At 43.8% G+C, this 110,786-nt stretch overlaps 5 protein-coding genes across 8 annotated transcripts; 2 read left to right on the top strand and 3 right to left on the bottom strand.

The window, feature by feature from the left end:
* Positions 1–16,267: 16,267 nt before the first annotated feature.
* On the bottom strand, positions 16,268–52,524 carry B3GALT5 (beta-1,3-galactosyltransferase 5). Of its 3 annotated transcripts, none has more exons than XM_030951949.1 (3): positions 52,430–52,524; positions 19,578–19,760; positions 16,268–18,851 (listed from the first exon to the last, which is right to left on the bottom strand). In XM_030951949.1, exons 2-3 carry the CDS (start codon positions 19,656–19,658, stop codon positions 17,898–17,900), a joined length of 1,035 nt encoding a protein of 344 aa, XP_030807809.1. In that variant the 5' UTR covers positions 19,659–19,760; positions 52,430–52,524; the 3' UTR covers positions 16,268–17,897. The 3 variants fall into 3 exon arrangements, with proteins under 3 accessions (XP_030807809.1, XP_030807817.1, XP_030807800.1); XM_030951957.1 differs by lacking the exon at positions 52,430–52,524 and adding an exon at positions 31,895–31,951; XM_030951940.1 differs by lacking the exon at positions 52,430–52,524 and adding an exon at positions 30,766–30,969.
* Positions 52,525–54,201: 1,677 nt separating this feature from the next.
* On the bottom strand, positions 54,202–80,707 carry SH3BGR (SH3 domain binding glutamate rich protein). The gene is made up of 7 exons (XM_030945646.1): positions 80,522–80,707; positions 73,955–74,140; positions 67,671–67,751; positions 60,964–61,182; positions 57,851–57,880; positions 55,648–55,755; positions 54,202–54,656 (listed from the first exon to the last, which is right to left on the bottom strand). Exons 1-6 carry the CDS (start codon positions 80,564–80,566, stop codon positions 55,690–55,692), a joined length of 627 nt encoding a protein of 208 aa, XP_030801506.1. The 5' UTR covers positions 80,567–80,707; the 3' UTR covers positions 54,202–54,656; positions 55,648–55,689.
* A 4,780-nt stretch (positions 80,708–85,487) lies between these two features.
* LCA5L (lebercilin LCA5 like) lies at positions 85,488–97,360 on the top strand. The gene is made up of 7 exons (XM_030954827.1): positions 85,488–85,650; positions 88,438–88,952; positions 90,067–90,204; positions 91,955–92,048; positions 94,708–94,811; positions 95,100–95,217; positions 96,735–97,360. Exons 1-7 carry the CDS (start codon positions 85,488–85,490, stop codon positions 97,358–97,360), a joined length of 1,758 nt encoding a protein of 585 aa, XP_030810687.1.
* A 1,059-nt stretch (positions 97,361–98,419) lies between these two features.
* On the bottom strand, positions 98,420–104,042 carry GET1 (guided entry of tail-anchored proteins factor 1). Of its 2 annotated transcripts, none has more exons than XM_030945656.1 (5): positions 103,914–104,042; positions 102,080–102,245; positions 101,459–101,526; positions 100,115–100,229; positions 98,420–99,432 (listed from the first exon to the last, which is right to left on the bottom strand). In XM_030945656.1, the coding sequence occupies exons 1-5, from the start codon at positions 104,001–104,003 to the stop codon at positions 99,359–99,361; spliced, it is 513 nt and encodes a 170-aa protein (XP_030801516.1). In that variant the 5' UTR covers positions 104,004–104,042; the 3' UTR covers positions 98,420–99,358. The 2 variants fall into 2 exon arrangements, with proteins under 2 accessions (XP_030801516.1, XP_030801525.1); XM_030945665.1 differs by having other exon boundaries at positions 98,420–99,429.
* A 153-nt stretch (positions 104,043–104,195) lies between these two features.
* On the top strand, positions 104,196–108,974 carry HMGN1 (high mobility group nucleosome binding domain 1). Its single transcript, XM_030946621.1, has 6 exons — positions 104,196–104,348; positions 104,613–104,645; positions 104,748–104,777; positions 104,880–104,930; positions 106,691–106,822; positions 108,080–108,974. The coding sequence occupies exons 1-6, from the start codon at positions 104,334–104,336 to the stop codon at positions 108,125–108,127; spliced, it is 309 nt and encodes a 102-aa protein (XP_030802481.1). The 5' UTR covers positions 104,196–104,333; the 3' UTR covers positions 108,128–108,974.
* The last annotated feature ends 1,812 nt before the right edge of the window (positions 108,975–110,786 follow it).

The raw sequence follows: 110,786 nt of genomic DNA, 5'->3' as shown, positions 1-110,786 counted from the left end.
CACAATAAACCACAAAACCCCACAATAAACCACCTGCAGCTCTCCACTGTGGTCAGAATTAATACACAGATTCTGGGTGTGAGACACCACCTTACTCCCATATTTTCTGCTTTTTCAGTGTTTGTGATTCACTCGTGAGATATTCTCCTCCTCCCCCTCAAAATATGTGGGAGAGGCTTTGACTGCGCTTGGTTTACAAATTCCTCATCTGGGCCACTGGAGCTTGCCTTTGCGAAAGGAACCCGGGCCAGAGGATGTGGTTTTGTGGCCGGACCAAATTTCTTGTCAGGAACGTGTTTCTGACTCCTGGGGTGCTCTTTGTGGCAGCTCTGTGCAGTGCATGACAATTCAGTGTCACCACAGGGACACCTGGGTTTTCTGCAGCACCAGGAGGTACCAGAGCTCCGCTCCCTGATGGAATCTGGCAGGCTCAGCTTTCATTTTCATCCACATTTTCCCATTTCCATCCACACCTTCCCATTTTTCAAGCTTTCAGTTTACCCTGGGAACCTACAAGGTTCCCTGTCAACTTAATCAACATTTTCAGCCAAACCTGCGGGTTGATTTCTTCACCTCTTTGTTCAAAGGCTGGTTCAGGTTTTTCTAGTGTGTTTTAAAGGGTTTTGGGTTTTTTTTTTACCTCCATATTTTATGTGTGGAGGAGTCCCCAGCAGGCAGGTGGGGAGGGAGGGTCACTGTGCACAGCCTGCAGGGTTTTCTCTGTGCTCTGTCACTGTGACAGCTCTTGGCTGTCACACACAAAGCACTCGGGATTACAGGGGCTGGTATCATCTGTCATACCAAGTGAAGCAGCCCGAGTGAAGCAACAGGAAACAAATCCAAAACACAGGGCTGGGTCTTTTTCCATGAAGCTGTGACACCAAGCAGGATTTCCAAGCAGAACAGCAGCCTTCATACCCCCCCCTGACAAATCGAAAGCAATCTGAGCTGGGCAAAGTTTTACATGGTGAAGAATAAACTGGCAAAAATATGGTGCCAAATGCAGGACAAAAATCAGTAAACAGCTTGGGGTGAAGTAGAGCAAGGCAGGAAAGGGAGGGATCTGTAATATTTTGTTTTACTTGGTTTCAAAATGGACTTTCAAAGGGCTGGGAAATATTATCTGATCCCCAGATGAAACAGGATATTTTGGCTGAGGATGAATTAAATGCCTGGGTTTGTTTTGGGCTGCTTTTCCCCTCCTCTGCCGGTGCATGGGTGACTCAGGCTGCTCCCTCCCTCATCCACGACACAAGCAGGGGACAACAACAATAATTATCCCCTCCAGGAATGGCAGCAGGACCCAGAGAGGGGCTCAGATGCTTTGGGCACCCCACGACGGCCACCAACCCCAAATGCCAGGAAGCAGAACAGCAGACAGAGCCACAAACCGGCCCTGCCACCCAGAGCAGGCTCCGTGCTGAGGCAGGAGCAGGGAAAAGGGCTAAAAGGGCCAAATTATCTTCCATGCCCCGGCTCTGTCAGCCGGGAAGCAAATCCAGGCTGGCCAGGGCTTTACCTGGATCACATCCCTGGCGCTGAGCTCTCTCCCTCTGACGGCAGCTCCGGCTCACGCTGCCCGCGCAGGGGCTGGAGGGGATCCAGGGGAGGATCCCGGGCCAGGCCGCACCTGCCGTCCCCAGGAAACGTCCCTCAGGTGCTGGGGACACTGTCTGCGAGGGAAGGGAGGCTGCTCCGAGCTGTCCCTCCGCCGCAGGCCGTGCCTGGCACTGTGACACGCAGGGATGGCCTCTGCCTCCCTCCGCCCTGTGCCTGTCAATGTTTAACCGGCCCGGAGGAAGTGACACGGCCGGTGACACACGGAGCCAACAACTCCGCACGGTGACACACGGAGCGAACTGAGCCCCGCACGGTGACACACGGAGCGAACTGAGCTCCACACGGTGACACACGGAGCTTGCTCCGCACGGTGACAGACGGAGCCAAGAGCTCCACACGGAGCCAGCCCCGCACGGTGACACTCGGAGCACCGCGGGACAGCCACCACCAGACACGGGCACGGCAGGGGACAGGGCTCAGGCGGCCAGGGACAGGGATGGCCTGGCACGGGTGGCCCTGTCACAGGGACACAGGTGACAGCCATGGTGCCAATTTCCCGTTACACTGACACAGGTGAGAGCCATGGTACCTGGGACAGGTGTCCTCTGTCACTGTGACATAGGTGAGAGCCATGGTGCCCGGGACGGGTGTCCCCTGTCACTGTGACACAGGTGAGTGTGATGGTGCCTGGGACAGGTGTCCCCTGTCACAGTGACACACATGAGAGCCACGGTGCCAATCTTCCCTCTTACAGTGATGCAGGTGAGTGTGATGGTGCCAATTTCCCCTGTCATAGAGACACAGGTGTGATGGTGCTTGGAACAGGTGTCCCCTGTCACAGTGACACAGGTGAGTGCAATCGTTCCAATTTCCCCTGTCACAGTGACACAGGAGAGCACCATGGGTACTCTGGAAAATGTGTCCCCTGTGACAGTGACACCGATGAGTGATGGTGTCTGGAAGGGTGTCCCCTGTCACAGTGACACAGGTGAGCACCATGGTCCCTGGGATGGGTGTCCCCTGTCACAGCAACACAGGTGAGAGCTGTGGTGGCAATTTCCCCTGTTACAGTGACACCGGTGAGAGTGATGGTGCTGATTCCCCCGTTATAATGACACAGGTGTGTTCAGTGGTGCCTGGCACTGATGTCCCCTGTTACAGTGGCACAGGTGAGTGCAATGGTGCCAATGTCCCTGTTATATTGGCACAGGTGAGTGTGATGGTGCCAATTTCCCCTGTTACATAACACAGGTGAGTGCAATGGTGCCAATGTCCCTGTTATATTGGCACAGGTGAGTGTGATGGTGCCAATTTTCCCTGTTACATAACACAGGTGAGTGCAATGGTGCCAATGTCCCTGTTATATTGGCACAGGTGAGTGTGATGGTACCAATTTCCCCTGTTACATAACACAGGTGAGTGCAACAGTGCCTGACACTGATTTCCCCTTCTGTAATGACACAGGTGAGTGTGATGTTGCTGATTCCCCCATTATAATAACACAGATGTGTGCAGTGGTGCCTGGCACTGATGTCCCCTGTTACAATGGCACAGGTGAGTGTGATGAGGCTGGAGCACACCCCACTGTTAAAATGCCCAGGCAGGGTGGCAGAGAGCAGGAGTGCCTGTGCCAGCCATGCCCCTGCCAGTGGTCACTGTCACCCCAGCTGGGGGTGCTGAGGTCCACCAGCAGCCCTCGACAGGGTGAGGGGCTGGGCCAGGGCCAGGGAGCATCCAGGGGGATCATTTGCAGCTGAAGGAGATGGGGCAGGGCTGCAGGTAAGGCTTTGTAAGAGCTCAGGTATAAAACTTTTCAGGTAAATCTTTTGCATGTAAAACCAAGGTGCCCATCCAGGATCAGGCTGTGGCAGCACTGGGAAGCATCACAAAGTCACAGAATCCATGAGGTTGGAAAAGACCTCTGAGATCATCCTGTCCAACCTTTGACCGAACATCACCTTGTCAACCCGACCGGAGCGCTGAGTGCCACACCCTTAAACGCCTCTCAGTCTTTCCTTAAACGCCCCCAGGGACAGTAACTCCACCTTCCTGGGAGTGCTATCACCTTTTCCGTAATGAAATTCCTCCTGATGGGCCCGGCAGACTGAGGGGGTTGTGTGTGTGAGGTGTTCTTACAGCCTTTGTCTTCTTCCAAGAACTGCATCCTGCATTTTATGCCGTTGTTGGTCAGTGAGTTAAACTGATGTGACACGTCAGGGGATTTTTATAATGAGCTTAAATTGTAAAAAAGGGACGTAAAACTTCCCTAAACTGTATTTTCTATAAGCACAGTAACAATAGCAAGTAGAAATTAGTGCCACAGTGACTCAGAAAGGAAAGGTTCAACAAAGAGAAATGGATCATTCAGTTTGGAGAATAGTGAGAAATTTCTGAAAATAAATTTTTAAAACTTTGCTTTATTAGAAAAAGTATTGCCTAGATTTGTTTAAAAAAAAAAAAGACATGAAAGCTGCAGGAAGAGATTTTTTGACCAGTTATAATTTTTTGTTACTATTTCCTTGACTTTACAAACCTTCTTTTTTAAAGTATAAAACATCACACTCTTGCCTTCCATACAAGGTGTGTCTAAATAAAGCTAGAGAAAAAAAAAAAAAGGAGATAAATAACATCTAATGAGCACATTCCATCTCTGGTTGCCCAAGCAGGAGAAGAGCAGAAGGTTAAATTGATATTCAACTTGAATTAATCAAGAGAACCCTTCATAAAAACGCTTTGGAAAGGATAATTGCTGCTTTTAGAACGTTTACAAAGCTGTGATTTGGCACTGCTGAGATGGGATTGTCCTCTCTACACTGAGGGGATGGGCATGAACCTATGAAGAGCCATTAGAGAGATGGCAGAGCCAAAATCAGTTGAGTTAGAGAAGACCAGCACGTGCATTGACATTTTATTAATTATTAATTACTGCCCTTGTCAGCTCCTTCCTTCCTTTGGCCTTCCTACTGAACCACAGTGTTGGGATGAGTAAAACCTTGGGTGAGGATGGAGTGGGGTAGGGTGGAGTGGGATAGGATGGAGAGGGATAATATGGAGTGTGCTAAGATGTGGTCCCCAGTGTGCATGCACAAGGTTACCCATGCTCATGATGTTTAAAAGACCAGATCCTTACTTTTCCAGCCTGATTTCAATGGAAAAGCATCTTGGTCACCCTGTGAATCACCAGGCAAGTCCTGCCTCCCACTCCACTTCCCCAAGACACTTCTTTCCAATTTCTCCTTTTTCTTCTGCCGGTGAGTAGGAGGATTTTCACCCTTTTTCCCCCCCCAGCCCTTCCAAACCCATTTCTGGATGGTGTGCACACTGTGAACTCCTCAGCAACCCCCCACGTTTTTGTTCTGGGGTGTGTGAGGCTGGAACATATGTCTGCACAGCTTGCTGTGCCATCCCACACAAGGAGCTCCGAGGGAAATGGACTTCCTGGGATTCACTCAGGGAAACCTTCTGTCACTGCCACTGGGGCCACAAGTGTCATTTCTGTCTCCCCTGCAGGAGAATGGGACAAATTGTCACGATGGGAATGGCTTCAGACTGAAAAGAGCTGGTTTAGATGGGATATTAGGAATAAATCCTTCCCTGGGAGGGTGGGCAGGGGCTGGCACAGGGTGCCCAGAGAAGCTGTGGCTGCCCCTGTGTGGGAAATGGATTTGTAGAAAATTCTCAAACACAGAAGGCTCACACAGTGTGTGCATCTGTGTGCAAACTTTAAGATAAGAAATACTGACTTAAAAATACCATAGAATAAGACAGACATTGTTGAGAGAGAAATAGAACTAGAAACAAGTTTCAAAGAATAGCCTTACAAAAAAGACTAGATACTTTAGAGAAATAGAACTGTGAAAGATGCATTGTAGTAAGACCCACAAGGGGTAATTTTAGATGATTGGCATTAAGGCATTTACAACATGGTGTGGCTAAAGCTAATAAGCCAAGAAATGCTGATAATGTATTGTAATTAAGAAACAGTTAACTTCTGGTTGTAATAGTATAAATTATATCATCTGTATTGTCTCACCCTTCACATGAGACTGAAAATAAAATAAAAGTTTTTAAAATGCCTCTCAGTTACCCCATCTCTAAGTCAGAAAAAAAACCTTCATCCAACACCCCTGGATCCCTGGCAGTGCCCAAGGCCAGGTTGGGCACTGGGGCTGGAGCAGCCTGGCACAGTGGAAGGTGTTCCTGCCATGGCAGAGAGTTGCAACTGGATGATCCTTAAGGTTCCTTCCAGCCCAAACCATTCTGTGATAGAAAATGAACAATATTTAGACACCTTCATCTGTAAAAATCACCAGGCCCTACAGTTCCATGCTGCATTTTGGCTTATTTAGCTGAGTCAAAGAAAATATGATCAGATTGTGTGAGCACTGAAACAGCAGAGAAAAGCCACTTTCTGGTTAAAGCTGATTTGAGGTTGGTGACAGAAACAGAAATAAGATTCTTCATTTCTTCCTGAAAATGGGCTTGAAAGGAGGTTGGACCATTACAAGGATTTTGAGAAATGGCTCCCTATCGAATAAATAAATGTTGTTTTCTCTCATGAAGAGCAAGGGAATTGAAACCCCTAGGAAAGACAAAGGCAGGAGAAAAGCTGCCCATGGGGCTGAATTAGTTATCTCTGTCTTGCTGCCTAGAGGATGCTGCTCTCCAGTAGCAAATCAGGCCAGAGAGATGCTAAGCATAACTTTTCCAACTCTGCCTCTGGTTTTTTCCTCTCTTTTTATGCTCTTCCTCCTTTCCTCCACTGTTCTCCAAAATATCTGGTGCTCTGCAAGGTGTTTCTCATTCAAAACAGATTTTGTTAGTGTTAGCTGTAGAAGTCTAAGTGAGACACACAGATCCCTCTCTGTCCCTAATGAATTTTTTCAAATCTTATAATTAGTCTGTTACTGTAGTCACATTTTTCCTTAATCAGAAGCTTAGGGGGAAAAAAAAAGCTCTGGGAATAACAGGACTGGGCCATTTCCTCTTTGTGTCACCTTTGTAAACATTGAGATGCATTTTCCCCCATTGTCTCCCTCCTTATTTTCACTCCAGAGGAGTCTGAAAGGCTGGACTGGGGTTTAGACTGCAAGAGGAGCTGAGACCAATCCCACCAGGTTGCTTCCCACTGATTTGAGGAATCTGCTTTGTCTCTCTCCAAGGAAGTCAGGTAACATTGGCCTTGATGTAAAGATTCATGAAATTATGCTACCATCAATCTAGGCCAGGATAAATTCTCAAAAACCCTTGTAACACAAATTTAACTCATCTGATTTTTTTCCTTTAATTTCTTTTTTTTTTTCCTTTTTTTCCTTGCCGATTATTGTTATTTCCTGATTATAATAATGCCACAGCTCCTTGCAGAATTGCTGTGGGCCCTTAATAAGGAAAGCTTTGGACATAATCTTCTTCCAGACTTTCACACCCAGGAGGCCTCAGGATTAAACACTTTTTTTGGCACGAATACCCTCACAGTTTTTATTTGCCCTGAATAAATCTGCACAACTGGAATGCTGTGCTCCAGTCCTCTCCTGCCAGCACTCCTTGGGAACCACATTCCATGCTTCCCCTTTGCCAGGTGCATTTCTCCTCTCCAGCACTGAAACCAGTGAGTTGTAGCTGGAAAAATAAAAATGTCATCGTTCAGGGCAGGTAGATGAAGACATTTATCGTTTCTTACTTCATCTTGCCAGCTCAGACTAGATGAAGTAAGAAACTTTATCACACAGTGACAGAAGATGCAGCTCTGGTGCTGTCAGAGGGAGTGTAAATCTGAGAAGGAAATTTTTTAATACATCAGTTCCCCTGGCAACATTTTCTTTAGCTTTAGAAATGCTTTGTCTCTGATTCAAACAGCTTTAATTGCTCTGGTTATCCTTCAGCTTATTCTAAAGAACTTTTCAATGCGTGATAATGTGCCAGGAAAAGGGAAACATCGTTCTCTACACTCATAATCATGATTGCATTTTTCATGATTGCTTGAGGTCATGCTTTTTAGACTCTTCCTGAGGCTTACATGGAAAACCAGATTCTTCAAGGAGTTCAAACAAAGTGCAAATCTACCCAGAGCTCCTTTAAAACTGGAGCTCACCACCTCTCTCTAGCAAGCACAGTGAGCCCAGTTCTGGGCACAGCAGATGAACAAAGCTTGCTCAGAGGAATGCACACACAGACACTGAGTCCAGGGCTCCAAATCCCACTGGACTTCCCAGGAAATTCACCATGGGACCATGGAATTAAACCCCTTATCACACAGAATCCCACAGAATTGTAAGGATTGGAAGGGATCACTGAAGTTCTTCTTGTCCAGCATCCCCGGGCCTTTCTTATTTTCCTGATGGTTCTGCAAGGGCTGCCAGTTATGAGAAACACTCGTGCTCACACCTCTGGAAATAGAATATTAATGAATATTCCCCAAGTGCCCTGTGGGGGTACCAGCTGTAGGTTTCTCTGGACTGAAGGCACTTGAGATGGTGTTTCATGTTCAGACTCAGGTGTTTATTATTTCTTATCAGTAAAACAGTCTCACTACTGTGAGTTCTGCAGCTTTTCATTGGAAGGCACAAAATGGCCAACAATCTCTTGGTACAAGGACTTTTAAGACTAAACTATCCAATGAAGAACTGACACCTGGATTATTTTCCCTTTTAACCCAATAACTGATCCCACAGAGCTGCAATGGGGACTTTCCTGCCCAATTACAAAATGCCACCCAAACCCATGGAGAAGAAGGAAGAAGAAGCATGAAGAAGAAACCCAGGACAACACCCTGTGCCCTCCATCTTGCTTCCATCCACAACACACTAAAAATCCCAAAACCTCAATTTCTCACCCAGTGATACACCTACACTGCCCTCTATCATCTATTTCACACTTTTGTGGATTCCAGTCTATCTTGAAGTCTGGGAAACTTTCTCCACGAATGAGGGTCAGAGTCAGAGCTCCCCTGGGGGTCAGGGCACCCCAGAGCAGACAGAGAAATATTCCCAGTGCCCTGGGTTTCCACAGTGCCCCACAGGCATGATCCAGATTGGCACCAGCACAGTGGGTGTGATATTGGGAGATCTGTCTGTCTCCCTTTCGCATTTTCATGAAGCACATCCATCCCTGTGACTGACATCTTGCTGCTCCCTTTGGGCATTCAGTTAAGATCACCAAGTAGAAATGGCAGGGCTGTTTTTTGGAAATCCATGTTTCCTCTGCACTGTTTGTGATACCAGGTCTGTGACTGAAAGCTGCCCTTTTGCAGTAAGACACCGTAAGGCTCTGGAGAGATGGGTTCAGGTGCTCAATTTCTCTTCATGTGGCAGAATCACTGCTGTATTTCGGCTTTCTCCTGTAGAGGAGCAGTGAATTTATTTTGATATTCAGGCTGAGAGAGCTGGGGCTGCTCACACCAGAGAAATCTCCAGGGAGACCTTACTGCACTTTTCCATTATCTGAAGGAGCTACAAGAGAGCTGGAGAGGGATTTTTTACAAGGCCTTGGACTGATAGGACAAGGGGTAATGGCTTTAAACTGAAGGAGGGCCAGTTTAAACTAGATATGAGAGAGAATTTTTTTTTACAATGAGAGTGAGGAAAACTGCAACAGGTTGTCCAGAGGGGTGGTGGATCCCCAATCCTTGGAAAACTTCAAGGCCAGGCTGGGCAGGGCTCTGACAGAGTTGAAAATGTCACTGCCCACAGCAGAGGGGGTGGGACTGGATGAACTTTAAAGGGTCCTTTCAACCCAACCACTCTGATTCCATGATTCTGTTGGGTCTTTTCCTTTGAAACACCTGTAGACAAACTGAGATCTAAAAGCTGAGGGAAGTGGTGAGTACTAAAAGGTCTCAAGAATACAGTAAAGACTGACATTTTAAAGGATAAATCTTCCAGTCCTTTCCTCTTCCATCTCCCATGCACCTGAAGGTGGTGTGGCTCAGGAAACCTCCTGCCAGAGTCCCTCCCACAGGGCTTGGCCTCAGGATAAGGAGCTGACATCCCCAAAATGGGCTGAGGTGCCTGTCCTGGACTGCCAAGCAGATTGTGTTCTGTTTGCCATCTGTGTGGCAGTTGTCTGTCACCGTGATATTTTATGAAAAATCCCTTTGCCAGGATTTCTTCTCCTGGGAAGCTTCAGCTTCTCCCTGTTTTGCTGCTTTGGAATGTGATTTGGAGAATTGTTTACCCAGCATGTGAATTGTTTTAACTTAATGACCAATCACAGCCAGCTGTGTCGGGACTCTGGTCAGTCATGGGTTTTTATTATTCATTCTTGTTTAGCCTTCTGATGTCTCCTTTCTCTTTCTTTAGTATAGTTTTAGTATGTAATTTCATATAATATAATATAATTTCATATAATCCCATATACTATACTATACTATACTATACTATACTATAATATAATATAATAAAATATAATATAATATAATATAATAGTAAATCAGCCTTCTAAGAACATGGAGCCAAATTCTTCTCATCTCTCACCTTGTCCTGGGGACCTCAAACACTGCAGTTGTCTTCTGTTCATTGGGCAGTTTTCCTTATCTCTCCTCCCTCAGGAGGGGACATCTGCTGATAACAGCCATTGAATGTCACTGCATCGCTGATAAGAAGTACAGCATCCCATTGGGAGATGTGAGCCCAGAGGGAGGAGCCAAGCATTCCTGCCTGGATATAATCTGGAGATTCTGGAACACCAGCACAGCTTCTGCACTGGATTTCCCAGAGGAACAGCAGCTGCCTCTCCCACTGGATCTTCAGAGGCAGAGAGTGCACCTTTCTCCAGGATCCCTGCTCCAGCAGAGCCACCCCTGACACTGCAGGAGGGCTGAGCCACAATTCCAATGGGACTGCTGCCAGCACCCTGACCCACAGGGTGTCAGGTTGGTTCTGACTCTGACAGTGTTGTTTTAGTTTACTGCATTGTTTATTTTATCCTTTTATTTTCTTCCCTATTAAAGAACTGCTATTCCTGCTCCCGTATTTTTGCCTGAGAGCCCCTTAATTTAAAATTTATAGCAATTTGGAGGGAGGGAGGGGGTTTACATTTTCCGTTTCAGGGGAGGCTCCTGCCTTCCTTAGCAGACTCCTGGCTTTCCAAACCAAGACAGTGCCTCACAGCCCCTCACCCTGAGCTGTTCCACCCTCCTCACCCTGTCAGCAGCCAGCAGCATCGCTCCCACTCCAGTCCTGCTCCCAGCTCAGCTCTCTCTGCTCTCTCATTCCCCCTCTGCACCTCGATGAGCAGCAGCTCAGGGTGTAAAAGCTGCAGGTCCCTTTGTGTACCCGAGTCAAACATTTACTTAAAACTGCTGTTTCAGCAGGAATAATTAAATTAAACACGAAGGGATTAGAGCTGCCTGGCAGACCCACGAGCTGGAGGTGCAAATCACAGCACATTACTAATTTATGGCATTCCATGCATGGGAGTTTGTGGAGTGGAATTGTGTAGCTGGAAATGGAGCTGGGATTCCTGAGGAGCAGGAAGGTGATTGCAGGGCTCTGTCCCTGCACCCAAAGTCATAAATTAAACAAGGTCAGGTTGGGTCAGTAGCTGAATGCAAGGAATGTTGTGTACACGGTTCACTTGGGCAGATTTTAAGAAAGAACATGGATTTATTTCTTTTTTTCCTGCAAAAATAATGCATCTTTGAATATGTGAAACATTATTTCTCAACCATTAAAATCATCCAATTACATTTTTCGGTGAAAATGTACTTAAGTGAACTCTTTAGAAGAACAGCCTCAAATCTACTGTATTACAAAGCTTTGAAAAAAAGTCTCTGTTTGCTCAGCCAGAACATGTGCAAATTCAATTCTGCTTTTTCAGGTTGGATCTCCTATGTGCTGCATATGTCTAAGTCCTGTGACAATATTTACAGATATTCCTGGGAATATATTGCCGTCATGAACTAATGAATTGAAGTCCAATAAAAAAAAACTTCAAGCAAAATACATCTGAAATGTAAGCAAGATAAAATAAAAGATAAAGGCAGTAAGGGAGGACTTTTCTCTTTGTGGTTTTTTGGTTTTTTTTGTTCATAACTGCTTGTGTTTGAAAATCAATCTGACAGTCTTCAGTTATTTCACATTTCTCTTTTAAGTGATAAGAGAATAGCCCTGTACTTCCAGGTCCCAGAAGGGCCCTGGCAGCCATCCTCAGGCACACAGTGGAGCAGAAATCACTTCAGTTTGGCTCTTGTTCTTCCCAAAGGTATCAGCTGTGGTTAAATTTATCTTTTTCTTTCAATTCTCTCACTATTTTTTAAGTAATTTTTGAGAAGGGGAGAAAATTCAACAGTTTTCGAATTCAGATTTAACAAGACCAAGTCCCAGTCCTGCCCTTGGGTCACATCAACCCCAGGGAGCTCCAGGCTGGGCAGAGGGGCTGGAAAAGGCCCTGGGGGTGCTGCTGACAGGGGCTGGACACGAGCCCAGGGGTGCCCAGGTGGGCAAGAGGCCCCTGGCAGCTGGGCTGGGTGAGGAATTGTGTGTGCAGCAGGAGCAGGGCAGGGATTGTCCCTCTGTGCTGGGGTCCCTCCAGGGCTGGGTGCAGTTCTGGCTGGTGCCTTGTGCAGGCTGCCCCAGAGCAGAGGCTGGAGAAAGAGAGAGCTAAAGAATAAAGCAGGGATTTATTCAAAGCATCTCCTCCATGGATGCACCTTGGGCAGCACCAGAGCCCAGCCAGGGCTGCACCCAAGATGAACTCAAAATGGCCCCAAAATGCACGGCCGGGCACGGGGTCTGTCCCTGGGATCAGTTCTGCTCCATTTGCACCTTGCAGTTCATTGTCCCATTCCAGCTTTAGCCCAGGCAGTCCCACCCTGCTTGTTTTTCTCTCTGCAGCCCACGGTGTTTGTCCTCCTGGGCTGAGATTTGGATCATTTGTCCTTGGTGCCCAGCTGGAGCAGGAATTGTTTTGTCTCCCTGCTCTGTGCACAGAGCTCACCATCCCATAATATGAAGCCCAGACCCACACACTAAAGCAGCATAGAATCTGAAAAATAGAAAAGAATATAAGTATTTTATATATGCAGAATATAAAAAATATAAACCCTGAGGCATCGTGGCTCCTGCAGGAGAGCCCTGGAGGGGCTGGAGCGTGTCCAGGGCAGGGAACGGAGCTGGGAAGGGGCTGGAGCCCCAGGAGGGGCTGAGGGAGCTGGGAAGGGGCTGAGGCTGGAGCAAAGGAGGCTCAGGGGCCCTTGTGGCTCTGCACAAGTCCCTGCCAGGAGGGCACAGCCGGGGGGTCGGGCTCTGCTCCCAGGGCACAGGGACAGGAGCAGAGGGAACGGCCTCAGGCTGGGCCAGGGCAGGCTCAGCTGGGACAGCAGCAGCAATTTGCCCATGGAAAGGGAGCTCAGGCCTTGGCAGGGGCTGCCCAGGGAGCTTTGCAGTGCCCATCCCTGGGGGGATTTGAGAGCTGTGCAGATGTGGCACTTGGGGACATGGGGACTGCTGGACTCAGCAGTGCTGGGTTAAAGTTGGACTCCATGACCTTCAATGTCACTTCCAACCTAAATGATTCTCAGATTCTACTGGTTTTAACTGGAAAAGGAAACAGCCCCCTGACACATCAAAACATTGATACATTCACAACCAAAAAGACAAGAGAACACACACAAAACTGTGGTAGCAAAATTCTTTACTAATAAAATATCAAACATGGAACTGTTGGCTCAACACTCTTATGTTCTATGCAAATAATACATTGTCACACCCTTGAAAGGAACATTGCATTGTCACCTGCACACATCCAGGAGGAGCAGCATCCCTGTCACATCCAGCACACGCCAGGAGCCCTTTTCTCCCCTTCCATTCTGAAATAAGGCAAAAATTCCATTGCAAAAATCCACTTCTGTATTTTCAGAAGTGCCTGGGAGGGTTGTGCCTCCTCAATAAGTCTGAGTCAGAGGAGCTGCGAGACCAAATCCTTTGTGCACAGATTTGAAAATCCTAATTTAAACTAAGAATGTGTTAGTTGATGAATTAGGGTTGTGGGGGGAAAAAAAGTATTAATTTTTATGCATCCAAAAACTGATCTTGGAAGAAATAGAGTGTGCTGAAATGCAACCAACTCTAAGACACTGCCAGCTCTGCTGATTTCTGTATTCCTCCCAACTTAGAAGCAGTGGGGTAACTTTCAGATGACATTTTCAAAGCTATTCATTTAAAAAATAATAAACATTTAATGAACTTCTAACCCAGAATGCATAAAAACATTGGGGTAGTGCTCAACTTCTGCAGACAAACTGCCCCCAGATTGCCTGAATTATTTTATCAGCCTATACAAAATTTAAAAAACAAGTATATGTACACTGCAGTATTGTGTTTGCAGTTCTACTTACATTTCTGATTGTTTTGTGATGGCCTTTCATAGGAAAATGAACCTAATTTTGCAAAAGGCCACTAATACTGTTTTGATTGTTTTAAAATTCATTATCTGAGGCCTCACCTGCAAAAGTTTAATTTAATTTAGCTGATACATCTAAACTCACTAGCACAGTGGCTTTGTTTAAACAAATGGATTTGCCTTACATGCAATCATCTGCTTTTTGTTAAATCACATTTTCCAGCAGGGTAAGTTTATGTTTTAAGTAATTAATTACTCAATTAATATATTCTTATTCAAAGCAGCCTAGGGAGCAGGGGAAGGGTTTATTCTGGAGAAAAGGAGGCTCAGGGGGATTTCACTGCACTCCAGAACTCCCTGGCAGGAGGGTGTGGTGGGATGGGACCTGGTCCCTTCTCCCAAGTGAAAAGCAGCAGGACAAGAAGAAATGGCTTCGAGTTGCACCAGGGGAGGTTTAGATTGAATTTATGAAAAATTTCTTCACAGAAAGGGTGGTAAAGCACAGGAACAGGCAGCCCAAGGAAGTGATGGAACCACTGTCCCTGAAAGTGTTAAAAAATGTGTACATGTGGTGCTTAGGGACACCTTTTGGGGCTAATGGTTGGACTCAGGGAACTTGCAGGTTTTTTCCCAACCTAAACAATTCTGTGATCCTGTGAATTACAGGATCAGTTTCTCATTTGCACAAGGAAAATAATTACACTGAGGAAAATTCTGTGCAGCAACTGAAAGCTTTCACTTGGGAAACCACTCTGCAAAGAGGAGAGGAGCAAAAATATCCCTGAAAATCTGAATCCCTGACATTTCAACCCGAACTCATCTGCTCCTCAGCAGAGCTTCAGCAGGGACAAATTAAATACTTTGGAGACTGATGTGGGGACAAAGCATCCTGAAGGCAGCGACAGAGACATCCTGCACAGGTCACTGGAAATGACAATTCCATCTCCCTGGAAACGCTGCCAGGATGGTTTCAGCACCTTGTGTCAGGTCCTGGTTCCCAATCCAGCAGAGATGGGTTCATGGAGCCACAGAATGGTTGGGGTTGGGGTTGGGGTTGGGATTGAGGTTGGGTTTGGGTTTGGGGTTGGGGTTGGGTTGCAGGGAGCCTTAAAGAACATCCATTCCCACCCCTTTGCCACAGACAGGGACATCTTCCACTGGAGTTTAACCCCAAAAATGCAGAGGTTGAGTCTGCAGAAGAACAGTCAGCAGCTGGATTCAAGTAATTTAGAATATTCCTGGGTTCAAATAAAAGCCCCAGCCAAGAGGTCAAGCCACCTTCAAGGGTGACTTTTTTTATGCTGATGCAAAGCCACAAACTGCTGGCACCAGGCACAGAGGTGGGAGAGAGACCTGCAATTGACACTGCAGGATTATTTCATTTTTATAATATTATTTTTATGACTGTATTGCTACCTGTGAGAACAAGAAGAGAGCATCAGGCTGATGATGCTGTCCCAGCTCACAGAGCTCTGCCCCTCCAGACAAGGAGCTAGCAATGACCAGGGTAAATTCCTTTCTGCTCACCATTTTTCCATAAATTAAAGGAATAACCAGCTTGCACCTTGGGAACAACAGCAATGAATGGCACAAAATATTTCTGCATATTACATGGAAAGAATAGTGATTAAAAGGATGTTGGCTTGGCTTTATCAGTCTGACCCATCGTGCCTTCTGAAGGCAGCAAAAGTATTCAAAAATAGCTGAATTTTAAGCAAAATTCAGCTATTTAGATATTTTAATTCTTTAAATGAAATATTAAAATTTTATTAAAGAAGCTTAAAATGAAAAAGACCATTCTTCTGACAAACAAATAAACATTGTTTCTTTCATCATCAGTGGTCAAAAATACGTACATGATCTTGGGTTACACCAGAGGAAAATAAATAATATGACAATTATTAAACACTTCTCAGGATCTTCTTGCTGAAAATATTTACCCTGATCTTCAGACGCAGGCAAGTAAAATGAGATACTTGGAAAATCCTTGCCAAGGAGTATAAGGAACGGAAAGGAAAGGAAAGGAAAGGAAAGGAAAAGGAAAAGGAAAAGGAAAAGGAAAAGGAAAAGGAAAAGGAAAAGAAAGGAAATTTCAAGGAAAGGAAAGGAAATTTCAAGGAAAGGAAAGGAAATTTCAAGGAAAGGAAATTTCAAGGAAAGGAAATTTCAAGGAAAGGAAAGAAAGGAAAGGAAAGGAAAGGAAAGGAAAGGAAAGGAAAGGAAAGGAAAGGAAAGGAAAGGAAAGGAAAGGAAAGGAAAGGAAAGGAAAGGAAAGGAAAGGAAAGGAAAGGAAAGGAAAGGAAAGGAAAGGAAAGGAAAGGAAAGGAAAGGAAAGGAAAGGAAAGGAAAGGAGAAAAGAAAGAAAGAAAGAAAAGGAAGAATCATTCTTTTCGATGAAAAGAAACAATAAAAATAAATAACCCCAAAATAATAAAAGGTTTTCCTTCCTTTCTTCCATGCTGGATGTTGGATCCCCTCAGCTCCCCTTGGAAACAGCTCCACTTTCACTGCTTTTTAGAAAAAACCCTTCCCACAGACATTACAGGCATTCCATGCTGATAACACTGACCTGTGTTATCAGCTCTAACTGTGCCTGCAGGAAAATCAAACAGGACCATTGCATAAGGGAGGATTTCTCAGCTCCTTTCTCCCTCCTCAGAGCCCTGAGGGATTTTTCAGCATCTGCTGTAAAGACCCTTCTCCTTATCTCTGAAACTTATAATCATCCCAGAGATTTCATGAGTCTTTGCCTGGGAATGAAATAAGAAATAGGGCTCCCAGCCTGAGTGATTACTTGAGCACATTTTCCACTAGGTCTTGTTATCAAAAGAGAAAAATCCTCCTGTCTCCTCCCTCACACACCCAGTTTCTCTTTGGGAAAAAAAAAAAAAGTCTAAATCACTGTAAGTGACTCTAGTTTAGCCTTGGCAAGCCATTCACAGCAGCTCTCAGGCAATCAAAGTGAGACACAAATATAAAAGATGTCTCCAGGGTCTATTTTAATAGGAAGAGCAGACACCCTGCACTGGCTCCATCACTGGATTATTTTCAGCAGGAAGCACACAGACAAGGAAACAGCTGCAGCAGCTTCTACACCTCCACCAGGTGACCTGCACTGCCCAAGGTTGTCCTGAGAGCATTGCATGGGCAAATTCTACCATCTCTGCAAAAAATAAAATAAAATTGGTGCAGACTGAAGGAGGGATCTGTGCCAGGATGCAGCTCAGCCCGCTCAGAGCTGGCTGCAAGGGCAGGGCTGCAGCTCCCTATGCCAGGAGGGAGCATCCTGACAGCTACAAATGTCATCCTTAAATGCCTGCACAGATGGGTGCAGTAATTCATCAAGGAGATGGTGCAGATTTTATTCCCTGAACAAAAGTGCTTTGACTTTTTTTTTTGTTTGGCACAGCAGAAATGTTTCCAGGCCTCTGGCAGCAAGATTTGGAGGGTGGGTTAGCAGGCCTGGATGTTTCAGGAATAAAAAATTGTAACTTGGGATGCACAGAGGTGGGAGTGAATGGAGAGAAGGAGGTTTGCAGGTTCTTGGGCAGAAATAGGGAATTTTTTCACAGAAAGGGTGGTTGAGCACTGGAAGGGGCTGCCCAGGGAGGTGCTCAAGGAATGACTGGATGTGGGAAATCATTGCCAAAAAGGATTTGAAAAGAAAAGGAAAGGAAGGAAAGGAATGACTGGATTGGGAAATCATCGGGCACTGGAAGGAGCTGCCCAGGGAGGTGCTCAAGGAATGACTGGGTGTGGCACTCAGTGCTCTGGTTTAGCTGACCAGGTGGTGTTTAGTCAAAGGTTTGACTCAATGATCTTGGAGATCTTTTCCAATTAACCATTCTCTGATCCTGTGATCAAAACCATACTTAAGAAATAACCATTTCTAAAGCCTTTAACATGGCAGAGCTTGAGTTAATTGGGATTTTGCTGGAGTGGGGAGCAGCCCTGTAAAAGCAGAGAATTTCAGTCTGTTCAGTGAGGCAGGGCACGTGCTAGAGCACTCCTCCTTGAGTGGCTGCCACCAAGAGGTTCCAGTAGCTCAGCTGCTCAGCTGGTTTTATCCCATGGCACGTCACGATTTTCCTGAAGCGAGGAACAGAGAACCTGATCCTTTCTGGGAAGAATGTCTGCTCCGAGTGAAGCTCCTCCAGCTGAATTTTTAATTTGTCCAGGCACAGCCCTATGAACACATCCTCCAGTTTAATGAAGGGAACGCTCTCAGAAATGTTATAGATCTGGCTGGCTACGTCGCTGGATAAAACATATCCAGTCCCGGAACAAAACGGGGGGTAGGTTGCTCCTGGATACTCTTCCCTACTCACATACCACTTACTCCTTCTTGTCCTGATGGGGTACTCGTGCAGTTTTAAAAAGCCTGTGAAGAGCCCAGTGCTCTTCCTTTTCCTCAGGAGCAGCTCGGTGAGGTAAAACACGTTGACAAACACGTCCGTGTCGGTTTTCATGGCGAAGCTGGCCTGGGAACAAAACCTGTGGATCCACTCCATTCCCATCATGGTCTTCAGGGTCAGGTTGTAATAGGTGTCTGTAAAGTTCTTCTGGATGATGTCTCTGTATGTCTGGCCCTCAGCAGCCAGGCCAGCCTGCTGGCTGGGATCCCCAGGGCTCCCCAGCAGGAACAAGGTCACCAGGCGCTTCCCAGCCACCGTCCTCTCCCTGCCCCAGCTGTGCCTGATGGCCATCCTGGCATCCAGCTGCTGGGATGAGCATGCCACCAGCAGGACAAGGAAAGGAGGGTTCTTGTGGCAGTCAACATCTGGGAGCTGGGAGAAGTTCCCTTCCATCCTCCTGAAAGTCTCCGTGGGGAGCAGGTACCCCTGGCTGCTCTCACAGAACAGGCAGAACTCGGTCCAGGTGTGGAAAAGCCAGAGGCTGGCACTGCTGAGCCCCACCAGGCAGACAAACAGCCTGAACTTTCTGGAATCCATCTGAAAGGAACAAGAAGGAGCAGCACATCCATAAAAATAATCTCTGGCTCCTCTCAGTGCTCCGCTGCCAAGTCCCTGCGGGGATTTAAAGCCAGGTCAGCTCTAAAGGGAAGCTGCTGTTTGAGGGCACACCTGCATTTCTCCTCCTGTCACCCCCAGGAGATGTTCTGCTGGCAGATTCACACTTGGGCTTAACGTGAATCTGCCCTCCAGGCCAGTGTGTCCTCAGAAACCCACACAAGCCTGTCCACTGACACCAGGTTAGCCAGGCTGGTCCTTCAAGCCCCCTCTCCATTTTCAGCATCCGACAAACCAGGTTTAGACCCACCAGGGCCAGAGAAGGAGCAGGAAGGTGTGGCGAGATGGGGCTTGGTCTCTTCTCCCAGGTGAAAAGCAGCAGAACAAGAAGAAATGAAGCTGATGCTTCAAGCCCCCTCCCCATTTTCAGCATCCTACAAACCAGGTTTAGACCCACCAGGGCCAGAGAAGGAGCAGATTTATGTATCTGTCTCAGAGGGAAGAGAATAACAATTACAGTCTTTTGGTTTGTTGGGGTTTTTTGGGTTTTTTTGTTTGTTTGGGTTTTTTTTTTGTGGGTTTTGGAGGGTTTTTTTAATTGTTTTTTGGGGGGTTTTGGGGGGTTTTTTGTTTGTTTGTTTCAGTTTGGTTTTGTTTTTTGTTTTGGTTTGGTTTGGTTTTTTGGGTTTTTTTTTTTGGTTTACATACCATGTTTTTCCATTTGTGCCTGTGTCCCAGAGCCAGCAGCTGTCCCAGGGTCACACCCAGCCAGGCTCCTCTCATCTTCATCACCTTTGTGTCCCGTGGGGCTCTTGCACCAACCCAGAAACAGCTCCTGATCCTTTTGCTGGAGGGGCCATGAGTCACATTTCTGAAGTTGGGTCAGCTGCTCTAAAAAAGATAAAAGAGCCAAAACAGCAGTGGGTCACATTGTTTGGATGTTTCAGCCTGTGCAGAGTTTGAGTGACTCACCAGGACATGCTGAGGTGAGAAGGGACTTCTCCTATTCCCCTTCCCTTTTTACGTGAGAACCATCCAAACAACAGCAATGCTCACTCCTCTAACCTTCAATGAGATCAATGAGCTGGACATCTGGCTATAAATCTAATAGAAATTTTGAGTGAGAGAAAAACTATCAAAGCAACCCCCAAATCCTTACAGTGCCAAAAATATGACACATCTCCATGAATTAACCTGGTGAGAAGGGTTTAAGGCTTGAGTTGCTCATTCCAGTGAGCCACAGGCTCTCCTACTTCTGTTTTAGAGCTCTAGGATGGGGCAGTTTTTACCAGGGCAAGGGCAGCCCTTCCACCTTCCCCCTTCTTCACAAGGAATTGTACCTGGCTCCCCAGCTGGAAACACATCAAACCAAGTTGAACCACGGCCAGAGCTGCAGATTTCATGGAAATTTGATCTTTGCCTTCTGACCAGGAATTTTCCGTGTAGACTCTCCCAAATCACCTCGGTGCCTTCCTTTTGCTCAAATTCCCCTTTCCAGGCAATCAAAGGTTTTGCATTGCAGGATTTAAACTCATTTTAAAGTCCAGCCAGGTGTCCCTGGAACCAAATCCTGCTCATTTACCCCCAAGAAGACTCCCATTGACTTCTGTGAATTCTCAAAAGCATGAAACAAGGAGAATGGAGTCTTGGTTTACTGGAACTGCTCCCACAGTGAAGTGCATTTTTGCAATGATTCACTAATCAATTTTGACAATATTTCAAAAGTTCACATTTCTTCTGGCACTTAAATTTTAATTCACTTTATCCTTAAATAGAGTAATTCTCAGATCTGATTTTTTTCTTGTATTTATAGCTCACAGTAGTCTTGTAATTAACTTTACGAGTGCTTTAGTTAAATACATATGTAAAATTGTGTGAGATTATACCTATGCAGTTATATTATATGTACATACAAAAAATTAAACAAAAATCTGCTCTGCATCTGTTCTCACATTTTTCAGTGGCCTGGGAGGAAGCACATGAATAACCTGAATTGTGTTTTCAGGACAGGAAGGTGTTTTGAGGTTGACAATGGAGATGTAGAGAGGCTTTTTCCTGTCACCAGCTACAGAAGACTGTTTGAGAGTCTGATATTTCTCTGTTACAGAAATTCCAGAACATGTACAAACCAAACACTGAACTAAGGAAACAATGGAGAGCAACATTCTGTTAAAACCCATTAAAACCTTTCCACAAATGTGCAAGGTGCCATAACACACAACAACCATTTTACAAGACTTCAGTAGAATCAGACTAATGTAAAATGACCATTACTTACTTTTGTTTCCAGCACTGCTAACAGATATAAAAAAACTTCTAAAATGTCCTTGTTTTGGACAGCTGGGTGAGCAGCCTCCCACCTTTACAATTTTTTCTTTCCAACCAAATTGCTTTCCCCTCTCAGCCCATGTGTGAAGGAGCACAGCTTGCACACACACAAAATCACACAAACACACACAGCTGGGCAATGCAAGTGCTGCCAAATGCATGAAAATTGTAAACATTTTATTTTAGAAGCTTTGCAAGTGGCACAGGTATCCATGTGTCCTCTCCCAGCAGGTCCCTGTGTGGGGATCAAGGGGTGGGCAGTGGCCTTGATAAGAAGAACCATGGAATGGTTTGGGTTGGAAAGGACCTTAAACATCACCCAGTGCCATGGCAGGGACACCTTCCACTGTCCCAGGCTGCTCCAAACCCAATGTCCAACCTGGCATTCACTGGGAGAACTCCAAGGGAAAGGGGTGACAGACACACAAGCTGCTTCCTCCTCTTGCCAAAGCCATTTTTCTCCAAAAACCATCCATTCAATCCTTGCTTTCAGATGAACAGGGGTGTTTCTGAACACTAAAATTGTTCCTGAACACTAAAACCATTTTATATTAATGCAGTCAGGGCAGTTCCTTGGAGCCCTGAAGTTTCTCTGTCAAGGAATTAAATCACCCTGGTGCTGTCTCCTTCCCCCTGAGATGCTGAGCCCCCTCCCATCCCCATTTTGCATCAAAACAAATATTTCTGCTTTTCTATAAAGACCTTTTGCATGATGAAATATTTGATTTTTCTCTGTGCTTTCAGTCAGAAATCAGGAGTTTTAATTATCTCAATGCAATTTCCATCTCTTGTTGTTTCAACTGCAAAATATTTGCCAAAAAATTGCCTGTTTCATATCCTAGAGACTTTTCTTAAGTTGACTGGCACTTCATGGGTCTCTGCAGCTGTGGCTTGCATGGAATCCTGGCACCAAACCATGTGGGAGCTGCAGCCTCTTCTCACACTCACCTGAAATGAACACATTAAAAACAGACTCTGCTCTCTCCCAGAAGACTAAGGGGAGCTGAAATGTTTTATTCTCTTTGTTATTTATCAAATCCCTCCTTTTTCTTGAGATTGTCTCTTTTAGACAGGTCACAACACTTCATTTTTCAGCACAAAGTGTTACAAGTGAACACAAACAAGTAAACACTGCCATGGTTACAGATGACTCCACAAATGCATTTTGTAGCAGTCTCCAGCTTGGTAGCCATGAGTTAAGCCAACCTCATCCAAGAGTTTTCTTCTTTCTGTCACCCTTTTTTTGCTTTTTCTATCCATATTTGTCTGCTGGGCTTCAAACTCATCCCTGGTGTAAGTGCAACCTTCTTGTCCTATAATAATAATAATTTTTTCCTTAAGGCCATGTGGTTCTGTGGAGCCTCAACATGCCTTGAGAACTTATCCAGCAATTAATTACATTCAATATTTTAGCTACTTGAAATTTTCCAAGGAATTTTTATGTCAAATCCCTCAGTGAAACTCCAAAGGTGTTTTTGGCAAACAAAGACTTTGGTGAACTATGGAGATACAGATATGAGCAATACTCCAGTTGCAAGGCTGTTCATTCTTTATCCTCAATTTCATTCTGGCTGGGGGTAATAATTTACGTTTAATAGTGTAATTAATTCTTTCTGCCTTTCTTGTGGCCAGCATGGAGTGTGTAAATCCCACTGGATTCCCAAGGCCTTGCTAACTTGTCCCACAATTCCTGCTATAAAACAAGATCCTCTGATGACATTCCTAGAGGAGCTCCAAAGCATGGAAATATTTGATTTGGAAATATTTGATTTAGTAATATTCTCACTACTTCTTTTGCCATGTTGGTGCAACAGGGAAATGCTTCAGGCCACCCAGAACGGGGATCCACTAAAAGAAGTTTACAGCTCTCTCTGCATGGAAGTTCTGTAAAGCCAATTTGCCAACAATCTCCAGGAGAGTTTCTACATTTGATAACCTCCATCCCTACTTTATTCCCTCAGAAACTATTCCTTGTCCAGCAGGGATGACTGCCCATCCACCAGGGTGAAATTTAGAATATAATGTTCTGATTAACTGAATTTTTGTGCTATATTCTGGTTTAGCATCTCTGCAGCTCTGTGGCTGTGACTGCTCGCAAACAGCTGGGCCAGCCTTGGCATGAGGGAATAATTCAAAAGATTTCACAGGATCTAGGAAGCCCAAAGCTGGAGATCTCATCAGGGCTTTTTAAATTTGAAAGCAGCCTGAGTACCATCAGGCCATATAATAAAGTATTTCTGTATTTAAAAGTATTTATGTATTTAAAAGTATTTCTCACTATAAACTATATATGGCTATTACTATAGAAAATATTTAAAATTCTATAAAAAGGGTGAAACAATAATTCAAAATTCCTTTAAATCTATTACAGTGAGCCATTCAAAATTTATTTATTTATTTAAGTTGTTTTGTTTTTTTTTTTTTTTAGTGTGTTTATGAGTATTTTGGGTAATTTAGCAATTTTTGGGCTACTTAGCAATTTTATTAATTGCTCCTGAGTCTTGTACTAACTGATGATCTTTACTTTTAACATTTTTGACTGGCAAAATTGGAATTCACCAACAACCTGTACCTTAGAATTTTCTTAATCTCAGGTAATGAGCCTTTTCAATGTTTTAATTTTAAAGGATACTGGTTTTGTCTTACCAGGCTATTGTCTGATTTAATTTGGTTCTCACAGATTCTGCTCTTTTTGATTTTCCAGGAATCTCCCCGGCCCACAAAATGGGGATTACTGCATCCTTAATTCTCTCTGGGATAGGTTCAGATTGGGAAGTCAGTGTGACATAAAAATTGAAGTTTACATGTATTTAGATGCAGGGATTCTAATTTGAATGTCTCCTTCCTGCAACTTGATTTTTGTACTCAATTTTCCCAGTAAGTTTTTCCTTAATAACAGTTTTTGGAGAGTTAGACAGGGACAAAAAATGATGGGTTATTTATAATTTTTCTAGTTTGAACTTAACTGGTTTGAAAAAGGGCAGAGTTCACAAGTTCCAGTGGCACCAAAAATTGTGATGGAGACATCCCTAAACTTCCCTTGCATTTAATACTGAATAATTGATATTTAATACTGAATAATTGGTATTTAATACTGAGTAATTGGTATTTAATACTGAGTAATTGGTATTTAATACTGAATAATTGGTTCCTGTGCCTACTAAAAATTCCAGGTTTGCATTTCTTTGGGTGGCTGCTACCAGAGACTCTCCTGTTCCCATGAGAGGCTTTGGAGGAGTCCTGGGTTTTACCTGAGCCTAATCCTGCTTCCAATATTTATATTTATTTTGTAATTTGTGTATTGGTTAATTCCCAATCTTCCTAATGAAGATTGAAGACCTGAACCCCTTCCCTTTTCACAGGACTCCTCCCTGGGGGTAAGAATTTTTTGCTGTTTTCTTTATAATTGCTATAATCTTTTCTTTTCTTTTATAATTGCTATAATCTTTTTTTTCTTTTCTTTTTTTTCTTTTCTTTTCTTTTCTTTTCTTTTCTTTTCTTTTCTTTTCTTTTCTTTTCTTTTCTTTTCTTTTCTTTTCTTTTCTTCTCTTCTCTTCTCTTCCCTTTTCCTTTTCCTTTTCCTTTTCCTTTTCCTTTTCCTTTTCCTTTTCCTTTCCTTTTCACATTTTGATACATTGTCCGTACAATATCACGTAGTTTACCTGTATTAAAACCATCAATTTCTTGGCTTTTTGGTAGTTTTATTCTAATTCATCTGAGCATTGTCCTATGAAAATAAGAGCCAGGCAACTTTTACCTTCCTCCCAAACGTCTTCTTATCTTTATTTCTCTCTTATCCGTGCCTGCAGCTGCCCCTTTCAGTTCTCTATGCACAGGACTTTACAGTTAAGTCTTAAACTTTCATTTTTCACTTACAATCTAAATGCTGGTAACTGTTCCACCAAAACATTAGAAAACCAGGTTTCAAAATCTCTGGTTTTAAAATACCAGAATGCCAAGTTTTAAAATACCAAAGTAACACATATTTAAAATATTCAAACACTAAGCTCCAAAATACCAAAGCAACCCAGTTTCAAAATATTAGAATACCAAGTTCCAAAATACTAAAATAATTCTGCCTCAAAATACCAGAACATCAAGCTTCAAAATATCAAAGTAACCCAAGATATTCAAGATATTAAATTCTAAAACACCCAATTCCAAAATACCCATTTTCAGGTGTCTTATGTGGGCAGGATTCCCAAACTCAAGAGAATGCCTCAATGTCACAGTGGGATCCTACCTGTGTCCCAAAGGAATCTGGGGGAATCTCTGATTTTCTCCAGCATGGAAAATCCCAGAGCCTCAGGGGACACCAGGCTGTTGTCCCGTGTGGGTTCACCAGAAATGGCACCGAAATTGACAGGAATAAACTCTTCTAACTTTCTTTCTGTTCCTTTTTTTTACATAATTTGCCAAAAACCCTGGAGATATCAATTTTAAAAAGGAACTTTTCTTACCTTTTCTGGGGCAGAGCTGCTGTCAGGCTCAGCAGATGGCTGCTGATGGTTTGCACCCAGGTCAAACACAAACCAGCCAGGGAAAAACCCAAATCACAAATGAGCAAAAGTGCTTTGGGCCACCTGCAAAAGTCCTCGCTTTGTAAAAAGACTCAAACAGCCCCAAAATCAGAGGCACAGCTCAAGAGTGGGACCAGCAGCTCCAAACTCAGATCCTGCAGTTGAAGCCAGCAGCATTATTCCCTTTTGCCTTTCCTAATCACTGAATGGAACATATGCCCTGGTATAAGGACTGCTAAAAGCTGCTAACTCCCAATTTTCCTTGGAATAAAGCCCCTAAATTGCTTTTTCATAAGCTCAGCATGACAGAGAGAAGGATTAAGCACACATAGATAATAAGAAAATGTCAAGAACAGCAGGAAACATTTTTTTTTTTTCCTAAATGCAAGAGTTTCAGAGGAGCAAGGGACAGTCTGGAGCTCTCCAAAATGACATTTCTGCTGATGCAATGGCTTCAGCAGCGCCTGGCTCACCAGCTTTATGAATTAACAGTGTGCTCACCCAAACTGGCAGGCAAAAAGGGTGGAAACCCCCCCAAAAAAAGAGCAGGACGAAAGGAAAAACTTTTTGTGCTGTATTTTCTGAACCTTTTGCCCTTTGATACCTCTCACCAGCCTCTTCTCCACACACACCAGTTTCTATCACTTCAGCACTGAGTTGCTGGGGTCATTATTTATGCCAAATCCTCTCCCTTTTTCTGTCTTTCTGGTTTTTTTCTTCTTTTTTTGTGTGTGTGGTTTTTGTTTTTTGGTTTTTCTTTTTTTGTGAGGTTTTTTTTGGTTTGTTTTTTGTTTCATTTCATTTCTTTTTACATTATTTGCCAAAAATCCATTCCAGTGGGTTTTTGGCGAGTAATGTAAAAAGAGGCAACAGAAAGAAAGTTAGAAAAGTCTATTCCTGCCAATTTTGGTGCCATTTCTGGTGAACCCACACGGGTTTTTTGTTTGGTTGGGTTTTTATTTTTTTTTATTTGGGGGGGTTAGTTTTTTTGGGGTTTTTTAGTTTTGTTTTGATTGGTTGGGTTGGTGGTTTTTGGTTTGGTTTTTTTTTGTTTGGGTTTTTGTTTATTTTGTTGTGGGTTTGTTTTCGTCTCGATTCTTTTCATTTCTTTGGTTTTTCTCCCATTTTTTCCTCCCGGGCCTGCTGTGATGGGATCTGCATGGAAAAAAGGGGTTTTATTTTAATCTTTCCATGCTTAAAATGAGCCTCTGGTTCTACAGAAATGTTTTCTGTCCAGGCAGTGGCTCTGTCCCAGAGCCATCAATTAGAGAACAGATAGAAAAGGAGCATTACTATTGTGGATTTGCAAATCCCACTACGTGGCCTGGCTTATGCTCTGTCTTTATGTTACTAATACCCATTTAGCTGATTGACCCTGTGACTCCAACAGCAGATTGAATTTTCTTTGTGGAAGGTTGGGCTGGTTTTTCTTTACCACTTGGGGTTTTAATAAGGAGAGAATTAAGAATAATTATAAGAGAAATATGTATGGTTAAAAACAAGTGAATTATGAATTTTCTAGAGAAAGAAAAATCAGAGTGAGATGTTACATCCTAGATTAAAATGAAATATCATTTACCATATATGCAGACATATTCATGGCCAACATGGCCTAAACATTGGCACAGCTATAATAAACAAAGAAACATTTTTCACAGCAATCAAAGAAAAACCATGGTCAGAAAAAGGAGAAATTTCAAAATATAAATTGGTTAAAATTCAGGTTTAAAAAATTCAGGTTTAAAAAATTCAGGTTAAAAAATAGGTTTAAAGCTGGTTAAATTGCTCAGTACCTGAGCAAGAGTCTCTTCAAGTTTTCCTTCCTTGCCCTATGGTGCTGTGAGACTATTTCAGAAGAGACATGATCCACAATAACTGACCCACATTAACTCCTTAACCTCACCCATTCAGAGGCAAATTTGCACCATTTCCTCCTCTGAATTGTATTTTCTGTGCCACAGAGGGCACCTTACTGTTGGGTAACCACAGACCCAGCAGATTGCATAAACTCAACTTAAACACCTCAGGCACAGGGGGAGTCCTGCAGGCAACACTCCTCCATTTAACAGCTGCATCTTTGTTTTTGCAGGAGAAACAAACATTCCTGGGCCTCACCCACTCAGAAAAGTGTTTCCAACTCAGATCCAGAAGTGTCACCTTGGATGTGGAAATTTCCACATTATTAAATAATAATAATAATAATAATAATAATAATAATAATAATAATAATAATAATAATAATAATAATAATAATAATTATTATTATTATTATTATTATTATTATTATTATTATTATTATTTTGTTTTTATTTAAATGGTTGCAATGGCCAAGACCAGGTGTCCTTGGGTCCTGCCTCTGTCCCTACCCAGATGCCTAAAGGAAAAATCAAGATCATGGCAGGAGGGAAGGCCTTTGTGGCACAGGAATCTTTTGAATCAGAGGATGCATCTTCCTCCTTATTGAAAAGAAAAAAATCAAGAGCCATTAGCTCTTAATGCACCTTGATCTCATCCACCCAACTTGCTCATAGCATCTGTTTCGAAAAGCCAAAAAAGCATCCTCAGACCTAAATGCAATTTTGCTCCCAAAACCAGCAAAAAGTTTTTGTGCCTTGGAGTGACTCAAAGTGAAACAGTTTGGCAGGATGTGCCACTGCTCTGGTAATGTCACAGGCAATAAGTGCTGCAACTGAGGAGTCAAAAAGAAATATATATTCCCAGGGACTTTAGCCAAGCTAAGGAAGCTTGCTGCTATTTTAAAATATCAGCTTGCTTTCCCAAGGCACCTGCAAAATTCTCTGGATGCATCCTGGCCCTTAAACACGCACAAAAATGTTCAGTTTGGGTATTCTGAAGGCCAGATCCTTTATGCAGGGTGGAGGAGATGCTGCAGGGAGGGCTGGAGGCTCCTTTGGAGAGCTCAGACCATCAATGCAGGGACACCCAGTGCAGTCCAGCCCCCACTGCAGGTGCTTTGTGTCCTTTTCAGGAGCACATTTGGACACTTTTGGCTTGTTCCACCTGCTTCAGCCTAAAAGCCTTCTCCTCCTCCTCCTGTCTGTCCTCCCTTCACCTGCTGAGTGCCAACCATCCCTCTCTGGATTTCTCTCCAATGCTAATAGACTCTTCTCCTAATGCTTCCTCTCTTCCTACAACACCACCATGTTCCTTTTATCCCTGATGCTAATGGGCATATTTAACTTATTTCAGAATGGCCTCATGAATCAGCAATTTTATCCTACTTGCTCTATTCCAAAGCCCAGATCTCAGCACAGATAAGCAATTGTCCAACAAGGGATGAATCAGAGCAACCTGACCCTGTGTAAACCCATGTGCTTCACTGTACTGAGCAGGAATAAAACCCAGCTCACATTCCTTGTATCTTCATAAACAAAGTAATGAGGAAATTTCTTCCTTAGGCTCTTATTGTCTCTGCCAGGACTCCAAAAGTCCAGTTCTCAAACAAATTCTGTGCCCCCAAACCAAATTATTTATTGCACCCTCTTTTACGAGTAGTACTGCTGCTGGTTGTTTTTCCTCCTCTTAATGCAAAAGAGAAATAAAATTGAAAATGGTTATTTCAGATAGAATGAGGAACTTGCTCTTCTTCCTTGGAAACAGTCTCAAGATACATGAAGGAAGAAGTAAAATAGCACTGAAGAGAAGTGATAATTATGCAAGTTTAAAAAAAAAAACATTCAAAATGGGAAAAATTGCCAATGAAGATATTCCAATACCGCTCCTAAATCTTTGACTGCAGCTCAGTCCTGATGTAGGATGAGAACCACTGTAAGATGTTACATTACAAATGGTTTTTTTCCCCTATTTTAAGCTGGGGGAGCACTTGGAGCAGGTGAGCCTGGTGCTCCTGCTTTGCCCTTTTGTTTCATTCTGCCTCTTGGCACAATCATTTTTTGGTGTTTGGAACTTTATACTTCCCTAACAGTTGAACTAAGTCTTTGCATTCACGTGCCTGTTCAAGCATCAAGTCTGGTACTTTGGGAGGAAAAAATCTTCCTGGGCAAAGGAACACAAATCCAACCGTGGGGCCCTCATGCTGGCAAATCCTTCGTCAATAACTACTTGGCTTTAAAAGTGCTGATTATACACAGAAATGTTTGTGGGATCAGGGCCAGTGGCTGTGTTTGTAATTACTTACCTGTGCCTTGTGGATATCCTGGTTTTCAGCATTTTATCCCAGCAGGACAGCGAGGAGAACACTGCCCTGACTTTGTCTTAACTGATCCTGGTCTTTATGTGGGGCTGCCAAAATATTTCCCCATGTAAAACACCCATAAAATCCGGCAAGTCAGATTACTCGTGACCCCATTTTCACCCCCAAATCAGCGCACAACATCCTTTTTACCAGAGGAAGGACAGGGCAGCCCAGAGCTGGGGACACCCCTGGATAGGCAGGTCTGGATTTGGATCCCGGTTTCCAGCAGGGTCACACCTGCAGCCCCCTCTGCTCTCCCTCTGCCACCCACCAGGAGAGTTTGGGAAAGTCGGAGGGATGGCTCCGAGGGCACATCCAGGGATGGAGGGGGAAAAGGGAGAGAAGGGAGAGAAGGGAGGGAAGGGAGGGAAGGGAGACAAGGGAGACAAGGGAGAGAAGAAGGGAGAGGAGAAGGGAGAGAAAGGAGGGAGAGAAGAAAGAAGGAGGGAGAGAAGAGGGGAGAGAAGGAGGGAGGGAAAGGAGGGAGAGAAGGAGGGAGAGAAGGAGGGAGAGAAGAAAGGAGGGAGAGAAGAAGGGAGAAAAAGGAGAGAAGGGAGAGAAGAGGGGAGAGAGGAAGGGAGAGAAGGAAGGGAGAGGAGAAGGGAGAGGAGAAGGGAGAGAAAGGAGAGAAAGGAGAGAAAGGAGAGAAGAAGGGAAGAGAAGAAGGGAGAGAAGAAACGAGATAAAAGAGAGAAAGGAGAGAAGGGAGAGAAGAAGGGAGAAGAAGGGAAAGAAGAAGGGAGAGGAGAAGGGAAGAGAAGAAGGGAGAGAAGAAGGGATGGTAGAAGGGAGAAGAGAAGGGAGAGAAGGGAGTCCCTGTTCCCGCTCCTACCTGCAGCCGGCCGAGGGAAGCGGCGCCTCCTCAGCCCGGGCGACCGCAGCGCATCCTCCGGCGGCTGCGGCTCTTCCCGGCGGGATCTGCGGGATCTGCGGGGCTACAGCTGCCCGGCTGTGCCCCTGTCACCCCAGAGCCCCGCTGTGCCCAGCGAGGGGCTCATCCTCGGCCCGGCTCCGGAGGCAGAAGCGGAGGAAGGCGGGGATGCGGCAGCGGTAACCTGAACTCCCTGCTGCCGCTTCCCTCCCTCCCTCCCTCCCTCCCTCCCTGCCGCGGGTAGAGACCCACTGAACCTCTGCTCCAGGTTAGGAGCGGGCTGTGGATGGGTTTATTTGAGGTGTTTTGGGTGGGAGGGGGGAAGCAGCGTCCTGCCAGGAGCTGGAGATGGAAATGAGAGCAGCGGCGGCTCCTCCCGGCGCTGGGAAAGTTCGGCCGGGCGCTCCCAGTGACCGACAGCACAGCCTGGGTGTGCTCAGAGGGACAGAAATCCCCCTCTGCTCCAAAGCCCGCACTGAGGCACCCTCCGAGGGGTTCTTCCCGCTGGGGAATGACATCCAAACGCAAAACCACCGCACCGGGGAAACGGGAAAGCGAGGGGAGCAAACCTCACCCTGGGCGCGCCCCGGGGTGAGAGCATCCCTGAGCGCCTGCCCTGGACCCCCTGTCTGCCCGATCCCCGGGCTGGGCATCCCTGAACCTGGAGCCCCGGGCTGTCCGGGCTCAGGACAGCATCCCTGACCCCTGTTCGCCTGACCCCGACCTGGGCTCAGGACAGCATCTCTGAACCTGGAGCCCCGGGCTGTCCGGGCTCAGGACAGCACCCCTGACCCCCCTGTCTGCTTGATCCCCGACCTGGGCTCAGGACATCATCCCTGACCCCCCTGTCTGCTTGATCCCCAGGCTATCAGGGCTCAAGACAGCATCCCTGACCCCCCTGTTCGCCTGACCCCGACCTGGGCTCAGGACAGCATCCCTGACCCCTCTGTCCGCCTGATCCTGGGGCTGTCCAGGCTCAGGACAGCCCTCAGCGCCAAACCTTTGCTTCAGGGTACGAGTCCAGGCAGGACACCCGATCCCTTCCCAGCGCCAATTCCAATAGTTGGAGCACGTGGAGAGCTGCTTGTACCTTTATGAGCTGTCCCCTGGTGACAGCAACCAGCGGCAGCTTCGCGGCACAACAATTATTGAAGCAAATGGCTCCGGGGGAAAGACATTGCTCTTCTAAACGCTGCAAGCTACAGCAAAAAAAAAAATTAAAAAACAAAAAACCCAAAACCTCCCAGACAAACGTTGTGGATAATGCCTCACATTTAATAGCAGAATACCCAGGGACGATCCAGGGCATTTGGAATTTCTAGCGAGAAAATATTCGCTTTGATTTGTCATTGTCGTTGTCTTTTTTTTTTTTTTCCTTTGAAACAGGTTGTTAGAGCGCAGCACAAGAAAACACGAGACAAATCAATCACTGCGAGCTGCTGGCAGCTCCCTTTCTCCTCCCCCTCCACTCCAAGGCTGGAGATGGAGAGATGTGCTTAAGGAGAAACACAAAACGCTGTTTTTGCTGTGTGTACTCTGCAGGAGAAACACGAGTGAGAGGAGAGGTCCAGATCCACTTCCAGATTTGCTGCAGAAAGGACTGCCCCAAAAGCTTTTTTTTTTTTTTTTTTAATTATTCAGAAAACCACTCCCGGGTAGCTTTAGTTTCCTACAATGAGGAAGCATTAGCTAAGGCACCTGAGAATGCCTGTGCCTCCCTCTGCATGCATGACTCTCTCCTTTGTACTCCAAGTTCCTAAAAAAACCGTGCTTTAGTTTTGGGAAAGTGCTAACACTTCCTTTGTCACAGCCTGACCTACAAAGTCCGACAGCTACTGAGCACACAAAAGCTTCTGCATGCAAATTATCTGCCCTCCACCTGGAAATGAGCAAGGTTTGGGCATTTTCCTATGGAAAACAGGAGCGCAGTGCTGGGGCTGGGGCCTCAACCTCTGCCCACATTGCTGCTGAGCATCACAGCTCACTGGCTGCCATCAGAGCAGCCCTAAAATGAGAATCATGGAATCACAGAATGGTTTGGGTTGGAAAAGACCTTACAGCTCATCCAGCTCCACCCCCTGCCATGGCAGGGACACCTTCCACTGTCCCAGGCTGCTCCCAGCCCCAGTGTCCAACCTGGCCTTGGGCACTGCCAGGGATCCAGGGGGCAGCCCCAGCTGCTCTGGGCACCCTGTGCCAGGGCCTGCCCACCCTCACAGGGAACAATTTATTTCTCATATCTATTCTGAGCTGTCCTGCTTCACCTCAAGGCCATTCCCCTTGGTCCTGTCACTCCATGCTCTCAGGAAAAGCCCCTCTGCAACTCTCCTGTAAAGCATTAACTGAGAGGGGCTCAAAGGTCTCCCTGAATTCTCTTGTCCTCCAGGCTGAGCAGGGCCAGCTCTCCCAGCCTGGCTCTGTAGCAGAGGTGTTGCTGGGTTTGGTGCTGCTGAAATGGCTCCCGAGGCATTAAAGAGTTTTTCCCCAGCCCCACGACTGAAGAAGAAGATGAGATCCCTCAGCTCTGGTTTTCAAGGTTGTTTATTTTCTCTTATCTATCACATTCTTGCTCTGACCTGCTGAGGTCTGTCCAGCAGGTTGGGTTGAGGCACACTGACTGCCTTGGGGCAGAGTTAGCTTTTCATACTAAGAACAAAGTGCACTTTATTTACAATAATTCTCCAATACCTATCACCTGTGCTAGACAATCTGTCTCTACTTTAAACCAATCCAAAAGTGCCACCATCAAAGCAGAAGATGGAGGACAAGAAGAAGAAGAAGAAGAAAGGAGAAGAAGAAAGAAGAAGAAGAAGAAGAAGAAGAAGAAGAAGAAAGAAGAAGAAAGAAGAAGAAAGAAGAAGAAAGAAGAAGAAAGAAGAAGAAAGAAGAAGAAGAGGAAGAAGAAGAAAAGAAGAAGAAAGAAGAAAATAAGAAGAAATAAAAAGAAGAAAGAAGAAGAAGAAAGAAGAAGAAGAAGAAAGAAGAAGAAGAAGAAGAAGAAGGAAGAAGAAGAAGAAGAAGAAGGAAGAAGAAGAAGAAGAAGAAAGAAGAAAAGAAGAAGAAAGAAAAAGAAGAAGAAATAAAAAGAAGAAGAAAGAAGAAGAAGAAAGGAGGAGGAGGAGGAGAGGATACGCCCAGATTCCTTCATCTTGCCTTTTGAACCCCCATTCTAAAAACACCAAAATTCTACTTTTTCACCCTGTGGCAAATTCACTGTCATTCTACTCAAACTCTTGTGGCTTGTAACTCCTCACACACAGTTGGGAATTGTTTCCATGGGCTAAAATCAAAGGCACAGGTGTCTCTGACTCTGTGCCAAGGTCTCTGAGCCCCCTGCCAGGGTCTGGAGTCCTCCAGGGCAGCCAGAGGGATGTCCTGGGCTCTGACAAGCTGTTCCAGCCCCTCATCCTCGAGTCCCTGCTCCAGACTCATTCCAACAGCTCCAGGCTTTCCTTGTGCTGGGCACCCAGAGCTGGATGCAGCACTGAGCACTGCAGGGGGGGCTCCCAGGGCACTGTAGAGGGGGAGAATTGCCAATCCACACAAAGCATTTTCCACTCCCTCCAGCCAAGCCAGCCACCCCCCAGGTCACTGCTCCCAGGCTGCTCTGTGAGTTTTAGCAATTTGCTAAATTCTAAATTCTCCACGGTGTTTAGGCTGCCCAGCTGTCAGCTCCAGGGCACTCAGAGCACTCACTGCAGGGGCAGATTACACAGCCCAGGGTCTGGGAGGGGCACAAGGGGACAGAAAATAAACTCTGGAATATCTACCTTCGTTCTGGGGGGAAAGAACCCACCCAACAAGCACAATCTGCTCCCCTCTGCCTCTGATTCAGGACTGTTTGCTGTGTGAGTCCACCCCTACCCCAGCATCTCAGTAATCAGAGTAATGCATACACATGTGCCTGCATTTCACCAGCAGTAAATTTAAGGCAACATATATCTACATGAAATCAGGCCTCAAAGAGTGAGTCAGGGCCTAAATCAGTGTTGCAACTGAACTAAAATAATCTAAGGCTGCTCTAAATGCACATAGCTTTAACCTGTCACATCAAATGAAAATTATATACTAAACTGTAATCTTGCTGTTCCCTTAGTCATCAAAAGAGGCCAGATCAAATTAAAAAAAAAAAAAAAGAAGAGAGCGTGGATGCTGTTCAGAGGATGAGGAGGAGGTGGGGCTCATGGAGCAGGATATTCACAGAGTCATTAAAGTTGGAAACGCCATCCCAGTCCCAGCTGTGCCTTGTCCCCACCTTGTCCCCAGCCCAGAGCTCTGAGTGCCACCTCCAGGAATTCTTGGATACCTCCAGGGATGGGGACTCCAAACCTCCCAATGTTTAATCACCCTTTCAGTGAAGAAATCCTGGCTGATGTCCAACCTGACCCTCCCCTGGCAAAGCTTGAGGCCATTCCCTCTTGTCCTGTCACTTGGGAGCAGAGCCCACCAGGCTGTGCCCTCCTGTCAGGGAGTCACAGAGAGTGACAAGGTCCCCGCTGAGCCTCCTTTTCTCCAGGCTAAAAAAACCCCATAAAACTCAAAATTCTGCTTGAACCAAGGGGTGTTTCTGCCTTCCAAGCCACACTCAGCCGCAGACTCAGCCCCCCAGCGCTGCCATCCATTCTCCAAGCGGAAGAGCAGCGCCCTGAGTCGCTGCTTGCATTGGTGGCTCTGTGTTGTCACCTCGTCTGACAAGTCTGGCTGGACATGGCCTGGCTAAGGGACAGTAAATATTTCCACACCTGTGTTTGTCAGAGCCTGAGGCGGGCAGGGATAAGGTCAGGCTGCAAACACCCCCCAAAAGATGGCATTGCCTGGCTGGGCTTGTGTGGTAGCATCAGGTGATTCCCCCATGGGGAATGATTGGCACCTGACTCCATTGATTCAGGAGGCTGAACAATTGCTTTATTAAAACTTGACTATACTACATGAATACTGTACTATATTAAAGAGATACTATACAAAGATAAATTCTAAAGAAAAACCCATGACTGTCTGAGACAGCCAGGACACAGCTTTGACCCAACTGGCCAAGGAAACAAAACAATCCTCAGCAGAATCCAATGGACAAATCCCTTCAGGTAAACAATCTCCAGAACACATTCCACATGTGCAAAACAACAGGAGCAGCGAATAGAGATAACAACTGTTTTCTCTTCTTCTCTTCTTCTCTGAGGTTCCTCGCTGCAATTCCCAGGAAATATCCTTGGGAAGTTGTTCCTGCCTGTTCTCTATAAAGAGAGCTCTGGCTACAATTCACCCTTCTTATTATAACAAAATTAATATATCATTATAATAATATTATCATATATAATAATTATAATTATATCATTATCATATATAACAATTATATCATTAATATAATTACTTATTTTTATAATAAAATATAATTCTCATTAATATAATTATTCAATATTTATTTAATATTAATTCATTTATTTTAATTTATTATTTATTCAATTTTAATATTAAGTGATATAATATAATTATATATATAGAGTATATTATATAACAATTAATTGTATTATTTATAAGATTATATAATGTGAATTACAATTATAATTATAATTTATTAATAATTATAATTATAATGTTGTATTATAATTATATATTGTATAATTTATATTATTCTATAATATTTATTATATATTGTATAATATATATTATAATTATATCTTAGATAGTATATCTTATATCTATGATTATATATTATTAATTATTTTAATTAATAATTCTTTTTATAATTAACTATAATATATTGTAATTATATATATAATGTAACAATTATTATATAATATATATTAGATATAGTAATATTATCTAATAATATAATTAATATAATTATTAATATAATATAATTCTTATTACCTAATAATTGTGTAATTCATACAATTAATTTCTTATTATATCATATGGTTCTTATTAATTCTGAATCAATTCTTATTGTTATAAAATATAATTCATATTAATTCTTATTATGATAAAAATTAAAAGAAGACTGCATTTGCAATTCTGCTGGGCCCCCTTCTTCTCTCTGTGCTCCTCCAGGAAAAAACCTGGGAGAGAGAATTATGTCTGTCTGTTCAGAGCATGTGAATGCCACAGGCTTGAGGTTTGCTACATTTTGCTTTTTCACCAGGATGAAAAATGTGAGCAGGAGCTGTGTCCTTGGGTTTCTCTGTGGGGGCAGGCACAGGAGCTCCTGCAGATGAAGAGGGTCATCACTGATTTACACCCTGCCACTTGCTGTAGCAATGGGATGTTTTGATGGCTTCACTGCCAGACTGCACTGGAAGTTTTAAGGATATTCACTCTAATGCAAAATCAAACCAAATTTTCATGCAGAGCTCTTCAAGATTTTTCTACAGAAATCTATAGATTTCTTTCAGTCAGGAGGAGGAGTTTTGTTGAAATAACACCCTCAGGCCTTCAATGGGTGCAGTTCATGTTACAAAGACACAACAGCAGTGTAGATCAATCTAATATGAGGAAAATTGTCGCCAATAAAACCTACTTGTGAGGCAGCAAAATGGTTTCTACCTTCAGATTTACAGGATTATAATTCTTCTGATGTAAAATTAACAGGTTTTGCCCAGAGCAGCTGTGGCTGCCCAATGTCTGGAAGTGTCCAAGGCCAGGTTGGATGGGCTTGGAGCAATCTGGGATAAAGGAAGATGTCCCTGCACATGGAAGGAGATGGAATGAGATTAATTTTAAGGTCCCCTCCAACCCAAACCATTCTGTGATTCTGTGGTTCTAAACCCACGCCTTTGGTAGACAAGACACACCAGGTACCTCCCTCTGCATGACTTAAATTCCCTGATTTTATAACAGCGCCTCTGCCACGGGGAGGGGGTTGGAACAGTGCTCACTTAATGAGACCAAAATATGTAAAATTCGACTGCAACTTGTGCAAGCAAGGCCCAAATAGCTCTCAGCATCAGCAGTTAACAGGTAAGTGGGCAGCCAGTGTTGTGTAGAGCTGACTCCTGTGCCCATCAGCACTCCTGGGGCTGCCTCCAGTCCTGCTTCCATCCCTCACAGCACAGAAAGGTTTTTCCTGCTGACAGAATCATGTCCAGGCAGGTTTTGAGCACCTCTAGAGAAGGAAACTCCTCAGCCTCCCTGAGCAGCCCTTCCAATGCTTTGTCACCCCCACAGCAAAGTTTTCCTTCATATTCAGATGAAACTTTGTGTGTTGCTGTTTTTGCCTTGTCCTGCTGCTGGGCACCACTGAAAAGTCTGGCTCCATCCCCTTGGCAGCTGCCTTTAAGATATTTGGGTGCATTGATAAGGTCATGGAATCCCAGAATGGGTTGGAAGGGACCTTAGAGATCATCCAGTGCCACCCCTGCCATGGCAGGGACACCTCCCACTGTCCCAGGCTGCTCCAAGCCCCAGTGTCCAACCTGGCCTTGGGCACTGCCAGGGATCCAGGGGCAGCCCCAGCTGCTGTGGGCACCCTGTGCCAGGGCCTGCCACCCTCACAGGGAAGGATTTCTTCCCAAAATCCTCCCTGAGGATGCCAAAGCCACCTCAGCACCTCAAAGAGCAGAGTGAACCGTGGTTCTGCAGGGCTTTCAGCTCTCCCTGCCCTCTGAAGATGGGCTCAGGGTGGGCAGCCAGGGCTCTGTGGGTTTCAGCCCATCCTCATCCTCATCCTCATCCCCACGGCCTCACACTGGCCAGGGCTCAGAGCTTTGGCCTCAGCCATGACCTACATGGAGCAGGCAGCTCCTCCTCATCCCGTTGGCTGGGCTGAGCCCTCTCAGCTGATCCCATCACTGTCCTGTGCTGCTTTCCAGGGCCTGAATCCCATTAACCCTTCCCTTCACTTCCCCATCCCTCCTCCAGCACGAGGCCAGCACCTGGCAGAGCACCAAGGGAAATACAGGTTGGATATCAGGTGTTACAGGTTAAAATTGAGATTTGTTCATCAAACCAACATTAAAAGATTAAAGAAATATTTCAAATAGCTAGAAACTGTTGCAAGACATGAGCTCAGTTGCTGAAGTAGGAAACCGCGAAACCGCAAGGCTAAAAAGACAATGTTTCACAATCATGCTTTGCTTACGCTAATTGGAATATTGCTGAGGCTTGCAAAAATATAGTGAGGCTATTACAAACTCAGCAAAAGTATATTGTATAACCAAAGGATACATAACTGTGACAGCTGTCACAAGGGTTTTTGGGGTGATGGAAGAGACGTAGATCTGACTCCATGATAAGAAGGTTTGATTTATTATGTTATGATATATACATATACTATACTATACTAAAAAGAAAAGCAAAGGAGAGGTTCCAGAAGCTGCTAAGCTAAGCTAAGAAAAGCAAAGAAGAATGATAACACATGAGCTGGCCTTGACAGACTGCGAGAGCCAGCTCTGCTGTGACTGGTCACTGAACCAAAACATCCACACCAGACCAATCACGGGTCACGCTGTTGCATGCCACAGCAGCAGATAATTATTGTTTACCTTTTGTTTGTGGAACCTCAGCTTCCCAGAAGGAAAAAATCCTAAAGAAAGGATTTTAGTGAAAAGGATGTCTACGACACATAACCATATATAGTCAAGTCCAGCAGGTCCACGAGGGATGGAGTAAGAAACCTTTCGCAACACGGCCACCGAAAAGAGGAACAAGACCACCGAGAAGGTGGAGCAAGACCCATCCTGCAACACCTGACACAGAATACACCCACCAGAAGAACACCGAAGGGATAAAAGACCGATGGACTGACCAGCAAACTGCTGGTCACAGTGGCAGCCAACCCAGCGCTGTACTCGCTTGCTATTGCTTGCTCAATTAATAAATTTATAATTGGCTCTAATTGGCATCTGGTGGTCCTAATTGGATAAGGATCTTAAATTCTCACTGCCAATTTATAACATCAGGGAAAAGGTTTTTGCAGCAAGAGTGAGAAAGTTCTGGAATGGCTGCCTGGGGAGGTGGTGCAGTCCCCATCCCTGGGTGTGTTTAACAAAGCCTGGATGTGGCACTGGGGGCCAGGGTTCAGTTGAGCTGCTGGGGCTGGGCTGGACTCGATGGGCTTGAAGGTCTCTTCCAACCCAGTGATTCTGTGAATTTTGTGAATTTTGTGAATTCTGTGAATCTGTGACAGCATGGCACTGGTGCTCTCCAGTGCCCCCAGCCCTTCCCACATCCCTCCTGTTGCACTGAGGAATTTGGCTTGGAGCCATTCAGGCTTTAACTCAGGCAGGTGGCCTGTTCCAATAAGCAGTGCAGGTTATGAAATGCTGGGGTGGCCAGAAAAGTGCAGCACAACCTCACCCTCACTGCCTGCAGCTCTCCTGGAAGGAGCCTTTGGCATAGCTGTGTGATTCTGTCCATTCTGCAGGTGTGGGAAATTGATTTGGAGAAAATTCCTCAAAACCTGACAGAGGGCTCACATAGTATGCATCTCTCTATAAACCTTAAAATAAAATATACTGCCTTAAAAATATCACAGAATAAGACAGACATTGTTAAAAGATAGTATGAACTAAAAACAAGTTTCAAAGAATGGCCTTACAAAAAAAGACTGGATACCTTAGAGGAATAGAACTATGAAAGATGCATTGTAGTAAAGACCCACAAGGAGAAATTTTAGATTTATTATTTATTGATTTATTTATTTATTTTATAGATTTATTATTATATATTATTTATATATCATGTATTGTTTATTATTTATATAATAGTATATTATTTATATTATTATTTAGGATTATTATTATTATTATTATTATTATTAAGGCATTTGCAGCATGGTGTAGCAAAAACTGACAGTGTATTGTAATCAGGAAATAGTTGGCTTCTGATTGTGATAACGTGAATTGTAACACCTGCATTATCTCACCCTCCAAATGAAACTAAAAAACAGAATGAAAGTTTTTAAAATGCCTCTCTGGGTCAGGAAAGGGCTTAATCCAACATGCAGGGACTGTGACCCCCTGAGCCCCCCAGAGCTGCCCTCTCTGCCAGCAGGCACAGAGCTCTGCCCCAGCAGTGATGGGAATCCAATCACACGCTCCAGGGCTTCTGCCTGAAGGAATAAGGAAAGCAGATTAATTTATTTGGTCCCTGCCCACTGCACAATTAAGTGGAAGGTTGTGAAGGGTTTCTGTGTGTTTGTGGTTTTTTGCTCTGTTGGCTCATTTTGAAGGAAAAAAAAGAAAAAGGGAAAATAAGAGGGAAAGGGAATGGAAAGGGGGAAAGGGGATGGGGAAAAAGGAAAGGAAAAAGGAAAGGGGAAAATGGAAAAAGAGGGAAAGGTGGGAAAGGGAAAAGGAAAAAAGAAAAAGGAAAAATGGAAAGGGAAAAAGGGAAAGGGGAAGAGGGAAGGGGAAAAGGGAAAGGAAAAAGGGGGAAAGGGATAAAGGGAAAGGGGAAATTGGAAAAAAAAGAAAGGGAAAATGGAAAAAAGGAAACAGAAAAGGAATAAGGGAAAGGGGGAGGAAGGGAAAAGGAAAAAAAGGAAAGGGAATAATGGAAAGGGTAAGAAGGGAAAAAGGGAAAGGGGAAGAGGGAGAGGGGAAAAGGGGAAGGAAAAAAGGGGAAGGAAAAAGTGGGAAGGGAAAAGGGAAAGGGGAAATGAAAAGGGAAAGAGATAAAGGGGAAAATAGAAAGGGAAAGAGATAAAGGGAAAGGGGAAAAGGGAAATTAGAGATTGGGGGAAAAAGAAAGGGAAAATGGAAAAAAAAAGGAAAGGGAAAAGAAAAAAGGGAAAAGGGAAGGGATAAAAAGGAAAAAAGGAAAGGGAAAAATGGAAAGGGTAAAAAAGGAAAAAGATAAAGGAAAAAAAGAAAAAAGTGAATGGCAAAAAGTGAAAAAGGGAAAAAATGAAAAAGGGAAAGGGAAAGGGTCAGTAGTGAGCAGTCATGAAAAGCCCAGGGAAGGTCAGGGTCACCCTGGAGCTGTGCAGGTTCCAAGGATGGAGCCCAGGCATTGGGATCTGCTCCAGGATCTGCATCCATGCCTGGGACCCTCTCTGGGAGCAGGGAACCTGCAGCCTCCCCTGGGGAAAGGGCAGAGCTCTGTCCCCTTAACCCCTGAGGGAAGGACAACACCCAGCCAAGGATGTGAGCCCGGGAAACAAAGACTTAAACCCGGGATTTAACCAAACTCCCACTGCTTCCCTCCCAGCCTTATCTGCCTCCGATGTTTTCCCAGCCCTGACTGATCTGAGCTCCTTTATCCGGTGCAGGGCACGAGATGGAGCCTGATTGAAGTGCCAGAAAATGTTCACTCAGTTATGGCTCTGACAAATGGATCCTTCTGAGCTGCTGAGTTTAATGTGCTTTTATTATTATTTCTTTTTTATTTATTATCAGCCTCTTCCTCTTCTGGGCCAGCAAGAGAGTGAAAGCCAAGGGGAGGGTGTCCAAGTGGAATATTTTTTGATCTGCTTCAAAACAAGGGCTTGTCAGGAAGGAAGTTTCAAGTCATTTGGGTTGAAACTAAGTATACCAAAGCTTCCAAATTTAAAAAATAAAGCCCACCCTGCCTTGCACATGTCCTGCAGAGCCCTGTGTAGAGCAGAAAGCTCCAAATCCAGCTGATCACGAGTTTATCTGCTGCTGGGCACAGCATTGGTATGAAATGGGATGTAAAGGAAATGTGATACAATATTGCCTTCAAAGAAGTTGGAAATTCAAAAAAGTTCTCCTGAAAGCTCAGCAGAAATGAAATATTTTTGATATTGTGACTCTTTGAAACGTTTCTACTCTGTTTCAAGATGAATTCCAAGGAGTGAAACGTGTTTTTCACAAAAGGAAAAAATGCCACTTGCTGAACATTTATTTCTTATTTATATTCTTATTTACATTTATACTATTTATATTTATATTCTTATTTATTTCTTTTTTTCTGGAACTGATCTATAACATATTGCCATGTCAGCATCAGAAATAAAATTATAACTCTTTTCCCCTGTTTTTTTAGGGGAAACCATGGTTGTCAGTACAGTTCTTCATCCATTTGCTCTACCACACAATTTTCTGTTCCCTCAAAGCATTTTTTGCAGTGGTTTTGTAAACTGAGTAATACCCTGACTCCATGAATACTTATCAATGCTTTTTAAATAGTTATACATTAAAAAACCAACTTTTTTTTCTGTGTTGAGTTTTGGATTGAGCTTTTTATTTCAGGTGGGTATTGGTCAAGCACATGTTCATCTTCTCCATGATTTCCTGGCTGTTTAACTCACACCTCACGTCTACTCTGTGGTCATATTCTGACTTTTTTCCTGTGTTTCTGAGGGTTTGTCAGGTACCTGGGGCAGGGATCTTGGGTGAGCATCCAGGCTGGAGCAGGGGATGTTGTTACAGACACATTTTCTGAAAAATCCTTTCCTTAGGATTTTTCCTCCTGAGAAGCTGAGAGGCCTCAGGAACAAAATGTAAACAATGATTATCTGCTGCTGTGGAATGCAACAGGTGCATCTGTGATTGGTCTCATGTGGTTGTTTCTAATGAATGGCCAATCACAGTCAGCTGGCTCAGACTCTCTGGTCAGCCACAAGATTTTATTATCATTTCCTTTCTATTCCTTTCAAAACTTCTGATGAAATCCTTTCTTCTATTCTTTAGTATGGTTTTAGTATATAATTTTCTTTTAATATAATGTATATCGTAAAATAATAAATCAGCCTTCTGAAACATGGAGTCAAGATTCTCATCTCTTCCCTCATCCTGAGATCCCTGTGAACACCACCACATCCAACCACGCCAGATCCCTCCCTGAGCAACTCCTGCTTCCATCTCATGGTATGAGGAGCAGAAAAATGGGTTTTGTTATATCACCTGTAAACCAGAGAGATTGCTAAATCTGTTCCATGGCTTGAGCTCCCTTTCCATGGGCAAATTGCTGCTGCTGTCCCAGCTGAGCCTGCCCTGGCCCAGCCTGAGGCCGTTCCCTCTGCTCCTGTCCCTGTGCCCTGGGAGCAGAGCCCGACCCCCCCGGCTGTGCCCTCCTGGCAGGGACTTGTGCAGAGCCACAAGGGCCCCTGAGCCTCCTTTGCTCCAGCCTCAGCCCCTTCCCAGCTCCCTCAGCCCCTCCTGGGGCTCCAGCCCCTTCCCAGCTCCATTCCCTGCCCTGGACACGCTCCAGCCCCTCCAGGGCTCTCCTGCAGGAGCCATGATGCCTCAGGGTTTATATTTTTTATATACTGCATATATAAAATACTTATATTCTTTTCTATATTGCACATTCTGTGCTGCTATTTAATGTGTGGGTCTGGGCTTCATATTATGGGATGGTGAGCTCTGTGCACAGAGCAGGGAGACAAAACAATTCCTGCTCCAGCTGGGCACCAAGGACAAATGATCCAAATCTCAGCCCAGGAGCACAAACACCGTGGGCTGCAGAGAGAAAAACAAGCAGGGTGGGACTGCCTGGGCTAAAGCTGGAATGGGACAATGAACTGCAAGGTGCAAATGGAGCAGAACTGATCCCAGGGACAGACCCCGTGCCCGGCCGTGCATTTTGGGGCCATTTTGGTTCATCTTGGGTGCAGCCCTGGCTGGGCTCTGGTGCTGCCCAAGGTGCATCCATGGAGGAGATGCTTTGAATAAATCCCTGCTTCATTCTTTAGCTCTGCCCAGCCTCTGCTCTGGGGCAGCCTGCACAAGGCACCAGCCAGAACTGCACCCAGCCCTGGAGGGGCTCTCAGAGCCAGCACAGAGGGACAATCCCTGCCCTGCTCCTGCTGCACACACAATTCCTCACCCAGCCCAGCTGCCAGGGGCCTCTTGCCCCCCTGGGCACCCCTGGGCTTGTGTCCAGCCCCTGTCAGCAGCACCCCCAGGGCCTTTTACAGCCCCTCTGCCCAGCCTGGAGCTCCCTGGGGTTGTGGTGACCAATATCCCCTCTGTGAAGGGTGTCTGGTTCTGGAGAGGATCTCCCTCATCTGCACCCTGGGCTGGTGCTTGCATCCCTCACCTTGCACAGGGGGACACCCTGAGAATATTTAAGAGTCACTAAATAAATGAAATAAATGGCTGGTGGAGCAGACCCTGCTCAAACACCAAGCTGAAGAGCTGCAATCTTTGCTCCCTTGCCCCCTTACAGAATTCAGGTCTTCTTGCAGCCAGGGTGGGCACAGCTTTTGTGTTTTACTTCATCTCTCTTCCACTCTGCCCCACGAAACATGAGCTCCAAGGTGTCCAGCTTGGAGCAGTTTATAGATTTACACACGAGCAGTGTCCAGCTGAGTGTTTATAGATTTATTTCTGGGGGCTTCCTTGCCAGGTGACTTCACATGAACGGCATTTCTTAAACATGAAAAATGATTGCTAAGTGAAAGAATGGGAGGAAATGGCCTCAAGTTGTGCCCAGGGCAGTTCAGATTAGATATAATAAAAAAGCTTTTTTCCCTGGAAGAGTGGTCAGGCATTGGAATGAGCTGCCCAGGGGGGTGGTGGAGCTGCCAGCTCTGGAATTGTTCAAGGGTCTCAATGTGGCACCTGGGGATGTGGTTCAGGGGTGATTTTGGTGGCTCTGAGTTGATAGTGAGACTGGATAATTTTGGGAGTCTCTTCCAACCTCAATGATTCTGTGATTCTATGGTTTGCTGAGAGGCGTGGAAAAAAACTGTTAGCACCTCTCCTTCCCCATCAGTGCAACCCTCAGATGAACATAGCCCCAGAAGAAGAACCTGGAGGCACAAAACAATGCAAGAACCTAGAAGAACGAGGTTTTTTTGTTTTGTTTTGGTTTGGTTTTGGGTTTTTTTTCTCTCCTTAACTGTGTAGCACCAGCGTGGAGCTCAGTGGATCAAAGAGAAACAAAAGAAGGGATCTTCTGCCTCTCCATAAATCCCTAACGGGAGAGTGGGGCCAGGTGGGAGTCAGGCTCTGCTCCTGGGTAGCAAGGGACAGGAAAGGAAAGTTCCAGGAAAGTTCCAGGAAAGTTCCAGGAAATCTTCAGGAAAGCTCTGGGAAAGGAGAAAGGGGAAAGGGGAAGAAAGGAAAGGAAAAAGGAAAGGAAAAAGGAAAGGAAAAAGGAAAGGAAAAAGGAAAGGAAAGGAAAAAGGAAAAAGGAAAGGGGAAAGGAAAAAGGAAAGGAAAGGGGAAATTTCAAGGAAATTTCAAGTAAAGGAAACTTCAAGGAAAGGAAATTTAAAGAAAGGGAAAGGAAATTTCAAGGAAATTTCAAGGAAAGGAAATTTCAAGGAAAGGAAAGAAAGGAAAGGGGAGGGGAGGGGAGGAAAAAGGGCCTCAAGTTACACTAAGGGAAGTTTAGATGGGATATGAGGAAAAAATTATGCAAGGAAAGGGTTGTTGAGCATTGGGATGAGCTGCCCAGGACAGTGCTGGAGTGTCCATCCCTGCAGGGATTTAAAAGCCATGCAGATGGGGCACTTGGGGACATGGGACAGTGGTGGCCTTGGTGCGCTGGGGGAATGGTTGGTCTTGATGATCTTAAAGGCCTTTTCCAACCTAAATGGTTCTGTGATTCCAAGACAGATACCGGGACACACCAGAGCTCAGAGTGCACAGACAGAGGGTGAGGGTGGCTGTGGGATCCTGACCCTGAGCTGTGGGGCTGGGATCAAAGCCTGGCGCTTTCTGCTCTGCTGAGCTCCAGGATGGGATCCTGGCTGGATGCCATTGTCCTGTCAGCTCCAGTTTGCAGTGCCCTGCTCTGGTGGGGCCCAGCAGGGGCTGCAGGTGAGCTGGAGCCCTGTGCTGAGCAGCGCTGAGCCTGCCTGTTGCCAGCCTGAGCCTTCAAAATCACATTACCCTGATACAATCTGCAGCACCAAGCACAGGAGCTGCCTTCTTCCCTAATGCCCAGCCTGTGTTTCCCTCACCCCCTGCCATGGCAGGATTTTTTTGTTTGTTTAATATTTTATTCTAACAAAAGTGAAGCATGTCCACAATGGGCTCCAAATAAATAAATAAGACAAACAGTCACATTCTCTTCCAGCCCCCCTCTGGCCAAGGAGGTGACAGTTTTGGCATGGCACTGCACAGGAGTGATTCCAGGAGCCAGTGATGGAGCAGGAATATTGGCTTCCTGTGGCCTCCAGTACTTTTCCATCTGCATTTGAATCTTGCTGGGTTTTAATGATGGGTCCTGGTGCACCCAGTTGAAATGGGTTGGATACTGGTGTCTGTGTGGCCTTAATCAGATAAACCACTGTAAGAAAATTATATTCAGCTTCTGGCCAGCCTCAGGCTGGTTTGGGGGAGTTTTCAGTGTGGCCAATCCAGAGACAAATACAGGAGGTGGAGGAAGCAGCTCCTGGAGGGCCAGAATTTGGGTGGGGAGTTGTGGGAATCTATAAAATCAGAGGGTTTTGGGAAAGCTGCAAAAGGCAGGTCTCAGAGACAGCAGAACTGGGATTGGAGCTAAGCAGTAGCCATGAGATTGGTCAGCAAAAAAATGATGTAAAGAAGTAGAAAAGTGAGGACGAATAGAACAATGGTTTGTGTAATAACACTTGTCTGGTTAGCAGAGCATTCCATCAAGCCTTGAAAGTAGCCCATGTAACACTGAAATACTCACTACAAAAACACCTACTGACAAAGCAGTAGGTCTTATTATAGTGAGTATTTTTAAGAAAAAACAGAGTATTTTTTAAGTATTAAGTATTATTACAGTGAGTATTTTTAAGAAAAAAAAAGAGTATTTTTCAAGAAAAAACATAGGAAAACAAGATCTGCTCATCATAATGATGAAAACTGTAAAAGTGATTTCATGCCTTGGAATGCTGCTGAAAAAATCTTCAGCAGGTTTGTTTTTACCCCAGCTGGCTTCAGCAATGGCATTGAAACAGATCAAGCTAGGTGTTAGCTAAGTAAACAAACGTTCCAGTCTACAAGGCAAGATGTATTCTATTACCATCTGTATGGCAGCTGTCTTTTGTCGAGTGGGCAGTTTGCCTTATCTCTCTCTGAGTGATCACAATCACTCCCCCCTCAGGAGGGGACATTGCTGATAACAGCCATTGAATGTCACTGCATGGCTGATAAGAACTGCAGCATCCCATTGGGAGATGTGAGCCCAGAGGGAGGAGCCAAGCATTCCTACCTGGATATAATCTGGAGATTCTGGAACACCAGCACAGCTTCTGCACTGGATTGCCCAGAGGAACAGCAGCTGCCTCTTCCACTGGATCATCAGAGGCAGAGACTGCACCTTTCTCCAGGATCCCTGTTCCAGCAGAACCACCCCTGACACTGCAGGAGGGCTGAGCCACAATTCCAGTGGGACTGCTGCCAGCACCCTGACCCACAGGGTGTCAGCTTGTGTTCTGACTCTGTCAGTGTTGTTTTGGTTTACTGCATTGTTTATTTTATCCTTTTATTTTTCCTTTCCCTATTAAAGAACTGTTATTTCCTGCTCCCATGTTTTTTGCCTGAGAGCCCCTTAATTTAAAATTTATAGCAATTAGAGGGGGGGAGAGGGTTCACATTTTCCGTTTCAGGGGAGGCTCCTGCCTTCCTTAGCAGACTCCTGGCTTTCCAAACCAAGACAACAAACTAATGCCACATCCACTGCAATCAGTGATATATTAACAAATGTTAACAGTGTTAGACCCTTCATAATAAAACAACAATTAATTTTCTTTCACTAGCACATAGACACAGTTGTGAAAAGCTTGAAAGATTGTGTTATATGAGCCTGTCTGATGATTCTAAATCCATCCACAGGGAGTCACAGCTGTGCTGTGGGGAGGACATTCCCCCTGATCCCCAGCACTGGGGAGGCTGTGGGGAAGGAGGAGGGAGGGAAAACCTCCAAGGATGGGTCCTGGGACTGTGTTTAACACCAGCCCCAGCTCAGGCTGCCTGTGCCAAAGAAATGAGAACTGGCAGGGAGCTGAGGAGCATTGCCAGAGTGGAGGAAAACAGGACAGCATCCCAGAAAGAAAGAAGGATCCCCAAGTACAGATAGCAGATAAAATTTGGAGGCGTGGAGTCCCAGCATCACTTGCTTTGGGGGCTAATAAGAATTTCTGCTAGAAACTGGGATCCTGTCTTTCTAGGCTTGGCCCAGGAGGCAGAATTTTGTGTGCACAGGTTTGTCTCCAGGCTGTGGGGAGCTGTAATGTGATGCAGCCGTGGCAAAGAGGAATGTGATGAGTCACTGTCCCAAGGAGTTATTTTCAGGAGTAAAGGGGATATCTGGTCACACTGCAAAGCACTGCCCTGGCACCTCCTTTGGGGCAGGTCCTGTGAAGTGCTTTAATCCTGACCAAAAAGGTTCAACCCACACTGAAGAGACTGGGGAGAAGAAATTCCAGTTATCCAAGTCTGGCACTGTCCAGTTTATGAGAGGAGGCAACAGAACCTTGGTTGGTGTAGAGCAGCAACATTTCCAAATTGAAAATTCCCAAAAATGGTGGATAATGAAAGTTATTTCATACTCAGGAACAGAGAAAGCATAAAGCTGGGGAAGAAGCTTATTCCAGAGGAAGGGGCAATAGCATCTCTTTGGCAGATGTGCAAGTGTCAGGAGGAACATGGGATGTTAAAAAACAAGGAGGGACAGCAAATACTGGGTGTGCAGGACCTGTAGTGTGCCAGAGACACCTGGAAAAAGTGAATTCAGCCTGTGCTGAATGTCCTTAGCAAGTGAACACTCCTGTTCTCATTTTTAACCCGTGGTGATCTTTGCTTGACTGTTCCTGTTCCAAACCTCAGCATCACCCTCTTGGAGAGAGGAAGAGCTCTAAGAGGAAGAGCTAAAAGCACAGACATTTTGGTGCCTGCTGTCTGAAGGGGGGTGTGTGGAAATCGTGTCTGCTCCAAGTGGAAGATCAGAGAGCCTGGCTGACACTCGATCCCTGTCTGGGATAATCCCCAGGAGGTGCCAGAGCCTCTCTGGGTTAGGGACAGAGCCCACCCCACAGTGCCCAGGCTGGCAGCAGGGCTTGGGGACGTTGCACACATGAAGGTCAGAGCCTCCTGCAGGGTGCTGCCCTGTCAGGATGTGTTTTGGGATTCCAAATTAGACACTGAGCCTGTGGCAGAAACTCGGGAAGTTCTGCCTTGCTTGGGGCCATCACCTGTGGGATTGTGTCCCTGTGGGATTGTGTTCCTGTGGGATTGTGTCCTGCTCAGGTGATTTCCCACCTGCAGAGCTGCCCCAGCCCAGGGAGGAGCTGGAGCTGCTGCAGAGAGCCCAGAGGAGGCTCCAGGATGAGCAGAGGGATGGAGCAGCTCTGCTGGCAGGAAAGGCTGGCACAGCTGGCATTGTTCACCTGCACAGGAGAAGCTTTGGCCTGAGCTCAGGGTGGCCTTGCAGGGCCTGCAGGAGCCCCAGGAAAGCTGGAGAGAGACAATTTCCAGGGGATGCAGGGACAGCACACAGGGAATGGCTCCCAGTGCCAGAGGGCTGGGTTAGGTTGGATACCAGGAAGCAATTTTTCCCTGTTAGGGTAGAAGGCACTAGAACGTGTTTCCTAGAGAAATTTTGGATGCCCTATCCCTGGAAGCATTTCTCAGTGACATTCTCAGTTTTATTTCTTTCTTGCAGAAAGAAAACCCCAACAGCTGCCTTTTGGTCAAAAAATATGACTCCAGCAGGAGTCTTTATTTTCCTGTGAGTTGGATGAGCTTTTTGTACAAGGCATTTCCTCTACAGGAGTTTAATTAAAACAAAAAGGTTCCACAAAAGCAAATGTCAGTGACCTTCTTATATTTTGCCTGAATTTTTTTTAAGAAATGAAGTGTATCCCCTCTTTCTTTGTGTTTAGGCGCTGGGAGACACCCTCTGTGTTGAGAAGATGCCAAAAAGGGAACTTCTAATTCCTGTAGCCCCTGCCTCTGCTGCCAAAGCTCAGCCTTGTAAACCCAATAAAAGACTCCAGAATGTCCCAATTGCTTCAAGATTTGATGGTTTAATATCTGAAGCCCAACTCTGACTGACTCCCTAAAAGCAGGGAGCTCATTTAGTGGGCTGAAGGAAACAAGGACAGGTATATTTACTGCTCCTCTATGTTTTACTGCCCTGTATGAGAGATTAATGAGCTCTGAACTTGTGGGCAGCCAGTTTTCCTGGCCTGACTCACCCTAAAGAGGAGCTGGAGGGGGTTCTGACACCCCCTTGTCTGGGTGAGCACAGCACAACCCTGATCTGGGTGGGTCATGGTTGTGTCCTCCTGAAAAAAAAGAGGGGTTGAGAGGGGGAATATAAATTATAGACCAGATAAAATGCTTAGAAGCAGAGCAAGCTGTACTACCTGCAGGTTTTATCCCTGGAGGTATTTAAAAGTGAAGATGTGACTCTTAAGGAGGCTTTTTTAGTGGTGGGGTTGGCAGTGTTAAGTTTATGGTTGGATTCAGGGATCTCAAGGGTCTTTTCCCAACCTAAATGATCCCAAATTCTCAGTGACAGAAAGGCATCACCACGGTTGTCCACACCTAATTTGGACTCCTGTGCCCTTGATTTGTGTCACCCAACTCTGCACCTGGAGTAGCCAATGAGTTCCTTCCCCCTGAGCTAAATGGAGACAGAAACTCATTCAGATGAGTCTCAGCTGAGAATTGTTGCTCCCTCCCTGTGCTTCTTGCTTGGCAATGATGGGAACAACAAGCATCCTTCAGGATATCTGACATCAAACCTAAACCTCACAATCTGCTTCCTGAAGGAATGACTGTCTTGAGTTCTCAGCTTCCCAGATGATACCTCAAGCATATATCCAGCCTCCCAAAGCTGCCAAAGGATGCAGACAGACAGACTTATCTCCTGACATTAAAGAGAAGACTGTAAGCAAGTTTTATTACTGGGAAGGTGGATGAACAGATGTGGTGGCTGGAAAAGAGGTCAGAAACCCTGACTGGGGGTTGGTGCTGCCCTGGCAAATCTCCTGGACAGTTTCATTTCTCTCCAATGAATTTCACGAAGAGTTTTCTTAAGAGAAAATCTCTCACACAGTTTGTGGCCTCAGAAGTGCTCTCACCCATGGCCCAAGTTGCCTTCTGGACCTGCCATTCCAAACCCTTTATTAGCAACTCAGTGCAGTATCTCATATTTATTTTCCCACAAAACAAACAATTGACTAACCCTATCCACTCTGTTGCTTGCCATGGTACGCGAAATCACGTCTTTGACACTTCAGCAGCCTGTGAAACTTGACAATCAATCATCCCAAAGTGCCAACAGCCACATCCTATGACATATATGGATCTGTAGGAAGCATAGCTTGAAGCCTTTCTAATTTTAGCTTGTTTCAGGATACGAGAAGTTTCAAGCATCAATCATCCAAGGAAAATGCTTTACATACCAAAGTGTCACCAAAAAAAAAAACACAAACAAAAAAGTACAGCCTGCTGGTTTGTGTGTAACTGGGGTGCACTGGAAGGATTTTGCATCCATGGATTCCTGAAGCCTGTGAAATGCTGTGTACTCTGTGCTAACCAGCTGCAGTTGCCTTCTCCCAGTAAAACAGGAATATATACATGCAGGCAGTATTCCTCCAAGTGCATTGAAGCCAATAGCTCACAAATTCGTGCTACTGATTTTCATTCAGCTGCAGTTTAAAAAAGATTGGATTCTTTGCCCAGTTGCACTAAATTACTGCAGAAAGTATTAAGCTTATGTAAGCAGAATTAACATTATGGCTAAAACCACCGAGCAGCAGCCAGCCCCAGTTTATCCGTGGCATACTCACAGCCCCCTTTTCTCCTGGCAGGAAGGATGGCCAGCACACACTGATCCCAAGGAACATCCCAAATTTCTGTGCTGGCTGCAGGATCTTTGCTATCCTGTTTGCTGTTTCACCCCAGCCACCAGTTGAAGACCAGGGCAGTGTGTCCCTCCCACGTGGGAGGCTCAGCATTCCTCACATTCCCTCCCAGCCTTCCCAGATTAGACCCTGTCCAGAAGATCACTGCTGTATTTCTGCCTTAACAAGAATGGGCAAAGTGTGGAGGGTTTTGTCTCAAACCCAAAGGCTGCAGCCCTGCCTGATGCCCTGAGTACTCTCAGGGGTTTTGTTCTGAAGGGAAAAGTGGAACTTGTGGTTCAGCAGGCACAAGGAGCTCAGGCAGCCTGGGAATACATCAAGGCACAGCACACATTGGATTTACCACATTTCCAGAGTGATTAAGAGCTCTGTGTTTATATTGTCCACCCTGCTCCCCACAGTCCTTCTGCTCAAAACCTCTGCAGCAATGAATGACTGGTGTCCTGGTTTGGCTGCTGGTGAGATGGGGAAAATTTCCCCCAGGAAGAGAAATTACCTGCAGGAATGTAAGAAATGCTCACCTAAGCTGGTACTCAGTCTTTGAAAGTGGAAATGGGCAAAACTATTTAGGAATAACAATATTTAAATCCTTTTGCCCCCAGTCACCAGCATCTGTGATTCCTTGGATTTGGGATGTTGTGGACACATCCCAGGCTGTAGTATCCATTTATGACCCTGCTGTTCCCGACATTGCCCAATCCCTTCACATTTACATTGTCAGCTTCCACAACATCCTGTGACGACAAATTCCAACATTTCCTGACTCACTCCATAAAAACATTCTCTCTCTTTTCTCTTTCAAGCCAATCTATTAATTTCATTGTGTCTGCTAATTTTCATTATGGTGTTGCAGGATTTTCTGATTCACTCTTCTGCATTCATCTTTATGATTTTTTTGTAGCTTCCTTGGCTTCCTCTCCAAATTGAAAAGTCTTCTCAGCCTCCTCATGGAGCAGCTGTTTCATCCTCTCCAGCTGCTGTTCTCTCTGTATTTCTCACATCCCCAGGTCTTCCCTGAGACCAGACTGCACAACCTGTTCAACACAGCCAGGTTTGTATGGCTGCAAAGCCCTGCCATCCTGCTGACAGAGCATTTCCCTGGGTCTTGGCCACTGCTGCACCTTGGGCTGATGATTTTGGAAGGATGTGGAGCTGGTGGAGAGAGCCCAGAGGAGGCTCCAGGATGAGCAGAGGGATGGAGCAGCTCTGCTGGCAGGAAAGGCTGGCACAGCTGGCATTGTTCACCTGCACAGGAGAAGCTTTGGCCTGAGCTCAGGGTGGCCTTGCAGGGCCTGCAGGAGCCCCAGGAAAGCTGGAGAGAGACAATTTCCAGGGGATGCAGGGACAGCACCCAGGGAATGGCTTCAGACTGACAGAGAGTAGGTTTAGATGGGATATTGAGAAGAAATTCTTTATTGTAAGAGGCCATGGCAGAGGTTGCCCAGAGAAGCTGTGGCTGCCCCATCCCTGGCAGTCCAAGGCCAGGTTGGATGGAGCTCTGAGCAACCTCAGATAGTGGAAACTGGATGACCTTTAAGGTCCCTTCCAACCCAAACCATTCCATGATTCTGTGATTCCATGGCTTTGTACAGCCCACAACCCTAACGATGGAGAAAATATCTGCAGCAGAGTTAAATTAATGCTTTTGCAGACAAAGAGCAGATACAACAGAAAACACATTTATTTCAACTGCTGCACAATGGGAATCTCAATCATTTTCAAAAGGCAGCTGAAGGAGAAGTGACTCACATGGCTTGTGTACAGGAAGCCTCTTTGCAGTTTTCAGTGCTGAATTTCTTTTCCTCTGAAGTCATCAGGGGTGTGAGTGCTGCTGAGTGGCAGCAACGTGCTTGGCAGTGTTTGCACATGGAGAGAGACGTGGTTCCTGCCCTGGAGAGCTCACAATCTAAATGTGACATGGACAAAACTATCCCAACACACAACAATTGACTGAAATACCATCTGGCAGACATCAGATCCATTTTAACAAGCAACTGGAATACCAAATATATATATAAAGGTTACAGGTGGGACAGAGTGGTGGCTGTGTTCTGTTTGTGTTTTTGTGTTCACACAGGCACTAAAGGTAGTGGTGCTTTGCTTGAGAAAGGGATTTTCTTTTCTTTGGTGGGGTGGCTCCAGCTGGTGCTTCCTGAATGAAAACAAAGAAAATTCAATTAGAACTCAGCACTTCTGTGACATTACAGATCTGAACTTTGCACAAGGGTGTGATGAATTAATTCCCCTGCAACAGATGAACCCGGATTTGGGAGAGGCAGCATGAAAGAAGTGATGGATTTCCTGCCCTGCTGAGGTGCTGGGAAATCCCACCTGCACCTGGCTGGTGAAACCTTTGGCAGCTACCTCAGAGTCTGAGTCAGCTGGGAATCCAGCCCAGGACACGCTGCATGGGGCTTGGAGCAGCCTGGGACAGTGGAAGGTGTCCCTGCTCATGGAAGGGGGGTGGAACTGGATCATCTTTAGGGTCCTTCCCAACCCAAACCATTCCATGAGTCTATGGATCCTAAAAGAGAACTTTGTGTCTGTGATCAGGAGGAAGTCCCATCACCCAATGGAAAATCTGCTGGAAATTCCAACTCTCTTTTAAGTTTGAGTTTCCCCCCAGTAAGTGATTTTCTAATCTGTATCCCAGTGAAGGGGAGAAGAGACAGAGGAAGGAGAAAACCTCAAAATTAAAATTAGAAAGCACATGCTGACAGAACTTGAGCAGTGCTGGTGTGCCCACACATCCATACAGGACAAACCCTGCCTTCCAGATGCTTCCTCTTTTGTGGTTTTAAGTTTGGCCTATTTTCAGTAATTTTATACTGAGTCATATTTCTCGTCAGGCTCCTCTCTCTTACCAGTATTTTAAGTTTTCAACTAAATTTGAGAGAGAAATTAATGTGAGGCATAGAGCTCCTAGAAACTGCAGGAGAATCAGTAGCTGAGTAAGAGAGGAGAGGAAAGAATTCTTATTCCATGTGATATACAAGCTACAACAGCTAAATCTACTTTTGACTCATCAGCTGGGTACTTTGTGCATGGAAACTTCACCCATCCACAATAATAATTACAAAAATTGCAATTTTTTTGTTACTGTAAGGGTATTTAGAAACTGTGCTTGATGTCTCAATATTTACCTGAAAACCTGTTCAAGAAATATTGTGTCATAGGGAACTGTACTAAGACTCTTCCTGCTCCTCCACCTCTTCCTTTTCTTCTCCCTCTCCCTGCTTTTCTTCTTCTTCCTTTTTATTAAATAAAAAATATTTGTAGTTACCATATAGGAATTGAAAGAAAAAATAAACAGCCTTGAAATGCAAAGCTCTGCTTTTGCGACTGTTCTGTTTCTAGTAAATGCAGAATTCTTTGAGATTCAAAAACAGAATTAATGTATAGAGATTTTAATCTCAACATGGCTGGGCTTTATTTTGTGGAATTTATAGGCACGTGCTGGAATGTAAAAATCCTCTTCTTAGGTTAGAACACATGGTTAAGCTGCAAATAGGTGCTCAAAATCAAAATAAGAATATGAAATATGTGTAAATGTGACAAAAAGTTTAGTATTTTTAATTATACACTTTCCCGAAGCAGTAAACAACTGAAGATTCATGGCACAGGAACGAGATGCCTGAATGATCTAAAAATCACCTGGAATCAGATCATACAGCCTGGTTTCTATCTCTGAAGTTCTTAATTCTCTCTTTTATGCAGCAGAAATGACACAATTGAAAGCCAACAGCCCTTTGCTTCAATCAACACTTGTCTGAAAGCTGGAATTTGTGTGACACAGACAACAATCTCTGCTTATTCTCTTTCTAGAGTAAATGAAGCTCTACTCTGAAAAACAGCTGGAAATTGCTTTGAGGGCTCCTCTGCTCCTCTTCCAGCCACCTCTTGTCCAAAGGCACTCCCATGTGCATAAATCAGATTTCTCTCGATCTGCCACCCCTTCACAAACTGCTTGGACTGCAGAAGTGATGTGAATTTCTTCCTGGCATAATCAAATAACCAATCAAAGAATCAATAATGAGCTTTCAGCCACTACTGCAGGTCATACATGAGCAGCACAGACCTTTGTTTTTCCTCCCAGGCACCTCCTGTCTGTGCAGGAGTCACACCTGACTTGCCGAAGTGAAATCCTGCTTAAATACCTGCTTGGGAATGGAGCTGTTGGAATCAGATTCCTGGTTTCCAGTGTTTTTCAGGGAAAAACATTGCACTAAAGAATCATTCTGGAAAAACAGAAATGCAATACAAACATCTGTGGATTGGAAGTTCTTATGCCAAAGGAGTATTGCCTCTCTGGGCATTTTTCCCCAGGAAAGGTGCCTTTTTTATCTCATGGGAACTCTGACACAGGGCCAGGAGAGCACACAGACAAGCCACATCTTTCAGATTTTACCAACTTCCATCCAACATTCAAGTCAATTAACTTTTACAGGGGAAAAAAAATTCTTTCTCTTGCTTGAAGCTTTAGTTGGTGGTGCCAGGGTAAAACTAACCAGGCTTGGTGACCCTCACCAGCATCTCCAGGAACCTCAGCACTCTGCTCATGGCTCCAGGAGCTTTAGAGTCAGGAAAACACATCCTGGGAGGAGCAGCTGAGGGAGCTGGGGAGGTTCAGGCTGGAGAAAAGGAGGCTCAGGAGAGACCTCATTGCTCTACACAACTCCTGACAGGAGGAGCAGGGAAAAGATGAAAGGAAATGGCCTCAAATGGCACCAGGGCAGGCTCAGGTTGGAGATTGGCACAGAAAATTTCCCTGGCAGAGCGGTCAGGCCTTGGGCTGAGCTGCCCAGGGAGGTTTGGAGTCCCTGGAACTGTCCCAGAGCAGTCTGGATGTGGCCTTGGGGACAGGGATTGGGGTGATGCTGGTGGGGCTGGGGTAGCACTGGGTGATCCTGAAGGTTTGGGGAAAGCAGAAAAGTGTTTGAGGATTTGCACCTGGGTATTAGAAATTCTCACGAGGGAAATATCTCCTTCATGGGCAGAGCTGCCTAAATTGTCAGAACGAGTTTTCACACTGAAAATGCAATCACAGCATGGTGTCAGTGATTATCAAAGATGGACTTGTCATGGGAGTCCTTGGCAAATTTTATTGAAGGCTCTGTGACAGACAATTTCCCTTCCATTTACAGCTTTTAATGATTAAAGGCCCATCTTTGTTCCCAGTCAAAAACACCACAATAGCACCAATCATTATCTCTAGCAGAATATGACTGTGGTGTGTTTACTTTCATGAATAAGAATTTCCCAGCTTTTGAGTGAAGCAAAAGAACTGAAAAGGAATTAAATACACACAAACAAAAGATGATAATAAAATATCCAGGTGTACTATACCCCTGTAGCTGCATGTTCTTCCTCGCCTTCCTACAGAAGAGATGCAAAAGAAAATGTTAAAAAGGTAAATTAAAGAAAGAATATCAGAAATGAAACAGGGTAAACACAGCAAAAGTTAAACACTGAATTTAGGAAAATTATGTGGAATTCACTGGATTCATTTGGAGATACTATCCTCCAAATTAACTCACTAAGCACATTCATGCTTAACTTTTTATATTGGAAAAGGACTATAAAATCATTAAATTGAGCTCCCTTTTCCTCAGTTACTTCCAATCAAAACTGCTTCATTGGCAAGCAAAGATTTGGAGCTGGGTTTTGTTTCCTTGTTCAGGTGGAGTTTCTGTGGGGTTTTTTTGGTAATTAGTTGGTCTACAAAATGCAAGTATAATCAGAATTATAGAAGAGTTTTATCTATGGTATATATCATCATTCAGAATCTGGCTTGTGATTCTGCTAAGTGTTGTAGGCTGCAACAGATGCCTTGGCTCAACAGGGAATAAAAAATAATACAAGCTGGTTTTAGACTGTAGATTGAGCAGAAGTGATGAGAGAGATAAAAAAGAAAAAAAAAAGAATAGAATTTAATGTTAGATCCTAAGCTGGCTATGGGGGGAAAGAGCTGATCCTACACAAAACCCCAAAGACAAGAGGCAAATGTCACAGTGCCAACAGAAGGCAGAGGGGTTGATTTGAGTTCTCATGGAATGACTTAAGGGAGTGAGTTGCAGTGCCAGGGTTTAAATATGGCCTGGGGAGTTGCTGAGACAGGATAGAGACTTGCATTATAATATGATTTTTGAACATGTTTCTAAAATAATTTTGCCCTGAAGGGAGCCTAATCTGTACTGAAAACTGATTTAACTGGGACACCACTTAAAAAATACCCAAACCTCCAAGCTTAAATCTGAAGTCAAAATCACACAATGAAACCACAGAAAATTTATTACCAGCACATGGAGTGACCAGCAGGCTCCATGAGAGCTGGAGCTCAGTCTTCTCTTCAGGAAACTCAAAACCAAAGGAGACAAAGCAGGAATGGGAGGCACTGCACCCATGCAGACAAAAAAACCTGGAGCTTCTGCATTTCTGCATCTCCCAGGAGCAGCAGCAGGATTTGGAGAGAGCTGCAAGCTCCACACTGAACATCCCCTGCTACTGAGCCCTGGAGGAGCCTCCTGAAACCTGGAGCCTCCCTGCAGCCCCAGGGCTGAGCCAGCCCCAGTTTGTTCTGGTTTCTCACTGGTAAAGGCTGAGGTGACTTCCAGAATTTTCCACAGTGCTGACATTTCTCCTGCAAAGCCACTGGAGAAAAGCTGGCTGGGTTACACCCCACAAATGGGAGTCATTTTGGAGGTGGTTTGCAGCAGTGCTAAATAAGGCCAAAATTCCAGCACTAAATCCCCACTGGCATATTAATTCAGCCATGGAACATAAAAGTGCCATCTTTCAAATGCTTGTGTTGAAAATACCTCTATCCTTTAGGACTTAACATCCAGTGGAGATACTCTGATGGCAGCCTGGCAGTCTTTGAGCATCTTTGCTTTCATCAAACCCTGCTCAGGTTTGGTTAAGTAGATATTTTTACTTTCTTTTACAAGCAAAAAATGAGATCCAGAGACAAAAGGTGGAATTCTCGCTGTAGCTACCTCAGAGCTGCTCTTCTCATGTAACCCTGTCCTCTGTGTGCTGTGTGTAGTGAGTGAGAATAGCAGAATTCCTACAGAATGATTCATGCCATCCCAACAGAAGTGATAATTGGGATGAACTACAGCAAGGCAGGCAGATGCCACAGCACTGAAGTGATTTGTCCTGGGTGACAGGAGAAGTGGGTGGTGGAACAGGGCAAAAAGTGTTTTCTGTGCTCTCTCCTCTGCCTCTCTCCTCCCTGAAAAACTACAAAGAAATCTACATTTTCCACTTTTAACTCCAATCCTTTCTGTGAGAAGTGGAGCAAGGTGCTGGTTGCATAGGAGTGGTGCTGCATGATGTCAGTGCAAAACCTCTCCTCCACAGCTGCCTGACACATTTGCAGATAAATTCCAACATTCTGCTCCCATTTGAAAAGCATTAAAGCAGAATGCCAGGCAGAAGGGCAAGGCACCCAAGCCAGGCAGCACTTTTGGCTCCTCTCATGAGCCAAAAAAAGGAGTTTGATGGCACTCACCTGCCTGCTGAAATTCACAGCAACATGAAAAGTGCTTGGATATAATTTTCCTTAAGGAGGAATTTAGTTCTCACTGAGGACTGTCTGTCCTCATCACTGTTTTGAAATTATGAGTGGGACTTCCCAGTGGCTGAGATGTGCCTGAGGGTGTGCAAAAGGGGCTTTTCCAGCCCAACAGTGACCAGATCAGTCACTATTAAAAAGGGCAGTGGGGAAAGACCTACAGAGAGATGTTTCCTCAGGAGAATATTGCAGCTAGATGAAAAAAACAACCCAAACTCCATTTATTCTGATCTTTGATGTAAGAGATGATGCATTTGTGCTGGGTATTCCCCAGGAACCATCTGATCTCCAAACAGAAGAACATGAGAAGCAGGCCTGACTCCCTGGGAAGAGTCAGCACCCAAATAAAGCCACCCTAAAAGGACAACCTGGGCTGCACTTTGAGATCTGGAGTACCAGAGCAGGAGCAGACAGGAAGGAAAGCATTGGCCTCCCTTTCTCCCTTTCTCCTTTCCTCCAGGGGATTCTGCAAGGCCTGCAGAAGTCACTGTCAGATCTGCAGCAAACATTTACAGCCACATTTATGAGCACTGCACTTGCTGGCCACTGAGAGCAGCAATTTGTTTTTTCACCCAGGCAGGACTCAGATGTCTAGTCCTAAATTACCCTCCATAACTAGACTCTGGTTCCCAATAACCATCAAAATAAAATGAAAAGCTTGTGGTAACAAGTGGCAAAAGGCAGCTGCTGATATTCAAGAATCAGAACAAAGTTCCCTGGAGTTTTATCCAGGTTTGATATCATCCTGATATCAAAGAAAACACATCCAAAAGACACTTTGCAATCAGTCACCCTGGGCCACACCAGGAGGCCTTGTGGGTTTATGTTCCATGTGCTTAGCACAGGTAAAACCCTCAGATCACAAAGAGAAAGGAGAAATTACCTGTTGACCTTCTGGTGGTGTCTGGCCAGCCTGAGCCTCTTCAGGAGCTCCTTCATCTGCCTTGTCTTCTGTGTGTGCCTCAGTTTCATCTGTGGCATCAGATTTTTCATCCTTGGAATCAGATTTATCTTCTGTGGCTTCTGATTTCTCCTCTGTGGCATCAGACTTCTCCTCTGTGGCTTCTGACTTCTCCTCTGTGACACCAGACTTTTCAGTCTCCTGGCAGCAAAGGGGAACTCATGGTCAGCTTCAGGACACATAATCAACAACTCATTTCTATTAAATTCTTGAGTTTCTTATTTTTGGGAAACTGTTTTTCTATTTTTGGTTCAGCTCTGAAATGAAAATACCTCCCTTTAGAGTGTATTTCTCCTGTGAAAAGAACACTTGCTGGCAGGCTGACCAGGTGGGATTTATGTGGGGAAAACATGAATTCAAGCACTTCTCAGCATAGCAGGTTCTCTAACCTTCCTCTGAAAGTTCAATAGAAACCAAAGCTCACCCTGATGGCACATTTGAGTTTCAGGAAAAAAAAAAAACCTTTTTCCACCAGCATGAATTCCAATTAAACATCATCCTAAAGCTCCAGGAAAACAGAAGTAATAAAGGATTTCACATTTAGTCTCTTAACTTTCTTGCTTAAAAACATCAGGAAACCCTTCCCACATCAGTCACTCAAGTCCATTTATTCCAGCACCATAACCAAGCACCTCCTGGGAAGTTCTTTATTTGACAAATATCCTGGTGTCCTTTCAGCCAGGTGGCTCTGAAAGGTCACAGTGGCACCCACACTGTGTCAGACAAAAGGAGGCCTCGAGTGGCACAGCAGAAATATGATGAAATGCAAGAGCATGAAGTGCAAAGTCACCTTATTTGGGACAAGCAGTTCTGGGACACCAGGATATTTGTGACATTAGAAAGTGATTTTTCTATTGCACTTTAGGAGCTTATCAGTTAATGATCATCAAGGAAGAAAAAGATGGATGTATTTAAATAGGCATGGGATAACTGAGCCATGAGGGTGATGTGACAATGAAAGAGGTAAAAAATATGATCCTCAGATGTATGAGGTGAGGCAAAGCCTCCTCTGGATTGCCCTGTGCCATCCCAGTCACTCAGGCTCAAGAAGGAGAAACTCAGACTGGAGCAGGTGCAGAGAGGGCTCCAGGAACATCTGAGGAGTGGAGAGCCTGTCTTATGAAAGGGGGACCAAAAAAGCTTCATTGCTTTAATCTGTTGGAAGTGATGCTGTGAGGGGATATGGTGGCACTCCCAAAATAGATCAGAGTAAACATCAGACAGGGATAGGACAAGGAGCAGTGCTGAGGGAGATGCAAAGTACAAATTGGCTGTGCGGAAAAATTCTAATCATCATCAGTGGGAGATTTCAGAAGTGATCTGTAGCAGAGAGGTAAAAGACCTTACTCATTAAAAGGAAATTTGACCCCTTCTGATGGGCGTTATCTGGGGTGGGTTCCTCTGGCACTCAGGGGAGGTCCTGTCCTGTGCCATCCTGAGTCCCACACGCTTTGGGCAGAGCAGCACATCCCTGAGAGGGCACAAACTGCTTCCCCATCCCTGTGACCAAGCCCTTGCAGCTCAGCCCCCTGCTTGCTTTGGGGTTTGCTGCTTTTCCATCATTTCATTTGTCTCCACAGTTAAACAGAAGCCCTCAGTCATGCTCCCCTGTGCTTTAAACTTCACAATCCTCCTCTAGTGTCCCCATGATGATTTCCTCAGCCAGTGCTCTCATTCTGCAGAACAGGGCATGGCTGGCTGGCTTTTATCTCAGAGCTGCTGGCTGAGTGCTGGCTTAGGGATCTTTGTCCCAGGATGTGCTGTGGGACATAAGAGATGTCCTCCTGCTGACAAGCTCTGCTGGATGGGGACAGAAATGATAAAAAGGAGCTCAGGAATGTCAGGAAGCAGATATCACAGCTGTTTGATGTTTTTGCTGAAACCTGACTGCCTGTAAGGCTTGGTGCTCTTTTGGCAATTGTCTCCTGAGTTGTGGAAAGTCAGTTTTACACCCAAGTTCCTTGCAGTGAAAAGAGAGTGGGCTCAAAGGTCCCTAAGTTCTCCTTCCTCTGGAAGTGGAGCAGGAGCTGAGCAAGATGAAAAAGCTTTAAAAAGCAAAACTTTCCTACCTCACAGCACTTTCCCACTCTGTCACACAGCTGCACAAGTGTTGCTGCCAGCACGTGGGGGATGCTGGGGAGAGGGATGAGCAGCTGGAAGGGAGCAGGAGGAGCCAGAGGAAGGAGGAGGGAGAAAACAGAATTTCTTTTTCGGCGATATCGTCTCATTTTAAGCGCACGTAAAACTGTGGGCTCACTGCACTCTGATGCTGGTGGCATTGTTATTAAAAACAGATCCACAGAGACATTTGTTTGGCTTGGTTTATTGTTTATTTTTCTCCCAGAAGCCAAAAAATGTTTGAAGATTGAAATACGTAGTAACATAAACATATACTGAAATTCTCTTGTGCAACATTGTGTTAATACATTATTTTCTTAAGGAAATGGCAACCTCCTACAGATACTTTCTTTGCTGAAGTTCCTCAAATGAAGAAGACAGTGTTAATGAAAATTAAATTAATAGAATCACTGACCATGATGTGGGTTGGAAGGGACCTTTAAGATCACCTCATTCCAACCTCCTTGCCATGGGCAGGGACAGCCTCCACTAGACCTGGTTGTTCAGAGACCCATCCAACCTGCTCTTGAAATTGGTTAAATATTTATTTTCAGCACAAATATTAACCTTTCATTAAAATCCATACACTCAGTATTTTTGGCTGGGACATAAAACACATAAGAACCACAGAGAGCATCCTAATTAAAATGACCCTTTTGTGTGAATCCATCTCAGATGAATCACATACTTAGATCATAAGGCACAAAAAAGAGTTGTAGCTGAGAGGACTAAACTAGAAGCAGCATGTTATCAGCCAGAACACACACACACACAGAGTTCTTGTTAATTGTATGGAGAACTCTGACATTCAGAACAGCATTGCCACACTGGCTCTCCATAGAAACACAGAATTTAATTTTCAGTGAATTCAAAATGAAGTACCATTTCTAAAGATTGGCTGACAGGTCATTTTCTCTTTAAATAAAATGCACATAGCACAAATTTGTAATTCAAAGCAGATTTAGGAGAAGCCTTTTTCCACTAACTTAAGCTTGGGTATCTACAGATTTGAGGATGTCAAGATTCTGGATATTAAGATCAAGAATAGTGGGATTAAGGCTTCAAGTATGCACAATATTTGAAAACAGACCCTCAAATCACATAAATCACTGAGTCAGACTAAGCTTTAAAAAAATGTACCCAACTTTTGAGACTGACACACCTGACCCCAAACATACAAACGACACCAATTAAAGCTCAGATCTACACGTGTATCCTATTGGGACATCACTACTCAGGCTACTGATCCAAGATTAACCAGGACCTCTCAGAAATCTGTCACAAATTTGAGTGATCTTTGGGTCAGGTACAAGGTCTTAAATCCCAGCCTGCCCTGAATCATGTTTGGAACTGATCTAGACCAGGTATTCCTTCAGGTGAGGAGGTGTTTGGTATTAATAGATTAAATTACTTATTAACACAAGCACTACATCTGCTGCTTCTCTCAGGCACAGAAAATTGTTCTGCTCAGCCCTGCTAAAGGATGCTTTAGAAAACACAAAAACCATTGTGGTCAGGAGGGAACAGGAGAGAACAGGAGAGAGGATGAGGGGAGCTAACAGATGGTGAAGCACCACAAATATGGATTTGTTTCCTGTAAAGTCAGTGAATTTTATGGGCACATTGCACCCTTCAAGGAAATAAATGTACTTGGTATGATAAAATCACTGAATCAGAGAATCACTGAATTATTTGGGTTGAAAGGGACCTTAAAGATCATCTTGTCCCAGCCTGGACAGGGACACCTTCACTATCCCAGGGTGCTCAGAGCTCCATCCAGCCTGGCCTTGGACATTTCCAGGGATCCAGGGACAGCTACAGCCTCTCTGGACACCCTGGGCCAGGGCCTGCCCACCCTCACAGGGAGGAATTTTTTCCTAAAATCTGATGTGAACCTGTAAATTTTCAGCTTGAAGCCATTCCCTGTGTGCTGTCCCTGCATCCCCTGGAAATTGTCTCTCTCCAGCTTTCCTGGGGCTCCTGCAGGCCCTGCAAGGCCACCCTGAGCTCAGGCCAAAGCTTCTCCTGTGCAGGTGAACAATGCCAGCTGTGCCAGCCTTTCCTGCCAGCAGAGCTGCTCCATCCCTCTGCTCATCCTGGAGCCTCCTCTGGGCTCTCTGCAGCAGCTCCAGCTCCTCCCTGCGCTGGGCCCAGGGCTGGATGAAGCACTCTAATATACAGAATACACTAATTTATAGAACAACAGAACAAGAGAATCTTCAGAACTGAATGTGTATTTTTTGCACTCAGCAATGGAAATGAATTGGCAATAAATTTAACTACAAGTATTTTGTTGGGAAGTTATAATTTGTTGAGGGAGCCCCAAAAGGTTCATCTGCTTCCTCAGATGGAAGGAAATAAGCTCAAAACAGTCCTGGTCAGGATGCTGTTGGATTGTTCTGTGAAACAGCACCATGGCCAGTAAAGAATTTCTTTAGTCTTGGTGCAGTATGAGACAAAAGATGGATGGAAAAAGAAATAGAATATTTTAAGACAAGAGTATCAAACAAGTATCAGCTTCATCTTAATCTTTGTCATGTCTCAGCACAGTAAAAATCTCTAGAAAGAAAATGCTTACTGCCTTGTGGTGATTCCATGCTTTATAGTTTGCTTCTTCATTCCAGAAAAGAAAAAACCCCAAACCCACATATTTTTTTAAGAAGGGATTAATAGGAAACCTTGTCATATGTGTCACCATCACCATCTCTTCCACACCTGATTTATAATTCCAGATTTATGCTGCTGGAAATCAGCGTGATGAGCCATCCATTGTGCTTATCTAAGGTGGAGCTGGCAGAGAATGAGGGGGCAGCAGAAAGAGAAGCAGAAGCGGAGCAGGAGAATTCTTTTCTTGACAAAGCAGGCAGCCTCTCCTGCAGCGAAGATGCTGAGAAACACCTCTGCAAGAAATGTGCGTGTCTCTCACAAGCAGGAATAGACTCTGAAAGGGAGACTGTCAGAATTCCACATTTAACAGGGACTTTACAAACACTCTCACTTATTTGTGCTCTCTGGCCTGAAGCCACCACCGAGGCAGCAGTTAATCACTGTAAACAAGACTTGCCTGCTACCAATGGCACTGACAAACAAATCTGCCCAGCAGAATGTACCAAACATATTATTTTCAACATTTCCAAGGTTGTCACGAAGTAGAAACTGCAATAGCCTCTGCTGGCAGCTGGGAACGAATGAATTCTGAAAAATTGTTACTTTGCTTCACAGATATGGAATCTACCAGGACCTTGCATGTAGAAGCAGATAATCTGTGGAGTGGCAAGGTGGAAAAATGCAATTTTCTTTATCTCACTGATTCTCCACATATCCTTTATAATGACTATAATATGTAATACCTGCAGTCCTTTAAGCCTTTCATGGCTTTGTGGATGTTAATTAAATGAATTCTCACAAGACCCTTGTGAGGTAGGCAAGTCATTTTTATTTCCCTAGGTGGGAGATGGCTCAGCTAAAGCAGAAAGTTTAAATCACTCTCCTTATCATGCAGGGACTCAGTGGCAAAGACATTTATAACAACTGGGATATTTAAAACACACCCCTGAGTGTGTTTTCAACTGTGGCTCCCAAAGCATTTAGAAAAGGCTCCTTTTTTTTTTTTTCCCCTCTGCTTTTACAGAAGAGGATAAGGAAATATTTCCAATGGTGTTTCACTCAAAGCTGCTGCAGTTGGACCAAGGCAGATCTCCTGCTCCAAGGCACTTCCTCAGCCAGGTCACCACAATGCAGCAGAGTTCTCCTGTGCCTCTGGCTCATCACTCTCTTGATTAATTTCTTTTGTTGGCTCACCCACGTTAAAGATGGCAATATTTTATGAGCTCAGGCTAGGAGAGCTGTAACAGTCTCAGTTATAAAACTTCTAATTAGAAGAAGATTCTAATAGAGAAAAAACACATTGGATTCTGTAAAAAACAACACCAGGGGAAAAAAACCCAAAATAAAATGTTTTTCTTTTGCCAGAAATGGATTAGAACATTGTCAAAATGGGATAGAGAACCACAGGCAGAGTTGCCAAAGGGACTCGGTGAAGGGCTGGGTGAGCTCTTTTCTCCTGCAGGCAGAGGGAGGGAGTTCCATGGTGCCAGTGAAGGATGGGATGGGTCTGATCCCAACCCCGTGTTGGGGACCAGGGCTGGCCCTGCCCAATGTGGTCAGGAGCTAGAAAAGGCTTCCTGTAACCAACACAGCCTAGAAATTGTGTGAGGGAGTCTGCAACACTTAAAAGCTGAACATAATAAAACACTCTTTGTGTCAACAACAACAACAAACCCATCAGCTGGAGCCATGGTAACGAGCCTGCAGTGAAAGAAGGCAAGAAAGAAGTATTTTCTACTATTTACTGAACCAGCCACTTTTTCCTCCCCTAAGAACACTTTGCTGCTCCAACATCTAACATATTGCTTGCCACTGCCTCTTAAGTGACATGCTGAGTCACTGCCAATGTTCATCTTTTATTAAAATCAAATAAATGATCCCCATGGAAGGACAGAAGCGCTTACCTTTGTGCCTGGAGGAGGAGCAAGGCCCAGGAACGAATAAATAATATTTTCTTCCTTGGCAGAGAAAAAGGATTCAAAATCCTAAGAAAGGGGCAAACAAACAACAGAGAATTGGTATCAAAAATCAAACAAAAAGCACAGGAGAAGAGCCAAGCCCAGGCAAATCCTACATAGATGAGAATGACCATGGATTTGTACAATTGTCTGCATTATCCAAGCCCCAGGAAGAAAACACAGATAAAGGGAGTTTCACACAGAGTGGCAAAATGAATAAATGGGCAAATCTCTCCAGAGACTTACACTTTAATTATATCCCATCCATGGCAGAATCAGATAAAATTGTCTCATTTTAATGTGCCTCAGCTGTACACTCCAAGGCAAAGCTATTCCCTTTACATTTAAAATAAAACTTGCTGTGAGTAAGGACACAAAATACCCTGGAACTTCTTTATGGCAAATAAAAGGCAACAGTCAACATGATAGCTCAAGTGAAACGGTAACAAGGAAACTTCGTTTTAGAGAAAGGCAGTCTGGTTAGAAAATGCTGTTATTTTCAGACTAACTAAGGAAAGGGTTGTGCTGCTCTCTCTGATATCCATGTACCAGCCAAAATCTCTTGTGCACTGGTGAAATGAAATTATAAATCATTACATTAAATGCCTGTTTTCAGTGGAAATGGAACTCAGAAGACCAGGGATGCCTCCTATCCTGCCAGCTACAGCTTGCATGCCCTTTCCTGTTTTCACCTGTACAACACTCCCATCAATTAAGGAAGTTTTGCTATCACTACTTTTGTCACTGAGAATTTCACAGCTCACGTCTCACACAGCTAAAAGCAACAAATATTTAAGTTCCAGCAGAATCTCCAGTTAGAAATGACTGGTCCAGAATCCCAGCCAGCTCTGAGACAGGGGACTGAACATGTCCTGCTGAGTCCTACCCTGCTGCCTTGATCATGTTATCATCCTTCCTCTAATCCCAAATACCTCCAAGAATAGAAACCTGTAAATAATAAGGTGCTGAATCATCCTTGAGACTTGTTTGCAAAGCCAGGTTAGGAGCTGAGTTGTTTTATCAAGCTGTTTTAGTATTTCCAGAGTATAAATTATTGGAAAGGCTGGAGTGGATGGTTTTGAAATGACTTTAATGCCAACAAGAGCGGAATTGATGACGTTTCAGTGCAGTTTGGAAGAGCTTTACAGACAGGACAAATAACAGCCCATTGCACTGATTTATCTGAGGGACAGATTGGCTTTCACACAGTCACACCCAGGGGGAACTGCTCTGTCTGGGAGAAGCCCTGGAGCACATTTTGCTGCTGCTCCAGGCCACCCATTTCTCAGACCATCTTCTCATCCAAGCCAGGCACTGTCTGCCTCTGGCTCATGGATTTAGGATTGGGTCATGGATTGTTTTCCAGCAAACAAGAAAATGAGGATTTTCTGCAATTTGAAGGGCTGACATGGCCAAACAAACACAGGAAATTTCCATGCTCAAAGCAGCCTGAGCCAACCATGACATGACATGGCAAGAGCTGGGGAACAAAGAGAAGACAACAAGGAAAGGCCATGAAGTGGACTTGATATTTTTATAGGACTTTCTGAGGAAAAGTAGTCCATGGCAAGTGTACTAAAATCCTCCAGAAACACAAAGCCTTGTAGATAACCAGACCTGAGGACACAAGTAAAATGTATGAATGACCAGACAAGTCCTTATCAGACGTGAATATAATCTTGTATGATATCAGGGCCTCCTTGGCAACAGGGAGTGTGCAATGACATCCCACAGTAAATGGAAGGTCACTTATTTCCTGAGGAGGAAGCTGTCATGTATTAAATAAGAGATAAAGGAAAGCCTACAGTGATCATGGAACAGGTTTTTTAATGGTGTATTTGCAGCCATGCTTTACTAATGGTGACTTGTTCACATCTTCATTTGCTGAATGACTGAAGATAACTGTTCCCATGGCAGGCAATAAGAAAAATAAGCAGGAGCAATTTACTTCAGGTAAGCAATTATATTTTATCTGTATGAAAAGACATAAATGGTCTAAGTGGTGCAGTTTGTTAACTGGACATCAGCAGAAATTTCTTCCCCTGGTGCTAGGTACAGCAACAGATCAGAGCACACAGAGAGAGCATGGAAACACCATCCCTGGAGTCTTTTGGAATTCAGATGGCCAAAGCCCCAGGCAATATAAGCGAACTTTAAAGCTAACCTGCTCTGAGTAGCAGGCTGGACTACAAACCTCCAGAGGTCCCTGTATTTCCATACATTTAACTTTAGCAGTTACATAAATGATAGAATCATAGAATGGCCTCAGTTGGAACAGGACCATAAAGATCATCTCATTCCAGCCTGGGCAGGGACACTTTCCACTGTCCCAGGCTGCTCCAAGCCCCAATGTCCAACCTGGCCTTGGGCACTGCCAGGGATGGGGCAGCCAAAACTTCTCTGGACAACCTCTGCCAGGGCCTCAGCACTCTCACAGAGAAAAATTTCTTCCTGATATCTAATCTAACCCTACTCTCTGTCAGTTTGAAGCCATTCCCTGTGTGCTGTCCCTGCATCCCCTGGAAATTGTCTCTCCCCAGCTTTCCTGGGGCTCCTGCAGGCCCTGCAAGGCCACCCTGAGCTCAGGCCAAAGCTTCTCCTGTGCAGGTGAACAATGCCAGCTGTGCCAGCCTTTCCTGCCAGCAGAGCTGCTCCATCCCTCTGCTCATCCTGGAGCCTCCTCTGGGCTCTCTGCAGCAGCTCCAGCTCCTCCCTGCGCTGGGGCAGCTCTGCAGGTGGGAAAATCACCTGAGGGGGCTCAGGGACAGAATTCCCCCCTCACCTCTGCCCCCACTGCTCTGGATTCAGCTCAGGACACAGTTGTTTTCTGGGCTGCAAATGCACATTCCAGCATCAAATAAAAGCCTCACCTAATAATTCAGAGATGTTTTTTAAAGTACATACAAGGGTACTTTATTCTACAGATTTCACTTTACAGAAGAAAACAGAGACTTCAGCTTACAAAGAAAACCAGAAGTTTACGTTTCCTTTCTTTCCCAGTTTTCTAAAGGTTTTTGTCAAGCAAAAGAAAAGACAAGAGCAACAGAGTGCTCAGTATATTTAGCAAGTGACACAGATGCAGACGTCTGTCTAGACATGAGCAAAGAAGCGGCTTAAGAAAAAGATCAAATGAGGACATAATTGCCAGCACTGTTGGATTAGACTGGATACTTGAAATTGGTGCTGTAGCCAGGCATACAAAATGAATCCATTTCTAATCTATTTCTTCAAGTGGCAATACCAAAGATCTGGGAGAAAAATAAGATCTCAGCTATTTTATCAGCTATTTTATAGTTTTATGCTTCTCTGACCTCGTGGAAACGCTGCTCCCAGGCAGTGTATCTTTATAAAAATCCATCTGTAAGAATCCTCCACTTTACAGTACAAGCTGTGGAGTGGAGCAGCTCTTCATGGTCACCCAGAAAATGAAGATACAGAAAATGTATCAGCAGAAAAGCAGATGTGCAGAGGGACTGGCTTCGCTTTCTTATTATGTCATTCTATTCTAGCACAAACAGAAGACTCCTCACCTGTCCCCAGAACCCCCTTTCCTTTCCACCACTCCAAAAATTTCACTGAACTGCAGACGAGGACACTGGATAAAGTCCCAAAGGACCATTCCTCCAAGGCAGGAATCATTGCCTCACTCTGATCCACTGGTTCGACCCACCTTTGATGAGATAATGAGGTGATCTCCTGAAAACTATGGATTTTCTGATGTCTGACTTGAACTTTCTTTGCTGCATTTTCTTCTCTTACAGCTTATCCCACCTTCAGTGGATGCAGAGCAGAACATATTTTACAAAATCCTCGATAATTCAGGTGGGAAGAAACCTCAGGAGACCACCTAGACCAACCTCCACATCAAAGCAGGGTCAGTACTGAATTCAGACCAATAATTCACTTTTTGTCACAGCCCTTACTAGTTGAAGGTTGTCATGTCTCTCTCCAAACCCCTCTTTCTCAGATTAAGAAAGGAAATATTCAATCTTGGCTTTTTCTCTCCCAAGGCCAGATCTCCCAGGCCATCATGATGTAATGTGTACCCAGTGCACATGGGTGAATGGGAACCAAACATTGATAAGAACAACTGATAAGACTATTGATAAGAAGGGAAATGTGGGAAAAGAGTGATCCCAGAAAGAGGACTGGGGATAAATGCAATGTAACAGATTTGATCTAAAAAAAATAAAAATAAAAAAAGGACTGACTGTGAACAGAGAAAATAAAAATTAGCAGGAAGGAGAAAGGGAAAATATCTTACAAAAAATGAAAGAGGTGTAAAGAGCTTAACTTGTTTAGCTCAGCAAAATGAAGATAATTAGAGGATACAATTCCCATTTACAAATATACTGGATTGGGCTGTTGAAGCTAAAGGGTGATTTGGGCATAGCAGGAAATGGATATGAACTGCCTGCATTTAGCCAGGCTACAAATTCAAAGGTTTTTAGGTGCCACAAGAGTGAAGCCCTTAAAAACTGACGAGAGCAATATATTTTAAAAGGACTGTCATGAATTCAAGATACTGCACTGGAGTCACACAGACCCTTGCAATCCTCAGGGATATTTTTAATAAAATGACTGAGGCCAAAGGAGTGGGACACAGGGGAAGACGTATCAGACAAACATTAACCAGCCTGAAAGAATTCTGGATTTCTGGATGGCTCTGCTGGCCCTGCACAGGCTGTGCAGGGAAGCAGAATGCAAATCCCCAGGGTTTGATTGTAGAATATGTCGCTTGGGAGGATTTTGCAGCAGTTTGGCAGCCCCTGGCCATGTTCTCAGCCCACATCACACTCCCTGTGCAGCTCCCTCGAGGCACCTTCCCCTGGGGAGAAGGGTAAGGCTCATGCGCTGATAGGAATCTCATTACCTTATTTATTTGGAAATAATGATGCCATAAATTAGGCTTTGTTATGCACCCACTGGGATCATTAGCTCCGAGATTTGAGAGCTGGGTACATTAGAATTCTGGAGACTTTTAGGCTAATTGTAAATTTGATTCAGTTTTTAAATCAGTAGCTGCAACTTCTTTCCCCATGGAGGTGTTTTTGCAAAGGAGTATTTCCTCACTTGAATTTATTTCAATATGTTGATTATTTGGCTTCCTGAAATAGCTTCAGACATGCAGTAAAAATTGTGCATTTATCATTTACTCTCAAGACTGACCAGTTGCAACACTTTATAAGGCAATTATTCTTTAATTCCTTATATACTTCTCCAAGGAACATCAGAAATATTTACTGCAGCACTGACTGCCACAAAACCCAGAGTAAGATATATCAAATTATACTTTTTATTGGTGCAGATTGGATGCTGAAATGCATATGGGCTCCAACACACCAACTTCTCTTTTAGGAATTCTATGAGAAAATGAGGGAACAGCTGCACTCCAATATTCATATTATGAACATTTGCTTTGAGAGCACTGAAGTTAATTCTGAAAACTCGGTGGCATGAAAATCCCTGCTGCCCCAGTACAACCTTGCAGGAGTTCACACTGGATTTGTGCATTAACTCCAAACCAGGCTCACTGTGTTCCCTGCATTCCAGAGCACTTTGCAGGTTCATTCCAGCCAGCAGATCTCAGCACTTTCCAGACTGGGCATTTCCACCCAGGCTGGGAGAAAATAAAAGGTCTCAGATTATCTCTTTTGATTCACAGTCCTAATATTCATGCTGGAACATTATTATCTTTCTCTGCTTTGAACAAACTGTCTCAAGAGAAAGAACCTGTTATAAGCACATATGAAAATATAAAAGCATCTGATGAGTGCTACAGTTGCTGTTATGAAGGGTTGGATATTCATTGAATAAGCAATATAATGCCAATAATTCAAACCACATTCTAGAACTATTCCAGTAAACAAACATTCCTATTTATTTTTATAATATAATGGAAAAAGAAGATTCCTATTCCCAGCCTCTGGTACTTCAGATATCTACTTGATGTCCTTGATAAGTCCAAACAAACAAAATATCAACACTCTTCATCAAAATTAACTGCAACTTCAAGAACTTTCTCCAGCTTTCTCTACATGCATATTTTGCTCTCAAAAATAAATAATCTTCTGTTTTCTTGCTTTTCTGTGCTTCAAAACTGTTTCCTGAGAATTGTTCTTTCCCAGTTGTTTTGAGGAGTTTTTTGACATTTCCTATTAATGGAAAAGAGTCCCTTTCTGTGAGAAACCACTCTCTGAAAACATTTAAATTTCCCAACAGCTTCTTACCCCACAGTACCGCTCCTCATTGAAGATCTGTGGAGGGAGGGGAATTCCATTCTGAGGCTTTTTTTCACCTGGGACATTCTCTCTCATCCATTTCCTGTTGTCCTCATCTCCTGCTATGTCCATTTGCTGGAAGTCAATCTTGTTGGCCTCTAAAAAGCCCACAACTTCTTGCTGTTTCTTTTTTATCTGGGTAGGAAAGAGGGAGAACAACATTCCTTCTTTAAAATGAAAAGGGTTTTCTAAGAGCAACTGCTGTTACAAGAAGTCAGGCAAGTTTGTCAAGTTTAGAGAATCTTTTAGGTTGGAAAAGGCTCCAAGATCATTGAGCGCAACCTTTGGCCAAACCCCATCTTGTCCCCAGCCCAGAGCTCTGAGTGCCACACCCAGTTATTCTTTGGACACCTCCAGGGATGGGGACTCCAAATCTCCCTGGCAGCCTGTTCCAATTCTTTTTCCATGGAAAAAAATCTTCCTGAAAGTTGGAAGTTCCTGAAGTGGGATTCATTTTTCCAGTAGCCCTCAAAGCTTTTGAAGCTGAGATTCAACACTTTCTGTCAGCACCCAGAGTGCTGCCACTACATCCCTCCCACCACACACCCACCCCCCAGCTTCCTTCTTTCCTCCCTGGATGCAGTGACAACGCCAGCTGAGAAATGAGGCTGAGCAGGAAGCCTCCTACTGTGTTCCCAGACCTGGGAATGTGGTGTACAGATACCTATGGTGATCCTGCCTCAAGTCAGCAAAGGTCAGAAAATGAACAAATTTTCCTCAGCGTGTTACAGCCTCCTTCTTCCTCCCAATCACAAGTGACATTCAGCTTTCTGTGAGCCACAATTGTCTCTGTTCTTTAATGTTAGGGATAAATAAATTTCACAGAATCAGAATCACACAATAGCTGGGATTGGAAGGGATATTCCAGTCCAACCCCCTGCTAAGGCAGTGTCACCTGGAGCAGGTGACACAGGAAAGTGTCCAGGCGGGTTTGGAATGTCTCCAGAGGAGGAGACTCCTTGTTCTCCCTGGGCAGCTGTTCCAGGGCTCTGCCATCCTCAGTGTAAAAAGTTCTTCCTCGCATGGTGGTGGAATTTCTTGTGTTTGAGTTTATGGCCATTGCTCCTTGAGATATAATATATAAATATGAGTTAAGGCTCAAGAAAATCCAGCAGAGCTGAACTCCTGTGCTTAAATAAATCCCCCATTACAGAATGACATTCCAGTTGGACCACGAAGAACATGCTATGTACAAATAAAGCTTGTTGCACACAGCTTCTGTGACGCCTAAAATTCACTCATGGCCCTTTTATTCCCTCTGATGCTGGTTCTGTGCAGGCATTGAGCTTATAACCCATCCCTTTACTGTGAAAATGTAACACTCACTGAATTTCCCTACTAAAGGAGTGCTGCTCCTGAGCAGCTTTTAAAGAACTTGCCACCAAACACAGCTGGAATGAGGCATCAATGTAATTTTTATATCTTGTGATTGGAAACCATGTCCCCCATATATCAGACATCTGAACACCTGAAATTAAAGTGACACCAAGCTAGTTTAAATCAGAAGGACAGGCAATGAGATGAGAAGTAAATCAGGGATTATGTATTTCCATAATCTAATAAAACAGAAGAGCTGAAGTAGAGTGATAGCCTATTATCCTGGAAAGATGAATTCTCATGAGTAGATAAAATTTCTTTTCCTTGCACAAACAAAGAAGCATCTATCTATACACAGGCTTGCTTATAAAAAATAACAAACATAAAATTCTGTATACTTTTGTCGCAACAACAGAGGTTTGCAGTGACCTAAAGAAAGTGCATCACTTTGAATGAAAACACTAATCCAAAGTGGTCAAAAGCCATGCAGATGACAGAGTTCAAAGCTGCTTATTTCTATTCTTATTTTCTCTTTTTAAACAGAAATAATCTCATTACTGCCTATTTAGCTGCAGAGTTATTTGCAGAACACAAGCAGGCAGCAGAAAGGATTGCTCAAGGGACATTTCACTGGAGAAAGTGGCAGGATAATGTTTGTATAAATGGTTAATAAAATCTGCAGGAGCCAGCAGCAGGAGTAACATCACATGCTCTGAGAGCCAGGCCACTCAAGTGCTGTCAGCTGCAATTGCAGGGTCAGCCTGTCCCCTTGGCCACAGGCACTGCAGGAGATAGGGCTCCTGGAATAACTGCTGCTCCAGACAGGCGGTGCCTCTGACGAGATAATGGACGTGGAGCCAGAGATTCTGTGCTCCCCTGCTTATGAAAGCTCTCATTTTAAACCTGGCTTAATTTCTCTTCAGCTTGACGTTCATAATGCACAGGAGGCTCAGGCAGCACCAGGCTTGAAAGCAAAAAATTGTGTGAAAAAATTAATGCTGAGGTAAAGCAGTCAAGTTTCATGGAATTATGCTGCTTAAGGAAAAGGTAAGGAGTTTCTGACTATGACAAGGAGATAAACAGAGCAGAGTGTGAAAAACGCCAATCACTTGTTTTTAAAATGTTAAAAGTTTAATAGTAATAAAATGGTTATCAAAATAGTAATGCAATTACAGTAATAATAATTTGGACAATTTGAATTAGGACTATATGACACAATAGAGACAAAGAGTTAGGGACAGTCTGGGTACCTTTTTCTGGGCAGCATGAGCCTGAAAAAGGACTCACATTAACAGACAATTAACCCTTAGAAACAACAGCCTGTTGCATATTCATACATCTCATACATGATGCATAAATTCCATTCAAACACAGGATTCTGTCTGGTCATCATCAACTTCTTCCCTGAATCCTGACAGCACCTTTGAGGTGGGAAGAAGTTCGTTTCTCCTGATAATGGGGGAATAAATTCTTTCTGTCTGAAAGATTCAGGTGTCCTGTGGCTGCTATCTCACTGCAAGTCCTTTCTTTAAAAAAAGTACCCTACATAGCACAGTTTCTATTTTAACATTTTTTATAACCTAAAACTATATTTAACACACTACTTAAGAGAATTAATACAGCATTACTTTCTAACACAACACATATAATATTCATTTGAATATTTGTGAAAAGCCAATCATAAAATACGTTCATTTTTCACAAGAGGATGTGCTGTGCCTTAGGGCTCACCATTACTGGGGCTTAGGCAGAGCAAAAGACTTGAGACACAAGCGAGTGTGAAGCCACAAAGCAAACCTTTGTTGTGGGTGGCACTAAGTGGGCAACCAAAAAAATCTCTTCAGGAAGCAGCATTCACAGAGGGAAATTTAGAGTGTAACAACACAGAGGACAGGAAAAGGCTTTCCCAGAATGGATGAGACTGCAGGGGCTTGTTTGTACCCCCCATCTGGTGGCATGGGAAGAATTCAAATTACATGGGCATAGATTACTTGGAAAGTGGTGATGAGCAGGATATTATTTCAGAAATGCCAGTTTGTCTTTCAGCAAAGCTTGAGTTGCACCAACCCTAGCTACTAGTTCCTTAAACTAATAATAAAGAATTTGTTGTAAATAATTATTATCTAGCTAGAGTGTAAGAATTGTCAGAGAGGTTGTGGACTTTGCATCCCTGGAAGTGCTCAGGGCCAGGCTGGATGACAGAATCACAGAATGGTTTGGGTTGGAAGGGACCTTAAAAATCATATCACTGCAACCCCCTGCCATGGGCAGGGACACCTTCCACTGTCCCAGGCTGCTCCAAGCCCCATCCGAGCTTCAACTTCCACAGCTCTGCTCTCCCAGGGCTCCAGGGGCAGCCACAGCTGCTCTGGGCACCCTGGGCCAGGGCCTCAGCACTCTCACAGGGAAGAATTTCATCTTAATATCTAATCTAACCCTTTAGTCCTTCATCCTAAGGCCATTCCCTGTGTGCTGTCCCTGCATCCCCTGGAAATTGTCTCTCTCCAGCTTTCCTGGGGCTCCTGCAGGCCCTGCAAGGCCACCCTGAGCTCAGGCCAAAGCTTCTCCTGTGCAGGTGAACAATGCCAGCTGTGCCAGCCTTTCCTGCCAGCAGAGCTGCTCCAGCCCTCTGCTCATCCTGGAGCCTCCTCTGGGCTCTCTGCAGCAGCTCCAGCTCCTCCCTGGGCTGGGGCAGCTCTGCAGCGGGGAAATCACCTGTGGGGGCACAGGGACACAATCCCCTCCCTTGCCCTGCTGGTTATGCTGCTTTTGATGATGATTTGAAGGGGGGAAAGTTCATAAAATGTCACCAAAACCACAGGAAATAGAAGTATTTTAGAGGTGTCAAAACCACAAGCATCAGGAAGCAAGACTGTAAGATGTCCTCTGTGAGACATGAATCCTCTTTCTCCCACAATTTAGAATCTTGCAGGATTCTAAATTCTAAACACCCTTATAACTAGCAACAACATTGTTTTATTTTTTTTTATTGTTTGCTCCAAGCCAAGCATTTAGTGCTTTTTAGTGCTATAAATAAGTGTCTCCACTTCTGCCTGCCTTAACGAATAGTTCAATATCAGCTAAGTCTGGAGCAGAAAGATAATAAAGCTGGAGATATTTAAAATAAATTTTTGAAGCATCAAGGGGACAAATACAGACTGCAGATTTGCTCCAGAGCCACAGTGAATTATAACACTCCTGCATCTGATCCACAGCACCAGAATGTCACTGGGTTCACTGCATTCACTTGCACAAAGCATTTATTAACATGAAAACCACTTGCAGTGACTAGGGTGACCATGCAGTACATAAAATAGAGAATTTTTCATTCTTTGCCAATGATCCTCTGCTGATTTACATCAGAGGCTGAGCCCATCTTATACTGAATTCAAAAACAACACCATGCATTTGATGGGACCAGCCACCACATTTGAAGAGTTCACCAGTACTAATAGGATAATTTAAACTTCCAATTTGAACTGTTTAGAGATTAAATTAATCCCTCTCAGGAAAAGCTGTAACTGCTTGATACAAAATTTCTATTTAATAGGAGTTTAGTGATATATTGAGGTTTGTGCTAACTCCCTGTGTGAGTGAATTTTATTTTATACATACCAGAACTCATTAAGGGTTCATTGAAAAGATACCTTCCATCCATGTTCATCAGAAAATGTGGAAAACTAGTCCAGGTGTACTTGGCATTGCAGTTCAGAATCAGTGATCTGAACCCATGCTGAGATTGCTACAGATATACACACACCCAGCACACCAGAAAGGAGCAAATACAGAGGAATATTGCCCTGTGAAGATTCCATCATTTTCTTTTGGAGTCTCCAGATCAAAACAGGCCAATCAGGAGCAAGAAGAGTGCCCATGCCCAGCACATGGAAATTTATAAATTGAATGTTTTATTGCAAATTGCAAGCTACCAAACCTGAAATTCCCAACTTCCTCTTATTTTTTTTTCTCTTGTACCTGAAGTTTATTATTAAAAATAAAAAAAATATATAAAAGAATGCTAAATATCAATAGTAATTTTAGAATGTAAGGCTTAGGAACAGGCTGGTGAGAGAACTGCAAAATTCCTCAGCACCATTCCAACTGGAACTTCAGTGAAGGACCCTTGGTTCATTTCCTATAGATAATGGTCACATAAATGGGGGGTGCTTTCTGGAACTTTTCCACTCTGGAATCTTCCTAGAGAAATGCAGCTGGTGTCAGGGAGATAGAGATGTAGTTCGAGCTCCGTGCAAGCCCCAGACAGTTTGTTTAGCAGTGTCACTGGGAGGGAGAGAGGGAGGGAGTGCCAAAGGAAAACTGCAACCTGAGCTCATCTGGGAACTGGATATAAAAGGAAACAGTCCTTTCCCGGTTCCCACCTCCCACGGACTTCCAACCTCCCTACTATTCACATGCCCTTCCCTTCAGCTGATACTCTCTGCTGACAGCTACAGCAGTAGATCTCAATGCTAAAAATCATCAGTATAGCATTTCAACAGACACACACCAACCAAAAAAAAACCAACTAAAAAAACCCAGCCAAACACCAACAAACAAACAAAACCCAAAAACCCAAACAAACATAAACAATTAAACCATCCCCCAAAAAAACAAACAAGAAAACACCCAGAAAACCCAAACAAACAAACACAAAAAACCAACAACAACAACAAAAAAAAAACCAAAAAGAAAACACCAAGTAAACAAAATCCCTCCCAAAACCCAGGAAAAGAAGAGGCTTGGGAAATAAGTTTTTCTAACTTTATCCAGCTCCAGGTTCTTTCTTAGGCAGAGTTCCCCCTTTGCAGGAGCACAGGAGCAGTGTCCTAAAGTCTCTTTTAAAAACAAACAATTTTCTTCTGTAAACCGTCCAGCATCGCTTTTGCACAAATACAATACCCACTGTTTCCTTCTTCAGTTTATATATACGGCAAATAATTTCCCAAACAGCAGTAAATCTATGAAATGACAGGTAATTTAGATGTAAATGTTGTAAAAGCTTGCAGGCAAGCCAGCCTGCACTGATAGGAATTTTCTACAACTTGAGCAACTTTCAAGAATCACGTGGTCAGGGCAGAATAAAACTAAGGTTTATTCCTGTTAAGAATTCCAGTTTTTCATCACATGCAGGCTCTTTCCTGGCATAATTCCCCACCCTGATCCCAGCGGTGAGAGGAGGATGTTAAAGGAGTCACCTACCGCTGTAGAGCCCGAAGATGTGGCCACAAAGACTTTGATCACCATGCTGGCAGCGGTGGAAGTGAATCAGCAGAGCAGCCCTGCTACCCACGAGGCACCACGATCCCCGGAGCAATCCAAATGTCCCTGAGCTCCTGGGCTGAGCCGGGTGCTAAATGGATGCTCCCTCCCCCCGGCAGTCCGGCTGCTTTGCCCTCTCTCCCTCTGCCCGGGGTCCCGGGTTTTCCCACTCCATTGGCTCTGGGGTATTTTGGGACGAGGATTGGGCAGTAAGAGGAGCTAGAGCAAGGGGTTTGCACCTGCCCCTGGCCTTATTGCGTTAGATTGACAGGGTGGCAGCCCAAAAAAGGCAAGGGAGAGCAGTGCACCAATGAGACAGGGCTGGAGAAATATTTGGGAGAGGGGGAAGGGACAGCTGAGAAGGGAGAAGGGACAGGGAGCTGACGACTTCGTGCTGGGGGCAATCCCAAAGCTATGGGAAAGAGCTTTCCTAGATCACTACAAGGTTTTAGAGCTGTAGCTGGAAATTTGAGGGGAAGGGGAAAGCAAGGGGAGCAAAGATGCAGCAGTAATTATAGCAGAGATCATATTGAAATAAGCCTTGGTTACAAACACTCTCAGCTTTGGAGAATTCAGATCATCACGTACACTGCAGGCTTAGGGACTTTCCTGACATAAATGTGTGTCTGACACTGCTTGATAATGATCTGCCTGACTCGATGTACCCAGAACCTATTGGTGCATTTTCTCCTTTTTGCATCAAAGAAGATGTAAGAAGAGGTCCAGAGTACTCAGCAAAAAATGTTCCCATTCTTTCTTTTTTTCCATCTGGTTGTCACCTTCTACCCCAGAAATCACCACAGTGATTCAGTGCCTGCCTGCACATACTTGCTGAAGGAGGTCTCTGCGCATGAGAGGCATTTGAAGAATGTTAAATTATGGTCACAGATTATTTTCAAATTTTAAGGGCCAAGTCTGTTTGTGCTGTGTGCGACATGAGCTTAGTAAAGCTGACCCTGTGCCAGAGGTGAAACTGGACTAGGTTTTAGAAAAGCATATTTCATGTGTTAAGATTGAATGTAGAAATGTGCCCTGACCACCTTATTCGGAAAGTTGCTCAGTGTTGAGATTGAATGTAGTAATTGGTCTGATCCCAAAAACACTTAAAATGGATTATAATACTTTATTTCCAGAATTTATTAGGTAGGAGTAAATACACTATTACTTAAACAGTAAAAATGCTGTTGAGATTTTTAAAAAGTTTAAAATGTTACTCTTTGTAGTAATAGAGTAAAAATGCTGTTGAGTTTTTAAAGAGTAAAAATTTTACTCTTTATAGTTATAAAGAGTAAAAATGCTGTTGAAAGGATGTTCTTTTGTCTGTGTTAACCAGTATGCTAAGCTGGAAATGCAGTACTCCATGTATGGAACTGGGATCCTGCAAAACTGCACTGAAAACTAAAAATAACAGTATGGGTAGTTTACTGTGGTTTGCCATCTGTCATTTCTTTTTTACTTTTGAGGGGTAACAGGAGGTCCAGCAACAAGCCTATTAGAAGTAGATATTTTCAGAGTATTTTCCTGAAAAAGAACAACAACCATGAAAAAAACCCCAGTGTGAAAACATTAATTGTTGCCTGAAGTTATTACACATGCTTGTTTCCCAGGAGATTTTATGTGGGAAAAGAACTGGCCATTTGGAATAGAATGTTTCCAAATTATTTGGTTTTCTGGGCCCTGAAGAAGTACAACCAATGGGTGAAATGGTATTGGGCTTCACAGCATATTGAACAGCCTTGTGACAATTATGTTAATAACTTATCACAGAATATGCTGAGTTGGAAGAGACATACAAGGATCTTCCAAGTCCAACTCAAGGCCCTGCACAGTACCATCCACAGGAGTCACAAAAGTCAAAGTCAAAGCTGTGAATTTTGCACCACCAAATGTTCACAATCAAATTCTGGGACAGAATTGCCAATGAACTCTCGCTCCTGCTTGGCTTCATTCGTGAAACCCTCACTGAGCCACACATGGAAATGCCATTCCCAAGGGCTTTGGGTCACAACTCCCACTGTGTGCAGCCTCCAAGGAAAACATTACTTCGTTCTGAAGGGTTTCTTCCCCTTTTTCAATTTAAGAATGTTGAGTTTAATGCCGAGTTTGGAGCCTGCTGGGTCCGGCCTGTGCGCACTGTGGGCACGTCCAGGCCCTGAGGCACCTCCATGGCCAGGGCACAGCAGGACCCACATCTCCAAATTCCCATTAAAACCCTGGAATGGTACAGAAATATGGGGGTGGAAATACACACACAGGCACCTCTGCAGGGTCTGGGGTGAGGGAAGAGGGAGGGAAGAAGGAGGAAAAGGGTGAGACCCCTCTGGCAGGGTGCTGCCGCCATTTCCCACAGCCGCAGGGATGGAGGCCGGTGATGGCGGCTGGTGAGGCCGTGAGGGGACAGCACACACGGGGGTGGGAGAGGGGAGAGATTCCCATGAGACAAGGTGGGATCCTTCACCTGTGGGTGCCAGGGGGACAGGAGAACAGAGGGGTGAAGGGAAGACATGGGGCTGGGTGCGGGATTGTGTGTCCAGTGGGACATTGAGGGGTGCCAGGGCATGGGGCTGGTTTGGAGTTGTGGGACATAGGGGGCACTATCAGGATATGGAGTTGGATGTGGGATTTTGGGATATTGAGGGAGTGCCAGGACATGGGGCTGGATGTAGGGTTGTAGGACATTGAGGGAGCTGCCAGGACATGGGGCAGGATGTGGGATTTTGGGATTTTGAGGGGTGCCAGGGCATGGGGCTGGGTGTGGGGCTGTGGGAAAATGAGGGGGTGCCAGGACACTGGGCACTCATGGGATTTGGGACATGGGGGCTTCCGGCATGGACTGGTTGTGGGATTGTGGGACATTGAGGGGACTGCTGGGACATGGGATTGGATGTGGGGTTTTGGGACCCTGAGGGGACTGTCAGAACATGGGGCTGGTTTGGGGTTGTGTGTCCAGGTGGACACTGAGGGGGTGCCAGGACATGGGGGTGGTTTTGGGATTTTGGGACACTGAGGGGACTGCCCGGACATAGGGGTGGATGTGGGATTTTGGGACACTGTGGGGGTTCCAGGACATGGGACTGGGTGCGGGTTTTGGGACACTGAGGGGACTGCAAAGATATGGGGCTGGGTGTGGGGCTGTGGGACATTGAGGGGTTCCAGGACATGGGGCTGGATGTGGGTTTTGTGTCCTGGGACACTGATGGGGTGCCAGGACATGGGGCTGGGTTTGGGGTTTTGGGACATTGAAGGAGCTGCCAGGACATGGGGCTGGGTGTGGGATTGTGTGCCAGTGGACACTGACAGGGTGCCAGGACATTTTCATCTTCAACACAGGAATTTGGCCCTAATTATTTTTATTCCTGTACCTTTTCAACATAAATTCTCCTGGAGTTTGTCCATTCCAGCCCTCCCCTTTATAATTCTACTGCAGTATCTTTCATATCTCTGTTTCTTCTGCTTCACCTTTGGTTTTCCTGTCTTCTCCTCTATTTTATTTACTTCTCAACAGCTGCTCTGGATGAGCAGATTTAGGCCACACTTTTTAATCAAAACAAATTAAAGCAGTAGTTTTAGGTTTCATTTTAGGTAATTTGCTTTAAAGACAATTTGCCTAGAAAGTGTTGGCAGTGCCAAATCAAATTTTAACACAAATACAGATCTGTGAATCAACCTGGGCTTTGCCTAATGCTCAAAATATGATTTCTCATCTCTTGTGGGTTATTGCACTGCCTGAGATTTAGCAGGACTGTGGCATTCCTCAGTATTCCACAAGGAAAAACTGTTCATGCAAAGGAATTAAGAGTAATGAAACTGTTGTGATTCAGCCTAAAGTGTTCTGTGCAATCCTGAATTACATTTTTTAATTTTCTTTGGGAGCTATGTGATTCCCCTCTCCCATTTAAGAAATTTAATTTAAAATAAAATGCCAGCACCAAGCAAAAAAGCCAACAAAGGAATTAGAAGGGTCTAAGAAAATAGTTTCATATTTTGTTAGTGAAGGGGACATGTTAAAACCCCTCTGAACTAAAACACCATTTTAATCCCCCTCAAATTTCCTTTCCACAGTTGCCATGCTCCTTTTAGACCCCCAAAATATACAATTTATCCTTCTACTGAGAGTAAGATTCTTTGTTTATAAATGAATTTTAAGGGAGCAAAGATGAATTTCTCTGTGGCCCTGTTGTTGCTATGAGATGAATGTGACATGGCCACTCTCAAAACCCCCTATTAGCAAATATTTTCCTACTTTTCTATTTTTTTTTTCCTTTTATTCAAGAAATAAAAGTTGAATTATCACATTGGGTCCCAACATTTAACCTCTTTTGTGTTTTAATCTCGTTTTCAGATATGTTTAGAAACCAATTCCTTTCCACAATTGTGGCTCAAGGCAAAACTTGCCTCTCCTCACCTGAAGTGGATTGGAACATAATAAGAAAATTGAATGGGCATCAAGCCATATCCCAAGAAATGATTTTTACCAGAACTACATTGTTTAAATAATTCTGCCAGGAGAATAAACTGATCTGTTCTTGAACTTCCCAGTAGCCTCTGCAAGGGAAAAAAATGCAGGAAAAAAGTTAAAAAACAAAGAAAAAGAAAAAGAAGCATAACAGTTATTCAGAAATACCTAGAAAATTACTTAGAATTATTTATTTTATGCTAAATACATGCTTTTTACAAGCATATTAAAATAATTTTAGGTTCTTCTATATCCTCTGCTTAGAGTGTTCATCTGGCAGCTAAGGTGATGTTTGTGCTGTTTTTAAGGGATTAGTTAATTTTGTGATCTGCTTTGCTGTCTAATTCTTGAAAAATGTGATTAATGATATTTTTATGACATGAAATACTGTGAAATCCCAGGTAGGGTGGTGACCTCTTGGAGGAGACACAAGTGAACATTCTCCCAGTGATGATTCCAAGAGCTTTTTCAGTGATTGACCCTGAAAGAGTCAGAGGAGGCAAACATTTAGGAACACCAGGAACTGAAGAGAGAGAAACACAGAAAAAGGACAAGACAAGAAAGGAAAGAAAGAAATATGGACTGTATCTCTATGCCCAAGGTGATAAAAAAGGTAAATTTGTTTTCTGGTAGTATGAGATATTTCTGGTAGTATGAGACTCTCTTAAGAAATATCATTGTTCCCTCTCTTTGGCTTTTTTTGATAATTAGCAAGACAAGGACAACAGTTTTTCAGTGAGAGGATTGTTATATAATAATATAATATAATATAATATAATATAATATAATATAATATAATATAATATAATATAATATAATATAATATAATATCATATTATATTATATAATATAATATAATATAATATTATATTATAATATTATATTATATTATATTATATTATATTATATTATATTATATTATATTATATTATATTATATTATGTTATATTATATTATATTATATATTATGTATAATATTAAATGTTATATAAAAATATATAATAATTTTGTATATATAAATAATATATATTTTATAGAAAATATATATTTATAGATATATAATTATATAAATATATAGTATACAATACCTATAATATATAATATATATTATATATTATATATTGTATTATACAATAAGATATATTATATAATATATGTTTTATATATATGTTATATTGTATGCATATTACATATATTCTTTATATATATAAAAATATATACATTCTTTATATCCCTATAAATTTTATAGATATATAAATAAAATTTATAGATATAATAAATTCTATTTCAAGCACCAGTAAGGGGAGGGAAGAGAAAGAGATATCCCACAAATCTCAGTGATCCAAAGGGAGAATCACCTGGGATGTGGGAGCCCCCTGGCAATCCTCATTCATCATCTTTAACCCAAGGACCTGACAATGGCTCTGCCACATTTTGGTCTCTGAACATGCATCACCTGGCCAGTCTGCAAAAGCTTTTCTTGAGGAAAATGGGTAAAAAGAATGCACAAAAGTGTCAGTTTTGCCCAGAAAACAGTCATTTTGTGGCCAGCTGGGTCGTGGTGTATCCTGTGAAAGGAGTTTGTGCCTCGATGGAATGAGCATAGAGAAGGAAGATGGAAATGGACAGGGAATTTATGCCACTGTTAACAGTCAGGAATCTCTCCATGTCTGCATCTTTTCCCATCTCAACCCATCCTTTCTTAAATCCTTAAATCCTACCAGGCCACATCACAAAAATGAGTGGAAAACCAGCAACCCTTTTCCTGCTGAGCTTCAAAATTTCCTCTTGATTTACCAAAGTTACAAGATGGAAATCAATCCAAAAAAAAACCAGAACCAGTGATTGTCTCTGTTATAATGTCTATTATATGCTGAAGTCAAGAAGTTATACTGGCATGAAAGTACTGGATCAGAAAAAATAATGACATTTTTTATATCTAGTTAACAAAAAATCATTATTGACCTCTACCTGTGGTGGATAATTTATGTATATATTTGTATATATAATATTATAATTTTATTATTATTATTATTATTATTATTATTATTATTATTATTATTATTATTATTATTATTATTATTATTATTATTATTATTATTTGGATAAAGTGTTTCTTTTTTGCTTGTCTGTGACTAGTGAAATGAAATACATTTTACAGTACTTCTGACAGCTTTTGCAGAAAGTATTTGCCCTTTTTTCCCATCCTCTCCGTCCTTTTTGACAAAATAAAATAGTAAGATAACGTAATTTTGCAAATACTTGTGTGGCAATATTTGTGGTCTTATTGTAGTATTTCTGCAGTGGAACTGCTACAGAAAATATTGGATTCAACAGAAGTTCTTGTAAAGATCTGTCTTTTTATTCTGGTGTTTTTTTAAGTCAGGACCTCGCCTGTTTTATCCATAAAATATCAGGTGATCTATAAATTATAATAAACTTTTTAGCAAAATACTGCCAGAAATGCCATGAGAGCTGTAGTGAAACTGAATATATGCCTGAAAAAGGGCAACACACTCAGATTTACAGTTTTTAACATTTTTAAATTCTAATCCTGCTTCAGGAGAAGCAAATGAGAGTAATTCAGCCAGAATCCTGGCCATAAGGAGAAGCAAATGGCAGGAACACGCTGAGAAGTAGCACATTAATGTATTTTAATTGCTGTTTAAAAGCCACATAGACAACTGCACACCTGTTCTATGCAATGAGCATTTAAGGTTTATTTTAAAATGTAGTTGAATTCAAAGCTGACTGGAAAGCTGTAGAAAACTGGTTGGAAATCCCAGCTGCAGGGATTTCAGCCATGTGCTGTTGGGAGCATGTTGGTTTTTGAGTCCTTGCAGACCTGTAAATGACTCTGTTGTTTTTTGGTGGTTTGTTTGTTTGGGTTTATTTTTTATCATACCCCTATTCAAGGTGTAGATTCTGAATTGGGTTCATCAGGTTGTGGCTACATTAGTGAAGTGTAGGAAGAAAGGAAGAAAATTGATTTCCATGGATTGAAAATTGATTTCCATTGATTTATTTCCATTGGCTGCTAGCTGTGGTCCACTGCAGCCACAGAAAGACACAGAGATATAAAACATTGGATGCATTTATCTGTGAATCATTTGAATCACACAATCCTGGAATGGTTTGGGTTGAAAGTGACCTTAAAGATCATCTTGTTCCACCCCCTGCCATGAGCAGGGAACCTTCCCCCTAGATCAGGCTGCTCATTGAACATCAGAATTTTGGGAACATTTTGTGAAGAAACCACGATTCTGTAGTTGGATGAGCAGTTTAGGAGTAGTAGTTAATTAGTAGTAGGAGTTTATGTGAGCAGAAAAAGCACACAGTGATTGATTTGTCTCCAGTAATTTCTGTCTCTCAATGCCAATTCTCTCTGATCTCAACGCAGGAGGGAAGAAGTGCCCAGCTGCAAACGCCTCCAATCTGAACTCCTCCTCCTCACCCCTGCAGAGCGGGGTGCTTTACCACGAGAAAAACGCCACTGCCCAGAGAATATCCTCAGCCAGGATCCACAAAATCAAAGAGCTGAAGAACGAAATATTCGACCTGCGAAAGAAAATCGAGGCGTCGAGCTTCGAGAACCTGGCTTTGAAAGAGCTGAACCGGCAGCACACCAAGGCCATCGAAAGGTACAGCGACAAACAGAGCCACCTGCAGGAGCTGCTGGCCGGGCATCGCAGCGACATGAGAGAGCTCAGGAGCCTCCTGAAAATGTCCCAGGAGGCCGAGAAAAACACAGCCAGGGCGCTGAAAAAAGTTGAAGCAGACCTGAGGAGAACTAAAGGTGATCTGAAGGCTTTGGCTGTGCTGACAGAGGACAAAGATCTGGCAGAGAAGGAGGAGCTGAATCGCAGGTTGTCAGTCCTTAATGAAACACTGGAGGCAAAGGATGAGAGGATACAGGTAATGCCTGCAAATTGTTGTATTTGTGGAATGTAGGGTCACAGAATATCCAAAATTGGGAGGGAATCACAAGGATCATCGAGCAGGAGAGGTTTCAGTGCAGGAATAGTGGAAAAGTTTTGGCTGCTTCTTATCAGATGAGTGATTCTGATATAATCCTGTAACACTGGATGCTGTTTAATCCAGTGCTCTCCTGAGTGTAAGGAAGTCCAAGAGGAGATAATTCATCTCCTTTTAGTATCTCATGTTCCTTTACTCTCACTGACCCCAGCACAAAAAAGACAGCAACACAATTTTTACTACAAAACTGGAAGAGTGAAATTTCCATGGTCCTCCAGGAATTCATTTCTATTTCCTATGGGGTCTGTTATGAATAGAATTAAATAAAGAGCCAGGAAATCTTAAGAGAAACTGTAAATATGAACAGCTGAATTCAGACTGTCTTTTAAAAACTCTCTGTTACCAGGAGTGAGAAACTATAAAATCACACAGGGTTGGGTGTCCACCTGATACTTTTAGGCACTGGAATTTCAATGCGTGGCCCTGGGTTCTGAGGATAAAAAACCCAATAAATCACCAAATTTTCATTTACACTAAGCCTCCTTATTCTGCTACAGTTTAAAGGTCTCTGTGAATAGAAAGCCTTAACATTTCTCAAAGATAGTTGTATTAATTAATCCATCAGAAAGGTAATGTACAGCCTTATTTTTATGATTGAATGCGAAAACCTTTTCTTTTGTTCAGTGAAAACAGGTTTAAAATATTTTTTTCCTTACTTTGAAATTAATTTTCAGATACTTCAATATAGTTTCATGTATTGTTTACAATATGTGAATATTGTTTACAACACATACAATACTTTATAATAATATTTATATTACTATATGTATTATTTATATTACTATAAATAAACAAATACTATTATATTACTATTATATACTATATAGAACTATAATATTATTTATATTGCTATAATTAGAAGATAATAACTGTTATTGTATATAATTATGAGCTTAAATTTCCTTATATTAGCACACTTATATTTTAAATCAGTCAAGATCTGAAGTTTTCCAACTGTCCCACTGAGAATGGTAAAATCTGTCCCTTTTTTAAGAGTCTGGAAATGCAGCTGAAGCTGAACAGCAGCACCTTTAGTCGTCAGCTGGCAAGTGAGAGCAGAAAGCTCCTGGAAGCTACAATGACCACAAAGAAATTGCTAATGGAAATTAACATTGTTCACCAAAAAATTAAGGTATTCCAGGTTTTATCCAGGTTTCTGTCTCTACAGTAAAATTCAAGTATTTAATGTTACCTATTCCTTCTTTTTTTCTTTTTCTTCTTTGCTTTTCTTATTTTGCTTTTATTTTTCTTCTTCTTCTTTGGTTTTTAATTTTGCTTCTTTTACAGTATTTACTAATAGAATTTGGTTTCCTGCTTGAGTCTATAATCTACTAAAAAAGCCAGAAATGTAAAATACTGACATAATTGTGGCGTCTATTTGTTAGAAGTAGGTCAATAATGAATTGAAACAGAGATTAATGCATCAGAAATGTAACCAAAATCCACAATTTGGCCAATATGTTACCATTTTGCCAGATTGGGGTCAGATATATTCATCTACTCACTTTAAATGAGCTCCCTCACAGAAACAAGTCAAAATGAGCCAAATATCACAGCCTGCAAAACTAGAATTTAACAAAAAGACCTGTGGAAATGTTTCAAGAGTTTGCTTAAATTCCAGTTTCATTTTTAGACAAATGATTTTGGGATAAATAGGTCCAGTTCAGCACTTTTTGTAATGCTTGTAAATCAAACATACAGAAAAACTAAATGGATTTAAAGCCAAAACTGCCAGGAATGGGATACCACATGAGTTGTAATGAAGAAAACCTTTGCACATTCCAGAAAACCTGGAACCCCTTGTGGCTTTTTCAGAACTGTGTTTGTAACACTGTTAAAATACACTTATTTCTATATTTCTGTGTCAAGGTGATCCCATTGGGGAGCTCTCTTCCTAAATGGAATCAAATATCTGTGGAAGATGTTGTTAAGGGGAGATTTCCCAGACATTGTGAAGGGCAGGACAGGCAGTTCCTGAGGGCTCATGGATTTCTGCACAGGGATGTTGTTTATCCCTCTTCCCTATAAAAGGTGCAGAAGTTTCCTCCTGGTACTTGGCTGAGCTTTTTTTCCCTGTCAGAGTCTGATCTCCTCCTGGACCTGCAGATCTGGGAGATGGGAACAATTATAATCTCAGGAACACTAATATAAAACTGTCCCAAAATGCAAATTATTCCAAATTATTCTCACCTTAACTCTTCTCTAAAATAGTTCTGTTTCATCTCTTTTCTACACAGTTTTCTGTGCATCCAGGTCTCTGAATTTTCTATATAGATCCACAAAATCTTCTACTGATTTACCACAGAGGAGACCAGACATGATTATCAACTTTATTTCTGTGCCAGAACAGAGTTTATCCTCACAAATTTATAGTTTTATGCACCTGTCTTATTTCAGACCATTCCACTTCCAGGATAACTTGTAATTTTCCCAAATAAATGAAGCTCCTCTTTTTTTCCCACTGAAAAAAAATAATGGGAGTGGGACTGAGTCAGTGGGACTGACTGACTCTAACTGAGTGGTGAGAGTGTAACTGAGGTCTGCTTTCTGTGTTCAAGGAAGATTTCATTAAGGAAAGAGGAATCTTGCTAAATAAATGTCAAAATGTGCCTCAGGAGTTCATGTCACCACCAGAGCAACAGGTTGTGAAGCAACTGAGCGTATGATAAGGGCACTGAGTAAAATTTTTTTTTTTTTAATCAACAAAAAAGAGGAAGTAAAGGCAAAATATATTTATTCTGGAAAATGTATATGACAAGGACCACGTGAGTCTGGCAAAAGGTGAAATCCCTGATGGGTTTCACCCAGCATGGAAAAATCAAGGAGGTAAAAATTAATTTTTAATGCATTTTAGAAGCTTAATAGTGTTTATTTCTTCTTAGGAAAAGGATCGGCAGCTTTATGTACAGAATATTTATGCAAATCGGATGCCAAAAGCCCTGAGGGACAGAAGTGATTGGGTTCCTAATGACCAAAGTATGTCTGTAATCATCTCCTTCTCTTGTTCAGTTAAGGGACACTTCCACTGTTTTAGAACTGGGAGGTTTATTCCAAATTAAATGCCAGAGTAGTGCCTTTGTGTGGGCTGAAAAGGTGAAAAGGTTCAGGAAGCTTAAAGGCTTGAATGATAGAAAAGAACAACATAAATTAAGTTCTACCAAGGAAGAAAGAGCTCTTTAGTGAAGAATATTTCTTTCACATGGATGCTCATAGATACTGGGGAGAAATATCTGTTCCATGCAGTCTTGGCTGTCCAACATTCCAAGGGCAGCTGCCTGGAGTGGGATTCAGCTGATTAAAACCAACCAGAGCTGTGTGAGATGCCCCAGTTTGCCTCCACTACACCCAGAATTTGGGATGGGATGATCTAAACATGGACTTCCCGGGCTGAGGTACCTCTTGAAAACACTGATCAGGTATTGCTGCTCCTAAAGTGAAGCAGCAATCAGAACTTCCTTCATGTGGGTACCAAAGAGCCCTCAGCAAACCTGTCTGCTGGAAATGCTCCCCACAGAATTCCTCAAATCATGGCAGCAATACAAAATCTTACCACACTCAGTTGTTTATTTCTTTCCTCTTCATTGCCTTTGCAAACCCATTCACTCTGCCTAAACCACCAGTGAACTACAGGGAAAAGATTGGTAATTCAAGGTGTAAAATTAAGAAAAACACATATTCCTGGTTCTCATCCCAAGTCATACACATTTTTTATAAAACTCTGAATTCCTGTTTTAGTTACACCATATAATTACCTTTAAAAAAAAATTACTCACATATGGCCTTTTATTCAATATAAATTGAATATTGCTATTCAGTTATGGTACATTGAACCACTGTTATTATTTAAATTCTTCTTTCCTTTAAGCAAGATAAGGGAGCTTTGTTGGAGAGAGAAATTCTGTTTTGTAATGAAAAGCTTCCAAGCAAAGTCGCCCAGTCCTCTGGAATTTTTAGCAAAATGTTTCATTCTCTGCCAGTTCATGGATTTGGAAACCCAGAGCTGGAATTGCTGACAATTTGTTTTCCTTTTCACTATTGACTTGAATTTTCCTTTAGCAGATTGCTGAAGAGTCGCCTCTTCAGGTCATTCTTTTCTAGTTGACGTTCACAAAAGTTTATTTTTAGCCAGCAGGAAATTTAGAGCTGGGTTTTTTAACGGGGCTGATAAATGGCAGGAGGGAGGCTTCCTTAGGTGTCCGGAAAGCTCTGTGCACGTAACTGGAACGGATTTTTTTGGATGGAGCCATGGATCGCGCAGCTCCGGCCGCTCACCTGGAGGGGCAGCGCCCCCTGGTCCCAGTGCCGGGGAACTCCTGGCTGGAAAAGCTCCAGAAGCTCCTGGAACCCAATTAATTCCTCCCGCATCGCCAGGGTCACTCCAGGCTGCTCACCGGCATCCCTTTCACCGCCCTGCTGCCAGCACCCGGAGGGCTCCATTTTTGTGCGTTTCTATGCGTTTTATCCTTTGATTTCTGAGCTCAAAACTGGGAATAAGATCCCATTTTTGCTGCTCTGGTGGCAACAATTTTCTCAGCTGCTATGCTCGTGTCAAAATTATTCCAATAATAAAGGAACAATATACTCACCTTGTCCATCTTACATCCATGTTTCTCTGGACATCTCATTCAGTCACACCCTTGGAATTGAGAGGAACAGTGGATTTGTCTTTACAAACAAGCTGTGGGTCTGCTGGGAGATAAAACCAGCACTGGGAGATAAAAGAAACAATGGGAAGGATTCCACTGATTGATGAACGGGAAAAGTTCTTTGCTTTTACAAATAAACTTTAGGTTTGCTGATAAACGAAATTAGACATTGAAAGATGAAACAATGAGGAAGAAAAACCCCTGAATTCCATAAGAATTAAAAATTTAAAAGGAGGGTTATACATTAGAGAGAAATCTTTGGTACCAGGCATTCTGGGCAGTCTGTACCTCTCAAGTACCTCAGCCACTGGGGAAAGAGAGAAGGGAATTGCAGGCAGGAAATTGGGATAAAAAAGGAGGCTGCATCCTCCAAAAATTGGAGACATCCCAGGGGAATGCCCCATGGCCTCTCCCTTTATTCCAATAAAGTAGAAGGACTCCTCTGTCTCCTTTTTGGACATAAAACTCTGATGTTTGTGGATTAATTTTGCTAACATAATATCTTCCAAAGACTGCTGATATTTCAAACAGTGTTGAGCATTTCCCGTGAGCTGGGTTCCATAAAGATCCAAATTTAGGAAACTGAACTCTGAGGCTTCATAGCAGACCTCTCAAATGTACACTAGAATGGAAGCAAGAATTAAGCCCTTGTGGGCTCTGGGGCATAGACACACTTGTCTGACTTTACATGTTCTATCTGAAAATATACTTAGTAATATATTTTTATTTATATATTTATGTATATACTTATGTTTAGGATGCACTGATGTACAAGGCTCATAAATTCAGGTTTGTGTCCAGTTTCAGCATTTATGGATTCGGCAGAACAAATTATTTATTTTTAAAGGGCATTAGGATATGCATTAAAAAAAAAAAGTTAAAATTCTTGGTCACATACCAGTATTGTCAGTTGTCAGAGATATATTTTATTTATATCACCAACCTAATTCAGAGATAACTGTATTGCTAATGTTTGTCCTATTCAACAGGTCTGAGAGTAAACAAATCAGTGCAAGTAGATAAAGAGAGTTTTAGAGAACTGCTGCTGTCTCAGCACCAGGAAACAGAAAAAAATCCAATCCAGCAAAAAAAGGTGGGAAAGATCTGGATCCAAATCCAATCCCCTGTTAAAACTCTCAGCTAAGGTGTATTTTATTCCCTAAGTTGCAGTAATGTGACTGGATAGCCTGAGCCATCATCTAGGATGGGGATTTTGCATGAGTGTGATTCCAGTACAGAAATAATGCTGTGATGCAAAATATAATGTAACAGCAATGGAAATTACTAATCTTTTTATAAGTATTGCACTGATTGTGTGCTTTTAAAAGTCACTAAACAAGCATACCCTCGTTATTTTTTTACCTTTAATTGCCAATTGTAGAACAGAGAAGATAAGGGTGGAGAAGGTAAAGCAAAGGAAGTGTGCTCAGATGCTCAGGGTAAAAAAGAAAAGCAAGCAACCAAGAAAGTACCAGAAACTTCAAACAGGACACACAGAGGTAGGTTTAATGTTTCTCTCAGAAATTCACCTGATCTTTGCAAATTAGCAGAAGTTTTGGTAATTTATGTGGTTCTGACAGCCCTTCACTGGCACCTGGCAGACAGGAGCCAGCTCCAAATGATGAATGAGGTGTCACTGAAAACACAGAATTGTCTGGGTTGGAAAATGCAGCTGCTGGTGGTGCTGCACTGAGAGCAGAGCTGCTCTGCAGGATGGGGCATCTCCACCCTGCTGTTCTCCCAAAGCTCAGGGTGGTAAAAATTCAGTGTTCTGTCTGTAACAGGATAATTAGCAGTGTTAATCCTCACTAATCAAACCCTGATCTCAAAGCTGGAAATCTTCATCACTGATGTGAACCTATTTCCATGGCTGGAAAGGGAAAAGGACTATGAGGGCTGGGAGCAGTTCCTCATTAATGATCCCTGGAAAGAGATTTTATGGAAAACTCAGCCACTGTGTTCTCATGGAAAAGTTACATGCAAGGGACTCATCTGTAATCATCTTTATTCTGAAGAAATTCTGTAGAACAGAGGAGAGGAAAAGGCTCTGCTGTTCCTTCATTCATGTGTTTCTTTCTAGAAACATTCCTGTTACTTCCTTTAAGGCTTTTAGGAAAAGAAAAGGTGTGAGTGCCACCATTCTAAACATGTCCCAAGTGACAGGAGACCTCCAGGTCCCACATTTGCCCAGGTGGAACAGGTGATGCCAGGTCCCATCCCTGTGACCTGGCACGTGTGAACTCCTCAGGTTTGTGCTCTGCCTTTTCAGCCTGCAGCATTTCCAGGGCCTCCCAAAATTAGCACTTGTCTTAAAATGCCCTTTTAAAACTGCCAGAAAACACAGGTCTTACAGTGCTCCCTCTGAAAATCTGTGAAATCTGAGTTTCTCTCACTGATAGTAGACTTTTATTGAAGCCTTACTTGGCTTTTTTAGTTCCTGCAACTTCTTATTTCCCCTTTAAGCTTGGATTATATCTCATTTTGGGGTATTCTGTGAGTCTCTGTAGAGCACAGGACCCATTACAAGTCATTCCCTGCACAGATAAATGGCATTTCTGCACAAATATTCCTTTTTCCTACTGAAAAATGGAACCCCCTCATTCCCAGGTGAGAGAGTTGCTGAATATTTTGCTCCACACAAGCAACTCTGTTGTGAATTAAGTTCCACTTAAAAGCCAGAATGTGACAATTAAGAGTTCAGATCTCACTTGGTCTCTCTGTTGCATTGTACATAATTTTTCTGGCACTGTATTTAGCCATTGCTGTACATAATGGCAGCTAAATCCATTTAACTAAATTCAACATCATGAAAAAAAAGTAAAAATAAAGATATGAACCTGGATTCAGTGGCAGAATGATGTTGTTTTAATCTTGCCCCATGCTGTTCTGTTGTATTTATTAGAGATGGTATTTGAAATACCATCTATAGTAACTGAAGCAGTGAAATAAGGATGTGATACTTGCTCTTCTTAAAGCTTCATAATTCCTCATGTTCTTAAACCTTACAATATTTCAGGGGGCAAACTGCTGATGGAAGAATGCAAATTTTCAGAATTTATTAAAGAAATGGAAAAAGAGACAGAGGTTCTTAAACAGGAGTTGAAAACTCTGATGAAATCTGAACAAAGTCCTCAAAGAGTAAAAAAGAACAATCAAGAGGGAGAGGCAGTGGAAGAAGTTTTAAAAGAAGAGAAAAAGCCCCATGAGCAGCAAAAGAACGCCAGGAGTGAAGGTCCAAGTCCAAGCAAAGACCCCACCAGGCTGAAAAAAAAATACATCTTCTCAGGGGCTGCTGAGAATCTGCCCCAGGGGCTCCACACTTCAGGTGCCAAATGCAAAACAGGATTTGGGAAAAGCTGCCTGAGCAGCCAGAGACAGACAGGGCAGAGCTGCAGTGACACTGCTGTGCCCAGGGGGAAAATCTCCTTTGGGGCTTATGAACCTTCCTTTGGGCAAACCCCCCTGGGCTGGCAGGACAGCACCTGTGCAGTGGAAGGAACACCTGATGGAGGAGCTCTCTGGGGAGGAATGTTTGCAAGGAGAAAACTCCTGGAGCTCCAGCAGCACAAGGGTGAAGGCAGACAAGTGAGGGGGGCAAGGCAAATCCCAAACTCCATGCCAGGCGCCAACTCTCCTCGTTAAAACCAGCTCCAGTTACTCCACACTTACTCCTCATAGCTTACCTTTAGAAGGTTTAAACATTCAATTGTTACAAACCAAATGTTTTACTTTCATTCAATGTTTATTAAACCTTACAAGCACTGGCAATTGCTTTCCATGACTTTTTTCCAAAACAATCCAATCAGTTGTCATAAAAAACACATTCTGTGCTTGGTGTGTATCCACAAAAACGTGTTGGATTAAGAATTCCTTATCATTTTTCCTGTTACCAGGTAAAAGTTAGTCCTTGTTTAGGAATTTCCAGGTTTTTGCATTCCCAAGGAGCTGGAATTTGGGAGCTGGGTGGTTGTCAGTTGCTGACATGAGCACCCAGCTTTCATAAGGTTCACTGCTGGGTGAGCACCAACAATGCAATGAAAGAAAACACTTTTTTAGTTCCTTCACTCCCCAAACAGCTTCCAGAATTCACAGATAATAATTTGCTCCCACATTGTTTTCACGAGCATTAGAAACCTCTAAAGCCTCATTCTTTCCCTCTGTTGGAACTTATCAAAGCAGTTTGCCTGGTAACTTCCCCAGCTGACATGCAGAGATGAATGTGCAAGAGGAAAGCATTGTTTTGGAGAAGTCAGGCATAGCCAGTCCCCAAAAAGCCTCTAAAAATCCTTGTTTAAGGTTATGTAAGCAAGGGGAGGAAGATTGTGGTTTGTTCCTCACAGTAATTTATTAAATACTTGCTTAATTCATGTGAAGTTTGGAAAAAATTGGGGCATTCTGTTAATTTTTAAAGGCAGTAGCAGTTTAAAAATGTCCAAAATTACACTACAAAAGTTTTTAAAGATGACAAAGACATTCAGAGCTGAACCTGTTGTAGCAACATTTCAAATAATTAAAACAATTATTTAGTTGAGTTGATTCAAACAGTATTTCCTTATGCACAAAGACAGGGGCTGTTGTTTTGGCTTGGATTTTGGTGAGTTTGGGATTTGTTTTGCCATTTTGGGTTTGTTTATTTGGGGTTTTTGTGGGTTGTTTAGGAAAACTGCAGTTAACATTAAAAAAGAGATGAAAAAAACTAAGATGGGTTGAAAAGCTTTATTTCCTTAATAAAATCACAATTTTACATAACATTCAATCACAATATTTTTTCCTTGATATTTATTTTCACACAGGCTAAATGCAATACCTAATATAAAATCCCAATTTTTAAATTAACATTAAAACAAACAAAAATATTTAATCCATACATATACACACAACATAACCTGACCTTTTGAACTGGTTTTTAAAGGCAGTGCCAATTTTGGAGGGGTCCTGGCCCTTTCCTTCCCTTCCTGCAGGGAGGAAAAGGCCCTGGAATAGCAGAGGGATCATTCCTGTGGGAATTCCAGAGTGGGAAGCTCCATCAGCATCCCCCCTGCAGGAACAGCACTGTCTTCTCCTTCTCTGACAGCAGCCTGTGCTTGGCAGCTGAAAAAACCTCTCAAGAGATAAAAATCTTGATTTAACTCATCTATTTTTAAGGAGAGTTCAAGAATATTATGATTTTAGGGTGAAAAAAACCAGGAAATTCTCTTTTGCCCCAAGCAAACAACCTCTGCCCTCTGCACCACCCAACATGATCCCACCTCAGGGTGAAGCTTCCATATTTTATAGAAAGAAACAGCCAAGCTCCCAAATTAGTTCCTAAAGCCAGCACATTTCCAATTTAAAGCCACAAATCCAGCACTTTTAGATGTTTGTGACAACAGGCCATGACAAAACCTTATGGTTCTGCCATGACTAAACCCAAAATGAGGTTTTATAACCAGCAGTGCTGTTCTTTCCAAAATGAAAGACAAACTCTGGGAAGTGAAATCAAAAGAATCCAAAGGACTGACAGATACCCAAATGGAGTAACAAGGATTGTCTCAGACCTTGTCTCATGAAAGATAACTGTCCCTTTTTTTTTTTTTTAATTAATTTAAAACAGTGATTATGTAAATACAGCTGGGGAGTCCATGGCTTGCTGGGATTCCTTCAGCTGAAGGGGTGCAGCATGATGGCTACAACTTTATTGCAGACCACGAGCCAGCAGGTGATGCCCACACCTCCTGGAAAACAGGGAAAAACCACAACTGAAGCTGTTGGATCAATAACCCTCAGGAACCTGTGCAGCTGCAAACAACCTTGGAAGTGTAAAAAACATGAAGCTCAGAATTCATGAGGCCAACAGGAATAAATTCTTCACATACAAAAGGGAGATACAAGAGATGAGAGATAAATCAACGCTGCTCACAAAAAATTCTGGATTGTCTTGGGAAAAGAGCACCAAACACACAAATATGAGCTCAAGTGTGGTGAGTGCACCCCAGAGCTAAAACCATCTGCTACAGACCCAAGAGAAAATACCTAAGTTTAAGTCCTGGCAGACTGCTTTGCTTGAACCTAAATTCAGGATTTGAGAGATGTAAAAAGTAAATTTCCTCTGAAATTGAAATCAGTTGTTTTGTAAGTACATAGTTATTCATAGCACACCTGTGAAGAAAACTCCCTTTTGGGTGATTTTCTGATTTTCTAATTTAAATCTTCCCCAGGATCTATTCAACAGAGAAGGGCAGTGCACTGTTTGGGTGGAAATAAAAATGAAAAAATTCTGTGAGCACTTCAAGGAATCAGAAGTGAGCACACAGGGAAGAGCTGCTGAAATACCTGAACCCTGTGCTCTGGGTGTCAGAGAAGCAGCTGCTGTTAATCCCTGGATGCTCTGGGGCTTGGCCATGTCCCTTTCCTCACCTGCCACTCCTGTAGGGAAGGCCACCAGGCGCTCCAGGGGAGCCAACCACTTGCTTGGAAGCACGGTGACGGGCTCAGAGTAGTACTTCCAGATCAGAGAGATCATCAGGGCAGCCTGGAATGGGGATTTTTTATTAGTTTGGATAATAACACACATCAAATACATTCCCAGTGCTATCTGGAATTGTTTCTTTGATATTTTATCTTCTTCAAAATATTTTTAGATTTTATATGACCTTAAATTTATACACAGTATTAGGAGGTTGCAGGGGGATCTTTCTTTCAAGAGCCTCTTTTCAATCCAGCAGAGTCAAACACTATCATAGCATTTGTTAAAATTCTGATGCCCCTTTTTAGCCTGAATTTTTGCCTACAAGGAGTGCAACTCACTTCAACAGTCCCCTAAGGAAATCTTCAGGCTGACCACTGCCATCCTTGTTAGCAAATTCTTGGCATAACTACTCAGACAATCTGATGAGGCACTGTGGGGAAATGTGTGGCAGCTGTAGGTGGAGATTTGCATCCTCAGCAGAAGTGTGTTTTGGTTTCAAAGCCAGAATTACATTCACATGCAGCAGAACTTTCCTGGATTTGGGGCCAATATTAAAAAACCCCAGTGATTAAACAGCTAAGACAAACTTCAATCTTGTCCCCTCAAAATCAGAAACACAGAGTTGAGATAAAAGTTAAACTCCTTCCATCCTCAACTACCAGAACTTATCATTTCCCTTCCAGTTGCAGAAATTCTTTCTGTTTGACAAGCTCTGTGTCCTTGGAATCACAGAATGGTTTGGGCTGGAAGGAATTTAAAGATCCTTCAGTGCCAGTGCAGGGACACCTTGCACTGTCCCAGGTTGCTCCAACCCCAGTGTCCAACCTGGCCTTGGGCACTGCCAGGGATCCAGGGGCAGCCCCAGCTGCTCTGGGCACCCTGGGCCAGGGCCTGCCCACCCTCACAGGGAGGAATTGTTCCTAATATCTGATCTAAACCTGTAAATTTTCAGCTTGAAGCCATTCCCTGTGTGCTGTCCCTGCATCCCCTGGAAATTGCCTCTCTCCAGCTTTCCTGGGGCTCCTGCAGGCCCTGCAAGGCCACCCTGAGCTCAGGCCAAAGCTTCTCCTGTGCAGGTGAACAATGCCAGCTGTGCCAGCCTTTCCTGCCAGCAGAGCTGCTCCATCCTCTGCTCATCCTGGAGCCTCCTCTGGGCTCTCTGCAGCAGCTCCAGCTCCTCCCTGGGCTGGGGGAGCCCTGAGTGACCAGATAGGGACCAATAAACCAGGAGAGAATTGTAACACTACTGATGATTTGGGTTAAGTTGCATCCATAACAAAACATTTACTTACCTGTAATATGTAGAATACAATATTTATGACCCACTTTATTTTGGCTAATTGGGCAGTTCGTGCTTTCACTGTTAAAGAAAAAAAATATTCGTTTCCATTGCTTATAATAATGAATTATAATTACATTAAACTAGTAATTTTTTAATATTTCACTCTTTAAGGCTGGACATTACCCTGTTTAAAAATCTCTTCCCAAATGATTTATAGCTATATTAAAAACACCCTTCTACAAAAAACTGCCAGCTCTGTATTACACTGTAATTTCTATCTTGACTTACTCAAAACAGGATTCAGTGATGGGCAACACTGAGAAAGAATAAATAATGACAGACTGAAGCCCAGGAAATTCCTGGAAAGACACAGGTAAGCTCTTCAAATAGTTTAAAGAGGGAGAAAAAAAGAAGGAGAGAGAGAAAGAAAGAGAGAAGGGGAGGGGAGAGGAAAAAGGAAATTTCAAGGAAAGGAGATTTCAAGGAAATTAAAAGGAAAAGGAAAAGGAAAAGGAAAAGGAGTGAGATGGGGAAGGCAAGTTTGAAGGATAAATACTTAAAGCTGAAAACACTCTTGACAGCTTTTCAGAAACAGAAAATGTTTTTCCTTTTGGAACAGGGAGCACTGTACCGTGGGTTTTGAGCTTGTCAGTCATTTTGTTGATCTTCCTCTCCAGCCGGGCATATCTGGCAAACTCATCCATCATGCTGATGGTGGCAAGCTCCTGCTTCATGGTCTGGATCTCTGCTCTCATCTGGGATTCCTGCTCTGCATCCTTCTGCAACAGCCTGGATATCTGAGAAGTGAAGGAAATGATCAATTCCTGGTCCAGAATTCCACTGATTTGCTTTAGTGTGTATAAAGTATGATCTCAAAAGCCTCCCATAAAAAAGGCCCTTTCATTGAGATGCAGGAAATCCTTGGGTGACAAGAGGAAACAGCCTCAAGCTGGACTCAATGATCTTGAAGGTTTTTTCCAACCTAAATGATTCTGTGATCTTTCCCATTTCCAGCTCCAGCAGCCAAGCATTCCAACATTTTCTCCCTTCCTTTTACTTTCCTAATTTCTTTTCTTGAGGCACCACCTGCTTGTCAGTTCATGAACTGTGACTGCCATAGAAATGCAGGCACAAGGACACAAAATCTTTTTATTGCTGTCCTTAGCAAATCTTCCAGCTTCCCTAAGACACGTGTAATTTATTTCCCCGTGGATGCTGTTCTCAGGCCTGCAGACAGTGAGAGCATTAACACCATCTTCAGCCTTAAACCACAACAGAAAGCTGAGCAAAGATCTTCAGAAAATCTTAGAATATCCCGAGTTGGAAGGGACCCACAAAGAATTGAGTCCCAGCTCTGTCCCTGCCCAGACCCCCCAAAATCCCACCCTGGGCATCCCTGTCCAAAGGCTCCTGGAGCTCTGGCAGCCTCGGGGCTGTGCCCATTCCCTGGGCAGCCTGGGCAGTGCCAGCACCCTCTGGGAGAAGAACCTTTCCCTAAATCCAACCTAAATCCCTCCTGGCCCAGCTGCATCCCTCCCTGGGTGCTGTCCCTTGAGAGGAGCTGCAGATCCCAATCTCAGCCTCCTCCACACTGAAGGAACCAAATGCCCTAAGCCTCTCCTCAAATGGCTCTTTCATCACTCATGAGTGATGAAACACTGAGTTCAGCTTCCCAAACTGCTGAGAGTGATTTAAGGTTTAAAGGATTTTTGTCCATTTTTAACAGTACACAATGATCTCTGTGCCAGTGAAGTTATTTCCATGGCAGAGCAGAGCGACAGAGATTTCAGCATCTTTGTACACAGGTGAGTTTATCTGGCAGCACAGAGTTTATTTGTCCTCAATTCCATTATCCACACTTCCACAGGAATGCTTCAGATCAGAACAGGGGCACCCTGATCAGCGGCTAAGATTATTGAGATTTATTCCTACAATGACTTAACTCCTTAATCTCCGCATCCACTGATCTCCCATCTCAACAACGGGCACGTCCATCTGTTGAAAACACGCAAGACTGAGCAAAGCCGTCATTCCTACCCCGAAAACTGGGAAGCTGTGGCTGCCCCATCCCTGGAGGAGTTCAGAGCAGCCTGGACGGGGCTCTGAGCAGCCAAGCCCGCAGGAAGGATCCCTGCCCGCGGCAGGGGGGTGGGAGCCGATCATCCTTAAGGTTCCTTCCAGCCCAAACCTTTCCATGATTCCGTGATGCATCCCAGGGGCTGGAGGCTCAGGAGCATCACGGAACACATCGGTAACTCATCCCGCAGAAACCGGGGCTGTGCTCCACCATCTCCAGCACCAGCCTCTCCTCTGCAAGGCCGGCAGCAGGACGAGACCCTGCCCGTCCCCGCCGGCTCCGCGGGAGCGCTCCCCATGGGCTGGGAGAACCCCCCCTAACGCCCTGCCAGCTCCCTGGGGTGCCCTCCCAGCTATCCTCCCGCTTCCCCGCCGGCGCCATCACTCACGAGGGAGGAGCAGGAGGGCAGCAGGATTTTGAGCGCGTTGCAGAGGAACACGGCGCTGAGCACCAGCAGCCAGGCGCCACTCTCCGCCATGGGCCCCGCGCCGCCGCCGCCGCCGCCTCACAGCGCCCGCCCGAGGGCAGGCGGGGCCGCGCGCACGGCACGTGACGCGGGCGGGCCAATGGGGAGGCGGTGCGCTCGCGCGGGGCGGGGCGCGCGCCGATCCGGCTGGATCCTGTTGCGGCGCCGCTGGCGCTGCTGGGATGGGGAGGGGGCGGCGGCTCCCGCTGCGCAGCCGGGCTGGGGCGCGCAGGCGGCCGCAGCAGCAGCGCTCGCTCGCAGCAGCAGCCGCGCCACACGAGCAGCCGCGCCACACGAGCAGCCGCAGCCGCAGCCGCGGGGGTCGCGGCCGGGAGCCTCGAGATGCCCAAGAGGAAGGTGAAGGCGGGCGGCAGCGAGCGGAGCCGCCGGGAGGGGACGGCTGGGGGCGTGTGGGGAGCGGGCTCGGCGGGAAGCGGCCGCGCCGCGGGCTCCGGTGCGGCGGGCGGGACCGGGGGCCGGCGCCTTCCCCTTGTGCCGGGGAGGGGGCAGGGGGTGTGGGAGGCTCGGGGGGGGGCTCGGCGAGACTCGCGGTCCGGGAAGGGGCGGGAAGGGGCCGGGGCCGGTGCCGCCCCGCTCGCTGACGCGTCGTGTGTGTTGCAGGTGACGGTGGCGGACGGGGACGCCCCCGAGGAGGTAAGGAGCGGGCAGGGCGGCGGGGCAGGCGGGGCTGCCCGGCCCGCCCGCCCCTCACGCCCTTCTCTTTCTGTCCCTGTGTCTGTCCGTGTCTCCCCCCAGCCCAAGCGGCGATCGGCGCGGCTCTCTGCGGTAAGTGCCGAGCGGCGGGGCCCTGCCGGGATGGGCGGGAGGCCGTGCCCGGGACGGGTTCCCGAGGGCTGGATCCCCGCCTGACTTGTTCTCTCTCCCCAGAAACCTGCGCCTGCCAAAGCAGAGCCGAAACCTAAAAAGTTACCGGCAAAGGTGAGAGTGAATTGGAAAAGGGAAGGGAGAGGAAAGGGGTTCTTGGGGCATCCCGCGTGGTGCACCGTGCTGGAATGGTTTTATTCCCTGTGGGAACTTGGCTGAAGTGTTGTTTTGATGTGCTTTTGCCAGTATTTACAGGTGCATTCCATCAGTGTGGCTGTAGAGCCTTGTTAAGCTCCAGGCATTGCACGGAAGCGTGGGCACGGATCCATGCGTGTTATATTGGGTGGAACTACCTGACTGTCAAAGCAACTGCGTTAGGAAATCAGGAGGAATTTCTTCACAGAAAGGCTGGGCAGGCATTGGAAAAACTGCCCAGGGAGGGTGTGAAGTCACCATCCCTGGAGGTGTCCAAGGATAGGCCGGGATGTTTGCTCTGCTCTGGTTGACAGGGTGGTGCTCAGTTAAAGTTGGAGTATCTTGGAGGACTTTTCCAAATGCAATGGTTCTGTGCACAGCGTTGTATTTCATCTGTCTAGCAAGAGGGGATAAAACACACCTACTGATGTTTTAAAACAGTGTGTTAGGACAGGGAAAAAATTGTGTTAGCCACTTAAAAACCACATGAGCTTCCATTCACGTGGTCAAGCTTTCAGGTGTTTGTGTGTAAGAAAGTGGCTTCGAGTGATCTTTGAATTTTTCAGCGCAGCTTTCACAATGAAAATAAGTGAGGTGTAAAATTCTTCGGTTTTGGGGAGAGTTAAAAAAGGCTTTGTGTCTGTTGGCTTGCTGCTGCTTATGTTGTTAAGTGTTCCTTTGTCATCTTAAGCTTTTCTTTGTGATGTGTTGATTAAAAGCTTTGGGGTGACCTCGTCGTGACCTTTCAGTACCTGGAGGGAGTTGATAAGAAAGATGAAGAGAGAATTTCCAAGGGCTGGACTGACAGGGAATGGCTTCCAACTGCCAGAGGGCAGAGCTGGATGGGATATTGGGCAGGAACTGCTCCCTGGCAGGGTGGGCAGGGGCTGGGATGGAATTCCCAGAGCAGCTGGGGCTGCCCCTGGATCCCTGGCAGTGCCCAAGGCCAGGTTGGAGACTGGGACTGGGAGCAGCCTGGGACAGTGGGAGGTGTTGGGGGTTGGATGAGATGATTTTAAGGATCCCTCACAACCCAAACTGTTCTGTGATTCTCTAATTTCAGATAAACTCATCATCTTTGCAGACTTCCTCATGTTTTCATTGCATTAATCCTCTTAAGCAGTTACTGATGAGGAACCCACCTTCATTCCAGTGGTTTTAGTATCAGTGTGTTCCCACTCTCGGGGCTGTAAGCCTGAAGAATTTGGGGAAGCTTTCCAATGCTACCAAGTTGTAATTTCCTTTTTTTTTTTTGCAGTGTCTGATGCATCTGCACTTACTGCTGCTCATCAGTGTTGCATTTTCTGCTTAAAACTACTTCAAGCTATTAACAGTCAAAGATTTTTTTATTTGATTCCTCAAAAACCCACCCTTTTTTGCATCAACTTTTATCAGTTTTTAAAACTTTCCTCACAGTATTTTTTCCAGTTGCGGGAAGTTTGCTCATTATGGAGTTACTTGGTGGGGTTTTAAAATATTAATGAAAAGAATATATTTTGGCATTCCAAGTATAGAAGTCAGTGTGTTGCAATTATGTAATTCTGAAATATTTTATAAGTGGGTGATCAGGGGTTGTTGGTAGCTTAACAAATCTATCTTTTTTGTGTGTTTTTTACGGTTTTCAAAGTTTACCTGGAAGGTCATAACAATTGACTTAGTGAAAATGTATTTCATTGTAGGATAAATCTGAGGACAAGAAAGCTCCATCAAAGGGGAAGAAGGGGCCTAAAGGAAAACAGACAGAAGAGACAAACCAAGAGCAGACAAAGGACAACCTGCCTGCAGAAAATGGGGAAGCTAAAACTGAGGAGGTGAAGTTTGGAGGGCTGGGTTTGGGTTTTGCTGTTACTGAGCAGTTGGGGTGGGTTTTTTTTTTTTTTTTGCTACAAAAGTTTCTTGACAAATGAAATATTCTTTTTCTTGGATCTGGAAAGAATCTTGAGTGAAAACCCAGAGTTGATGTGGGCAAAGTTGAGGTGCCATTGACAGACCCTGCTGGGAGAAGGGACAGGTTGGTGCAGGGATGAAGTACAACAATTCATGAGTTGTTGCTGTGCCAGGTGAGTCGTGGCTGCACCACAGTGCCAGAGTGGCTGAACTTTTTGGAGTCATGGATCAGGTCACTTAGAGCATCCTCCACTTTGTATTACACTCCTGGAATGCAGACATAGTTACAAATTTAGGCCAAGATCTGCAGGGATGAAACACAAGTGTGGTAACAGGCCTGGAGTTGGTGTCAGGTTTCTGTGACAAACATTTTCAGGAGTTCAGTGGAGTATTTTGGTTTTTTATTTTGGTTTGGTTTTGGTTCAGTGGCATATTTTGGTTTTTATTTGGGAAGGTACAGGATGGTACTTCAGGGAGCAGATTTACTCTGGGATAACAGTTTGTCATTTGCAAGCTTGCAGTGTGAAAAATCTGTGCTCTAACTGAGAGTTCTTCAGCTGACTCAATTTTTGGCATTACTGCAGTCTTTTCATTTGTGCTTGTAAAGTTTCAGCAGTGGAACCAAATTTGGCAGCATTCCCATCTGGGGTCCCTTTAGTTCACTGGTGCAGAGATTATGTAAATTTACAAGGAATGGATGATAACTTGCTCACACCACCCAAAATTCCAGGTGTAATTTTATACCAAAGTCTAGAAGAGTTTGTCCTGCTGGATGTTATTGTTTGCTAAGAATTCAAACAGGGTGAAGATTTGAAGAATATTTGAAGTGTGGCACTGAAATTTAAAGGCATGAAGTGTTACCTCATGGATTTTCTAAACACCTCATATGTAATTGTAGCTGTGTAAAAGCTGAAGATTTTTTCTGTCATAAAAAGGCATTAATCCAATTAAAATGCTTTGCAGTGTGTGTTTAGTAACAAATCAACATCCTGCAATCCATCCTGGTAGATCCAAGGAGCCTTTTGGTGACAGCTTGGTTTAGCAGATCCAAAAGAAATCTGCAGGAACAAGTCAGGGTTATTCTGTGCAGGGTTTAATGTGCATTAAAACCACTCCAAACTAATCAGAGCCACTAAAAACTTCCTGCACTGAAGTGTTCTGGTTTTTTTTCCCCTTTCCAGACCCCAGCACCTGATGCAGCTGCAGAGAAAGAAGTGAAGTCTGAGTGACACCTGCTCCCACATCTGTAACTGGTGGTCCTTAAACCTTTCTTCTTGTACAATTCAGAGGAATATTTTTATCAACTATTTTGTAAATGCAAGTTTTTTAGTAGTTCTAGAAAACACGTTTTTAAAAAGGAGAGAATCCTGACTCAACCCATTTTTTTACATATTTAGATAAGTGTAAATGCTTTTTTTAAGTGGTAAAGTCATGTACTGGTTGTCTGTTTTCTATGAAACCAGAAATTAACAGTGTGTTAATTAAGGAGAGGGCATTGAGGCCTTGATGAAGCCTCACGTTCCACAGACTCCAAGGGACAGTTTTCTATCCTATAAAATGAAGCATAACACAGATCAGACATTGGAATTCATAATGATGTGTTGAGAATGTCTTAACATTTTAGTTATTTATCTTTCTCTATGGTTGTACCATCAGTAGAATTGCTTATCTAATAAAACTGCTCCCTAGTGGTGGATTCCTTGCTGAGTGATGTATATCAGTGACAAAGTTATTTTTGGTAGTTGCAGCTTTATTTTTTTCCAACAACTTTGTAGCTGTGATGCAAAAGATTGGAAACTTTTATTTTATATCTTTAAATACTGTCTTAAGTAAAAGTTTCTGCTTGGCAGATGGAACTTGTTATGTCAATATTTGAGATACTGGAACTTCACATCTAGTTTTCAAGGACAGCTTGTCTACAAAGATTGAGTGAAAAATATTTGAAATAGTGCTAGGAAAAAAAACAGAATTAGCTTTTAGATTAAAAAAAGCTCTGTGAATAAAAACAATTGTAAAATTGTTGATAGTGTTTGTGATCACCAAACAAAAGCCAAATAAATCTTGATTATGAAAGGATGTTTCCATAGCTCCTGCATTGACTGTGAACTCACAATCTGAGTGCTGTGGTTTGGATTTGTAACTGTGTCCTTCAGGTTGTTAAAACTGTACTTTAAAGAGATGGGTGGCAGTTCAGGGAGTGGAGAATTGCAGTGTTAGTCTAAACTTGCAGTTTGAAAGCTGAGAGCTTTGTGCTGCTGCTGTTTACTTTAAAAAAAGTCAATAATTAGTGAGTCTCAGCTGCCAGCCAGACAACTGCCACCTTGTCCTGGGAGTAGCCAAGCTCAAACAGAAACGTTTGTTCTTTGTTGGGTTTTTCTTCCTCTTACCCCAGAATTTGTTTATGCTCCTAAGTAACACCTGCAAGCCCAGTACCTGCTTCCTGTACATTTTCAGTGCCTTTTTCAAATTGTTGCAGTTATTTCTAAAAAAAAAGCCACTTCAGTTTCACCTCTAATTTGCTTTCTTAATCAATACTCTCATTTCAGAAAGAATTTTACCATTTTTACCACTCAATACTTTAGCAATCTTTAACTTTTCTATAGGAAATCTCCCAGCCTTAGACCACAACCTGCTCCTGTTCCATCATAGATGTGTTCCTCACAGAGCACACCTGGCTTTGGCTTCAAGCTCTTGGATATTTCAAAACTGGAAATTGATGCCACTTTTCTAACTCACTTCCCCCAATATCCCTCTCATATTTGTTGGTTTAATTTAATAGTACCAAAATCTAGCTCTATAATATTATTTATTCTCTGGTTTTGGCAAGCTCAACCCACCAATTAAATAAGTAATAAACTTGCAGGGAAATGCCCTAAAATAACCACTCATCCCTGCTTTTACAGAGTGTCTGTTTTTCATGTGTTTTGTGTCTCTGGTGCTGTGATCCTGTGGACTTTCAGTATCTCCCTCACATCTATAACCCACTGCTTAATTTATTGTAACTTCTCCATATTACACTGTCCTGTGTGATACCAGATTTATTTGCTCTTCAGCTAAGGACTGGAGTGAGAGCTGATGCAGATTTGAATCCAATGGAAAACAATCTGATCCAAAATACAGCAGCAGCAGAACAGAACTTCCTTCTCGGAACATACACTGTAGTCTTTGTATACTACTAGGAGTTGTTTGGGTTAAGGGAATGAGACATAAAGTAATTTACTTCAAGGTTCTAAAAATGCAATTTAAGGTACCAGAGGTGGGGAATTAATGAGACAAAGACCTTGGATTTAAAATGTAACACAAGCACAGCCATTGCTGTTTTTATCAGTGTTCATACTGGGCATGACTGGGAAACAACTGTGGGAAAGAAAAATGATGAAGAAAGGTTTGGGTTGGAAGGGACCTTAAAACCATCCAGTGCCACCCCTGCCATGGCAGGGACACCTTCCACTGTGCCAGGCTGCTCCAAGCCCCAATGTCCAACCTGGACTTGGGCACTGCCAGGGATCCAGGGGCAGCCCCAGCTGCTCTGGGCACCCTGGGCCAGGGCCTCAGCACTCTCACAGGGAACAATTCCTAATTCCAAATATCCCATTTAACCCCACTATCTGTCAGTTGGAAGCCATTCCCTGTGTGCTGTCCCTGCATCCCCTGGAAATTGTCTCTCTCCAGCTTTCCTGGGGCTCCTGCAGGCCCTGCAAGGCCACCCTGAGCTCAGGCCAAAGCTTCTCCTGTGCAGGTGAACAATGCCAGCTGTGCCAGCTTTTCCTGCCAGCAGAGCTGCTCCATCCCTCTGCTCATCCTGGAGCCTCTTCACAGCTCAATGTCCTGGCTCCCAAAATCTGTCTCCAGGAGCCAGGCTCGAGGTGACACAGGCACGGGGGAAGA

This window comes from Camarhynchus parvulus, chromosome 1, assembly GCF_901933205.1.
Source record: "Camarhynchus parvulus chromosome 1, STF_HiC, whole genome shotgun sequence".
NCBI lineage: Eukaryota > Metazoa > Chordata > Aves > Passeriformes > Thraupidae > Camarhynchus > Camarhynchus parvulus.
The sequence above is the reverse complement of the archived record's forward strand: the minus strand, read 5'-3'. Positions and strand labels throughout refer to the sequence as shown.

What these genes read in the sequence shown, in the direction of transcription:
- B3GALT5 (XM_030951949.1), bottom strand. Translation starts at nt 19,658, where the DNA reads ATGAAGATGAGAGGAGCCTGGCTGGGTGTGACCCTGGGACAGCTGCTG. An exon ending in GGCACAAATGGAAAAACATG is followed by an intron (nt 18,852 to 19,577) that starts GTATGTAAACCA and finishes TGTTCCTTTCAG; the next exon opens with ATGGATTCCAGAAAGTTCAG.
- SH3BGR (XM_030945646.1), bottom strand. Translation starts at nt 80,566, where the DNA reads ATGGTGATCAAAGTCTTTGTGGCCACATCTTCGGGCTCTACAGCG. An exon ending in CATCTTCGGGCTCTACAGCG is followed by an intron (nt 74,141 to 80,521) that starts GTAGGTGACTCC and finishes TTTCCTACCCAG; the next exon opens with ATAAAAAAGAAACAGCAAGA. An exon ending in AAGAACATGCAGCTACAGGG is followed by an intron (nt 55,756 to 57,850) that starts GTATAGTACACC and finishes TTTAATAAAAAG; the next exon opens with GAAGAAGAAGAAAAGCAGGG.
- LCA5L (XM_030954827.1), top strand. Translation starts at nt 85,488, where the DNA reads ATGATTCCAAGAGCTTTTTCAGTGATTGACCCTGAAAGAGTCAGAGGA. An exon ending in TGCCCAAGGTGATAAAAAAG is followed by an intron (nt 85,651 to 88,437) that starts GTAAATTTGTTT and finishes ATCTCAACGCAG; the next exon opens with GAGGGAAGAAGTGCCCAGCT. An exon ending in TTGGGTTCCTAATGACCAAA is followed by an intron (nt 92,049 to 94,707) that starts GTATGTCTGTAA and finishes CCTATTCAACAG; the next exon opens with GTCTGAGAGTAAACAAATCA.
- GET1 (XM_030945656.1), bottom strand. Translation starts at nt 104,003, where the DNA reads ATGGCGGAGAGTGGCGCCTGGCTGCTGGTGCTCAGCGCCGTGTTCCTC. An exon ending in TGCCCTCCTGCTCCTCCCTC is followed by an intron (nt 102,246 to 103,913) that starts GTGAGTGATGGC and finishes TTCACTTCTCAG; the next exon opens with ATATCCAGGCTGTTGCAGAA. An exon ending in TTGTATTCTACATATTACAG is followed by an intron (nt 100,230 to 101,458) that starts GTAAGTAAATGT and finishes TCCCCATTCCAG; the next exon opens with GCTGCCCTGATGATCTCTCT.
- HMGN1 (XM_030946621.1), top strand. An exon ending in ACGGGGACGCCCCCGAGGAG is followed by an intron (nt 104,646 to 104,747) that starts GTAAGGAGCGGG and finishes GTCTCCCCCCAG; the next exon opens with CCCAAGCGGCGATCGGCGCG. An exon ending in CTAAAAAGTTACCGGCAAAG is followed by an intron (nt 104,931 to 106,690) that starts GTGAGAGTGAAT and finishes ATTTCATTGTAG; the next exon opens with GATAAATCTGAGGACAAGAA.